At 35.2% G+C, this 144,179-nt stretch overlaps 7 protein-coding genes across 13 annotated transcripts in view; 5 read left to right on the forward strand and 2 right to left on the reverse strand.

Moving 5' to 3' along the window:
- Window positions 1–14,787: 14,787 nt before the first annotated feature.
- LOC132600513 (BTB/POZ domain-containing protein At3g44820) lies at window positions 14,788–23,175 on the forward strand. Its single transcript, XM_060313729.1, has 4 exons — window positions 14,788–15,793; window positions 16,956–17,025; window positions 19,984–21,201; window positions 22,007–23,175. Exons 1-4 carry the CDS (start codon window positions 15,744–15,746, stop codon window positions 22,568–22,570), a joined length of 1,902 nt encoding a protein of 633 aa, XP_060169712.1. The 5' UTR covers window positions 14,788–15,743; the 3' UTR covers window positions 22,571–23,175.
- Window positions 23,176–24,215: 1,040 nt separating this feature from the next.
- Window positions 24,216–30,934, forward strand: LOC132600514 (protein RETICULATA-RELATED 1, chloroplastic). Its single transcript, XM_060313731.1, has 7 exons — window positions 24,216–24,717; window positions 26,380–26,478; window positions 27,169–27,389; window positions 28,212–28,281; window positions 28,519–28,598; window positions 29,290–29,354; window positions 30,492–30,934. Exons 1-7 carry the CDS (start codon window positions 24,292–24,294, stop codon window positions 30,683–30,685), a joined length of 1,155 nt encoding a protein of 384 aa, XP_060169714.1. The 5' UTR covers window positions 24,216–24,291; the 3' UTR covers window positions 30,686–30,934.
- Window positions 30,935–33,812: 2,878 nt separating this feature from the next.
- Window positions 33,813–53,642, forward strand: LOC132600515 (AP-2 complex subunit alpha-1-like). Of its 5 annotated transcripts, none has more exons than XM_060313734.1 (28): window positions 37,192–37,594; window positions 44,071–44,202; window positions 44,917–45,042; window positions 45,143–45,205; window positions 45,307–45,404; window positions 45,486–45,693; window positions 45,959–46,030; window positions 46,163–46,255; window positions 46,769–46,870; window positions 47,083–47,180; window positions 47,550–47,631; window positions 47,743–47,831; window positions 48,282–48,387; window positions 48,476–48,541; window positions 49,470–49,576; window positions 49,660–49,764; window positions 49,880–50,000; window positions 50,196–50,375; window positions 50,467–50,563; window positions 50,633–50,712; window positions 51,157–51,237; window positions 51,322–51,486; window positions 51,588–51,674; window positions 52,021–52,146; window positions 52,328–52,408; window positions 52,506–52,577; window positions 52,899–52,978; window positions 53,069–53,642. In XM_060313734.1, exons 1-28 carry the CDS (start codon window positions 37,463–37,465, stop codon window positions 53,211–53,213), a joined length of 2,994 nt encoding a protein of 997 aa, XP_060169717.1. In that variant the 5' UTR covers window positions 37,192–37,462; the 3' UTR covers window positions 53,214–53,642. The 5 variants fall into 5 exon arrangements, with proteins under 5 accessions (XP_060169716.1, XP_060169717.1, XP_060169718.1 ...); XM_060313735.1 differs by having other exon boundaries at window positions 37,193–37,594; window positions 50,648–50,712; XM_060313733.1 differs by lacking the exon at window positions 37,192–37,594 and adding an exon at window positions 33,813–34,149 and having other exon boundaries at window positions 50,467–50,712.
- Window positions 53,643–54,974: 1,332 nt separating this feature from the next.
- Window positions 54,975–69,796, reverse strand: LOC132600516 (DDT domain-containing protein PTM-like). Of its 2 annotated transcripts, none has more exons than XM_060313737.1 (10): window positions 69,606–69,796; window positions 66,458–67,497; window positions 60,966–61,670; window positions 59,619–60,804; window positions 58,086–58,377; window positions 57,806–57,930; window positions 57,210–57,667; window positions 57,102–57,130; window positions 56,551–57,003; window positions 54,975–56,454 (listed from the first exon to the last, which is right to left on the reverse strand). In XM_060313737.1, exons 2-10 carry the CDS (start codon window positions 67,258–67,260, stop codon window positions 55,427–55,429), a joined length of 5,079 nt encoding a protein of 1,692 aa, XP_060169720.1. In that variant the 5' UTR covers window positions 67,261–67,497; window positions 69,606–69,796; the 3' UTR covers window positions 54,975–55,426. The 2 variants fall into 2 exon arrangements, with proteins under 2 accessions (XP_060169720.1, XP_060169721.1); XM_060313738.1 differs by lacking the exon at window positions 69,606–69,796 and adding an exon at window positions 69,428–69,575.
- A 6,595-nt stretch (window positions 69,797–76,391) lies between these two features.
- Window positions 76,392–87,368, forward strand: LOC132600517 (DNA repair protein RAD5A). Of its 2 annotated transcripts, XM_060313739.1 has the most exons (21): window positions 76,395–76,812; window positions 77,431–77,771; window positions 78,984–79,117; window positions 79,232–79,367; window positions 79,563–79,616; window positions 79,785–79,934; window positions 80,012–80,163; window positions 80,235–80,319; window positions 80,416–80,688; window positions 80,839–80,985; window positions 81,113–81,268; window positions 82,299–82,366; window positions 82,993–83,115; window positions 83,242–83,341; window positions 83,442–83,554; window positions 85,203–85,475; window positions 85,566–85,766; window positions 86,119–86,212; window positions 86,297–86,368; window positions 86,521–86,619; window positions 86,717–87,368. In XM_060313739.1, exons 1-21 carry the CDS (start codon window positions 76,578–76,580, stop codon window positions 86,837–86,839), a joined length of 3,129 nt encoding a protein of 1,042 aa, XP_060169722.1. In that variant the 5' UTR covers window positions 76,395–76,577; the 3' UTR covers window positions 86,840–87,368. The 2 variants fall into 2 exon arrangements, 1 of the variants encoding a protein (XP_060169722.1); XR_009567218.1 differs by lacking the exons at window positions 86,521–86,619; window positions 86,717–87,368 and having other exon boundaries at window positions 76,392–76,812; window positions 85,566–85,788; window positions 86,297–86,312.
- Window positions 87,369–93,394: 6,026 nt separating this feature from the next.
- Window positions 93,395–103,347, reverse strand: LOC132600519 (GABA transporter 1). Its single transcript, XM_060313740.1, has 7 exons — window positions 102,910–103,347; window positions 98,618–98,848; window positions 96,987–97,084; window positions 96,054–96,240; window positions 95,828–95,958; window positions 94,624–94,857; window positions 93,395–93,823 (listed from the first exon to the last, which is right to left on the reverse strand). The coding sequence occupies exons 1-7, from the start codon at window positions 103,034–103,036 to the stop codon at window positions 93,443–93,445; spliced, it is 1,389 nt and encodes a 462-aa protein (XP_060169723.1). The 5' UTR covers window positions 103,037–103,347; the 3' UTR covers window positions 93,395–93,442.
- A 38,373-nt stretch (window positions 103,348–141,720) lies between these two features.
- LOC132600520 (glucomannan 4-beta-mannosyltransferase 2-like) overlaps window positions 141,721–144,179 on the forward strand; it is a 7,100-nt gene continuing 4,641 nt past the window's right edge. Inside the window, exons 1-3 of the mRNA XM_060313741.1 lie at window positions 141,721–142,207; window positions 142,649–142,747; window positions 143,275–143,527. Of these exons, the coding sequence (XP_060169724.1) occupies window positions 141,896–142,207; window positions 142,649–142,747; window positions 143,275–143,527 (664 nt within the window). The 5' untranslated portion in view covers window positions 141,721–141,895. The remainder of the gene's footprint in view (window positions 142,208–142,648; window positions 142,748–143,274; window positions 143,528–144,179) is intronic.

The raw sequence follows: 144,179 nt of genomic DNA on the forward strand, positions 1-144,179 counted from the left end.
AAATGATTTTATATTAATATAAGTATAGATATGGTTAGCTTTGGTGGTTTAGAATGATGTTTGCTTCAGTTCAAGGTCAGTAAACTCCATATCTTTATCTTCCAGTCCTGATATGTAGTCTGTTTCTATACTTAACTTGCTGTTTAGCTCAACATGTCCCTAGGATGTGTTTAAATGTGTATAGAATGTAGTTTCACTGCCCTGCTTAGTTACTTGTTGTCGGCTTGCCTGCATTATATGTTAGTTCAGTTTAAGACATGTTTAGATGCTCTTGATTAATGTGTAGTTCACTTTATGCTTAAGCCATCCTGTTGGTTTAAATATATACGAATACATTGTGTAATTTACCCTTGTTAAGCATATATCCTGTGTTATTGAATGATCTAAAGTAGAATTCAGATATATATTTGGATCTGATTACCAGTATGTGGTGGTCTAGTTTAAGCTATTGTTTGCTTGAGTATTGGTTCTATTGGTCTATTATTATGGTAGATGTAATGCTATGATTGGTCTGATTAAGTTTAGAAATTGAATGCTTATTATGTTTTAATGTGTTTTTAACCCAAATTGTCCTTCATGTTTCGAATAAGTCTATTGTTGTCCAATATATACCTGAGTATACATCATTCCTTAAGTTTTAAAAAGCAGAACAGATCTGATCTTATCACCTTATTTCTGTTTTGATTTCGGGTTTCTATGCAGTCATGGTGGCTTTGATATGTATTCAGTTAGGTAGTTTGTTCTGTCTATGTGCTATACATTATGTGACTTTGCGTAAATCTCCGGTTAACTCCCAATAATGCGTATGTGTGCGCCACTGCTGTTTGCCTACGAATTATGCGTATGTATACTCGAAGTATACTTAAATGTATATATGCATCACTTGTGTACGACGCATAGTCTATATTATCATTTGGTGTTGTTCAAATTTTGTGCATCATTGCGAACATATTTCAGTTAGCTAGGTATATTTGCGCATTACTGATATACCTCTATTTAAACCAGCTATGAATATGTATACATGAATTATACTTAAATATACATAGTATATACATAGTATACTGATTTGTTTTTGAGTTTATATTTCATATGTTCAACATTATTCATTGATCATGTACTAATCTCTTTCTTTCATTTTCTTGCATGAACCTTGCATACGAGTCCAAGAGACTCGTCCCCCTCCGCATTCGGTGTTGGGCCAAGGCCCAACGAAATACGATTTCCCCCCTCTGCCCAGCTCTGTCCGCAGCCAAAGGAACAAAAAATGAAATTTCTGGGTCACAGCCCAATAGAAAATACAGCAGCAGGCCACAGCAAAATACAATGAAATTGGGCTGAAGCCCAGCAGCCATTTGATCATAGCAGCCTTGAAATGGGCTGAGCCCATTTACCTTATTTACTCCTCTATTTTATTTTCTATGCATTTAAATTTGTATCGCATGACTAACACTTGTTAATTTAGATGAACCATAGTGAAATTAGTGGGGTTTAGTCTTAGTAACGGGTAGTAAACCAATAATTAATTCCATAAGATTTATTCTCTTCTTTTCATGTTAAAACTATTGTCTAATATCTATTTTATTTGAAACAATTGATTTGCAAAATAACATGACTAGATATTTAAAATAAAGGGAATCACATTTTGCTATCATAGACATCTCAAAGCATCGTTAATACTCAAATATAAATTCTAGTATATTCATAAATAAATATTCAAGTTTGAATCAATCACGCCTTAAGCATAGTCAATGAAAGATAATTAAAGAGAAAGAAAACTCACTTCCTTTGCTTCTCATTTATAAAAATAGTCTAGATTTTTCTACACCGTCATATTCATATCACACTATTATTTTCTTTTAAAAACCTTAGCAATAATTTACAAATTATTTTCTTAATATTATATTTGCGTTTAGTCTATATTAATTAACTTAAGTTTGGTCGGATAACCGTAAGTTAACGGATTCTAAAGGATGCCTAACCCCTTCCCTTTAGGATAATATAGAGCCCTTACCTAGAACATACTGGTTAAGCAGACTATTAATTGAGGTTTAGTTTTAACTTTGCCTTAGTTAACCATCTAGGTGTCCTAATTCACCGTTAAATTAATTAGGTGGCGACTCCTTGAAACAAATAAACAGGAATCACCAATACGTCATACTCTTAAATCTACCCGGTTAAAATGGGGTGTGACAATTACCACATGCGTATCAACACATTAGTGGGAGCAAATGAAATTATTGTACATCAACATACTTAAAATACTTCTATATTAAAATAACATGGAATTTAGTTACTTTTTCATTTTTTCCTTACTCTAATAAATGTGAAAAGAGATTAATGTCATAAAAGAAAAAATAATATTAAATGGAGATCAAATAATTAATAAGGTAAATTAGTGAAATTATAATTCTAATTAACGTTTCCTTAAAAAACCGTGTAAAAAATAACATGACAAGTAAAATGAGTTAAACAAAAAATATTTACTAAAAATTAAAAAATAGAAGTTCTTCATTTAAATAGAAAATCAAATTTCTACTTTGTTTCATTTTAAACATGTAAAATTAATATAATAATTTGAATTAGAATTATCCAAATCAAAATTTGATAAAAAAAATTATATGTATTACTTTGCTATTACTACTATATAGAAGAGCCGGTTTATAGAGGCAAGATCGTCGTCTGTGTTCGGTCCTACATTTTTATTTAAGGGCAAAAAAATTCTTTGTGGTCCCACCCACTTTTTTATTTAAGGGTAAAAAAATGACGTTTTATATTTTATATTACCAACTCTTCTAAAAAGTAGATAGAAATACTTTATTATATTTCTATTTTTCTACTATATAGAAGCATCGGTTTACCCATGCTTCGCCGTCAGTCACTCTTAAAAAAAAAAAAAGGTGGACCCCACCCTCTCCAAAGTCATGAAAAAAAGGTGGACCCCACCCTCTCCAAACTCATGAAAAAAAAGGTGGACCCCACCCTCTCCAAACTCATGAAAAAAAAAAGTGGATCCCATATTAAAAAAATAAAAACGTGCACCCCATATATTAAAAAATCAAACAATATTCATGTGATTCCCAAAGTATCCCCATCAAGTCAATAATAGTTGATTCATTGCCACATGTATATTAACCCATTAGTGAGAGCAAATGAAATTATTGCAAGCAAAAAACATGGACCCCATATTATTACTTTTCTTCAAAATATTTAATTGTTGTATTTGCTATTCCGCCATGTCATTTATTTGTTATGTTTACTAAAATAAATATACTTAAAATTTATATATTTAAAAAATAAGATACATTTTAATTAATTTTTTATTTTTATTCTTACTCTAATAAATGTGAAAAGAGATTAATATCAAATGAAGATCAAATAATGAATAAGGTAAATTAGTCAAATTATAATTCTAATTCACGTTTCCTTAAAAAATCATGCAAAAGACAACATGACAAGTAAAATGAGCTAAACTGAGAATATTTACCAAAAATTAAAAAATAACATTTCTTCGTTTAAATAGAAAATCAATTTCTACTTTGTTTCGCTTTAAACATGTAAAATTAATTTAATAATTTGAATTATAATTATCCAAATCAAAATTTGATAAAAAATAATAAGTATTTTACACCTTTAAATTAATCGAATTAAAATTGAAAGTATCAACTGATGCTTAAATATTGCTATTATTTTATCTCAAAGAGAGAAAAATAGTTTTCTTTTAAACAAGTCTTCTCTTTTAAAAAGTATTAATAAATTTTCGTAGCAAACATGAATATAATAAAGTTTTAGATACGGAGCAGAAACTACAATGTTATATTAATCGTATTTTGAACGTAGTGTGTGTATATATATATATATATTATCACTATCTAAACACAACTACATATACATAGATACACTATAATCCGAAGTGTTGGGCCCGCGCAGCACGGGCATAGGCCATCTAGTATAATTACTATGAGCACACTTTTTATACTTATTAATTATCATGGTCATGTGATATAACATTTGTCCGTAACCTCATTTACCACACATAAAATATTATTTTCAATCATCGCCATCATACTTTTTCGTCTTAAATCATTCCGAGACTTCATCCTTTTATACACCGAGCTATTGATTTGCATGCTTGAATATGACTAAATCCTCCGGGCTCGAATAAATTTGCTCATGTTAGATGGTTCAGTTTTCTAGTCCGAAAAGACGGGGTATTATAGCTTGGACCGTATTTTATTCAAATAAATGTCGAACCTCGATGAAACTTATTTTCTTCGATTCGTTGACTTCTAATCTTTACAACATTTTTGTACTATCATTCTAACCACCTATAAGCTTAGGGATAACCTCGTTTTCCGCTGCTTATGTCGTCTAACTTATACGCTTTCTAACTCACGAAAATACAGGATGTAACACCACCCCTGCGACCCTTACCCCTCACAAATTTTCTACTTCATATATTTTATTTTACTTTTATTAAAATAAAATAAAAATTGCATGATTAAATTTGGTGCGGGCTGGGTGTTGGGGCTGGGTTGTGACTATGGGGTGGGGGTTGTAACAAAAAATTTCTCATTTTTATAATTTTTTTTATAAAAGTAAAATTTGGGAGGGGGTGGGGGTGGGGGTGGGGGGATTAGTGTTAGGGTTTTTGCCATGATTTTCTTACCAAATTTGAGTTTTACTTTTCTCTTCAAGGAAAGTCAAAGTATTACTATAATTGCTTTTACTGAAATGAAAATATAATTCTCTTCCATATTGGTTATTTTTTTGTCTTGACATTTATAAATTAAAGACCTCATTCCCACAACTAAAACACAGAAAATCATCCACAATGTATCTAAAGGAGTATTGTTAAGGGGGAGATTTTTCTCTCATAATTTTATGCTTTCTTTTATATTAGTTTTTTATGTAGGTCAATTGATCAAATAATATAAAAGTATTATGCGTCTTTAGTATACCTTTCTTTGTCATCTGATTTATCGTTGTTCAAGTTTTACAATTGATAGCTTCCGCATGACGCCCTATTATTTCGATCCCAACAATTAGGTGGAGCGGTGGGGTGGGGTTGGAGGCAGGTGAGAAGATGAAGTGCGTTCGGTGGTGGTGGTTGAGTGGGGGTGAGATTTGGTTGCGGTGGGTGGTGGGTGGTGGGTGGTGGGGATGGGGTGGGGTGTGGTATGGGATGGTGGTGCTTGGGTGATGAGTCGTGAAATTACGCGATATTCGATGCTAATTCCTTAAGTTTTTGTGACTCTTTAAGCACTTTTGTTGTTACTTTTTATGTTTTTATGTTGTTTTGTAGGAAAAGATACCCGGAGAGCATAAAAGAGCAAAATGGATCAAAATGGACCAAAATGGAACAAAATAGAGCAAAACAAGCCAAGTAGCTGAAATGAGTGATCGGAAGAAACCAAGTGAAAAGAAAGTCAAAAAAGAGGCCAAACTGGACATTTTTGCAAAACTGTCAAAACTGGACAGTTTTGCAAAAACGGGACAGATTTGCAAAACTGTCAAAAGTGGACAGTTTTGCAAAAACGGGCAGAATTGCAAAAACAGAAATATGGGGGCAGATTTTGACATTCTTTTAAACTTGGAAGAATTAGAGGAGCTACAAAAGAGAGGCTTAGGGAAAAACATAGACATCTTTTGCCATTTTGCAAGTTTTGGAGGCTAGGGTTTTCACCTACACCATTGGAAGAGAAGATTGGAGCACTTTAATGAGATAATTCTTAAACCTTTCTTCAATTCCTTGTTTTGTATTGAATTTTTTAGTGTGTAGTATTTCATTTCTAGACTTGAATCTCGTTTATGAAAGTATTCTTGATTAAAGTTTGGATTGAAACTCTTGTTTTGCTTATGTATTGAATGATTTTTATTGCTATTGAAGTGGGTCTCTGTTGATTTAATTAATCTCGTTCTTGAATGTTTCCAAAGGGATTAGCTAACCCTAGGACTCACCCATTTACTTAGATTGAGCTTGGAAGAGAAAATCTAGGTTGGGAAAGATTAATTAACAAGAATTTGGGTCATTAAACTCATCTAATAACTTGAGCTCGGAAGAGGATAGTTACTTGAGGTTAAATTGATTGTGCCTAATATCACACTCTAAGGCTTGGAAAAGCTTAGAGTGAAATTCATTGATTTGGTTGGAAGACTTTCAATGAGATTTGAGAAATCATTATCTATTGACACAAACCCGCTCTTAGTTGTAAAATCATAAAATACGTTGGATCGTTACTTGAGTGTAATTTCCTATTATCCAAACTTGTGGCCATTGATCATTTTACTTGCTTTCTAGGTTAGTTTACATTTCCGCATTAGTCATGATTTTCTCAAAAACCCAAAATATTATCTATCGTTTGGCTTTAGCTTAGTTGGTGAAAGTTCCTTACTTTCTTAATCACCTAGCATATTGTTCCCTGTGGGATCGACCCCGACTCATAGTTGGGTAAATATATTGCATACGACCGTGTACACTTTCTCTTTGAGGAGTGTATTTGGACGTTATCATTGGGAGGGTATTTTACGAAAAATACTTTCTATTAACCAACCGAACATAAGATAATGAGTAAGAAACTCCCTTGTTTTCCACTATCCAACCGAATATGAAACAATAATTAAAACTTCACTTATTTTCAAGAACACATTTCCGTGGAAAACATTTTCCTCCATACCCAACACACCCTAAGTCATGACATTTATCAAGAAAGTGATTTATCCAACCTGGAATAACAACAGCCAAAACGACTACCTTTCTTTAGAGTGATCCTCGTGTGGTCAGCTTCTGATTCCGCTTTTTAAAAAAGAAGTGACCAAGGCTACGCCCGGTAGGTCAAACATCTTGCTTTTCACCGTGAAAGATTCCTTCGAGAGGGATATGGTTTCATCTTAGATCCCGATATTGATTTAATAGGCAGACATTTCTATCTAACACTTTCCCGGTATAAATCTTATGGTAGACTCCAAATGGATATAGCACCATTCATCTTCATTATTTAGCAAGATTGAACCTCAAATTCGATAAATGAAACTCTACTGTTGTCTTCTTCTAGCGCCATACACGATATGCAAAATCCATGTGATTTCTTCTCTTCCATAAATGCAATTGGAACAAAGTGTGCTTTGAAATCCTCGGCAAGAAAACGGTTTGCCTCGGCGCCATACACAGTGTCTTGTGTCTTCATTGAATTTTGAAGCACAATGCGTTTTATTCTCTGGTTTGAAACGGATTGCCGAGGATTTCCAAGCACACTGCGTTTTGTTGACAAAGAACACAGCAAGAAACTGTACTCAGTAAAGCAAATCAAAAAATAACTAAATTAATGATTTGCATTTTAAGTCATTCTATTGCAGCACAAATTCGGTGCTATTGGACACTAATTTCTATGTTTTAAGTAGGTTTATGGGAGTAATGGAATTGAGTTAAGTTAACCCTGGTAGATTGAAACCCAAGCCTGCGATTTCAATTAAGGTTGAAGAAAGCATACCTGAGCCGATTAGTTCATCCAACAAAGCTCTCTGAGCGTCCATTGCTGGAAAAAGAACTACACAATCTCGGGCTAAATGCAATCAATTGAAGGACTTTAAATCAATTGGATGTGATTCTTTGTTATGATCCCATTATAATTCCAATTATTGTAATCACTGTATTTTACATTTGCACATTTACTTCCCTATTTTCCAGCTGGCTTAGTTTGTTAGATCAAAGTTGGTTAAGGTAGTTAGCACGTAGGAATTACTGTTAAGGATAAATTTCTCATCCCAGTTATTGAAGAATCTTGATCAGCTGCACGGTGCTAAGTTCTTTTCCAAACTGGATCTTAGGTCAGGGTACCATCAAATTAGGATGTGCGAGGATGACATTCCTAAAACTGCTTTTAGGACCCATCATGGCCAATTGGCCATTTTGAGTTCTTGGTAATGTCATTTGGCTTTACCAATGCCCCTTCCACCTTAGAGAGTTTGATGAACAAAACATTTGAACCCTATCTGTGTAGTCTGTCTCGATTTTCTGCGGTGTTAGATTATGCAGCTTTGCCATATGAAGCCCATTCTGCAGTGCCAATAGTTCTGCTTGCATGGGTGAATAACATACACGCATGCTTCGTTATTCCTATTATCCAGTCCTCACTACTGTTCCTAATAAGACTACCAGAACCCATTTGAAGAGTGTTTTTGTTGGAACTTGCATCGACATTAAGCTTGTACCCGCCCTTCACAGTTTTTTCCCAAGTCACATGAATAGTCTTCTTATGGTTCTCATGCATGGTGCTCTTTACTGGTAAGGAGTTTATATTCTAGTGCTGCACTGATAATGCTGGATTTTGGGATGGTATGACAGGTATTATTATGGTTATTGTCTATGTTGCTCGGACTCTTCAAAAATGTCGATGGTTGAGTGTCGGATACTCCAAAAGTAGTACATTTTTTGAGTATCCAACACTGGTGTGGCAACATTTTTGGAGAGTCCGAGCAACATAGATTATTGTGGTTACGGTTGAGCCGAAGATTTCATATAGCAAAAGGAGAGATGTCGCTCCACTTTAGGAGTTTGTTATGTTGAGTGCAGCAAGAAGGGTCCTTTAGAAGGAGGAGCAAATGTGTAGAAGTATTAGTGTTTAGGTTCATTATTCCTGAAGAGGACCCTGCAGTCAATGAAATATGTTGATCGCTCTCTAACTCTCCTCATCTTCTTTGCACACAGGACAATGCTGGGGCGACTTAAAAATATTGAGGGCCTAAAGCTAAATTTTAATAAAAGACCTTATTTAAAAAAAATATTATATTGAGTAACTTGATTCATGCTTTATAATTGACGTACTTGAATTTTGACAATAATAATGATAAAATAATACTACTATACTATTATGAGGTAAAATAAAAATTAAAAAATTAAATCTTAAAGAAAATGATAGTAGTAAGTTGATAATTTGATATCAAAATAAAATTCTATTTTTCCAATTTAGCTTTAGACTCTTTGTTTTATCCTTACTGATATGATTTATAGTCACACAAATATTTACAAGTTGTTTTATGTCAAATAAAAAATTTAAAAGTTCTTTCTTAAATTTCATATCAAGTTAAATTACGTCACATAAAATAAAATAAAAATGATATTCGGTAAAAGCAATGGAGCCCTAAAAAAATTGAGGGCCTCGAGCCATTACTTGACTTGCTTGGCCCTTGAGCCGGCACTGGACAGGTGTCATCAATATTTATACCAATGTAACTTAGGTAAGCTTTACTAGGCAATCTGTCATGCATGAAAACATTGTCAGAGAAAAAACTTGATTTTGTTGGTACAGTTAATTTTTCAAATCCAACTAAAGTCCTTGTCATTGTTTGAAAACATTGCAAGCTTGATCATGCTCCGGATTTTAGCCTGGGTGTTGAGAAGAGCGAGCGGACCCGAAACCCCAGCTCAACCAAGCTTTTTATAGTATTGAGCCGAGCTCGAGTCGAGTTTAACTAAGCTTTGCCAAAATAAAATTGAGCTCGAGCTTAGCCGAGCTCAAATCGGCTCTTTAATGTTTAATTTTGCATATTACGACGTCATTGGGAAAATTAAATCTATTATGAATTGGCTGATTAAAAATATAAGCATTGAAGTGTGATTGAATTATATTAGTACACTACTAGCTTAAATTAGAATTTAAATGATGTTAATTTAATATTAAACATAGAATAAAACTTTCAAGCAAAAAGTAAAAATACAAATGAAGCAACAATAAATTCAAAATTTGAACAAGCTAAATTTTTTAAATGTTAGTTACTGTACCACCATAAAGTAATCTTATGCAACAATGTGTATAAAAATAATTAATTTTAATTTCATTGGATTAACGAAAAAAGTATAGATTGAGTGGGTGGTTGTCAATTAAATTTCTGATGTAATAGGTAATACTAGTCCTTATACAACACAAATTAATGCCAGGTAAGATTCTTCATTCAACTATCTACTTTCATGTAGGCCTGTGCACGAATCGGTTCGGTTCGGTTTTGACCATCATCGAGTTGAAATTTCGAATTTCGACTTTCTAAAATTCTCAACCAAAATAGATCTATTCTAGGTTCAATTCGATTCGTTTTTTATTATTTCGGTTCGGTTAAACAAATCGGTTTGTTCGGTTTATTCGAAATTTAAACAAGTAACTATTTTCATTTCATTTTTAGAGTAAACATAACAAAAAATAATGAGATCCTAAATTTGCAGCCTTATAACCAAGACATTAACTAAGAAAAAACCATAAACTTGCAAGCATAATAGCATATAAATAACAAAACAAGAGCTTGATAACTTGTGCAAGCATACAAATCTGCCAACACCACATTACATATACCAAATTAATAGTCCGGCATCTTGCAACTTGCAAGTTGCAAGTAGACAAGCATAATAACTCCATTTGCATCCTCAAAAAAACCAAAAAAAAAAAAAAACCTCTAATTTGTACAGGCTAAGATCAAAGAACAAAAAAAGTCATGGGTGGTGGAAAATGGCCAAAAGGCAAAGATGGCTTGTGAGAAGAACGCTGAAAAGATGAAAGACCAAAAGGGAAGTCAGCTTGAGGCCATGAATATCCAGTGCAAGGTGTGCATGCAGACATTCATTTGCACCACTTCTGAAGTTAAACAAATATTACTTCACTATTAAATATTAAGCGTATATATAGTTAGACTATTAGAGTATTAGTTATATTAGTCATTATTGGCATATAAATTCGGTTTGTTCGGATCAGTTCGGTTGATAATTGAAGCCAACCGTATCCGAACCGTTAAACCGTAATATTTTACAATTGCATTTGTAAATCGAAATTGAATTGTATTATCCAAATTGAATTATCCGAATTGTTTCGAATCGGTTCGTAAATTCAGGTTGAACCGATTTGTGCACAGGCCTACTTTCATGTAAGGCGAAGTTAAACTCATTCGCTTTTTTTCTTGATTAATTTATGAGAAAAATTAGTTTAAAAACCGGGGCGAATCTAAAGCTACAGGTTCATGAAAATCTAATAATTGTTTGTCATTTAAAATTTATTAAATATTTATAAATATTTTATTGTAAACTCAGTTGGTATTATAAGTTAATTTGCGATTACCGTAGAAATTCATTATTTTCAATTGATAGTTAAATATATAGTTTATTTCAATTGATAGTTATATATATAGTTTATTACAGCCTATAGTAAATTAATTGAATTGGTGTAAATGTAGGTTTTTTATCCTATGTTCAGCGGGTCTGGCTCACCTTCAGCTCCCTAGATAACTCCCATTAATTGCATTTTTCTCTTACTCCTTTTATTGATGTGTGAAGCTAATCAATGACTTTAATTAAAGGTTTAATGCATGTGCAGCCCTCTAAACTTGTTTTTTTTTTTTTTTTTTTTTCATTTTCATTTTGACACTTTAATTAAGTGTTGTTCCCATTGAACTCCTGAACTTGGCGTCAAGTGTGTTAATCAAACATATCCAACTTACATAACATATATGGTGAGTTTCATTTTCTTTAGCGTGAATATCAATCTCATCATACGTGAAAAATTCAACCAATTAAAATCCTCCACGCATTTTAATTATACACACTGTTAAAATATGTGTATAACGACCTTTTTTCAAGAACCAAGCAATTTGGCCAACCAGGAATTATTAAAGACCAACCTTTTGAGATTGATTTTAAAGCTTTTTTGGGATTCTAGAATAACATAATAGGATCTGGTGTTGCTTAATATTTTTGGCTTCTTATTTTCCAGTTTTAGTTTCTTATTTTTCAGTTTTCAGTTTTAGTTTCCAATTTTGATTTCTTATTTTCCAGTTTTGTTATTCGATTGGTTTAAGTGGTGCTTATTCACTTGTATAATACATTAGCACACTTCTTCCTATCTGATGTGTGTAATTAAAATGAGTGTGATGTTTTAATTGGTTGAATTTTTCACGTAGAATGCGATTGACATTCACGCGTAAGGCTAAAAAAAATGAAACTCACCATATATGTTATTATGTAAGTTGGATTGTGTTTGATAGACACACTCGATGCCAAGATCAGAGGTTCAATAGGAACAACACTTATTGAGGAGTCAAAATGAAAAAAACAAAGAACAAAATTAAGGAGCATATGCATTAAGCCTTAATTGAATGTCCTATCTTGTACACCAAGCAAAGCACCAACTTTGGGACCCGTTTGACCATGAAATTTTTTTATTTTTTCCCAAAAAATTATTTCACTTTATTTGGAGATGAACGTTTGGCCATGAAAATTTTAAATACAACTTGAAGTTATATTTGGAATTTCAAAAACACCTAAAGCATTTTCTTCACTTTTTTCACCTTCAATACATTCAAACAACCAAATATTCTTTGCAAAGCCTATTACCAAACACAACTCCGTCTTTTACTCCAACTTCAAAATTTCAAATAAAATGAAAAGTATTTGATTTTCATGGCCAAACGCCTGCTAAAATAAATGCACCAAAAAACGTATTTGAAAATTAAATGATTGTAGTATTACGCCACAAAAAAAAAAAAAAAAACTCACACAGAACCCAAAGCCACATTCTTTCTTGTAGGGAATTAGTAGCTAAATTGGTTGGCTACTGAGCCTTCACCTTGTTGGTGAAGATTCGAATCCCCACATTGTAATCTCCTCCCCTATTTCCCTTTCCCATACACCCTATGTAATAAAAATAAACTTTTTTTTTTAAAAAAAACCACAATCTCATTGGATGCACGGCGTCCTCGATTTAAACCTTTCTTGCACTCCACCTGTTTGAGAAAATGAGAAAAAGGGTCCCTTATGTTTGAGGATAGGCTGAAAGTAGTCCTTTAAGTATGCACTTAACAGTTTTTATACTTGTTAAGTTTTTCAAGGTTAGCACTTTTAGTCTCTGCCAAATATTTATCGAGCTTAGATTTGACGAAAACTGTGAAAAAAGATATATTAGATTATAAACACCAAGAAAGTCAGCTTAAATACTAAAATATGCAATCAAAAAAAAAAAAAAAAACACTACACTAGACATTACAAAGATATGAAAAAATAGCATAAATCACACCTTAAAAAGTTGCATCAGACTCTCGGAATAAATTAAAAATATCAGAAACTACAAAAATTGTACCTCTAAATATGGTTTCTCTCTAAAAAAAAAAAAATCCATAATTTCTGTCATATTTAACAAACAATTTTCAACAGTAATAGTACTCAGTTACGCATAGTCACTTGTTCTTCAATATGTATTGATATTTGTTGCTACATTAGCTTTGTATCATACTATTTTGTTGTCTATTTTCTAACAATCTCGTGCCAGATACATTTCTTTTAAGCCGAGGGTCTATCGGAAATAACCTCTCTACCTTACAAAGATAGGGTAAGGTCTGTGTACATCATACACTCCCTAGACCCCACTTGTGGCATTACATTAGATATGCTATTGTTGTTGTTCAATATATATTTGATGAAGATTAAAAATATTAGTAACTCTTAATAAATTTAAAGGATCAAATTGTTAAGTGTATATTTAAGGGACTATTTTGAACCTACCCTCGGACACACGGGACCATTTTTGTCATTTTCTCGCACTCCAGCTGTTTGACATAGCCTATACTAAATTAATTGAATGTGGTGTAAACATAAGTTTTTTTTTATCCTGTGTTCGGCTCACCAAATAACTCCCATTAATTGTACTTTTCTCTTTCTCTTTTTATTGATGTGTAGTTAATAAATGACTTTAATTTAATGTCCTAAATTCTCTTTCTCTATCTTGTACACAAAGCAAAGCACCAAACATTAAAAGAAAAGGCACAAAAAACGGATTTGAAAATTAAATGATTGTAGTAGTACCGCCATTTTTAGCGGACCACAAAAAAGCATTAGCCACTTACACTCTGTTTGGATGGGTGTTGTCTATTGTAGTAATGTATTGTGTTGGAGTCTAAATACAAAATACAATTTGTTTTGATTATTACTTAAATTTTATTGCATCGTATCGTTAAATTCATGTTACGTAATTACCAAAAGTTCTATTTTGTAATGATCGATTTGTTGTGATTGCATCATTGCCTTATTTTCTCCGTTCATTTTGTCTTTACCTATTATCTACTAAAACCCTACTTTTCTTTTTGTAGGTTTATTCTTCAAATTGTTGATAGTGTGATGTTATATAACGACGAAAAAGATACAATATGTCCAAACGTTGGATCCATCGCAACAATATAGTATGGTACAATAAAATATACTCCCTCTGTCTCAAATTATTTATCGTGGTTTGTAAAAATAGTTGTTGCAAATTATTGTCGTTTTAGATGTTCAAGACATGATTAATTTTTTTTCCATTTTACCCTTAGTAGAATTTTGTCACTAATAGAGATCACACATAAATAGAGCAAACATTTAATGGAGAGAGATTATAATTTAGATATAAATAAAGGTAAAGTTAGTCAGATACCTCTTTTAATCAATACTCTCTCCGTCCCATAATAAGTGTCATCTTAGCAAAAAAAAATTATTGAATTGAAAAAGCCATATATTAACTTGGTATTGTTGGATTCCCAATATCAAAAGGTGTACTACCTGTGTATGCTCTAATCAAGAGAAAAAATAGTTTATTTTTATTATATAGGGGTAATTTAATAAACTTTACATTGTATTATTGATTTCTTAATATTTATATTTTTGATTAAGATAACACTTATTATTGAACGAAGGGAGTATTTTTTAAAAGCCATGAAAAATAAAAAAAAACAACGAATAATTTGAAACGGAGAGGGAGTAGATACATATTATGCGACAATACTTACCGACTATCCAAACAAAGTGTCACGAGACCCAAAGCCACATTCTCATTGGATCCACGCTGTCCTCGATTAAAACCCAATTTCGCACTCCACCTGTTTGACAAAAAGCGTGAACTAAAATCCAGTCCATCATGTTCCCTTTCTTCCTTTTTCCTCATCATTAACTTAACCATGTCTGCTTGTCCTTCTTCACCGGCCTTTAAAACCCCTTTTGTCTCTTTTTCTACATCCATATATGTATGATAGATATATGTATATAGGTGTTTGTACATGTATATGTTAAATATGTAGCGACAGGTTATGTAAATGAAAAAAGCTATTACTAGTCAAAACCCAACTTGAATATTATAAAACTTTGAGAGGATTATGCTTTTTTAAGCCGGTTTTTTTTTTTTTTTTTGTGGGTTCACTTTATACATACGCCACAAGTATATAAACATATATACACTGTATATAAAAGCAACATACTATTGTATATTATGGACCATACTAGTTGTGTTGCTGTTGTTGACTAAAACCCAATTTTACACTCTACCTGTTCGACAAAAAGCGTGAATCAAAACTTAGTCCATTATATTGTAATGGGTATTTGATAAAAGCAAGAATCTTTATGTAGATTATGCTTTTTTAAGCTGGTTGTTTGTTGGTTCTCTTTATACATACAACACAAGTATATAAACAGTATATAAAGTGTATATAAAAGTAGTATACAATTGTTATGTATAAAGTGAAGAGAAGATGGGACCAATGATTATGATTGCTTTATGTGTGTTAATTTAATTGAGTGGATTCTTTGTGACTTTGACTCATTGGAGACTTACTCTTATGTGGCTCCCATATTTGGTGTTTTCTTGCTTTTTTCCTTTGATGGGGGGTTTTTAGAATTAATTATGAAGATCATATGGGTTCAAATGCTTTCAATTGAATTCTGTCCAAGGAAATAGAAGCTGAGTTTGTTGATGGCACCTGCTGCAAAGGTTACTGGGTTCTACCGTGAGGGAAATGACTGGTATGTATGTATGTATGTTACTGGTGCTTCAATATTTTATTTTTGTTGTAAAAAAAAAAAAACTACAAAAATGTTGTGGGTATAAAAGAAACTACTTGTGGGATTACACTGGGTTTGTTGTTGTTGTAAAAAAAAAGAAACTGATGGTATGAAAGAAAATGTTTTTTCCTAGAAAATGGTAGGTTTCTAACTTATTTCTAGTGTTTTTGGTAAGGAAGAAAAATAATATTATCCCAAGAGGATTTAGATGTAATCTACCAAAACACTATGGGGCGGGGAGTAGGGGTTCGGGGGTGGCTGAGGGTGGAATGGATGAAGGGTGGGGGTTGGGGATTGTGGGTGGGTGGAGAGGAGACATTGAACTTGAAATGTCACTTATGGAACTTGTTTTCCGTACTTCCATTAGGGAAGTCATTTTCCCACTTTAAGGAACATGTTTTCCTAGGGAAAATGTTTGTCAAAACATTGTGTTTTCCTCTAGACCAAACACACTCTCAAATACCTGCGTTTTCATTTTTAAGGGCTACAATGAAAGAGTTCTGCATCCGGCGTAGATTTTATTGAAGAGATGAACGTTATTTGGCTCTTGCTTATAGTCTTACTTGTCAGTTTGGTGATGTGCTTAAGTTTTTAGAGGCAATATTGGGTCAATTTTGATGGTAATATTGTGGGAGGGAGCTATCTATTTTCTGGCTGGGAGGATATTTATGTTTTTGATTAATACCAGTTAAAATATTACTGCATTTCAGTACCAAGAGTTTCCTTGGCTGGTTTTAAGTTCTGATTGGAGTCTCATTCACCTTCTAACAGTGAAATCTTCGAGTGCCGGTGGCACACGGTTTGAATTTGGTGGATAATGGGTCTGCCCCTCTACCCTTCTCCACGTAAATGCCAAGCTTTTGTTTGTGGCAAGGTTTCGAACCCGTGACGTGCGCTTAACCCATACATCACAAGTTGCACTCTTACCATTAGAGTCCTAGTCCAAAGCCCTGGGGGTGTTTTTTTTTTTTTGGGGGGGGGGGGGGTTGCGAGTCTCATTCACCTTTAAGTATGAAAACATGATAATGTTCGTAAAGTCCAAAAGCTTTGATTGTAGATTTGGATAAGTTAGAAATGTTAAGCTGTGTTTTTCTTTTGATCCATTGTTTGATGCATGTGACAGGTTTTGCAATGCAAGTTTGGCCAGCGATTTTACCGTGGTAGTGGACGGAGTAAACTTCCACCTTCACAAGGTACTCATTCTTCTTTTAAATCTTTAAAATTACGGACATGCAACTTAGCCAGTGACCTATTGTGCTAGGCAATTTTGATTTAAAGTATTTCCCTTCTCATTTCCTTTATCATATATTTAAAGAAACCATTGTTGTCATGGACATGTTGCATTTTTTCTTCTTAATTTTATTACCGTATGTTCTTACATTATATAGAATTCAGTTCAAGAAGCAGATTGCTAATATCGGAAAATTTTAAAGGAAAAAGACTATGAGGGTTAGTGTTAATGAGAGGTGACAATTTTCTATGTTTGGGTTATGCCCTGTTAGATTGTTACATAGCTATTATACCATTAATTTTTCTATTTATTGAAATGACAACTGATGAACATAGATTCTAGTCTTTTCTTTTCCAAAGATAGTCTTGTTTTACCTTTTGAATTGTCCCTAACAAATATACTCCCTAAATTTGAAACTTCCAAAACAATAGTAATTACATGTTGTAGATCATTCGTACTACGGAAGATATAGGAGATGCTCTTTTGTACTGTTTAAGTTATAAACTAATTTAGATGAACTCCCTCCGAAAAATACACCTACAGGAATCCACATTTGCTTTGGACCCACTTTCTGAACTATCATTTACTATGTTGGTATATTTAATACGGAAAAGGCATATCTCAAATATGCCATCGAACTATCGGAAATGGCTCATTTATGCCACTCATTAATAGTTTGACTCATTTATGCCATCGAACTATCGGAAATGGCTCATTCATGCCATCGAACTATCACAAATGGCTCATTCATGCCATCAAACTATCACAAATGGCTCATTCATGCCATCAAACTATCACAAATGGCTCATTTATGCCACTCATCAATAGTTTGACTCATTTATGCCACTCATCAATAGTTTGACTTATTTATGCCATTGCCCATTACTAAAATGACTCATCCATGCCATTTTCATTAACGCTGGTTTTATAATACCAGATATGATACGTGGCCTCTAATTAGAGGTCTACATCATTTAGTTAAACCAGCCCAATTTTAAATCCCAAATTAATAAAAAATCCGACCCATACACCCTACCCACCCACAACCATAATCTAGTTGGAGGCCACGTGTCATATCTGGTATTGGAAAACCGTCGTTAATGAAAAATGGAATGGATGAGTCATTTTAGTAACGGACGATGGAATAAATGAGCCAAACTATTGATGAGTGGCATAAATGAGCCATTTCCGATAGTTCGATGGCATCAATGGGCCAAACTATTGATGAGTGGCATAAATGAGTCATTTTCTATAGTTCGATGACATATTTGAACCTTTTCCGTATTTAATATTGATAGCTTTTATCAAATGAGTTTTGAATGTTTGCTTAAAATTATTTCTTGTTTAGTGGAGTAATAATAATCCCATGGATATGTTGGCAAGATATAATCGGGCTTCCGAGTAATTCTTGTATAAAAATGATAATCTGAAAAGTATCCATAATCTTCATAGATTATGTATTAGTATTTTATTTTGAACATGTGGGCATACAGAATGATGAGAATTATATTTAGTAAAAGTTATAGCATTTAATACTGTTTGGAAATCATCATTTCCAGCATCTGAAACTATCTAAATTTTCTGATAATTCCTCTTGATATGTGCTAATTGTGAGAAAGAAATTAATGTGTTGGCTAGTTATCTCTTTTTTTTTCCTAATAACTGAGAAATCTGTTGTTTCCATCTACGAAACTCGGTGGATAATGAGCCCTCCACTCTACCCTTCTCCGCTTAAATACTAGAATTGGTTCGCTTGTGTTGGCTAATTATCATGAACTCGTGATAGCAGCTCTTTTTTAAGCTTTATCAAGCTATCACTTATCATTCTTCAATCAGTCAACTATATCTCAATTCCAAACAAGCCGGTGTGTATGAATAACAAATCTACTCTATTTGAATCTATTTCATTCCAATGCTAGATATTTGTTTTGTCTGGTGGATGCTCTATACATATTAATCAACAATCAATTGTACCTCAATCCAAATCTATTAGGGAGTATGTTTTATAATATATAATGCAGGCAAATACATGCTTCATTTCACGTGACGTGCAAATAATGAAATGAAGAAACATACAGATTGTATATATGACATGCAATATGCAGAGCTTGATCGTGCTAATTGGAGCTTGTAGCTAAGTTCAGTCATTCAAAAAATCAAATCTATAATGATTCAATAGATAGGCTCATCTATATGAATCCTCTCTATTCATTCACACTTCAAAGGAAAAGCATTGAGGGGATGAACAGAGACGGATTCTACTCATGTCAATCATTTTCTTAGACTATTTATTCTTGAAAGGGGGACACAGTCAATTACAGCAGAGACTGATTATGCTTTTGTGGACAATATCCTGAAACAGTGTTTTACTTCAGAAATACCACTAACAAAGTAGTAATAAAATAGATAAGTTGGAACGAAGAGTAGTTTTATTTTTTAATACCTTAGTTATTCATTGTATTCTTTTTCATCATGCCCTTTTCAATTCTTGCCTTCTTTTTGATGAGTACTCAAAATTCAAAGTATGAAGTGACTCCCCGATGGCTTGCGCTGGATCCGAAATAAACTGGAATGCTAATGTTTGTGGCAACTTAGTTTCATCTAACACGAGTTTTCAGTTTTCACAAATGTTATGCAAGCCCTAGTTTAGAACTGATGTGTGTGCAATCAGTGATCTATAGAAGATGACTATGGTGTCAAGTCTTAAAAATAACTGCACTCTTCTCGAGGGTGATCTTCCATATGCTTGCTTTGATTTTTCCTCCCAATCATTACTAGTTTCTTCTCGGCGCTTCTTTTTAATGTTGATCAACTAGTGCTACATGTATATGGACTTCCCCAACTCACCTTTTTACAGCAAATTTGACTTATTTACATCAAGTCTTGTCTAACAGCCAAAAAAAAAATGCTCTGTCTCCAGTTTCCACTTATGTCAAGATGCGGAAGGATTGACAAAATACTAGATTCAGCTCAAGGTCCACATGAAGGGACTTTCCTGACAACATTAGAAGACTTCCCTGGTGGGAGTGACATATTTTTTGTCACAGTTAAATTCTGCTACGGTGTTCGAGTAGAATTTACCCCAAGGAACATAGTAATGATTTATTGTGCAGCAGACTACTTGGAGATGACGGAGGACTATGGAGAAGATAATTTACTGTTGAAGGCAGATGCTTACTTTCATAAGAATGTTCTAAGGAATTGGAAAGATTGCATATTAGCTCTCCAAAGTTGTGATTCTGTCATTCCAAGAGCAGACAAGCTAGAGATCATTAGTAAATGCTTGCATGCGCTCTCTGTGATGGTCTGCACAGATCCTAGTTTATTTGGGTGGCCTATGTTGATGTATGGCAGCTTACAGAGCCCTGGAGGTAGTATATTGTGGAATGGAATTAGCACTGGTGCTAGAATCCAAACCATTGAATCTGACTGGTGGTTCGAAGACATTTCATATCTTTCTGTGCCATTATTTCAGAGACTAATTCAAGCTATGGAGGCCAGAGGTATTAGAAATGAAAATTTAGCAGGTGCTATGATGTACTACTGCAGAAAGTACCTTCCAGGACTTGGCCGGTGGCAGAGTGGGCAGCAAGGTGGTAAAACTAGAACAGTTGCTAGTTTCAGTATGACAACACCAGCTTCTGTCGATGAAAAAGTTCTTCTAGAAAGTGTTGTGAAACAGCTTCCTGAATTGAAGGGAAAGTCTTTTTGCCGTTTCTTGTTGGGACTTCTGCGAGTTGCCTTGATACTTGGTGTGAACCACACATGCCAGGACTCATTGGAGAGGAGAACAGGGATGCAGTTGGACCTAGCATCCCTAGATGGTTTGCTGATACCTTCCTACTCAGATTCTGATACATTATATAACACTGACTGCGTTGAACGAATGATTCATCATTTTATATCTTCTGAACCGGGGATCACTGCAACACCTGATCCATCTTCATTTGAGATAGGAACATCACCATCATCCAACCCGTTAAGGAGAGTGGCGAAGTTGGTTGACAGCTATATTGCAGAAGTTGCATCTGATGTGAACCTAAAGCCGGGGAAAGTACGTTCACTTGCTGAAGCTCTTCCAGAATCTTCAAGATCTCTGCATGATGGGCTATATAGAGCTCTAGATATATACTTTAAGGTTTGATTCAGTTACTCTCTCACTGTGTGTTCAATTGTGATATAGCTGATTGTTTGGATTAATTTATGAGATAATTGCACTTTTGGTCCCTCGATTATTGATGAATTTTGATTTTGGTCCTTGTAATATTTGACTAAGCTCATTTAACCTTTAATTAACTGAATTGTGTGTTTTTGGTTCCTTTATTTAAAAAAATATGTGATTTTTGGACTATATTTTGAACTATATTACTCTCAAAATATGGAGTAAAAGTATAAACTTAATAATTCATTAAAATTGTGAAAATTCACAGTTAGAGGGATCAAAAGTACATATATCAATTAATTGAAGGTTATATGTGCTTAATTACAAATCATAAGGATCAAAATCAGAATTAGTCAATATTTGAGGGACTAAAAGTGCTAATTTCCCTTTATTATTTACCTGCTCGTTAACTGTCACGTGATGGTTAATCTGTTCATTCTATTCCATCAATGGCTACGCTAATATTTCATAGCGTGTCAATTACATATCTATGTCGAAGACACACTTTAATGTTAAAACAGTCTTTCATTTCTGAGGATGGACCTCTGGTAAAAAGGGAATTGCATCATGGAAAGCTGCTTAGTCTTTTTTATGCTAAATGATTTTCTAGCTTGTTTCTTCTGCTCTCTTTTATGTCATTTGTGTAGTCTTAACACGTATTCACCTTTTATATCATTCTACGCTAGTTATATACTTCATTTCTGACCTAGAGCTTAATTGCTTTCAACTCTGTATCTGAAACCTTGTAGACTTTTAATGGATTGAAATGAAAATTGTATAGGCGCACCCTTGGCTGTCAGATAAAGAGAAGGAGCAGCTTTGCAACATCATCGACTTTCAGAAGCTTTCTATTGATGCTTGCGCCCATGCATCCCAGAACGAGAGATTGCCTCTTCGGGTTGTTCTCCAAGTCCTATTCTTCGAGCAATTGCAGCTGAGAACAGCCCTAGCTGGTTGCCTCAACAATTTGGATACAGAAAGTGCGCCCGCAGCTCTTGTCACGGGGGCCCCCAGTGATATGGCAGGTCAAATTGTACAGAGAGATGGATGGGTGACAGTCGTGCGTGAGAACCAGGGTCTAAAAGTGGACTTGGAAAGGATGAAATCTCGGGTTGGTGAACTTGAAGAAGAATTCAGCAAAATAAAACAAGAGATGAGAAAGGTCACAAAGTCACATAGTTACCTCAGTTCTCCACGCTTTCTTGCCCGAAGGATTGGATGCAAGCTACTTCCCCAATCCTCGGATACTCAACCAGATGTTATTGAAAGCACAGGTCCATCCCCAAGATCATCAGTTGAGCAACCGAGAAATTCAAGACACCGTAAAAGTTCCTCTCTTTTTTGATTTCATGACGACAAGAGTCAGATTTGATGTTCATGCGCCTGAAGAATGGCCTTCATAAATATTTATCCACTACCCCAGAATTTCTGCGTCACATGTTTGGAAAAGATTCATCCCTTGAAAACTTGTCGGCACCTATATATTCCTCTGAGAGACCATACTGATTTTGTCGCATAACATACAACCCTCATGCTTGGCTGGAGGAGTATATTTTTGGTACAGGGGTTGGACAAGGAAAACGAAAATACTTTTTCATCTGAACGATGGAAGCCTGATGGCAGAAGGTGGTACCCTTTTGTTGAATTGGGAAGAAACCAAATTTATGGTTCAATCTCATGAATCTTACACAAACATAGATATCAGCTGATACTAGTAAATATGTGTTCCTTTCTCAGGAACAATACAAAGGGACTCTGTTGTCCACATTTTCTCCCTTATACATGTACAGCTTCATGAAGAGTTTTGTAAAGCGATGTGATGAAGGTATTCATGTTTTTTGTTTCAAAAGTATACAGGTGTATGTACTAACTGGGGCTGTAAAATCGAGGTCTGGTGAGACTAGTTATATCTTAGAAGTATATATGAAGCTCTACATTCATTATTTTCAATTTGTGTGGGCTTTTTGGAGTTTGTACCAATTGGTTACATTTCAAGTTTGTTGTATGAAGGGTATACTAGTTAAATTTGGTTGTTAATTTACTACAAACTTGGGTCTCTCCTTAAAAATGTCGATAAATAATGGAGAGAAAAAGAACGACTTATATCTTGTTTGGTCAATTTTTTTTTTAAGTGCTTATTTTTTTTAATAAATGCTTATTTTTAAAAAGTTAAGCGTTTGGTTAAAGTTTTTGGGAGAAAATAAGAACTTTTAGGAAGTAACAGAAGCAGTTCTTCAAAAGCTAAAAAAGATAGCTTTTGTTCAAAAGTAGTTTTTTGAGAAGCAATTTTGAGAAAAATATATTTAGCACTTTTTAAAAATTTGGTCAAACACTAATTGTTGTTCAAAAGTACTTTTAAATTAATTGGTCAAACAAAAATTATTTTTTGTCAAAAGTACTTTTTGAGATAAGTTAGATTTTAAAAATTTGATCAAACAGGCTAAAAATCTTATTTAGGATAGTTACACATGAAAATTGTAATTTTTTTCATATCAATTTAATAAAAAAATATATGTTAAAATATTGATTAAAGTACGTGCAATTTAAATTTTGAAAAATGAAAAATATCGCATAAGACAGAAATATTAAGTTATAATAATAAAAAAATGAGATGGGTTATGCACAATGCGCACGTCTCTACCCTGCTGCGACACATGCAGGTGTAGTTGACACAAAAATACTTTCCCCGCAGAATCTGACAACAAACGTCAACATCGAAACTTTTGGATTGCAATTTTCATTCACAAACGTTGTTGTAATTTCTCTGGTACACTGTTCCTAGAGCCCATTCGGATTTGCTTATAAGTTAATTATAAGTTATTTTCAGCTTTTTTAAGTATTTGATTGGTTAACTTAAAGTCATTTTGTGCTTAAAATAAATTTTAAAAAATAATTTATCTAAAGTAACTTATAAGCTGAAAACAGCTTATAAGCTAAAAAAATAAGTTAGAGTACGTAATTTATTTATTTTTTAGCTTATAAGCGTTTTGCTGCTTACAGGCTACGCTCCTAGTTCAACTCTGTACTATAAAACTCAATAAGTAAACTTCACTATTTCATCAAACAATGGCCTTGCTTCAATCATCATCACATTTCCTTACATCAAATCACTCCATATCACCAAACAATTCCAATTCAAACAACAACCAAATTCCCAAATTCAAAATTTCAAAGTTTGTGTCTTTACAATACTGGATTGGCAAAACTGATAGAATTTTCAGAATCAAATGTACAGGTCAAGAATCCATCATTAGAACAACTGATGGAGGAGGTGATGGGGGTAGTGGAAAAGGAGGATTTAACGGTGGAGATGACAGTGATGGTGATGGTGATGGTGATTATGATGAGAAAGAGTTTGGACCAGTTGTGAAGTTTGATGAGGTGGTTAAAGAAGCTGAAAAGAGAGGGGCCAATTTGCCTAAGGGTATGTTGGAAGCTGCTAAAACTACAGGGCTTAGGAGATTGATTCTCAGTCGTTACTTAGATATGCAGGTGAAAATATGTAGTGTTAATTTTGATTCAAAGTGTTCAAATTATTTGATACTCCATCTGTCTCATTTTAACTGTCGTTTTAGCTCAAAAATACAAACAAAAACAACAACAACATACTTAGTGTAATACTACACGTGGGGTCTGGGGAGCAGAGGCGTATCTAGCCTACAAGTTTGGGGTTCAATTGAACCCCAAACTTTTGATGCGAAGCCTAAATTTATGTTTAAAAAATTATTAAAATTGCAATAAATAGTAGATATGAACCCCTAATTTTAAAAATATAATGAGTTTAATGCTAAAAATCTTAAGATTGAACCCATAAAATTTAAATACTGAATCCGCCTCTGCTGGAGAGGGTAGTACGCAGACCTTACCTCTACCTTGGGAATGTAGAGAGACGGTTTCAGGAGACCCTAGGCTCATAGAAAGACGAAAGATAGGCATTAGCAACAAGCAAAAACAATAGCAAGATATAAGATAATCGCGGCTAAAAAACAACAGATAGTAATAGAAATTTAAAAAATAAGAAAATACAATAATAGTGCTAGAACTCCGAACTCCGGGAACAGAAATGAAAAGCGCCCAATTATGCACTACCCTTCTACCCTAATTCTTGACCTCTACACTTTCCTATCAACGGTCATGTCCTCATTGAGCTGAACTTGCACCATGTCCTGCCTAATCACCTCCTTCAATACTTCTTTGGCCTACCTCTTTCACTCAGCAAGCCCAAAACGGCCAACCTCTCACACCTCTTTTTCGGGGCACCTGCATCCCTCCTCCTCACATGCCCGAACCATCACAACTTCACTTCCCCCATCTTATCATCTACGGGAGTCACTCCTACCTTGTCCCGGATATCTATATTCCTAATCTTATCTCTTCTGGTGTGCCTTCACATCCATCTTAGCGTCCACATCTCTACTACTCTCATCTTCTGAACATGAGAGTTCTTGACTGGCTAATACTCCGCTCCATATAGCAATCAGTCTAACCACCACCCTGTAGAACCGACCTTTAAATCTTGGCGACACATTCTTATCGCAAAGAACACCGGACCCGAGCCTCCATTTCATCCACCCCACCCCACCCCAATACGATGTGTAACATCTTCGTCAATCTCCCCATTACCTTGGATAACTGACCCCAGGTACTTGAAACTTCCTTTCTTGGGATGAACTGAGCAGGCAATTGTTTCCAACAAACCCTCAACATTAAAGAAGTGGTAGTTCTTTTTAATACTCTTAATTGTCAAAAAGCATGACTCCCTCCGTCCATTTTTACTTGACCGCTATACTAAAAATAGATGTCCAGTTTAGAAAACCAAGACAGAATTTAACACCTAGTTCCTATTTTTCCCTTATTATTTACTATAATCACTTCTCAGTGCATTTCCCAAAACATTGCATTTATGATATTCAAAGGTTGATATAGTAAAATTGTCATTCTACTTTTGGCTTTATAATAGGCGTGCCAAGTCAATACATGACAAGTAAAAATGGACGAAGGGAGTAATAAATAGGGGTAACTTAGTAAAATATATCTTATATTAATTGTTTTTCTTAATAGGTGTGAAAAGAGCTAAAACGACAGTTAAATGGGATGGAGGGAGTATGTGTGTAGATGTACTGATTGCATTTTGAATTGGTATTTGCTATTCAGGCTTCAGCTTGGCCGCTGGGATTTTTGATGAGACATTGTGCAATGCTGAGAAATCGAATGCTTGCTGACCCATCGTTTTTGTTTAAAGTCGGTACAGAGGTTTGTTTGATAATCTAGGAGCTATGTTGTCTTTTACTTGTCAAAAAAAAAAAAAGGGAGGTACTATGCCTGTACTGTTACAGTTGATCACTAATGTCACGAGGAGTACAAACATGCCACAAATATTGCGAGCAAGCTTGCCCGACACCACAGTTATTAAAAAAAAAAAAAAAAAAAAAAAAAAGAACATGCCACAAATATTTCCCTCTTTAAGAGTAATGATCATGAAATTTGCTTGACTTGCATTTGTATCATATTGGGTACTAACTTACTAAGTAGCCACTGTGATGTGTGGTGTGCATGATTCAAGTACAAAGCTTGTAATAAGTGATTACGAAATAGGTTACCTTCTTTTATGAAGCTGTGGGGACAATCATTCCACCTCTCGAAGAAATTTTGTGCAACTGCTAGTCCTCTGCAGATGATAATCAGTGTGTCAAAACGAGGAAAAACAAAAAAGAATTGATAAGGAGGTACCTAAGGGCTACATATGCTTATAATTATTCAACGAAAAAAAGTCGCAGCTAAGGAAATATATTGGTTGTAACTTGCTACAGTGGGTTGTGGCAAATGGTTTAATTGATGGAACTTTGTACACCAGTTAACGAACTGGTAGCTGCCAGCCTTGATTATTGAAGTGTTTAAATGATATGTCAAGTGGCATTTTATACCTAATCTGATGTATTGCAGATTGTTATCGACTCCTGTTCTGCAACATTTGCAGAGGTTCAGAAAAGGGGAAATGATTTCTGGACGGAATTTGAGTTATATGCTGCAGATCTTCTGGTTGGACTTGTTGTGGACATCGCATTTGTTGGTTTGTTGGCTCCTTATGTCCGAATAGGCAAGCAGTCTGTTTCAAGCAGCTCTTTTGGACGCTTTCGACATGCTTGTGGCACTCTTCCCAGCAGGTGACTTTCATTTCTACAGTATTCTCTGCTTTCTCTGGCTACCAAGTCATGTAGAACTCCAACTTTTGTACTTTCTGTTCTCATGATTTTTGAGGATGTTACACAACATCTAGTACCTACACTAATTGCATAACAACTGCCACATTCTTCTGATAGATAGTTCGGTAGGCCAGAAACAGAAAGTAAATCTCTGTTATTGAAATTGTTTCAACTCCTCTAGCTGAAAAAAATCTCAACTCAAGATGCACCTTGGTCATAATACATAAAAACCTTACACATTTTTGTGCTTGCACACATAGGTTCAAATGGAAAAACAACGATTACAGACTATTGGGAAAACTTTTCAGTGAGATGAATTGGACGATCTCTATGATCATAAAAATATCTTAAATCAACCAGATAAATTTAGAATGTATACATCTGCTTTTATCTGATTGATTGCTTTCAGTTTGTTTTTCATTTCATTCCATTACTGTGGCAAGCTTCGCCATTTTAGGGTTTGAACATGTTATGAAAGTGACCAAGCTTCTTGTAGAAATGGACCTGGATATGGGTATTATGTCTTTCTTCTTAAAAGATGTTGGCCGCCTCAAGTGCATCCTATAGTTTGATTTCTGAAAGTTCCCTTGCTCACGTAGCATAAGACAAATAACTTTATGCTTCCAGAAGGGTGCGAGATTCTACGTGAAACTGGGAATAACACGATCAGCGCATCCTCTGTTTTTTTGTTGGTTAGGTTTGATGCTCTATTGTCACGATTCTATGACAGCTGATAATAGAAGCGTTTCTGGTTCTTATTTCTCAATATCCATTTTTCTGCAGCATGTTTGAAGCTGAGAGGCCAGGGTGTAAATTTACATTGCAGCAGCGTATTTCAACGTTCTTTTACAAGGTATAAATAAATTTGAACTTCTTTGCTAAACTTTTAATGATATTTGTACTTCAGTATATATGGATGACATATGTTGGATAAGAGAATTTGTTTGTATGTGAATCCTTTTCAAAGTCCTGATTCATAATCTGTTATTTTGGTTCCATTTGTTTTGTTGTTGCTCAAGTTTTGAGTTTTCTGTAGTTCTTGAAGCAGTTATTTTTTTGTCATAACCTATTTCACTTTCACGACTGCCAGGGATTTTTGTATGGCTCAGTAGGATTTGGGTGTGGCCTCATTTGCCAGGGTTTTGCAAATTTGATAATGACTGCTAAGAGGTATGTTTTTGAAAAACTCTCCACACTCCACTTCGCTTGAACTGTCAATGCACCTCCAACTCTCAGCCAGCCCCATATTCGAGCTACAGTTATTGAGGGTTTCTTTCTCTTTACAATAGACCCTTGTGGTCCGGCCCTTCCCCGGACCCCGCGCATAGCGGGAGCTTAGTGCACTGGACTGCCCTGCCCATATTTACATGTCAATTGGATCTATATATATATATATATATTGCAGGCTATTTCATAGCTCACTCTTTCCTTGTTAGTTTCCTTTTCTTCTTTTGTCTACGTTTTCTGCATTCATTTTTAGGTGGATCTCCGATATATTTAAAGTTCGATTTAATGCACTGGTATCTGCTTTTAGTTTCTTTCATTTTCTTTTAACATGGATGTTATTGGAACTTCGCGGACTCCCTGTCAAGATTTCATGCTGTTTTCCAATAAAGAACAGTATGTGGAATATCATAAACATGGAGCTCTTGTTGTGTGCACAACTTCTCAAAATGTAGCTATTGGATGTGAACATCTTTATTCACTCTGATGTACTAAATTTTATCTTCCATATTTCTTTTGTGATGCTTAATTTCCGTTTCTGATCGCCATGAAATCATTTGCCCATCTATTCAGCTAAATGGTGTGCGATTCATTCTCTTAATGGGTTGACATCTGATATCATTTATGTGTCTAACAGGAGCATCAAGAAGTCAGAAGAGGACATACCTGTCCCTCCTTTAATAAAAAGTGCTGCACTCTGGGGTATGTTGAACTGCTTTTGGATCGTACCTTTGAATATATGTAGCTAAATATTTATAACACAAAGTGCAAACTCCAGATAGAAAATGTGCTGTGTGTAACTGTATGTACTTAGAAGTTAAGTTGGAATTCCTTGTTCCTATATAGAACAGGGAATTTCTAGGACCATCATAATTTCTGTTTAGAGCTCTATCTCTTCATTATTATTGATTCTCAAAAGCTTGCTGCCTGACGGTTTTCCATTTCTTCTAGCACTTTTACGATTTTCATTTTTATACTAATTGCAGTTATTTGGGATTACTTGGCTAGTACGTAACAGGTTTAAGAAAAAGTGCCGATCTTTTTCAGTGGGGAAAATAGACGAATGCTAGGACTTTCAGATTGGATTGTGAAATTTGGTATATGCTTCAAAAGCATCTCAGTGCTCCATACAATGATTCATTTTTCCCTGAATCTCATAAAGATAGGAGCACTTGTTATGCTGAAGAGCTATTCTCTTTTCTGGTTAGAGCTAGGTTACTTGGGTACTGACAATTGGTTGGCGATTCCTTCTCTAACAATGGTGAACTATTTTAGTACTCATTTAAAGAAAATTAGCCTCTTCACATGACACAAGGTAGGGGTAAGGTCTTTATACATTCTACCCTCCTCGGACCCCACTTGTGGTATCACATTGTGAATGTTGTTGTTGAAGATTTACGTGGAACGTGATTTGAAATAACAGGTTGAAATAACAGGTGGACCACTACTCTCTATACAGAATTATACTTAAAAGAAAAATGAATTACATTCTATGTAGTGTTTCTGTGCTCATGAAGATTTGAGGCTCTAATGTCCACTATTGTTGAAGAATAAATGACAAATTAATAGATAATTTTGTGGTGGGACTTGAAAAAATTAGCTCACACATCATATAGTTTAAAGGAGCAAAAGTAAAAAGGTTTAAAGTGGACCACAGTTATGCAATTTTGATTTGTTTGACATAAATCCTCAGCTTATTAAATTCAATGCCTTGAATTTGATTGATATGATAGTATTACAATTATTCCAAGATGCTTTTTGCTGTCACATCTGCATGTGTTGCAGCCTTTCTCTACCTTTTGCTTCAATTGACTCTTTTTCTTTTCCATTTTCATTCAGGATTCTTTCTAGCTGTCTCTGCGAATACTCGATACCAAATTATAAACGGATTAGAGAGCTTAGTTGAAGCATCACCTGTGGCAAAACGCGTCCCACCTGTTGCCATGGCCTTCACCGTGGGCGTACGATCTGCTAACAATATTTATGGTTGGATGCAGTTTGTGGAATGGGCTAAGTTGAGTGGAGTTCAATAAGAGAATGTCTTGCAAAGAACAAGAATTTTCCTTTCAGTTATTCCAATGTTGTTAAATGTTATAGAAGCATTGAATTAGATAATAGGAGTAGTTCACCACACCCTCCACCTACCACCGTTATTCTTTCCACTTCCATGAAAGGAAATACAGTGTGTTATGCAAAGCTTTCCTAGCAAATACAGATGTTGCAGTTTAAAAAACCAAGTTCAATTTTTTAATAGAATCACTGAAAATCAGCCTGTTGAGATCCACTGGTGCCATGCTATAGAAGGCTGTTGAAGATATTGTATGCTACTGTAGCCATTTCTCTTGTTTGTTTGGTAAGCGTCAATTCATTAGGAGGTATCAAGGAGTGAACTTTAACATTCTGTGTTGAACTGGTAGCTGCATTTTGCTTAGATATAAGATCTCAGATTATGGTCTATTTATCTGTGAATTGAAGTTAGTAGTGCCTTTAGCTAGTTCAGCTACTATCAGGGCCAATTTGGAGCTACTTCCTCAGCTTCAAAAGTGGATTCAGGATTTGGAGGTTTCAGATGTCACATTGCTTGGAAAGTAGATGTGTTAAAATTTACACGGTGCTTGGAAAGTAGATGTGTTACAATTTACACGGTCGGAATAAACATTTGGTTGGTTTGATCAACTTTGGGCTCCGAAGAGCGACTCTGGAAAAGAAACTAAACAAGAACTGAGAGAGGATTCACATGACACAGTACTGAACACTCAAGGATGGAATCCATCCTGTAGTTTGTTGAATTAACAGATCGCTCCTCTAGTTGAAGTATCTGATTCCTTTTCCATATCTAGGTTACACCTTCGAATACCTCATAAAAAAGCTTCCTACTAATGTTTCCTACACTAATCATCGATTTATGCCATGCCTATTTATGGTTCAGAAAGTCTCATCTCTTTGGATATGGAAGTAATGCGGGCAATTTGAGACTTGGAATCATCATGGAAAAGATCTTCCATGTTAAAGAGAGTAGTCTGAGCAGGAAGTTACTAGGCTACAAATCTATTACTCATGTCGTGCAAAGTGGAGTATATCATCTGTGAAATATAGAAGAGTTTGCGATTCTGAACTGACATTTGTGGTATGGTACTTTTGAACATTCCTGGTTACCTGATACTCTCTCCGTCCCATATTACTTATCCATTTTATTTTTTTAAAAGTCAAACTATATAAACTTCGATCAATATTTTGAAATATATTTTTTTACTATATTGATATGAAAAGAATTGCTACTTGTAGTATTTTTCGTGTAATTTTTGAATATCTAAATTATAATTTTAAAATATTAAATTGATCTAAACCAATTTAATTCCGAAGATTGGTCAATTTGACGCTCGAAAGCGAAAGAAGACAACTAATATGGGACAGAGGGAGTATCTAACGAGAAAATGACAAAAATAGTCTCTCCTATGAGTTCCCTAAACCTGGCGGACAGTTAAAATATTTTAAGTAGATCAAAAGTGTTCAAATATAAAGGGGCCATTATCTTTTACAAGCATCATACTCTCTTTCTCCTACATAGTATACACCATTACCAACCGAAAACAACAAAAGGAAAAAGAATAATCCAGTTGTTAGTGCATCTTAGAAGGGTGTCTTTCAGGATAACAGAAAATTACAGCCTGTCCAAATCCAAATTATATAGTGGAGCAAATAACATGCTTCATTTTCTACTCCATACTTTTATCTCACTTTCTTTAAAGTTGACTTAACAATATTAGAATGTTTAGTGCATAAATTCAAAAGGTAATTAAAAACACCAAGGATCCACTGCTACAAAAAAGTGTAGTAAGTAATAAACTACTAATCAATGAATTCTCATTTCCCACAAAAATAAAAACAACAAAACAACAACATACACAGTGTAATTTCACAAGTGAACTCTGGTATAGGAGCGGAGCCATGTCGAGGCGAGGAGTTCAGCAGAAAATTATACAATAAATATAAGGTTAAAATTGTTTTTTATATAATATATATTGAATCTCCTTGACTTCTTCATGTGTTAACTTTTTATATTTTAAATCCTCTTAGTGAAAATCTCACTGATCTGGAAAGGGCAGAATGTACGTAGATCTTTACCCAGCTTAACAACACATTACCAGAACAGGTTAAAAGGAAAATATAATGACAGCAAATAAAGCAATAAGTAACAAATAAAATAGACAAAGTGAAGGGGAAAAAATAAAAAAGAAGAAAAATTAGAAACTCCAAAGAAATGATGCTTTTCTATGACTGTGTTAAGTCAATAAAATTACATTAAAATAAAATTTTAGACTCGTCTTGTCATAGTAACCTTCGGCTTTTCCAAATTTCCTCTAAGCTCAACTCTCATTTCTCTCTCTACCTATACATACACATTCATATATCTCTATACATTTTGACAATTCCCAATTTATGTTCTTCACAAATTGGATCATTAAATCGGAAAATCGAAGTTGCTGCTGAGGATAACAAAGCAGACACGGCACTCGTGTATTAAATTTTGCATAATTAATATCATGTTTGGTATTATTCTTTTGCTAGGTGTAAAATTCAACATACATAATACGGCATTTGATTCGCAATTAAAAACCAGCATAACTAATCTATGTATTATTTTATCTAAAATAGAAGATGAATAATTAATATACATGAATAAGTTAGTCATGCATAACTAATAATACGTGCATAAAATATTACGTAAATTCCTCATAACTAACTAATCTATGTGTTATTTTATTCAAAATACAAGATGAATAATTAATATACATGAATTAGTTAGTCATGCATAACTAATTCGTACATAAAATATTACATAAATTCCTCATAACTAACTTCTTATATTACTAATACCTTAGTCATGCATGACTAATACGTCCATAAAATATTACATAAATTCCTCATAACTAACTTTTTATATTACTAATACCTGTATAACTCTAACCAACTATCAAATATAAACTACATCATCAATTAATTCTCCTTTCCCACACAAAAAATAAATAAATAGAAATTCCAAAGAAATGATTGTGTTATTTGAAAATAACAGAAGAAAAATTAGAAACTCAATTAATGCTTATCAATGACTGTGTTAATTAAGTCAACAAAATTACATTATGATAAAATTGAAGATTCTTCTTCTTACCAGTAACCGACGGCTTTTCCAAATTTCCTCTCAGCTCAACTCCCATTTTTCTCTGTCTACCTATACATACACATTCATATATCTCTATACATTTCTTCAATTCCTAATTATGTATAGAGATATATATATGTATATATAAATCATTAAATTGGAAATCCAAGTTGCTGCTGAGGATCGATCCATTGATCAGCAGATATGGCCTTATCAGGCATGAGAGGTTTATCGGTGTTCATCAGCAATATTCGTAATTGCCAGAATAAAGAACAAGAACGCCTTTGTGTTGATAAAGAGCTTGGAAATCTTCGTACTCGCTTTAAAAATGAAAAGGTACAACTTCCTCTTACTCTCGACGCGAAACATAAATTTATTTATAAAAATTGTAACAAATACTAGCATATATAAACTCATTCTAAGAACCTTAAAGACTGAACCTATAAAAATTAAATCCCGAATTCGATGTTAGGATGTGTAATCAGGGGCGGATGTACCAAGAGCCAGGGTGTTCGAACACCTGGATAAAAAATTATAGTGTATATTTAGGGTAAATTTTATATGTTTATGTACGTTTATTAACTTTTGAACACCCTGAACATATATTATAATGTATATTTAGGTTCAATTATTTTTCCGAACACCCTGAGTAAAATCCTGAATCCGCCACTGTGTGTAATGTTTATGACGGTTTTGTTGCTAAAGTCAAACTGAACTTTTGCATTTCGTTCTAGTTGAATAATTGGACTTGCGCTAGGTTAGCAGTGTTGAAGATCTAGCATAATCAATCATATATGAGACTGTTTTGGGGATAAGTGATACAGGGGAATTCATGATTTGAAATTTATAAGTTTTTATAACAATATCAAATTAATAATTAGATTCAGTTAAATATTTATAGATATTTAGTAAATTTCTTAACGTATATTTTCTCTGTTTCAATTTATGTGAATTTATTTTCTTTTTAGATTGTGTCAAAATGAATGATCTCTTTCCTAATTTAGAAATAAATTCACTTTATGAAATGATTTACAGTCACACAAAGATTCAAGACTTATTTTGAACCATAAATTTTAAAAGTCTTTACTCTTTTTTAAATATCGTACTCAGTTAAATGAATTCACATAAATTGAAACGGAGGAAGTATTGTATATGGTGCAAGTGGAACTCAAAGAAAACTCTCTGACGGTGTCCTGTGATTTGAGAAGTAGACAGTTCAACCCTCATAGATTTGAAGTTCTAAATTTCATCATTTCGTGCCAAAGTTCTTTCGTATTGTAAATAGGATTATTAAAAAACTACTATATGTTACGATCAAGAGTGTGATTCAGTGATTAATGAAGTGGGTCGAAATATTGTTTGTCCATATCTTCCTTTATTCACTTTTAGGAGTCATTTGGTTAAAAAATGGGATTATAGCCAGAATAGATAATCACACAATTCATATGAGATAGATAATTTCATGTTATCTCATCTCTTGAGCCGAGACTCTTTCCGAAATAGTCTCCCTACCTTACAAGGTGAGGTAAGATCTGTGTACACTTTACCCTCTTCAGACCCCACATCGTGAGATTCCACTGATAATGTGTGTTGTTGTTGTAACTTCATGTTATCTCAAATTTTATACTGGGATGATCTCTAATCGCCGTAAGCAAACGGCCCCTTGGGGCTTTTTAGCAGCCAAAGACATAGAAAAAAGGCTTGGAATTGCAACACTTCTGATTCATTTTTGGGTATGGTGGTTAGGATAATCCTTCTGGGAAAAAAAGAAGACCAAACGTAGACATACGTAAATACAACCTGTCAATTATCATCTGTATCATTTTTATTTTCGAAAAATGAAAAACCATAAATTTTATTCCTTAATAAGTGAATAAACTTTGTAATTTTACCCCCCAAAAGAGAAGTTCACACTTCACATGGAGGGATGAATTGATTAAAAGCATATAATGATGGAAGTCTTTTAACTTTACTCATGATCCCTACCTAATGACTCGTGAAAAATTAATTATGAAATCCCTTTAGCATTTTCAGTCCCTCAAATATCAATAAATTTTGATTATCTCTTATATTTTTTTGTTTATGAAATATTTAACTTTTAGTTAATTAATACGTGCATTTGAATCTCTCTTTTTGTGAACCGCAAATTTAATGAATTAGTGTTCAATTACTTTAATGTCAATGTGTTACGTTAAATATATGTTATTGTCCTTATTTGAGTGGAATATAGTTTTGAAACTAGTACAAATAGTTTGTAACTTACTATATAGAGAAATCAATAACCGTATTTTAATTAATTTAAGGTTAAATGTGCGTAATCAACTATTATAAGAATTAAAGTCAAAATTTATTAAACGACATTAGGGGATTTTCCTTCTGGGTCAGACTCGTCGCACGGAGCTTGCCTAGTGCAGGTTATCTCTCATGCGTGGTTTGTGGGCTATTGGACAGGAGCGGGGAATGCTAATTTTTAACTCCCTAAAACATTTTGTCAATTACTACACCTTTCCTCTTTTTTTGAGTGCCTAGATATCCACCCCAAGCCTTTCCTCCCGTGAATATGGTACAAATGGTAAGTTTTTACCAACAAAACCAAAATTCTAGAACTACGAATATTTTTATGAGTAAGCCACAAAATTCAAAAAACTAATTAAATTGACGTTTGGACATGGATTAGGTTGAAATTTTCGTTTGGTCATGGGAATTTTTCACCTTTTTCGAAAAAACATTAGCTTTATTTGAAAATAGCGTTTGACCATGAAAATTTCAAATACAACTCTCACAAAAAATATTGTTTTCACTCTTTTCACTTTTCATTACGTTCAAACAATCAAATTTTTTTTGCGAAAACTATAATCAAACGCAACTCCATCTTCAACTCCAACTTCAAAATTTCAAATAAAGTGAAAAATATTTAGGCCCCGTTTGTCAATAGATACCAAAAAAAAAAAATTCACTTTCTTTTGGAATTTTGGAGCTGAAGTTGTGTTTGGCCATAGTTTTTGAAATTGTAATTTTTGGTGAAATGTAGTTATAAAAAGTGATTTAAAAAAAATAAGTTTTTGGTGTTCCGGAATACAACTTCGAGTTGTATTCGGAATTCTCATGATCAAACGCTAATTTAAAAAAAAAGTAAAAAAAAATTGCGGAATAAAGTGAATAATTCTTATGGCCAAACGGGGCTTAGTTTTCATGGTCAAACGCCTTCAAAGTTTTGTTATCACAAAAAAAAAAAAATTACTACTTGAATTTTAAATTTAATTTTTTTTCAAAATATAACCAAATTATACTTTTTGAATTTTTTTATAAGGAAGAAAATAGAAACTCAAAGCAATGGTGTTTCTCAGTGAAACACAAGAGTGTTCAATTCAATTAAAATTCATAAAAAAAAAAAAAAAGGCGTCTTCGTCCCACTGTCGACTCCAAATTTTCTCAGTCCATTTTCTCTCTCTAGATCAGACCACCTCTTTCTCTCTCTACCTATACATACACACATTCCATATATATCTATCTATCTATACATTTCATCTATATATTCAAAAAAAATATAACCAAATTATACATAACACGTATAAAACCGCCATAATTTGAACATCGATCTTCGATTCTCGACCGTCAGATCAAATTAAACCGTTGGATCTAAGCGGCCATGGCTTTATCTGGCATGAGAGGATTGTCTGTGTTTATTAGTGACGTTCGTAATTGCCAGAATAAAGAACAGGAACGACTTCGTGTTGATAAAGAGCTTGGCAATATTCGTACTCGCTTTAAAAACGAAAAGGTCAAACTTTTTTACTATTTTAACTGTATACTATTACGTTTCAATTTATTTGTCTTACTTTTCTTTTTAGTCTGTTTAGAAAAGAATGTTCTTTCCTTTTATTTGGCAACTCTTTACAAAATTAAAGTGTATTTTGATACATTCTAAGTAATTTTAGTTTAAGATTTTCGTTATTTTCTTAAACTTCGTGTCAAGTCAAAACCAACTAAACAAATAAATTATATATTACAAGACAAACAAACGAAGTACTCCCTCTGTTCCATAAAGATTGTCCTACTTTTTTTATTAGTTTGTCCCAAAAAGATTTTTAGTTTTTTATATTTAAAAGTAATTTATTTTATGAGATGATTTATAGTCACACAAATATTTAAGGTTTATTTTGGATCACATATTTCAAAAGTCTTCCTTTATTTCTTAAACTCTGTGTCAAGTCAAACTAGAACATTCTTTTTGGGACGGAGGGAGTATATATTACAAGCAGTGGCAAATCTAGGAATTTTATTCAGGAAGTTTGAAAAAAAAGAAAAAGCTAAACATAAAAAAAAAATTTAGTCCCTGGGTATCAAACCTTGGACAATAAAGAGAATTTTGAACACTCTGAATCGCTTGAGCTAACCTTTTGGATTTATTTAGGGTGTTTAAAACTTATGTATGTACACAAACACAGAAAATTTACCTGATTTTTTGCCGAGAGTGTTTGGGTGAACACCCTGGTCACCCTCTAAATCCGCCCCTGATTACAAGATGTTTAATGTGTGATGGTTTATTAGGAAATGAAAACTTTCAACTTTTGAATTTGACATCAATGAAGCGTATTAGTCCTTCCGTTTCAATTTGTTTGTCTAGTTTTGACTTGGCACGGAGTTTAAAAAAGTAATTAAGACTTTTGAATTTTGTGGGTGTTAACTAAAGAGATGTAGAATGTACCAAAATGTCATTTAATCTTGTGGTCTTAAACATATCATGTGAAAAGTTGAAATTAAAGAGTTGTTAAAAAAGGAAAGAGGCATTCTTTTTTAAAAACAGACTAAAAAGGAAAAATAAGACAAACAAATTAAAACAGAGGGAATACAAGATGTTTAATGTGTATGATGGTTTATTAGGAAATGAAACTTTCAACTTTTGAATTTTACACCAGCGAAGCGTATTACATTTTTTTTTTTTTTTTTTTAATGACATGGGAACCCGCAGCTGCTACCCTTCGGGTGCGCACAGGGTAAACCTAGCTCCTGTGCAATAGCTCGCAAACCACACAGGAGAGGTAACCCTCACTAGGCAAGCCCGATGCGACGAGCTCGACCCAGAAGGCAAATCCCTTGCTGTCGTAGGCAGGGGGTTTCGAACCTGAGACCTCCATTATGAAAGCCCCATGCTCAACCAACTGAGCCGCCCTTGCGGGTTAGAATTTTTTGCATTTGGTTATGCTAGAGTTGTGTTGAACGTCCATTAGTGATGGCTTTAGCAGCTAGTTAAGTGAACGCTAACCTGCTGTAATTAAAACTTATTCTCTGATCTTGTCTTTGACATACTAAGTACTTGCTTTAAGAACGAAAAGGGTTCAGACTTTTTTTTAACTGAATATTACAAGATGTTTAACGTGTGATAGTTTATTAGGAAATGAAACTTTCAACTTTTGAATTTGATGTCAGTGAAGCGTATTAGAATTTTTTGCTATTTTCTGCATTTGATTATGCTTAGGGTTGTGTTGGACGCCCAAAAGTGAGGGTTTTAGCAGATAGTTAAGTAAAGACTGACCGGCAGTAATTAAACTTATTTGTACTTGCTTTAAGAACGAAAAGGTTTCGACTTTTTTTTATTTTTTTATTTTTTTTATAATTGCAACTCTGTTAGCAGTATATTACAAGATATTTAATGTGTGTGGTGGATTATTAGGAAATGAAAATTTCCACTTTCATTTGGAGGTCGAGGATTAGGGTAAGTAGAAGTGTAGTGGGTAGCCGTGTGTTGGAGTACTTTTAGTGGTCTTCTCCTTATTGAGTAGTCTTACCTCGTATTCACATAGTATCCTATCCTTCAGTTTTACTATCACCTGTTACTTCGTTTACTTTGTTTATTTTGCTATTCTGCTGTCGCTGTTTTCCTTTTCTATTCTGCTTTGATTACACTTCTTTTGAACCGAGGGTCTATTGGAAACAATCTCTGTACCCCACAAAGATAGGGGTAATGTCTGTGTACATCCTACCCTCCCTATACCCCACTTGTGGATTACACTGGGTATGTTATTGTGTTTAATTTGTGTGGTGGTTTATTAGGAAATGAAAATTTGAACCTTTGAAATTGACGTCAGTGAAGGGTAATGAGTGTCTGCTATTTTTTGTATTTGGTTCTGGCTGAATTTTGGACTTGTGCTTAGCAGGCTTCTTCTTCTTTTCCTCTTTTCGGGTGGGAGAAGGTATGTGTTAGGGCTGTGTTAGACGTCCAATAGTGATATCTTTAACAGATAGTTAAAATCAAACTTATTCTTGTGATATTGTCTTTGACATACTAGTAAGTAGTTACTGCTGAGTTGAATACATTGTGAGAAACTGGTTTGGTAACTCAGTTATGAGACCAATTGCATTTGCACAAAACAAGTAAAAAGAGAAACCTATTAGTAAATGCGTATGTTACACTCTTAGTTCATTTTTATGTGATGTGTTTAACTGAGTACAGAGTTTAAGATATTAATTTGACTTATACATACTTATTAGTGATTGTATAATGGAATATTAAAGTAGTGGTTGAAAAGTTAATTAGATAGAGAAGACGTCATCAAAGTTTACCATTTGAATAGTTCAATGTATTTGGATTCTTAGCAATGAAATTTGCACAGAAATGGCTGTCAAATTAACAATTAAAATATTACAATGTCAAACAATTTGGACGTCCCAAAAAGGAAAGAATGTCATATAAATTGGGACAGAAGGAATACTTTTTAGGCAAACAATGTGAAGTTCTGGTTGCTAAGGAAAGATAGCAGTTCCAAAGTGGCACATATTTCAAGGTCTGTTAGATACTGTTAGGGGACCTCTTAAATAAGGGGTTTTCCTTTGATCAATAATTTGATGCAGTCAATGACAATGACCCCAGCAGAGAAAGAAAAATACTAGTTGATTTTTTCCCATATGTCCTAGCCTTGGTGGGGGACAGAGTTACCTGGAACCTGTTGTTGGTGGGAGGTGGCAGGTATCTATCTAGTGGAATTAGTAAATCACCATAATTAGGCTTGTAAAAAAAAAAATGACACTCACTTATTGATAGTGTATACCATAATTAGGCTTGTGAAAAAGCACTTAGCGGCAGTTGTACAAGTGCAACTCATGCCTAGAGTGTTGAAGGGAGGACCTTTTGGGTATGCCAATCTAATTGATATCTGTTTTATGTACATGATGTTACATTTGAAATGGCTGTCACAAGTTTGTGTCAGCTCTCCCAAGGAATTTTAGCTGGCCTATTACATTGAACAAGGCTGGAAAGACAGATATACTCTCTTATATAAGATATTGTGAAATCTGTTTTTTTATGTTCTTTTATCAGGTAATACCTAGAATTTTGGAGTGAGCGCTAGGTAAATAAGCTATAGAACTTAAAGTTGCAAGAGCGGGAGAAGGAGGAGAAGACGATGGGCTTGGAACGTGGCTCTGCTTGCTTTGATGTGGTTAGTTTGGAGAGAGAAATAGGAGAGCGGGAGAAGGAGTAGAGTCGAGTTTCTCTCAGTTGAGGAATAGTCTCCGAACTTCATTTTCTTTTGGTGTAATCAGAAAGTTCCCAGTTGTACAGATGATTGGGTGGAGTTTGTAGAGAATCATATGTTGTAGATTCTTTACTTTATGTATACCTCTTGTATATGGCCAATTTGGCCATGTTTATGAATGAAAATACATTTACTTGATCAAAAAAAAAAAAAAAAGCTATAGAATTTCAAATATAGTTGGCAAAGATGTTATTCCAGAGAGGTGCTCAATAGTTGATGACTTTGAAGTATGATCGATAATGATTAGTGGTTATTGATGATCTGACTGGTTTAATAGTATTAGGGTTTTTATTAGGATATTCTGAAAAGTAATACGAAGCATATACCAGGATGGTATTAACTTGTTTTCTACAATCCCATTGATGCAAGGTGATGTTATTGATAGGCGTAATTAGTTTGTTACGATGTAGGTCCTTTCCCTTTTTTTTTTTTTTGCATTTAGTAAGGTTTGGAACCTAGATCACAAACTCTTAAAACCGGACATCAGATCAAAAATCCAAAGAAATATGTAAAATGGTCAGAATTTGGTTGTTTTGTGAAGCTTTATCCATGCCATTTTCGTTACTTCTCTATTAATTGGGACGAGGCAAAAGGGGGGAATGAGTCACTTGAATGGAGTTGTAGACATTGGATTATCCTTTAATGGCAGCCGGTGATAAAGTGATAATACATCTCAATTGTCTCTTGTTCAATGAAAAGGAAATTTGGTGGGAGTGGGGAATGTCTTTCTGCTCAGACTATTAAAAGTTACATGACATTTATTATTTGAAACCGGTAACATTGTATTCCTCAGCATTAAGGATATGCCTGAGACCCAAAAGAATGGTAAAGAACATAAAGATACTTACAGTGATCCTAAGAGGTCTACTATCTGTTCTGCTTCCTCTACACATTGTTCTTTACACCAAACATAAAAAGATACACGCAATTACATTGAACTTTCTGAATAAAATTGAATCTATCTTCAAAACACTTCCCATTTCTCTTCCTCCACAAAGTCCACCAAATATAGGCAGGAATTATTTTCCACCATTTCTTCTGGCTCTTACTTCCGCCCTACTGATCCAGCAGCTCATCATGTCTGTTGTATGCTCTGGCATGGTTCATTTTACCTCTATAAGGCTAAGGAATAGTGCCCAAATCTGTGTGGTTACTTTGCAATGGAGGAACAGACGGCTGTTTGTCTACTCTGCGTCCTTCCGAAGTAGGCATCTGGATGCTATTTGTAGTCTTCTTTTTGTAAAACTTCATGTCTCTTCTCAATTTATCCAATTTCTTAACCACCTTAGTCAGTATAGGAAATAGAGGCATAACTTAAGTTGGGAGGGACTCTAAGACAAAATTATTCTAAATGCGTCTACTCTATCCACCGAGACAAGTATTGTGACTTCCATTTTGCTAATTTTTTCTCAGTTTTCTCTACAATGTCATCCCATATTTCCAATGCCTTGTGTTTAGAGCCCAAAGGCATGCTAGGATAAACTTTTGGCAATTTTTCCGGCGCACCCCAAAATGTTAGCCAGAGCTTGAACCTGTATCAATTCTTTTATTGGAAATAGACTGCTCTTCCTCCAGTTCCCACTCCAACCAGATGTTGCTTCAAATACTAGTAGGATCATCCTAGTATATTGGATCTGGTTGTCTTAGCTTCACAGAGTATCTGCATAAAGTAGGTGACAGATTTCCAATTCCTCTCCTACCCTGTTGCCAATCTTGAAGTCTTTCAACAACCTGTTCTGAATTGCAATCCTCATCGTGCTGTTAAAATCTTCCACGGCTATAATGAAGAGGAAGGGTGATAGAGGATCACCCTGCCCTTTCTGATGAAAAAACCAACAGCTTTTCATTCACTAGGATTGAGAACCTAACAGTTTTAATACAGAATCCAATCCATTTCAACCACCTATCACCAAACCCTGTCTAAGTATGGTAAGTAGGAAGTCCTAGTTAAATGGTCATATGCTTTGTCTGTGTCTATCTTGCACATAACTCCTGGAACATCCCCTCTCAACCTGGAATCTACATACTTACTGGCTATCAGTGCTGAATCTATGATGTATCTTCCCTTTATAGATGCCATATGATGTTTGTTCACTGGCTTGCTCACTATCCTTTTCAACTTTTATAGTGATCAACTATAAAAGAAAGGAGCAGAAATTAGATTTTTAGTAGTTTAGATGCAGTATGAGTTACAGTTACTTGGTGCTCTTCCATGAGCTGCTCAATATAAGCAAGGCTAAAGCATTTACAGATTTATGATGATTAACTCAATCAATTGTATCTAGCATAACATTCAACGTTCTCAGGGTTAAATGTCAAAATGGATGCCTGCTTGAGATGGAAGTATGGCAGAAATAGTTGTGCTATTAACTTGGGCATAAAATATTTTTTCTGTACTAGGGGCTATTTTTATTCCATTATTCGCATTATCATTTCATCTGCATAGAATTTGAATTGGTTGCACTTTAATGCTACACCTTAAAGAATTTTGTAATATAGCCAACTCCTCCCTCCCCCCCGGTCTTTTCTTTTTGCTGACTTCTATTCAGTTAAACCATAAGTCTTGCAAACTATGTTTTGTCATCCGAGACCAGGCCCTACCCTATTTGTTCGATGCTCTCCCATCTTTGCTTTGTATAAATTCTGTTTTCCATCTTCTTTTTTCCAAAAACGTCAAACATAGACCTCCCTCATCGTGTTGAAACTGTATTGTGTTATACAGGGTTTGACACCATATGAAAAGAAGAAATATGTCTGGAAAATGCTGTATATCCATATGCTTGGTTATGATGTGGACTTTGGTCACATGGAAGCTGTATCTCTGATTTCTGCTCCAAAGTATCCTGAGAAGCAGGTACCTCATTTCTCTTCTTTTCTTTACTAGACATGGATAACTCATCAAAATTGGTTTATGTGAGGTAAAGTCTTTCATCTTTTTTGATTGAATTGATAAACATTACTCCCTCCGTCCCAATTTGTTTGACACTTTTCGCTTTTCGAGAGTCAAACGAGTTGTTCTTTGACCGTAATTTTTTCATGTCTTTTAAATATTTTAAATTATTGATTATAGCGACTTATAGTACTTTTTAAAGTAGTTTCCAAATACGTAAATTTTATTTCAAAAAATTTAAAGATTCTATATTCAAACACACGGTCAAAATTAAGAGTTTGACTCTCGAAAAGCGAAAAGTGTCAAATAAATTGGGACAGAAGGAGTACTAGTATATTGAAAATATATGAAAACACAAGTTGTGTCACATCTTGCTTTCTATGCTAGCATTTTGGTGACCTTATCCGTGCTGAATGAAACACTCTCTGTTTGGTCTATTCATAATGACTCTTATCCTTCCAGAGGTCAATATTTTCTCATAAAACCATTGATGTCATGGCCTTAAATTGATTTAATTGGAGAGGGTTGTGGTTTTGAATGTCTTATTTTTACTTGGTAATTTCCATGCATATATTGATAGGTGAGAGAGCATATGTTACTCTTCCTTGTGCTGCACCTACTGTTTTTTATGTAATTTAAAGGCATAAAGGTTTGACTGATTGTTTTGGTATTTTGCAGGTTGGATATATAGTGACATCATGTTTGCTCAATGAGAATCATGATTTTTTGAGATTAGCAATTAATACAGTACGCAATGACATAGTCGGACGCAATGAGACTTTCCAATGTCTAGCGTTGACATTGGTATGAATTTCAGATCTTTTCTTCTTTCTCTGCCTAGAAGCAGACCTGTTGTTCTTTGTTAGTTCGTTACAAGTTTCAATTGCTTGATATATCCGTGCAGGTTGGAAATATCGGGGGAAGGGAATTTGCAGAATCTCTAGCTCCTGATGTTCAAAAGTTACTTGTAAGTCATTATTTGCAGTAGTCATCCAGTATCCCAAGTCTATGACTGACGTTGGTTTTTTTTTTTCTTTTCTTCTCGTTTTTTCCTTTTTGTTGAGTCAGATATCAAGCAGTTGCAGGCCACTGGTGAGGAAGAAGGCTGCACTCTGTCTCCTACGTCTCTTTAGGAAAAATCCTGATGTCATGAATGTAGATAGCTGGTGAGTGTGGTTACTTAGGTGGATGGTTTAATAATTAATTTCATTTGTATCTCAACAAATAGAGTTTTCCTCATAATCCAGGTCAGATCGGATGGCACAACTGCTAGATGAACGGGATTTAGGTGTCGTGACATCTTCCATGAGCCTTTTAGTTGCATTAGTGTCAAACAACCATGAAGAATATTGGAATTGTCTTCCCAAATGTGTTAAAGTATTGGAAAGGCTTGCAAGGAACCAAGATGTACCACAAGAATATACCTATTATGGGATCCCATCTCCCTGGCTTCAGGTTTATTTACTTTTCCTGTGCAATCTGCAGTAGCCATTATTTGTTGCAGAAAAGAAATTGAATATGTTGTCTTTGGACCTTTAAACAAAGATATGCTTTGCAATCGCATTAATGATCAATCTATGCACATTAAATGCATGATTTATAATTTGGTGCATGGATAGGATCTCAAATTTGATGCATCAATGTGAAAGCTACTAAGCTAGTGTGTGGGAATTTGACATCATTGCTTAAGCATGGTCTCATTTTTGATAATTGATTTCAGGTAAAGACTATGAGGGCTCTTCAGTATTTTCCTACTATTGAGGATCCAGATACTAGAAGATCATTGTTTGAGGTATGCTCACCTGCTAAATAGAAATATTCTTCTTTAACTGAGAGCATATCCCCTTTTTCTATCCGACTTCTCTTGTCCAAAAGAATCAGTAGTAAGTTTCAAAGATGTTCTGGATTTCATATGATCAATCAGGTTTTGCAACGGATATTGATGGGAACCGATGTGGTGAAAAATGTGAACAAGAACAATGCGTCACATGCTGTCCTCTTCGAAGCGCTTGCTCTTGTAAGTTTCTAAATGTATAAACCATTATCCCTCCCTTCAAATCTGTGCACTGTATGAATTGCTGATAGCAATGGCATCTTACATTTGAGTAAGTTAGTTCTTTATAAAATAATGATATTCCTGAAGTGGAAGCATGGTGATTTGTTAATCAAAACCTATATGGTTCTTCTCGTAGCCATTACTTGGACATTTGTGATGACGTCGAGTTCAACTTATACATCTTGTTTTCCTTCCAGTTTCCTGACAAATTCCGGAGTTATTGCTACCTGATAAAATTTTTGTTTATTTCTGCACATTCTTTCTAATCTTCTTACTTCTTTCATAAAAATTCCTTCCATCACATAATCACTGCGTATTCTTCCAGGAAATAGAGAACAGTTCACCTTTGTACTCTCCATATGCTAAGATGGACTTGTTGTATTATCTAAAATTTCAAAGCCTGGCTGCTGTTTTAAGTTATCCCTTGCTTTCTTGGATATTTATTAAGTTTGACTTCTCATTGACTTGCTGCAGGTCATGCATCTTGATGCCGAAAAGGAGATGATGTCTCAGTGTGTTGCATTGCTTGGGAAATTCATTGCTGTACGGGAGCCAAATATTCGCTATCTTGGTTTGGTAAGTTGTAGCAGCATACAAACTACTATTCTACGGTATATCTTCTTCTGTGCATCTAAGAGGTCTTTTATACAGCAGTCGCACTTTCACACTTGTAGGTCCTGCATATGCTAATATTCTTGCATACTGTTGGAACTTGCAAAACAGATCCAGTTTCCCAGTATGTACCAGTTTACTACTGTCTGATTTCCTCATCTCTGTTTTGCATGCAGGAGAATATGACTCGTATGTTGATGGTTACAGATGTGCAGGACATCATTAAAAGACATCAAGCACAGATTATTACCTCACTAAAGGATCCTGATATCAGGTTGATTTGGAGCCTTTACATTTTCCTCATAATCTATTCCCTGCTTTTATTTTTCAGCAGAGGTACAATAAGTAAAATGTGCTGCTGTAAGTTAGAAAAGCTCGAAGTTTTCTGCCCAAACACTTTCTGATTGTGACATGTGCATGGTTACTCCTTAAAGAGAGCTCTGCCTATCAATTTACTGACATTAGAGCTGTACACTCAATATCTCTGCTATTTTATTTAGTTATCCTTCTCTTTTCTGGTGAAATGATGTATAAATGTCAATAGTAGTTGCTTGTGTGTCTGTCTATTTTTAAGTTTAGCCTATACCAGTTCAACTTTTAAATTCAAATTGCTTTCATAACTGACGTTAAGCACCTCAAACAGTATAAGGAGACGTGCCCTTGATTTACTATATGGAATGTGTGATGTTTCAAATGCAAAAGACATAGTGGAAGAACTGTTACAGGTATCAGGATATTTTTTTTCATGGTTATTTAATTTATGCACTATATAGAACAATTTTTTTTATTATTATTGGGTTAAAAAAAGTATGACACTGAACTTCTGTTTTTGTCAGTATCTTAGTACAGCAGAGTTTGTGATGCGTGAAGAACTGTCTCTGAAAATTGCAATTCTTGCAGAGAAATTTGCTCCTGATTTGTCGTGGTATGAAATAGATGTGGACATAATGAAACTTCACTTTTCTTGAACCGTTTAGCAATATATGGTTGTCTTTTGAAGTTTAAAATCTTTGGATATATATTCCTTCTCAAAAAAAAAAACACTTTGCACATATATGCTGACTATGCTGAATCAAAGATGTTTCCGTATTTAGCGAAGTTTCATCTCCTGCTTTTGAAGTTGTGGAAGTTCAAAATCTTGTCTTCTCGAAGTTTTATCCGGTTTGATCTTTCTTGCTACCTTTTGAGGCGTTTAGATATCTAACATACATAGAAGAAGTTCTCTCTTTGTACATATTTCTAACTCCAAATCTAGTGTGTTTAGTCGCTATCAAGCACTCAGAATTAGATGAATCTGCTGGAACTGTCTAAATCTTGCTTTACAGATCTACAATGTGATAACAGCTAAGAGTGTGTCTCGTGGTCTGGCATGCAGGTATGTAGATGTCGTCCTTCAATTAATTGACAAGGCTGGTGATTTTGTCAGTGATGACATCTGGTTCCGTGTTGTACAATTTGTTACAAACAACGAAGATCTACAGGTAACTGTAGCTTCTCTCTGTATATGCTAGCTTGATTTTAGTTTCTTTTTTAATGGAGCTCACTTAATACATTCAACCCCTTCCTTAGCCTTATGCAGCTTTGAAAGCCAGAGAATATCTTGATAAACCTGCCATACATGAAACAATGGTCAAGGTGCGTATGTTCTCCTAAAATACTAATAATCTCTCTCTCTCTCTCTCTCTCTCTCTGTGTATGGAAATGCTATGAACCCTTATGGATTATGTCTGCATACTTATCATGCTAGATTCGTTGCTGACTGACAATTGGAATGGGTAGTCCAACCTAAGTCACTTTGACATGCAATAGTTACATGAACATTGAGGTCTTAATCTCTCTGCAGCATTCGTTATTTGTTATTGGCATATAAACTAAATTAGAGGATCTTTCTTGGAGGTTGATAATTCAATTAAAGACGTGTGCGTGAGAAGGGAAAACCAAGCTGTGGATTTCTGACTGGCAACTGCCAAGTGGAAGAATGAGTAGTTACCTTCTGACACAACTTTGGAAGATATGTTGGCTTGAGCTGTTCGTGAGATAGAAATAGCTTGGATCTTGACTTAATCATGCCCTTATACCAAGAACGGGCTTGAGTCTCAAGGATCACAATTTAAGACATGTCGTCAACACTTTGAGACTTGGCTTGACACCTTCATTTTACAGGAAGGCCTACTGTTAATCCAAGTCATTTGAAACTCAATTTAGTTCAATTTAAAAGGCTTCCATTCCCCACTCAGTGGGATTATACTGGGCTTGTTGTTGTTGTTGTTGTTGTTAAAAGGCTTCCATTGCCTCGACCTTACCTGGGTGTCCTAACTTTATCTTCAAGCTAGATTTGCATCATCCTATCATAAGAAATTTAATGCTATTCATTTGCTCTTCCAGTTCTAATGTTTAGTTGCCTCACAGCCAGAGATAAGCACCCAAGAACTAAATAATCTTTGTCATGATTTTTGTTTTGAATTTTGATGCATCTGCTGTCCTTTTATCGTCAGTTTGAAAAAAAAAAAAAAAAAAAAGGGAAAGCTAATTGAGGATTTAAATTTGCTATCTGATGGAGTAGGTCAGTGCATATGTCCTTGGAGAATACAGCCATCTTCTGGCTAGAAGGCCTGGATGTAGTCCAAAGGAAATCTTTAGCATCATTCATGAGAAGCTCCCTACTGTTACGTAAGGACATTCAATTGTTTGATCTCATTTTCTCATTGTTCTTATTCTCCTATATGCTATTTTACACAAACTATGCTATTCAGGACTTCAACAATTCCTATTCTTCTGTCAACATACGCCAAGATCTTGATGCACACACAGCCACCAGACCTGGAGCTACAGAATCAGATTTGGGCAATATTCAGGAAGTAAGATAGTAATACTTTATGGTGTTGTAATTTCTGTTCATCCTGTACGGCGTTTTTCTTCTGTGGATATATCCGAAGACATTGCAATAATTGCTAGTGCTGCATAATATCCCAGATATGAAGGCTGCATCGATGTAGAGATACAGCAACGGGCTGTGGAATACCTGGAGTTGAGTAAGAAAGGTGCAGCTTTAATGGACATCTTAGCTGAAATGCCAAAGTTCCCTGAGCGACAGGTAGCATGCAGGACTCCTCGACTTTGATTAATTTTATCTGCAGTATTCTTCATAATTGACGTATTGCTTTGATGGTAGTCCTCCTTTTGCATCATATAATGTAATCTTCCAACTGTGCAGTATGCTATTGTCCTATTATTTTATTATCATTTTTAATCATTGGTATTAAGCCACAATATTCTCTTTACAATGTAGTCGTCACTGATAAAAAAAGCTGAGGAGACTGAGGCTGATACTGCTGATCAAAGTGCAATCAAGTGGCGTGCACAACAGCAAAATTCTAATGCTTTAATAGTGACAGACCAACACCCTGCTAATGGAACTCCACCAATCAGCCAGCTAGGTCCAGTAAAAGTTCCAAGCAGGAGCAATGTGGTAATTTGTCTCTGACCATTTAGGAAAAAATTGAGGATTTAATGTGTATGTTTCAGTATTAGATGGTAATCAACAATTTATTTTTGGACAGGATTGTGATTCAGCTGATCAGAGGGAGGCTCAGTCAAATGGAACTTTGACCGTTGTGGATCCTCAACCTCCTTCAACCTCTTCGCCTGATCTCCTAGGTGATCTTTTAAGTCCTCTGGCTATTGAGGGCCCTCAGCCTGCTGAGAACCAATCTGACCATAATTTAGGTGCTGGTGTTAAAGGTGATACAATTGGGGAGGATGCACTAGCACTTGCACCTATTGAAGAACAGATGAACACCGTCCAGGTACTGCTTTCTTTAATGATTGTTAATATGCTTTACCACTTCCCTGATGTTATGACTCCTAATTTAATGATAGGAAGATGCAGTCAATTTATCAGTTTCTGGTTCCTTTGATTTTTTTTACCAAATTCAGGTCTCTCAATTCATCATTTTCCTATTTTTTGAAGGTTGTAACAGATTTATGTAGTTAATTTTGCTGAAAGCTGCTGGGATAAGCTTTAAAAAGTGTTTGTCTAGTATCACTGGCATTTTCTCGCATGAGCCTAAATACGTTTTCGTTGCCATTTGCCAGTAGAAGCACTTTCATTTCATGCTCTCCAAAATCAACTAATATTGTCGCCTTTTGCAAACTAAGGGAGATTTTTGCTGCACTTGAGATGTTTGTTATGGTGCATTCACCTCTTCAGAAGTAAAATTATTTTGACCGTCTTACCTTTCCTGGTTTAGCCAATAGGAAGCATTGCAGAAAGGTTTCATGCCTTGTGCCTTAAAGATAGTGGTGTACTATATGAGGATCCAAATATTCAGGTAAATGAGCAATCCAGAGTTATTGTTTCAACTGTCGTGTATAGACTTCTATGAACTTGGTTCTTTTTATTGGCACAATTCCAGATTGGCACAAAAGCAGAGTGGCGGGCACATCATGGACGTCTTATCCTGTTCTTGGGGAATAAGAATACGTCTCCACTTGCTTCAGTGCAGGCTATAATATTGTCTCCATCTCATTTGAGGACGGAACTATCATTAGTACCAGAGACTATTCCACCACGTGCGCAGGTCAGATAGTTAACTTTACTTATTACATGAGTTGAGTTTTTGTTTTATCTTATCTGATTGTCATATCATCTTCTGATCTCCAACTAAATGAATTTCTGCAGGTTCAGTGTCCGCTTGAAGTTGTTAATCTACGTCCAAGTAGGGATGTCGCTGTTCTTGACTTCTCATATAAGTTTGGAACTCATTTGGTACTGATTCTTAATGAATTTTGTTTTTCGTATTGTTTGAGATAGAGGAGTGATAGCCAAAGGGTAATGGTCCGCCACCTTCAATCATGAGGTTGGGGGTTCAAGCCATCTAGGAACAAAGTGAAAAATTCCTCTCTCCTAGGGGTGTGTGTGTGTGTGTTTTTTTTTTTTTTTTGGTGTGTTTGGGGGGGGGGGGGGGGGTGATGTTTGGGGGGGGGGGGGTGATGTTTGGGGGGGGGGGGGGGTGAGGTTGGAGTTTAATGGTCTGTCATTGTTAAGTCAGTTGTTGTATTTCTTATTTTATTTTATTTTTTAATTTTTTTTTACTTTGTTGTGCATTTTACAGGTTAATGTTAAACTTCGCCTCCCTGCTGTCTTGAATAAGTTCTTTCAGCCTATCACAGTATCTGCAGAAGAATTTTTCCCGCAATGGAGATCACTATCTGGGCCACCATTGAAGCTCCAAGAAGTGGTCTGTCCATTTTCTTTGTTAAACTATAGCAATATACTTGGATATGGAAATGTGCTCTTAAGTGTGTATAATTAAGTACTTCATAAATCACGAACGTATACCTAGATTGCCATCTCAACTTTACATGCACATATTGATATCTGAAACACAGCCTCAAAACTTATTTATCTAATTTGACCAGGTTAGAGGTGTAAGACCAATGCCACTTCTTGAAATGGCAAACTTGTTCAACAGTTTCCAGTTGATTGTGTGTCCAGGACTTGTGAGTTTCTGATCTTACGTCTATTTTGGCTTGTTACCTTCTGGATTTTGACCTTCATATTTCCTCATTATATTTCACTTCTTGATTTCTTATTCAGGATCCAAATACAAATAATTTGGTTGCTAGCACAACTTTTTATTCAGAGAGTACACGAGCCATGTTATGTTTGGTAAGTTAGTGATCTTGTATTTCCTGCTGCCTTTAATGCTCTAAAATACCATCATACTTTGTTGCGGGAATTTGCCTTCTACCTGGATTAAGTAGAGCCGTTTGTCCAAAAAGAACTTACATTACAGTCGTATGAGGAGATGGAAATTGTGGTTTCTTGGAACATTATTTTCACCAGAAAATAAGTGAGAAAACCACTTATTTTCCAAGAGAACATTATCCCTCGTGCCAAACATACCAGTCATCTCTATGATTCATCATTTAGTTTAAAATAGATAAGTTCTCTAGAAAGTTATCTAACATCTTTAATTGTGATATTCAGGTAAGAATAGAAACAGATCCAGCTGATAGAACTCAACTGCGTATGACAGTTGCTTCCGGAGATCCTACACTGACATTCGAGTATGAGCTAAATGTGCTTTCTAATGTTATCTTCTTAGTGTTCATTACCAACTGTAAATCACCTTTGCATTCTCTTCTAACTATATGTAGGCTGAAGGAGTTCATTAAGGAACAATTGGTTAGTATCCCTACAGCTCCTCAGGCGGCTGCACCACCCGTACCTCCACAACCTCAGCCAACAAGTCCACCACCACCATCATCAGATCCTGGAGCATTGCTTGCTGGTTTGCTATAAGTAGCTTTAAATATATTGAGAATTATGTCCACAGTCAAACGGTTATAAAATTTGTTCATACTGCAAGCCAAAACGTCCCCAAAAAGGTAAGATTGGCACCTAACAACACAATGCAAGGGCTGGCGGAAGCAAGGGTGAGTCTTCTGATTGACATAGCACGTGGTTGGAATTCATGGGAAGGGTGCAGTTGAAATTTTGAGATTCTTTTGCACAAATGTGTTGTGCTTTGTTGAGGTTTATAGGTTTAGATGATAGGGCCTATTTATTATTTTTGGTTCCTTTCGAATTTTCATCTTCATTTGATCAGGCTTTTACACCATTGGTTTCTGTAGTGTCAATAGCTCAAGTCATTGTAAGTGCTGCTTTGGTTTGTTCCTTCCCGTGTATTCTACAAGAATTATAATGAGAAAAAAGAAGTATTTGGGTTGATTTATCTTCTCTAAATTGTTCTACTGAGGTAGTGAAAATGTACTGTTAATTTAAAATTTTGTTTAAGCGACGGCAGCACAGATTTGCAGGATTGCCCTTCACTGGGGGTGGTCTTTAATTTTTACCCCTCAAAATGGTGGTCTTTAAATTTTGCCAAGGCAGAATTTGGCCTGCACAGGCAGAATTTTGCCCATGCAAATTCTGCCTTAAGACAGAAATTCTACCTTAAGGCAGAAATTTTGCTGGGCAGATTTGCAAGGCAGAATTTAATTCTGCATAAATTCTGCTAAAGTCTGCCTTGCGAATTTTATTTTATTTTTAACTGAGCTAAGGTTCGAACTCACAACTTTGAGGTGTTAGGCAAGGGGTAAAATTTAAAGACCACAATTTGAAGGGCAAAAATTAAAGACCACCCCAAATAAAGGGCAATCCGTGCAAAAAAAAAGTAATTTATTTCATCTATGTGTAGGTAATAGTTTCTCAATCTATAGGTAGCCTTATTATATCTTTTAACATATAGCCTCTTGCTAATTCATTCAACCAAGGGATTAGTTCAGTTGGCTCCTTCTTTCCAAGCTAAATGGAAGTGGTTATGCAAAAAAGTGAGCTTTCCCTTGTCATCAAAAGCGACTAACTACAACAACATGCCCAGTATAATCCCACCAGGTGAGTTCTGGGGAGGGTAGAGTGTATGCAGATCTTACCTCAACCTTTTGACGGGTAGAGAGGCTGTTTCCGATAGACCCCGACTCAAAGACATCAAAGCGACTAACTAACATGAAAAATAAAAAAAGATTTGTATAGTTCTTTAAACTTATTATCTTTTTTGTAACTGGCTGTTGAAGTGAAATCCGATCGCTACTTGAAAGCTTACTCCGACATTTGATTACGCAGGTGAAATAAAAAAAGTGCAAGTGAATTGATTCAACCTATCATCATTTAACTTTGGAGGCAAATATATTTTCATTTTTACAATAACAATTACTGTGACATTCCTTTTGATATATCCATATTCATTTTGAAGCATTTAATGGACTAAATTAAACTCCAAAGTAAACCAATAGGCGAGAAATTTCAGTAACATAACTTCCAATGCTTGTCGCAAAGACATGGTTTCTTGGCAATGAGGTAATCTTGAAGAGTCCTGGTCAAGATCATCGAGTGCATTCTAAACTGCGAATAGTAACTTAAAACTATTACCAGTTTTACTAAAATGTTGCAGCAACATATTGGTTAGTGTTACTTGTCCAATTATGACCCCATTGCAATGTTCTATTTTCCTTTTTAAAAAGTCAATAAGTGGTTTAAAAACGCGGATAATGGAAAAAAAAATTCTAAATAATGGCCTCTTTATACAAATCAAAAATATCAGATAAGCGCCAACAAAAAAGAGTTGCTTATCTGCCAAGGTTGGAGCAAATACCACAACCTCCCTACTAAATCATTTTTCTACATGTATATTGCACTTGACTGTTTTCTTATCATCCAGCTAATAATCATTCGAAAGAAAAACGAGACTAGCAGATGACGAAAGCTCACAGATTGCACGAGAGAAATCTGCCAGGTCGCGAAATTGCAGCAGCCCTTCGGTGCTCACAGCAGTTTAGCATAAAAAGTACATGCTGGCAGTTTCAATTTCCTTCTCTATTTGCAACAAAAGCAGCAATAGTAGCAAATAATCTGCACAGGAAACTGCATCAGTAAGGTCAAAATCCTCCAATTCCCTCAGGCTGATGCACCTCTGGCTTCAATCAGTTAAGATCACAAAATAGTATTAGCATCAACTATCTCCATTCCCTACAGCTGCCACACCACCAACCGGCTTCCCCAAACGACTCTTCAACCCAAGGTGAACAATGACTGTGGATCCATATGCCACACATTTGACAACAAAGATCAGGGCATGGTTCAGAATGGGAACACATTTTACAAGGGACAGTGACAGCAGCAGAATCTATGCTAAGTGCATGCTCGTGCTGAAAGTAAGACATATCCGAAAGTCCATCAGATGGAAACCCCAATGATGAGTCAACGTTTTCCGTTAAATTAGCAGATCCATCAATAGGAGGACCACAATCATCAGATGCAAGCAATTCGTTGAAAGAGAAATAGGTCTGAGGTTCAAACTCCATATCATCAAATTCAAACATCATGCCTTCCTCAAAACCATTTCTTGAAGTATCCCATTCAACCTCAAGAGGTGTGGATAATTCAACATTTGTAGGGTTGTTGGCAAAAGGAGTATCTGCATCCTTCTCTATTCCTCCATTTCTTCTTACTGGCAGTTTACCACCCCGTTCAGCATTAGCTGGTATATCTTCTGCGGAAATCATTATGTTTCCTCCAAAAAAATCAGCATGGGAAGGATTGCTTGCAAAAGAAGAATCCATATCATTCTCATTCTTTACATGCCTTCTTACAGGCAATTTTTTAGGGCCCAGCACAGACATGGTTGCGGAATTCCATTCACAATCAGCATCTGGAAATTGCTCACTGAATTCTTCTGAAGTAGAAAAAGGAAGAGAATTATCATCTTCTAGATATATGTTGTCCTCGTTTGAAGGCACCACTTGAGTAGACATCTCGTCATCCATATGCAGCTCAGAAATCATCCCAGAACCAAACTCCATTCCTGGATTATCTATCTTTGAAGCCCTTGAGCGCGTTCTCTTTTCTTCTAACTGCTTTTTGCTTTCTGGATCCAAATAAGGACAGATAGGTATTCTAGTTCTACGGCATCTAGAACATTTGAACCCCATCACTTCAAAAACTTTTGACTCTTCAAGTCCAACAGCATCAGCATGAAACCAATCTGCAAACTCACATTGCATTAATTATTGCACTAAACCTAGTAATGAAACATAAATACAAGATTAACAGGTAAAAAGAATTCCTCTCAGGGACATACTTGAACAGGTTTCACAACGGATGTACATCAAATCAGGATCGTATGGCTTGCGACAAAGGTGGCAAGTAGTTATGAAAGAATACCCGTCTGGATTGCCCTTCAGTAGTATGTTTCTTAATCTAAAATCAGCACTAGTCTCCTCATTCTTCTTTCTCCAAATGACACCTAAGTTGCGCTTTGTTTTTGCTGTGGAGTTTGAAGAATTATCATGCTTCTTCACAGAAGAATGCTTCAAAGTGGCAATGGACGCTGGTGGACGACTAAAATTACCAACATTTACTCCTTTGTTGGCTGATATTGGCTTTGGAAAGTATTGTCCTTGCAGGAGTAAAGGACTTGTTGGAGATTCATCACTGCATTTAGCTTGAGAAAGGGCTCTATTTTGGTTACACTGTTTGCAAGTGTTAGTAGTATCAACTGTTGAACTAACAGTACAGTGCTCGTGACAGAACCCTGCAAAATAGATAATATGGATAAACTCCCAGACAACTAGCTAGACTGCTTAACAACATGATAGTAACTGATACAAGAAATATATGATATTATAGTACCTTGGCATGTATTGCACTTGACCGCATACCTGAGAAAATGAGATCGCATAAATAAATGAACATAAGAAAAAGCAGAAAGAATTTTTGATAAATGCATTAAATGGATACCTGAATGGCACATCCGCTTGACATGAAGCACAACAATACTTATCATTGCCATCTCTCTTCTGTACTAGATAAGAGAAGATATCTATACAAGGAGCCCTCAAGGGTTTATTCTGTGTAAATGCCCTTGTGGGTTTGTTTGCTGAAGGCAGATCTTTACCCATTTTTTCTTCATACTCTTTGATAAGATACAAAGGAATCCGCAACTCAGAAAACCAATATTTTTCCTTTCCATCCTGTGTTTTCTCTACGTCTACTACACTCTTCATCACACGAGATGGGAGATGCTTCTGAATCCCAAAAACAACACCATACCTAATCTCATCTTCAACAACTCTTTTGTCGCATATGTTAGCATTTCTGAAAGATGAAGCTTCTGTTTCTGGACCTTTTCCGTCTTGGACACTCTGTTCGGGACGAACAAGGTCAGTCCATCTCAGATGCATGTCTAGGTACCTCACCTTTAGGAAGAAAAAAAAAAAAAAAAAAACCTTTATTCACTAAGATTGAACATCACAAGAAACACTTGAGCCAGACTTGCAGCAAAAGCTTGTCACAAAAAGCAGAGCTTAAATCTTTATCAAACATATCTCAATCACCTGAAGCGCAAGCTGTGATGTTGTCCTACACATATCAACTGCAGCCCGCCAAACAAGCTGCCTATTTCTTTTGGCAGTCTCAGTCCCTTCAGCATAATAAATACTGGGTATCTTTCTTACACCACCTGTAAGTGTATAAGCTGTTAATGAACTCTCATGGCATTTATATTTGTATTCCACTGAATCTATGGCAAGACGACATGGAATTTCTTTCTTTTCAACAAGTGAAAAAATGAAGATTTGCAGTACAAAAAAGGTAATGGGATTATCTCAAAGACACCTTGACGTGCAGCTTTCTTCACCATCCTTCGGGGTAGAGTCCCTTTCTGGAATATAAACTTAGAAATCAAGCCACCTCTCCACCAAGTGAAGTCAGTCAGTATATCCTGGGACTCATCAGCAGTGGCTTCAACAATAGCCATTGGTTTCCTACCACGTCTCCCTGGTTTACGCTTCTGAGTTGATCCAGCAGCACCAGCAGCTGGAGGAGTGATGGAAGACTCAGATGACCCACCGTCAACAAGCTTCGTCCAATCCACAGAAAATGCAACTAGACGGATATTCTCCTCAAGCTACAAACATAAAGCCATACACTACATTCATCACATGGAGAACATGATAATCTATAGATAAAATCATATGTACGAAGTTGTAATAGATGTCAAATGTTGGGGCATATAATAAACTATCTACCCTTCGAATTATTCTAATAGCACAAACAAAGCCAGATTGCCTAATCCTTCTAAATTCTATAGCAGCCATCAAATTGCAAAATTCTGTTGGAATTCAAATAATGTGCAACTAAGAATCAAAGGCTGAGACTTAAGCAAAGTGGAATTTGCCCTTGGTTGCTGGATTTCATACTTCAGGTGAAAGATTGATGAACCACAAACAACACTCTCTTTTCCACATAACACGTTTCTTTGGAAATCTATTTGAAAGAACCAGGTCAAATGTTTCACTTGGCTTGTAGCAGAGGGTAAGTTACTAAAAGTCTTAATCGGAACAATCTCCAGAAAAGAGGCATCTCATTAAACACTAAATGCTCCATTTCTGAAGTGCATGCAGAGGATATCAACCATCTTTTTCTTCAATGTAATACTACAAGTCAAATTTGGCATTTTTTTCTTTAATACCCTGGGCATCAAATGAGCTTTACCAGGAGCTCCCTGGACTTTCTCCTCACTTGGACCCCAAACATGACAAAATCTTCCCACAAAATCCGGAACACTATCCCTGCTGTTATATGGTGGGTCGTTTTGAAGGAAAGAAATTCTAGAGTCTTTGAAGAACAGTCAATATTGTGAGCCTTAAACGTGAACATATATTTCTTATGATGAAGAACATGGATGTATATTTTTGCTCAACTTTTGGTGTAACATGGCCGCTACCGATGTTATAAAGTGGGTTGTCAAGATATACTTAGCACTTTATATTCTCTAAACAAAATATTCAAATTAACTACCAAAAAAAATCCATACAATCGAAAAACAAATGATGGACACAAGTTATAAAATGTATTGGCTTTCCAACATGAGTCATCACTTATGTGATACATAGTTATGTTACATCAATGGTCAGCCATTTTCAGATTCTATTATAAGTGCATCAGTTAAATGAATTACGCTACCGAGTAGCCCCTAATACTACTAGCATAAAGTACTATCAATGCTCCAAAACAATAACCAAAATACAGTCTTTATCAGTTAATAATAAAGTAAATCTAGAAGTGGTAACAAACATTAAGAGAACTATGGAAAAGAAAGTGAACATTATTAACAATAACATAAAAAAAAATCTGCAAAAAGCTTACTTCGAGCAAAAGAGACTTTATCGCACTGCAACTAGTAGCTTGTTCAGCCTGTTTACGCCATTGCTTTCTAAAAGCTTCACTCTGAAAAGGGCCACCTATCAGACCAGTTAAGCTCTCCTCCATCAACATAATATATGTGGCAATACCGGGAAGACTCCCCTCACCACCTTTTGCAGGACGTAGGCCACTAAGTATCTTCACAGCCCCCTTAATGGCATTTGATGCTGCAGCATTCAACAAGCATCCTCTCTTACTAGTCACAGGAGCTTTACAACTAAGACACCAACTACATCTTTCCCTTGGTACCTCCACGAGTTTCTTTTCCGTATTCGGCCAGAAAAAACGCATAGCTACTGACGAGAAAGCTTTAGCTTGAAGTAAAAAACTTGCAGACATATGTTTACGCTTAGTGTCTGAAACACGAGTCTCAGAACCATGGTTTTCTTCAGAAGAAAGGACAGCTAGACTAGCAGCAGCAGATGCAGCAAAATCTCCATGCAGATAACTATTTATATATCCTTGAGGTTTGAAAGATGAACCCATGTATAAGCAACCTCTTCCATAAGACACCGTGACACCAGCATAATTACCATTAGTTTGTTCCAAGTAGTTAATGTGGCTTGAGGTATGTATAGCAGTCTTTACAAAATGTGGACCATTTTGTTCAGTCCACTCAGAAGGAATAAGTTGCTGGTCAACTGATCCAGTACATACAAGGGGTTTCACTTGAATTTGTTCAGGTGGCAACGAGTCTATGGGTGCAGTACTCTGTCTTGCTATAGAATTAATATTTGCCAGACAAAGACCATCAGGTCGGGAAACTACACCTAATTTCTCATTCTGCATAGGTTCCATTGATAAGTTGCCTAGAAGAGCATTTCCTTGACCAATTTCAGTGACACAACTTGCAGTATTCTCTTCTCCAAGACTTTCCGTAACCGATGAATTAAGGGATGGCATAAGGGAACCACCTGTTGTGCCTTCTCCTTGCCTCCTAATTTCAGAAAGTTCACCATTAGGGAATATGAAATTGACTGGAAGTTCCCAGTACTGAATAATTCCTTTACATATTTCCAAATATAAGGCATAATGCTGCACATTGGCACTGAGTGCTTGCAGGACCTTGGTTATGTCTTTGTCATAGTAGTATCTGACATTACAGTCTGAGCCAGCCAAAGCCTTCAACCTATAATAGACGATTAAAAATACATTAAAAAAGATAACAAGAGGAAGATTTCAGCATGAACTACTTAAGATTAAGGGCATTGTATATCTCCACATAGAATATCCCGTAATCAAATACTGCAACTTAACAGAGTCAATAACTATAAAAGTTAAGAGACATACACAAGCAGATGATTGCAAGTACCCATAAAGACTTGTCCGTAGGGATCAACACCAAACACCTCTGATCCTTTCAGAGATGTTCCCCTTGTAATTTTGGGCTCAAGCTCATTGATTGTGCACTCAGGGCAATACCATGCTCCTTCTGGTATATACATCTTGCAAACACCAATGCACCTACCATGATAAGATGATGGACAGCCATCACAGCAAAGTAAAGTTCCATCCATACCGCAGAGACGGCACTCATCACCATTATCATCTTGATCAACACCACGAATAGAATCTTGTCCACTGTCTTTGGAACCCAAAGAATTAGTATTCAAAGAGAAAGTTGTTTCACTGTTTTCTTTACTAAGCTTGATGGCTTCTTGGTCCTTGCAGGCAGAAGTTTTAGAGTACCGTGGATGCACTCTGCGTGGTCCAATTACAGGGGAAAAAACTGTACACCCATCTGAATCAATTCCTACCTCTGATTCTTTGCGCATGTCAATTTCTGCTATTAGCTCTTCAGAATCTAGGACACTGTCGCACAAGATCTGCAGAACTACGAGTTTCCTGCCGGCAGATAATGAGTAGTATTCCTTCTCCAAAGTATGGGGATAAAAATCTTTCCAATCATGTTCATCTGTGTATCCCATTCCCGTTAAATAATGAACTAGATAAGCAGGCCAAGTCATTGTATCAAGCAAGCTCCAATCAACGTTCCTACGAGCAAGCAGCACTAGTTAAGTTTCCAAAATGTACCTTACTAAATTGTATAATATATATATATATATATAGCTAGGAATAGAAAAAGTGATGCCACACCTCTCTTTGGCCAAGAAACACAATTATCTTTTTTTGGTGAAGAAGAAACACAATTATCTTTTTACATGGCTCAATTAACAACAACATACCCAGTTGAATCCCACAGTGTGGGGTCTGGGGAGGGTTAAATGTACGCAGACCTTACCCCCACCTTGGTAGGGAGGCTGTTTCTGAAAGACCCTCGGCTCAAAAGAAAACAAGGGGGAAAAAGTCAGATACCGACAGCAAATCAAAGCAATGCGAAAATGAGAAAAAAACAAGGGCAAAGAAGTCATGATAAAACAGCATGGAGAGACAAGACCCAACACATAAAAACAAGAAACATAGGGCAATAAAAAGTAGAGCAAAGCTACGCCTACTAGGGCGACAGAAAAGCGAGACTACCTACTAGCCTTCTACCCTAATCTGAGCCCTACTAGCCTTCTACCCTAATCTGAGCCCTCCACAACCTCCTATCTAAGGTCATGTCCTCGGTAATCTGAAACAACGCCAAATCCTGCCTAATCACCTCTCCCCAATATTTCTTTGGCCTTCCTCTACCTCTCCTAAAACCGTCCAAAGCCAACCTCTCACACCTCCGCACTGGGGCATCTATGCCTCTCCTCTTCACATGCCCAAACCATCTCAACCTCGCTTCCCGCATCTTGTCCTCCACTGATGTCACTCCCACCTTGTCCCTGATGTCCTCATTCCTGATCCTATCTCTCCTAGTGTGCCCACACATCCACCGCACATTCTCATTTCCGCGACTTTTATCTTCTGCACGTGAGAGTTCTTGACTGGCCAACACTCTGCCCCGTGCAACAGAGTCGGTCTAACCACCACTTTGTAGAACTTGCCCTTAAGTTTTGGTGGCACTTTCTTGTCACGCTCAATTAAATGAGGAAAACATTTAAGAAAATTAAGTTACCAAGACCTGTTCTTTTCCTATAACTTCTGACTTTTCATTTTCTCGTATACTAAATAATGAAGGAAAGGACGTGATGTTGCAAACCAAAAACAGCCAACATATCCTTTAAATGAAGAAAAGACGTGATTTTGCAAACTGAAAGAACTAGCATTTCCTCTAAAATTGATTTCATTAATTCTTCTCATTAGTTCTTTAACAAAAAGACTAAACGTATAGGTGGGTTGTGTATAATGCCAATTTGAAGTGTTGACCTCAAATTTCAGATCTTCTCTTTGGTCGGTAAATGGGTGTTGTCAATGCTCCTTTTTGTTGACAGGTTGTGTTTTTATGGAATGCAACGAGCCAGACAACAGATTCGAAATCCAGAATGAAGGTGTAGTATACTGTGTAAACATGAATGGTATGTGGGGTTATTTTTTTAATCATTTATATTCGAATATTCACACCTTTATATTACAGTATAATTCTGTAATAGGGCTATAATACTTATTTAGTTTTTTAATCATTCGTGAGCTTATTTTCATATTGATGCTACATATGTTAGATAGAATTTTTCTTTTTTTTTTCCTTATTTCACAAAGTAAATGGAGTGCAGGTCCAGTGATGTGACACATGAGGCTGGCGTGGAAGTGAGGCTTGGTACCCAGGCCATCAAAAAAAGGAAGTTTCAAGTATCTTGGGTTTATTATACAAGGATATGGGGATTTTGACGATGATGTCATGCATCGTATTGGTATAGGGCGGATGAAATGGAGGCTCGCTTCAGGAGTGTTGTGTGATAAGAAGGCGCCACCAAAGCTTAAAGGCAAGTTCTACAAAGTGGTAGTGAGACCGACTCTGTTGCACGGGGCGGAGTGTTGGGCAGTCAAGAACTCGCACGTCCAAAAGATAAAAGTTGCGGAAATGAGAATGATGCGATGGATGTGTGGGCACACCAAGAGAGATAGGATTAGGAATGAAGATATTCCGGATAAGGTTGGAGTGGCATCGGTGGAGGACAAGTTGCGGGAAGCGCGGTTGAGATGGTTTGGGCATGTGAAGAGGAGAGACACAGATGTCCCAGTGCGGAGGTGTGAGAGGCTGGCTATGAATGGTTTCAGAAGAGGTAAAGGTAGGCAGAAGAAGTATTGGGGAGAGATGCTTAGGCAGGACATGGCACATTTCCTGCTAACCGAGCACATGACCTTAGATAGGAGGCTATGGAGGACTCAAATTAGGCTAGAAGGCTAGTAGGTTGTCCCGCGTATCCCTTGGTACTAATGGTCGCAGTTTTGATCTACAGTTTGTTGTCCTTTTAATCTTGCTACTATATGTTGTTTTTTGTACCTTGAATATATTATTTATCTGTGGTAGCTACTGCTTCTTTTTTCTCAGACTGCTTTACCAGGGTTTTTTTTCCGCTTTCGTTAGTTGCATTTTCATATTGCTTTGAACTATTTGTGCCTATCTAACCTTGTCTCGTCATGTTTTTTCTTGAGCCGAGGGTCTTTCGGAAATAGTCCCCCTATCTTTCGAGATAGGGGTAAGGTCTACGTAAACTTTACCCTCCCTAGACCCCACATTGTGGAATTTTACTCAGTATGTTGTTGTTCTGTTTTTCGTTCCCCAGTACTTTACCAAGAAAAGGGAAAAATAGTACTTTACCAAGAAAAGGGAAAAAGAGGCGACCTCTAACTTTCATTTCCCCTCAACCCCGAACCGAGTCTTCCTTTTTACCACCTCTTCCTATTTTTGTATTTATGTTATTGTAAGAATATTTATTTTAATCATTACTACTTCAACTCTCATGTCATTTATTAATATTTTGATATTTTCTACTATTCATTATCAAAACAAGAAATCTCAAATCTCGGTTATTACTGCTCCAATTTCTCCTACTCTAAAATATCTTTACTTTGTGCTTATAGGTTTTAAAATTTGCTTAATTTTAAATTCTTATGTTTTTTCTGTTTTAGGTCAATGCTCTCAATGAGAGGTCCGAGGCTACAAGTACGTGATTTAATTTATTTTTTATTTTCCTCTATTTCCTTTACGTACTTCTTAATTTCTTCTTTAATCCTATATATTCATGGCTTGCACTTATCAACAATAGAAATTATCATGTTATCCTATTTAATGTTTACATATGGTAAAAAAAATCATTTTCTTTTTTTAAAAACAAATACCTTAAGCAATGTATGTACTAACTTGATTACCTAATTGCTAATATTTTTTGCGCGGGTTGCCCTTCAAAGGCACTGGTCTTTAATTTTTGCCCCTCAAATTGTTGGTCTTCAATTTTTTCCCTTCACCTTAAAACCCATGGGTTCCGGGTTCGAACCCTCACTGAGTCAAAAAATTAAAAAAAAAAAAAAAAAAAAAAAACACACATGGCAGAGTTTGCTACCTTAAGGTAAACTCTGTGTTATACAGTAGCAAACTCTGGCTTACAAAATCCAAACTATGCCTTGCGATTTTTTTTTAAAATTTTTGACTGAGAGGCGAAGAACAAAAATTAAAGACCAGCAATTTGAGGGGCAAAACTTAAAGAGCACCCCCGAATAAGGGCAATCGTGCAAATTGCTCCCTACCTAATGACCTTAAATAGGAGAAGAGGCTTGAGATAAATTAATGGATAAATAGATAATTTATTGAAGTTAAATCTCGAAGATAGATGTTTAAATAGCATTCCTAAAAATATAAAAATATACTACTGATATAAAAATACATTACTGCTTTAACATAAAACTAACTAATATGTAAGCTGCAAACAAATGTTCATAAACTTATCTATTGATATAAAATATTATTACTATGGGAAATGAAGCAATAAAAGAACAAAATAAAAAAAATAGGTCATACTAGATGGTGCTAATTTTAAGAATTCTTTTTGATTGAAATGATTATCTAGGAACTAAGTGTTGGGTGATGAAGGGTTAATGAAGATAAGGTTGTGTTAATAATAAAATGTACAAAACTAGGAAAGAAAGGTCTCAAAAAGTTTGTTAAAAATATTTGTATACTTTAGAATTACATAATTGTGAAGAGAATTTGAATGTGCGGTTGTCAAAATTTTAGGTTTACTTTTTAATCGAATTTCGATTTGAATTTAGATATTTAAAGAAAGATCATCATTACATGAATTTTATAAGGTTTTAATAACCGCGCGAAGCACGGACCAGTTTACTAGTTATATAGAAGCCTACATATGCCATCCTGTAAGCACAACTTCACTGGCTAACTAAATACATTAATTGTCCATTTCAAGATCTCCTCCATGAAAGTAGGGTAAAAGGGAATAGTCAAAAAATCCGGTCATTCAACAAAAGTGGACAACTCCTACTGCTTGCAAAAAGGATATATATATATATATATATATATATATATATATATATATATATTCATCACGATAATTATTCAAGCACATCCCAAACATACAAACAATGTAATGCCCTGATTAATTAAGGAAAGACAACTAAACTATCAGGAAAGTATGACATTCAATGCCTTCATACAGGCAAAAATCAAACTGCATGAAGACACACTGTAATGGAACTTCATGTCATAAAATATCATCTGTATTCTTCTTCTGACAAGTTATCTAGCTTTTAGTTTATTTTACCACGCCATAATCAAGGCAATCTTCAAGTTCAGTGGTGTATTTTTCGGAATGACAGCATAGCAGGGAATACCTCCCAGATAATTCAGACCAAAACAACATAAAAGTAAAACAGATTAAAACTTAGTCTAACAGTTTTTCAAAAAAATAGCATCCATGAAATAGGCAAGTACTCACCTTAGGCATTTTGATGCGATCTCGGAACCATCAGATGACAGGTTATCGAGGTGACGCCTCAAAACGCGCATAAGAGCAACATGAACAGAGTCTAACAACGTGTTTGGAACGGAACAGTTGAGTGCACCCACAAAGTCATCAAGTCCAAAGGGACTCAAAAACAATGTTGTACTGAACGTCCGTAGAAAGCTATAAATGGACAAAAGGTACGATACATACTCCTCCGGAATTCCAATGTTGCCCGAAGATGGAGGCAGTTCAGGCGCAGGAACAAGCGGCGGCTTTTCCACCTCTAAACATAAATCCTGGTCCTCATCATCTTCAGACAAATCACTCAGTGAATTAGCATCAATATCTGCTTCCGTTTTCTCAAGTTTAACAGTACAATCATTCCCCAAATCACACGAAACTGGCACTTCTTCAATCTTATCAGCTACAGAACTTATCGGCTCATCTTTTACCTCGCTACTTGCTACCATTTCATTTAACTTTTTCTTCCTGTCCAACCATTCACCAACCAACTCATCATCTTCAACCAAAACCTCCTTCAATTCGCCGATATCCAAATCTTCGCAATCTCCATCGTCATAATCAACCCTATATAACCCCGAATCGTAATACATAACCTTTCCCAAAAATAACCCATTTCCTTCAAATTCCTTCCTTACATACCTACCCACCAATGCTTTAGGTTTCAATCCAACAGCCCTTTTCTTCCCATCCTGATCAACCTCCACATTTTGTACATCCTTTCTTCGCCTTTTCCTCCCTCGTCTTTCTGATCTGCCCACACCACCCTCCATTCCAAAAAACCCTAACTCAATTTCCGATCCAAAAAAATAAGTGTTCAATAATGTACTTATTTTAAACCGTCAATTTAAGTCATTCACGGCTTAATTACTATAATTAATCTGCTTTTGCAAACGCAACTCTGTTTACGATCCAAAATTTTCCAGCCGTATCAAAATCTGTGCTTCCTTCGCCACACTTTCAACAAATCGAATCAAACTTTAGGGATTTTCCCTTCAGATCTCAAAAACCTAACAATGAAAACAAAACAAAAAAATCAGCAAAATCTTAAGTATCTTCGATAAATATACAAAATCCAACAAAAAAACAAAAAATAGCAAAATCTTAAGTATCTTCGAGAAATATACAAAATCCAACAAAAAAAACAAAGAAATCAGCAAAATCTTAAGTATCTTCGAGAAATATACAAAATCCAACAAAAAACAAAGAAAATCAACAAAATCATAAGTAACTTCGATAAATATACAAAATCCAACAAAAAATCAGCAAAATCTTAAGTTGCTTTGCATTCTGTCAACAAATCGAATCAAATTCTAGGGTTTCTTCCTTCAGATCGCAAAAACCAAACAAAAAAATCAGCGAAACGTTGAAGTATAATCGAAAAATATACAAATCTATTGACTACTCTTGGACAGAAAAAGATGAGTTCAAGGAATAAACAATATATATGAACCAAAATTTCGCTTCCATATCAAAATCTGTGGTTCTTTTTTTTTTTTGATTAAGCACCGGGTGTCCGGGTCTCTTAGAGCCCCGACTAATCCCGGGGGTGCACAGGCCCTCGGCAAGGAGTTTCCCGCAAGTGCACCACGGTTAATTCAGGTTTTACCCAGTCCGATGGCCCTCAGAAATTGTTTGCACCCAGTGGGTTTCGAACTTGAGACCTTGAAAGGGAGCACCCCAAGGCTCAAGTCAATTGCCACCAAGCCAACCCCTGTGGTTCTTTCGCCACACTTTCAACAAATCTAATCAAATTGTAGGGTTTTTTCCTTCAGATCGCAAAAATTCAACAAAATAACAAACAAAATCGGCAAAATGTTAAGTATCTTCGAGAAATATACAAATCTATGACTATCCATATAGGAAGATTTGGAGATCGAAGATTAGGATAGAAGGTTAGTAGGTAGTTGAGTTTGTCGCGCTGTGTGTGCCAGAGGTGGGGGGCAAGCATTTCCATATCCTTTTCCCCTTTCTTAGTAGTAGTATCTAGGTATCGCGTAGAGTATTATCCTTATGTGTGTATTATTATATGTTGCTCCATTTATTTTCTATCTTGATATTTTGCTGGCCTATTTTTCTTGCAATCCTGCATTGACTATGTTTCTTTTTTAGCTGAAGGTCTATCGGAAACAGCCTCTCTACCCCAAAAAGGTTGAGGTAAGGTCTGCGTACATCCTACCCTCCCCAAACCCCACTTTGTGGGATTACACTAGGTTGTTGTTGTTTGTTGTATCTATATACAGAAAACGACGAGTTCAAGGAATATACAATATATAAAGGAATTGGCAATTAAATCAAGTTTAAGTAACATGTGAAACAACTAAATCAAGTTTAATTTAAATTTTTAACTTCAATGAAACGCAAATTGGCAAAATTTCCTTCCGCATAAAAAAATCCGTGCCTCCTTCGCCACACTTTCAACAAATCTAATCGAATTTTACGGTTTCTTCCTTCAGGTCGCAAAAACTCAACAAAATCTTAAGAACCTCTAGAAATATAAAAAATCCAACCAAAAAAAAAAATCAGCAAAATCTTATGTATCTTCGAGAAATATACAAATCTACAACTACTGTTATACACGAAAACACACACTCTTTCAACAAATCCAATCAAATTCTAGGGTTTCTTCCTTCAGATATCAAAAATGCAACAAAAAAATCAGCAAAATATTAAGTTTCTTCGCACATTTTCAACAAATCCAATCAAATTCTAGGGTTTCTTCCTTCAGATATCAAAAATGCAACAAAACAAACAGCAAAATATTAATTTTCTTCGCATACTTTCAACAAATCCAATCAAATTCTAGGGTTTCTTCCTTCAGATCGCAAAAAATCAAACACACAAAAAAAAAAAAGCAAAATCGTAAGAATATACAAATCTATATCTAACTTTTGATAGAAAAAAACGAGTTCAACGAATATATAATATATAAAAACTTACCTTCTTAAAAAATACAAGATATGCGAAACAATTAAATCAAGTTTAATTTAAATTTTGAACAAATCTAATCAAATTCTCGGGTTTCTTCGTTCAGATCGCAAAAAATCGAACAAAAAAAAATATCAGCAAAATCTTAAGAACCTTCTAGAAATATACAATAGATATACAAAAAACTGACCTTGTTAAGGAAAAAGCACAAGCACCGCCATTGATTGAAAAGATAGCCCTAAAATGGATAAGAGAAAGGGAAACAAAAAAAAGGGTTATAACCCTAAAAATGAAAAGGGAAAAATCTAGAGATAGATTAGATTCTTCAGTAACCAAAGTTTAATGGTGTGGGCTTGGCTTTCTTTTCTGGATATTATTTTCTTTACTATGGTATAACTCAGTGATGACTCGGATGAGTTTTTGAATTTTGAATTTTGTTTGGGGAGGTATAATATTATCTAAAAAAAAATTAAAATAACTTAATATTAAGAAAAAATATGTGAAACAATTAAATTAAGGTTAATTTTAGTTTTAAATTTGGGGATTTTTCTGCAACTTTTGACGGTAATTTTATATTTGATTGTTTTTGTTAAGAAAATATTTTCCATCAAGGGGTGAATTGACTCTCGTTTACTTTCTGGGTGAAACTTATTTTCCTTTACAATTATCTCAACTCTTAACTTTGTATCATGGCTCCGACAAACACTTGAAAATTATAATCAATTTTTAATAATTAAAAAATTTATCGAGCGGATTTACTAACATTATTATTGATCATTAATAAATATTTTTTTACGAAAAATAATTTTAACACAAATCAAATTTTTCTATATACATTTATTCTAACAAAATTTTAAAACTTGAAGGAAATTTTTACAAATTAATGTATGTACGTTCTTCCTCCAAAATATAAAAGAATAATCACTTATTAATATCTGATAAAACTTTGTGATATTTTCTAATGAGCTGTCATCCTTAAGCTCTTGAGGAATGTAAAAGTTATAATTGTATTGCTTTTTAAAATATTCGAACACAATTGAAAAATCTTAATACATAACCTCAAAAGATCGTAATGTATCAGAATGATTCTCAATTTGTATGCGAGACATTCGAATAAATTGTGTTACATCGTGATATTAGCAATAACATGTATTTGACCATAAAAAATTTACTAAATATATGTTAATTCTCTTTTATTTCTGAATAATGTACGACATATGTTAATGAGTTAATCCTTGGGAAAAAAAAATAACAATTATCAACCAATATAAATAAATTCTTGATATACGTGCCAACAAAATTGTTGGCAAGTGCCTATAAAAAAATACTAAAGCAATAATAAATAAAGGGAGAATGAACAAAAAGGAAGCAAAGCTAATAACCGTATAGTGACAGGAACCTTATTGGCGGGAAGAAAAGGTTTAATGATTTTGTGTTACCCGCCAAACATCTTTGTAACTTTAAAACATACTCTAAAATATTATGCAACAATTTTTTTAGCGTATAACGGTCTAATGTTTTCAAAAGTCACTTGGATTTACATTGATTGTCATAGTTTACTAAATATTATCGTATGTTATGTAGCAACTAGTCAATTAAAATATCAACATTTAATATCATCTTAGCTTGTTTGGATTTTTGCTACGGATTGTATTGTATCGTGTTGTATTGTTACTTTAAATACATGATTTTTTTTTTTTACTGTTACGTAAATCTTATTCCATATCGTACTGTCAAATTGGTTGTTATGTAACTATAAAAATTGCCGTTTTATGTAACGATCAATTTGATGTGTCGTGTTGTTACCTGTTTTTCCCACATTTTGTCGTTACTTATTAATTAATAATTATATTTTACCCTTTACCCTACATTTTTTCATGTAATCTTATCTTGTGCCCTATTTTTTCTTGTTAACATTAATTTTTAAGTTTATTCTTCATATCATTGGGTGTATTATAAAACTACAGAAAATGATACAATCTATCAAAACATTACATTCATCAAAATAATATAATACATTACAAAACGATATGTAGCAACCATCCAAGCTAGTTGTGAATAACCATAGTAGAACAACCTTATAGAATTGTGCCATCTATGCTAGTGTCGTTGACAATCTTATTTCATTATAGTGTTAGGATTTGCCATGAATTTCCTACCTTATTATACTTTTACCATAATTCTATTTTACTTCAAAAAGGTTTCTTGATGGAAAATGTTTTCTTTGTGGAAAGGGATTTTACCATGTTTATCCTTTTCTTGGAGGAGGAGTTTTGGAATTCTATAAATAGGAAATATTCACTTTTCATAAACAACACAATAACATCCACAATGTAGTCGTTTAAAAAATTTTGTTTAGGGGGAGATTATTCTCCCAGTATTTTCTATGCTTTCTTATTAGTCCTCTCATACGTAGGTCAATTGACCAAACCATATTAGAATATTAAGCTTATTTTAGTATAGTTCTTTTTGTTGTCTAATTTATCGTTATTCAAGATTTGCAATTATAAGCTTCCGCATGACTCCGTGTTATTTCGATCACAACATATAGTGCCAGCGAGGATCAATCTCGCGATGTTCGATTTTTTTCCTTCTAATAATATGGGTCTTATTTAATATTTTTCGCAACAACCAAAACATTTATTTTGAGTTTTAGCGCACCATTTTATGTTTTGAGATATTGTATAAGTTAACAATACTATTCGGACCTTGTTGTTATAATTTGGGATGAAAACGAGAGACTAAAGATGTTTCAGACCTGTTTTTTTTTTCCATTTATGCAGTTGCAGTTTTTTTTGTGTAAGCAGTGTTGCCCAATCGCACAGGGGAACTGCGATTTTGATGGGTTATGTGGAGTTCTCAATGCCATCGCGCAGAGTAGGCGTCATTGTGCTAAGTAAACGGGTCAAGGTCCATCGACCTTCATGGTCGCGTTGTTAGGGATTGTCATCAAGTTTCAGACGTGTCAGCTGGACCGCGATCGTGTGGGTAAGACCATGATTGCGTTGAAGGTTTGTTTCAGGCGTAAAAGTTGAGATTTTGGGATTTCATTTGTTGTTTCACTATTTTTTAGGGTTTTGGAGCTCGGTCTATGATGATTTTGAGCAACGATTTCGATATCTAATTGTAAGTATTTCATGTTCTGCACCAGACCCATATCAGGAGCCCACTCATGAGCCTACTCAAGCACCAGTCGATAATATGTTTGATTATTTAACAAGTGTTAATGTATTCAATATACATAAGAATTGATACTAATTTTTATATATTTTTCAGGTTCATCCTTCAGCGCCTGCAGTGACATCTCCCGACGATGATGAGGTCTCATTTCTAGACCCATATCAGTCTGAGATTCCGAGGGTACCGGCGAGACTAGATCCCAAGAAGAAGCATGTTATGCAGAAAGGCGCAACAGCGAGGGATGATCATGGCTTAGGCTTAGAGTGCCCTCTTATTAAGAGGAAAAAAAGGGGACGGAGATGATAGTGAGGGCGGTGGAGATAGTATGAGCCTTAGGCTTAACGATAGTCTCAGGCATACCACACGTGGGACCCATCCACGATAGTGTAGATACAAATAGTGTTGTACAATTTAAGTAAATATTATATATTTTTTGCATATCTATTTATATTTATAAATATTATCTTAGTCTTTATTATCGTTTATAATGTCACATCCTAAATTGGTAATTAAAAAAAATCGTGACATATTGGAAATAAAGTTATGCATTAATTTAAAAATAGCACGAAACCCTAAAACATAAATAACTTAAAGGTAATGACAACAAGTCTTCAAACAAAAATGGACTTCGAGAACTTTTCAACCACTAAAACAACAATCCGAAGTTTTACGTATCCTTGATGTATTGAGCCTATCTTATTAATCGCACAAAAATAAGTAGGGTTCTATATAAAATATTAAAGTTCCGAAGTCTCGAAGCATGATTAATATATGGCTAAAGTACCTAAAAAAGTTTGAAAATGTAAAAGAAAGATAGTTTAACCAAAATAAATAGGTCCTATAGCGCAGTATTTTACTGTGCTAAAGGAGAGAGGTAATATATTTTAGCACAGTAAAATACTGCGTTAAAGGACTTAACCAAGTCGTTACAGTTAAATCCTTTAACGCAGTATTTTACTGCGTTAAAGGTACTTTTGTGCCATTTTTTTCTATTGTATTTTGGTTCAAGTCTTTTTTTATTGAGTTATTTTGATTCAGGACTCTGATTTTGGTGCTGGTTCTGGACTTCTAGTTTGATTGAGATTGGTGTTGTACTTTTGGGAAGCTGGTGGAGTGTTGTGGTTGATCAAGTTTGAATCTTTATTGCATTTCATGACTTTTAAGTTGCTTTTCTGATGTGTGTTTTAAGTTGTCTATGCATATCTTTGCTTTTCTGATGTGTGTTTTAAGTTGTCTATGCATATCTTTTACGCTTTACATGTGCAGAGTAATTATTGATTTGTGGCTGAAGTACAATAATTTTTGCTTGACTTCAATTATTTATGTGTGAACTTTATTATATATGATTGGAGTTCAATAAAAAATGACTGAGCTTCAGCCATATGAAGCTTCATAATTTTCTTTGTTAAGACTAATTTCACACATTGTATATCTAAAGTTGTTAGAATCGCGTACACTTGCAAAAAATTTAAAAGTGGATAAAAATTAAATGGCGCTGTCAAAATCGAATATCCATGCACTTTTCCCCTTTTAACATTTCTACTTCTACACAATCCATCACTCACTAGCCCACTTGATTCATTGTGCGTTTCAACCCATTTACCCAATAGTAATAAAAATGGTTTGACCAATTCATCAAATCATTACAAGTATATTATTTGCTAATCATAAAAAATCAGCAATTAATATAGTAATAATCAAATATATATGTAAATATAATTAAACATTTTGAAATACAATTAAAGCAGGAAGCTTGATCATAAATCGCAAATTTTTGTAAGCTTGATAAACATGTATGTATGTATTACTATAAGACGAAGGGAAAAGGGCCAAAAATATCTAAAGATAGATCAATTCGTTATGTTTTTAGCTTGAAAATGTCATTGCCATTACATTTTTGGCTCAAAACTGTCCTCCAGCTAGGCAAATAGCTCAAAAAATACTTTTCCTACTAAGGTGTCGTTTGGTGCTGGTATAAGCTGGGATATCTCGACACTAATTTTTTATACCATGCTTGGTAGAAGGTATAAACTTATTAAAGTTATACCTTGTACCAAACAAGGTATAAAATGCATCCCATCCCAAGAGATGGGATATCCCCTCTTATCCCACTTATACTGGAATTATTTTATACCATCTTTTAGACGGTATAAAATAATTCCAATAGATGGGATAAATTAGTCCCGGGATTATAATCCCGAGATAATTTTGACTACCTACCAAACGACCCCTAAGGGTTCCTCCAAAACTAAAGTGAATATAAGCCCTCGTTTGGCCATAAGAATTATTCACTCCATTCCGGAATTTTCTTCACTTATTTCCGGAATCAGCGTTTGGCTATGAGAATTCCGAATACAACTTGAAGTTGTATTCCGAAATACCAAAAACTCAAAAAATTTACTTTTCAAATTTATTTCACTTTTTTACAACTACATTTCACCAAAAACTATGGCCAAACACAACTCTAACTTCAACTCTAAAATTCCAAAAAAAAGTGTTTTTTTTTTTTTTTTTTGTATATATGGACAAACGGGGCCTAAGTCAATTTGGCCCTTGAACCCTTTGGAAAAAAGAAAAAAAATAAAACTACTTGCGTCCTAAGAAATTGAGGGACCCTTTTTAGGCGGGAACTTTACTGTACGCATGCATTTTCCCGTAAACAAATAAAAAAGCCAACCCGCCATTTCTAAACTATACACTTTTTTCCTAAACCCATCTAGGGTTTTCAAATTTTGTCTATTTTCCCTTACCAAATTCAAAATTCAATTTTCACAAACAAACCAACAACAATTGAGGATAATTAATTAATTATCCCACTTATTTGGATTCACTGTAATGGGCAACAAAATCACAGATGAGCTCGTTTCAATGGTACGTTCCATTGTTGGCGATGAATATATAGCTATGGACATAATTAGATCACTTCACATGTCAAAAAACAACCCAGAAGCTGCAATAAATATCATTTTTGATACCGCAAGTTTCAAGAAAGTAGAAATTCGCAACAATAATTCCAATTCCGAAGTTGGAAATAATGTAATTTCAAATGCAAGTATTAATACTGATAAGATCCAAAAATCTCATCATGGATGATGGATTTTTCTTAAAGATATGTGTAATATATCAAAATATTGTTGTTGAGTCTTGTCTTAAATATGTCATGTGGGATATTGAAATTAGAGAATTGCCAAATATAAAAAAGAGTTTTTTTTTTTTGTTGAGATAGACTAAAAGAGAAAGTAAAACACGTAGTATAGGTTGTTGTACATAAAAAAAAAAGTGGCATTTGAAAAAATTAATAGTGTTTGAAGAAAAATTGAAAAAAGATATCTAAGAGTCTGAAGTTGTGTTTGAACTCGCGGTTAATTGAAAAAATTACAAATGTTGCGAGTGAAAGATCTCAATTGAAAATGTGAAACCCAACTTGGGAGAATAGTCCCACATACGCAAAACCCAGCAAGGATGACTCAGTTGGTTTCACATTTTGACTATTGCACATGAACAAAGTTTACCCTGTGCTCACCCGAAGAGTAGCAGCTGCAGGTTTCCTTATCATACAAAAAAGAAGAGTCCCACATTGACAAAACATGAGAGAGATCGTGAGTATTTAAGGAAGCACGTCTTAACGCGTTTCAACGCTGTGCGGGCTTAGGCCCAGAGCCAACAATATCACTAGCGGATCGGCTCTTACAGAAAAACCAGTCAAAATATTTTTTTAAAACTTTATTCCAAAAGGGCCCTTCAATTGAAATGAAAGTACTACTTTATGAAATTGAGGGACTCTTTCTAGGCGGGAACTTGTAATATACCCGCATGCATTCAACCAACCCGCCATTTATAAACTATACTCTTTTTTTTCTCACTAAACCCATCTAGGGTTTTCGAATTTTCACTATTTCCCTTTACCAAATTCAAAATTCAATACTCACCAACAACAATTGTCAATTGGGCATAATTAGCCCATTTATTTGGATTCACTGTAATGGGCAACAAAATCACAGATGAACTTGTTTCAATGATACGTTCAATTGTTGGCGATGAATATACAGAGATGGACATAATTAGATCACTTCACATGGCAAAAAACAACCCTGAAGCTGCAATAAATATCATTTTTGATACCCCAAGTTTCAAGAAAGTCGAAATTCGCAACAATAATTCCAATTCCGAAGCTGGAAGTAATGTAAATTCAAACAGAGGCGTATGCAAAGCTTCAGGTACGGGTGAAACCAGTAATTTTTTGCTCATATCCTGTATATGTATTAAAAATTTGGAAAATAACACTCTATGTCTATTTGGAGAAAATATTTACCCGAAATGACCCATATTTCTAATATTAACCGAAATGGCCCTTTTATACATTATGATACACTTTTATAGCAGGTTTATACATTGTCTACATTAAGTGTTTAGTGTTGTATATCGTGTGTGTAAACACTGTTGCAAAAAAAGTTGGCTATGCGGATGTAAATTTGAAAATATGGCTACGTGGATGTAATATTTTATGCTGGATTGTATATTATTGATATTATCCCATAAAAAATTCATTAAAAATTACTCCCTCCGTTTCAATTTATGTGAACATATTTGACTGAGCACTGAGTTTAAGAAAGAAGGGAATACTTTTGAAACTTGTGGTTTAAAATAAGTCATAGATATTTGTGTGGCTATAAATCATTTCAAAAAGTGAATTTGTTTCCGAATTTAGAAAGGGGTCATTCTTTTTAACACTGACTAAAAAGGAAATAGGTTCAAGTAACTTGAAATGGAGGGAGTATTAAATATTTGATTTGTGAACCCAATTATCACTGTAAATTAATTTGAGATTAATGTAGGAACCCATAAACTTCAAAGCTTGGATCCGCCTCTGAGTTCAAATGTAAGTAATAATACTGGTGAGATCCAAGAATCTGAGATTACTACAGTTTCTTCAAATGAGGGATTGGATACTAAGAGTAAAATTCAGAGTGAATGGTGGTATGTGGGGTGTGGTGAGGTTGCTGGTATGTCGACGTGTAAAGGGAGAATTTTGAATCCTGGTGATGAAGTTGATTTTACGTTCCCCGTGGAGAAGAAATTGAGTTCACCTTCACCTGGGAAGTTTGGAGGTGGACGAGGGCGTCAAGCTGCTGCGTGTTCTGAAATTGTAAGGTTTTCTACTAAGGCTTGTGGAGAGGTACTGTTTTTCTTCTTTATGTTCTTTTTTGCATTTTATAAAATTCCCCTAGCCAAAAAAAAAATATAATAAATAAATGAAAGAACGAAGTTGCCAAGGTTTTATGCCAGTCAGGTTGCATTTAAACCAATGTGGATCTAGGATAGTGGTTGTGTCCTGAAGAGGATGGTCTAGTGGTTGAGATGTAGAAGGTTTTTGTAGCTAGGCAAAACCCACTAACTTAGGCTCAAAACTGTTATATATGTATGGAAAGAAATATAGATAGAGTTAAATATATACTTCAGAACCACCAAGGAATGTGGTTGGATGGACGGGATCCCTCTACTCTTAACTAGAGTTCTCGGGTTTGAGCACTAGGAATGGAGAATTTGACTTAGTCAGGCTAGTAGGTAGCATGAATGAATTAGTCAGGCTAGTAGGTAGCATGAATGGATAATTCGAATTAGTCAGGCCAGTCGGTAACGGATACCAGATGGTTATACCAAAAAAAGATACTCCCTCTATCCCAATTTATGTGAAGGCGTTTGACTAGGCACGGAGTTTAAGAATGAAAGGAAGACTTTTGAACTTGTGGTCCAAAATAAGCTAGAGATATTTGTGTGGCTAGAAATCATCTCATTAAGGGTAAAATGGGAAGTTTAAAGTTAAATTTGTTACTAAATATAGAAAGGTGTCATCTCTTTTGGACTGACTAAAAAGGAAAAAAAGTGTCAGATAGATTGGGACAGAGGGAGTATATACGTCAGAACCCGGTCTTCCAAATCCTGGATCCACCACTCATTGGGGCATGTGAATGTCAAGTTAGAGATCCATGTTCAAATTCAAGCTACAGCACTTGTTGTGAAAACATCTATTCCAGCCTTAGTGGGCAGGATTACCTTGGCAACTTGTGCTCTTGGGCTGGATAAGTTGCCTGGTGGATTAGTTATCCAAGCAAGTGGGCCTGGAGAACACCCATATCTTAAAAAAAAAAAAAAAAGGTTAAATGCAATGAATGCACCTTTTTAACATAAATATTGTTTGAGCTCGTGGCAGTGAGTACACCTAGTTCTGCTTTAGAGAGTGTGTCTGAATATGGAGTGAATTGATTGGAAGAAAGAATTTATTGACAATTAGTTTTTTCTGAGTGTTATAGTGGGGAATACTAGAACTTTCTTGATGGAATTCTGTTTGATAAGCCTGGTTTTTGTGGTTGTTGTTGTGGAGTGACAGATTGGGCGTATTCCAAATGAATGGGCTCGATGTATTCTGCCTCTGGTGAGGGATAAGAAGATTAGAATTGAAGGGTGTTGCAAATCGGCCCCTAATATATTGGGGATTATGGACTCTGTTCTTTTGTCAGTCAGGTACTCTGGTAGTAGTTTTAATTATGTTGTAGTTTAACATTTTAGGTGAAGAATCCAGTTTCATGAGAACAATACAGATGATGGTGATTTTGATCAACTTTACCTTATATGCAGAGTGTATATTAACAGTTCCATGTTTCGTAAAAGCCATCAGACATCACTAAAGGCTAGAAGCAATCTCGCAGATGATACAGTTCTTCACCCCCTTCCAACTTTGTTCCATTTGCTCGGACTTTCTCCTTTTAAGAAGGTGATAATTTTTTCCTTTGGTTCTGTATGCTTTAGGAAATAGTTGATGCTTTCTGATCATAGCTATTATGGATTATAACGCTCTTATGACAACTTGTTTATCAGTTGGAATCTGCATTTCCTGCCTAATTACAAGAACCATCTTGTCGATGCTTGAGTTAGATTAATTCATAATTTCTTTCTTGATCATTATTAGGCGGAATTTACTCCAGCTGATTTATACACGAGGAAGCGACCTTTGAACGAAAAGGTAAGACAAGAAGAGAGTCCCCGCTCATTTTTCCCTGTCTCTCACTCCTGCTTTACCCTATAAAAGCAGAGTAGCAAGATATTATTCAAGGGCTGCATTTCTCTTAGATCAGCTGCGACCTACAACTGATTAACCTGTTGAGTTTTAATGCTTTATTTATCTCCACAGGACAGCTCTGGTGGTCCTGCCGCATTATTGCGTGCAAACCTATCCAAAAGCTCCTCATCTGCAGATGGAGATAAAGTTGAGAATGATGAGTCAATTTCTGATACAGATCTTGACTATATTGTTGGTTTAGCTGATAGCTCGGAGCTAGAGGTATTGCTAACTCAATACCGTTCTTTTGCCTATGGAGTTCTCTGTGCTTATTAAATACTTTTACGATCATATTTTAGGAAATGGAACCGCCAAGTTTGCTCCAGTGCGAACTTCGACCCTATCAGAAGCAGGCGCTTCATTGGATGACACAACTGGAGAGGGGAAGAAACACGGATGAAGCAGCAACAACTCTGCATCCTTGTTGGAATGCTTACCGCCTGAAAGACGAGTATGTGAATGTCGGTTTACATGTTTTTTACCATTTACTGTCACATTCTGTACACTAAATATTGATTTCAGGAGGGAGCTTGTTGTTTACTTGAATGCATTTTCGGGTGATGCGACCACTGAATTTCCTAGTACCCTTGAAATGGCTAGAGGAGGAGTATGTTGCTGCTATGCTTCTTTTACTTTTGGTGATATTTTGTTTGTTTGTTGTATATTTGCACTTTCCACCTTATGACTTGAGAATATCTTGAAGATTTTGGCAGATTCCATGGGGCTAGGGAAGACTATAATGACTATAGCTCTACTCCTCAGTCATTCTGAAAGAGGTAGATCATCAGGAAGCCAATCTACAAGTCAGCTGTCTGGTGAAAATGGTGAAGCTAGTAATATCTTAGGTCAATCTCCAACTTTTGCGAAGAAAACAGCAAAATTCTCTAGTCTTGATAAGCTTCTGAAACATAAGCCCACACTTATTCCTGGTGGCAATCTGATTATATGTCCAATGACACTACTAGGTCAATGGAAGGTACTTAAAATCTGCTTCAGTTGACAACATTAGTATTACTTTGTTTTGGTACATTTGGCATATTCAGCTCTACAGATAAACAATTGTCAAAAAAAAGCAAATAAAATTGATTCACATATAGATATCTGAAGACAACTTCTTCATTTGTAGGCAGAGATTGAAGCACATTCACAACCTGGGGCTCTATCTGTTTATGTTTACTATGGGCAGACAAGATCAAAGGATGCAAAAGTGCTTGCTCGAAGTGATGTCGTGCTAACAACATATGGAGTGTTGGCCTCCGAATTTTCTACGGAGGTATCTTTTTGATTCTTCAAACTATTGTTTTAGTTTCTGCGTCTACCTTGTTTGCCTATTGTTATTACTCTGCGCTAATTTGGTCTAGGTCCTCTTATATTCATTTTTACTTTCTGTACTCACGTAGAATGCTGAGGAAAGTGGGGGCCTTCTCTCTATTAGATGGTTTAGAGTAGTGCTTGATGAGGCACATACTATCAAATCCTCTAAAAGCCAAATCTCAAATGCTGCCGCTGCTCTTAGTGCTGACCGTCGGTGGTGTCTTACTGGTACTCCTATCCAGGTATCAAGTGTTACAGCTGGAAAATTTGTTAATAATAGATTATTTTCATTATTTGGAGATTAAAGTCTTTTTTTCCTACAAAGTAAAACATACTGTTTTGCTATTTTCATAGTTCTTCTCAGAGAGGTAGAAGCTGTTGGATTAGATTATTGTTTCAAATTCATGCAAATGCTACATTATTAAGGCTTCGGTCCATCTCTTTTATTGCTAGACTGGTCATGTGTTGTATTCTAATGACTTTGTAAGTTACAAGCATGCCTTGAACCTTGAGTATTTATCTTCTATGTTTCAAAGCTGAATCAGTTGTTCAAACTTAATTGTCCGAACTGATTGTAAATTCTATTTTTTCTCTGTGGAAGTTGACATACAAGTTCATGCCGCTCTTCTTTCCCTACTTTTCAAAAGAGAAAAAGATATAAATCTTTGGAAAAACTGATGTTTTCTTTATCAGCTGATTTGGATATTCACCTCTTTTACCCAATATGCAGTCATATTCTTTCAGATAGATCCTTCTTGGCTGGATGTGAGCCTGTTGTTGAATCTCTATGCTACTTACTAATGCTGCAGTTTTGGAATAGTATCATAGCTTAAAAGAATTATCTATCAAGGACTCCACAAAGCTAGACACCTAGTCAAGTACTTCTAAGCAGTTTCGTTAGAAAGCTCCTCCAAATCCAAGGACGAGATCGTAAGAGCTAAATTAGGTAATCAGACCCTCCAGCACGCTTTACCATACGTGAGACTGAGATACCTTTTGCTCGGTTAGGTGTCCATCAGCTGATTATTACTAGTACACTTGAGGATACTACTAATCTGATTAGGTAATCTTAGCTAGATAATAGTTCCTCTTAATTTTTTTTTCCTATCGTTCCCCTTAATTTAATTCAGTCATTTTCTTGACATTTCTTCTTTAAATCTAGCATTTGTAGCCATCTTATAGTGGTTTACCATTGCTCCTATGCTTTTTCAAGAGAAGGTATATTGATATTCACCTCATTTTGTTATGTGACTTACAATTTTCCTCTGACAGAACAATTTGGAGGATATTTACAGTCTACTCAGATTTTTGAGAGTCGAACCATGGGGAAGCTGGGCATGGTAAGATGTAGATCCCTTGACTTTCAAACTTGTTTGTCGTCACAAAGCTTATCAGAAAATGTGGTGGGGTTCTCTTACTCTTTGAATGAATATATAATGATGTTTTTAATGTAATAGATGTCTGTTGATGACTGGATGCTATTTGTAAGATTCTCTATCTTTCTGTACACCTTGGTTGCAGGGTTTTTCCATCAGTCACTGGAATTTTAACTTATAAAAAAAATGTTATAGATGGGAGACTGTAGAAAGTGTAGCATATACCCTTTATTGGGACTTTGCAGTTTGCCCCCATCTGTCAAATGATCTACAGCAGTGTGATTTATTCATTCATATGGTCTTGTTATCAGATTGAGATTTGAAAATGACTATTAAATGACCCCATTTTGAAGTAGCTATCCATTGATGTGATCTTCAACTAAAACCTCACTAATGTTGCTGGCATCAGTCTTGATCCTTGCCATTTTGGCAGGAGGAGATTGGTTATGTTGCTGCTACAAGTGCTGTTCCTTTTTGTATTTGGTGAAGTATGAAGCTAAGCTGTGTCAGAAAGTTAACTTCATACTTGATTGAATTTTCTCATGTTATTATGATGTCATTCAACCTGTTGTCTGCCTGATCATATTTAGGTGGAACAAGCTTATTCAGAAACCTTTTGAGGAGGGAGATGAGAGGGGGCTAAAGTTGGTTCAATCAATTTTAAGTCTGATCATGTTGAGAAGAACGAAGTCTAGTACAGATAGAGAAGGCAGGTTGGAATTACCCCTGGGATTCATGAACCTCATTTATTTGTCGTTTCTTTTGTTTGGCTTCGTTTGTTATGGTTACTTCTAGGTTAATTGAAATGTTATATTGCTTCTGGTATTATTGTGTTGCAGACCAATTTTAGTTCTACCACCAGCGGATATTCAAGTGATATATTGTGAACTTACAGAAGCAGAGCGCGACTTCTATGATGCATTGTATAAAAGATCCAAGGTTTTACCATCATTGATCAATCTGTTCATGAAATATTTTATCCCTAGATACCCGTTGCACCTTTATTTCCTTTACAATAGTCCTATATCTCCAATATCAGGTGAAGTTTGATCAGTTTGTTGAGCAAGGACGGGTTCTCCACAACTATGCTTCTATATTGGAGTTGCTTTTGCGACTTCGTCAATGTTGTGACCATCCTTTTCTTGTAATGAGGTTTGGACTTCTATCTGTGTGCCTATCTATCTTTTGAGTTTGTTGTTGTGTGGTTTCTTCTTGTCTAAATGAACTTATACTCCAGAAAAATTGTTCTGTAACTTTCCAACAGGCATTTTGTTTATTCTGTGTTGAGTTGGAGAGACTTTGATTTGGTATTTAATTTTTTTTTTTTAATAATTTACGTGATTCTCATTACTCTGTCTATCCCTAATAGATATACCTATTTCTCATATTGTCAACTTGACCAATTTTTGTAATTCAGTTAGACCGATTATTTCACATTATAAACTTGGATTCAAATAGTCTTTCTTGCTATCGAACCTAAAAAAATTGAAAATTATCTTTTTGTTTGATAATGAATAGAGCTTAGAATCATTTTCTTTTTTGTTGTGAATATTACATGTAGATAAGACTATTGAGGGCGATATAGGACATGACCCTATATAGGAAAGAGTGGAGGTCGAGGATTAGGATATGAGGCTAGTACGTAGCCGAGCATTCTCCTTATTAGTAGTATTAGTTAGGAATCGCGTAGATTCTTTTTTTTGAGGTGTACTACTATCTGTTTCTTCTTTTGCTTTTTATCTTGCTACTTTGTTGGCATATTTTTCTTGATAGCATGCTTCAAATCCTTTTTTCTCTCGAGCCGAGGGTCTAAACCTCCTACCCTCCCCAGACCCCACTTGTGGGAATACACTGGGTATGTTGTTGTTGTATAGGACATAGAAAAAAGGGAGTGTTTGATTTATATGATTTCTTCTTAACTTCAATCTCTGCGCTAGCTCTTGGATTAGCACATGCTCCATCTGTTCCGTGTGGAAACTAAGAGAAGAATGTTGCATTCCTCGTTCTTTGCTTTAAGAGCATTTTTTGGGTTTGGAGAGAGGAAGTTATGAACATATTAATGTTGTGATGCTCTGGAGGGAGGCTCTTCCAGACGTCTATCTGTTTCTTCTTTTGTTGCTTTCTCTGTTTGTTCTAGTTTTGTGGGTCATATTTCAAGTATAACTTCTGGTTAGAGTGAAAATGGAAGCACTTCTTTTTGCCTCTTTGTTGAAAGAAAAACAAGGTGAATCTTTCAAAAGCTTCACAAATATGGACCCAAGATACTTCTACGAAGTAAATAGTGTGTCCAGAAAGCTTATTGACTCCAGTTTTTTCTAGAAAGTGATCATTGTTGTCTTACAAGTGCTATTTCAGATTGTTTATTTTTTCTTTCAAGTAGTCTATTATCATCTTTATTTGTCTACTAGGCATCATGCCTGACTTGCAGTACAAATCATAAGTGTTTATTGTTTTTTGCAATTGACCTTTTGGACTGTTTAAGCAGCTTGCTTCTCTGTCTCTAGACTCCGGAGTATCTGATAGGTATACTAAATATTACTCCCTCCATCCCAAAAAGATTGTCTTAGTTTGACTTGGCACGAAATTTTAAAAAAATAAAGGAAGACTTTGAAATGTGTGGTCCAAAACAAGCCTTAGATATTTGTGTGGCTGTAAATCATCTCATAAAGTTAAATTGTTTCTAAATTTAGAAATGTGGCAATCTTTTTGGGACAAACTAATAAGGAAAGTAAGACAATCTTTTTGGGACGGAGGGAGTATCTTTTATGTAATATGTGCTGATGGGGTTTCTTTTGGCCAGTCGAGGTGATACCCAAGAATTCTCTGATCTAAATAAGCTTGCTAATCGGTTCCTTAAGGGTGGTAAGGAGACTGGAGAAGGCAAGGACGTCCCTTCACGTGCTTATATTCAGGAGGTTGTGGAAGAATTGCGGAAGGGAGAACAGGGAGAATGCCCTATTTGTCTTGAAGCTTTTGAAGATGCGGTCTTGACTCCATGTGCTCATAGGTTATGTCGAGAGTGTCTCTTGGCAAGCTGGCGAAGTTCTACTTCAGGCCTTTGTCCTGTTTGCAGGTATTTTCGTGCAGGTGTTTATTGGAGAACGTGATTCTATACTATCAGATCAGCTGCATATTTAACATCATATAAATTCCACTTCTGCAGAAACACTGTCAGTAAGCAAGAGCTTATAACAGCCCCGTCAGACAACCGCTTTCAGGTTGATGTTGAAAAGAATTGGATGGAGTCATCAAAAGTATCAGCCTTGTTGTGTGAATTAAAACGTCTTCGTTCTGTTGGCTCCAAAAGCATTGTTTTTAGTCAGTGGACTGCCTTCTTAGATCTACTGCAGATTCCTCTTTCTCGGTACCACCACATTTCTGCTCATGTTAGAATCTGAAGAACTTATAAGTTCTTTTTAAGCACATTCTGCAACTTATTTGTCTTTTAGGGTAACCGTACAATAAGAAACTCCATGGACATCGTGGTATTGTCTATTTATGGCAAACTTATTGTAGTCTCGGTATGCAGGCTTATAAGGATACAGAAACTGAGAAAGAGAGATTTCCAGTTTTGCAAGTGACTAGACATTAATTGAAACTCCTTTTAAAATTAGAAGTTCAATTGATTTGTCAATTGCCCTTTGTAACATTCTTTTCCATATTTTGCTACTTTATTTTTGAGTTAATATCTTTTGTTGACATCCATACTTATGCAGTAGTAATATTCCATTTGTTCGCCTTGATGGGACGTTAAACCAGCAACAACGTGAGAAAGTAATAAAGAAGTTCTCAGAAGAGGATGACATTTCGGTTTGTCATCGTTGCTGCCTATCTGGTTATAATATTTATATTTAAGTTAGTTTTGTTGTGTGAATCAATTTGAATATTATACAGGTGTTGCTAATGTCATTGAAGGCTGGTGGTGTTGGGATAAACCTGACGGCTGCATCTAATGCTTTTGTCATGGTACTTGTCTGCCTTCGGCATTTTTTTAGATATACCTATCACAGACTTTTTTTTTGGTTTCCCATCCGTTGTCCTGTATTTTTGTATTAAGTTTTCTGTGATTCTATTGTCGTCAAATATATGCGGTTTTCATCTTCGACTATTATCTCTAGGATCCTTGGTGGAATCCAGCTGTTGAGGAACAAGCGGTCATGCGTGTTCATCGTATTGGACAAACTAAGCAAGTAATGATCAAACGATTCATTGTGAAGGTATGCTAAACACTTTTCTCCTTAACTAGGACTTCTTAATCAGATTTCATGTTGAAAAAGTCACTGGGCCCTTGCATGCATATTTTTCTGATGACAGGGTTCGGTTGAGGAAAGAATGGAGGCAGTACAAGCTAGGAAGCAACGTATGATTTCTGGTGCTTTGACCGACCAAGAAGTTCGGACTGCAAGAATTGAGGAACTTAAGATGTTTTTTGCATAGAGAATAACTAACAACTAAATTATGTCAATGAGTTGGGGCCTCTGGCTCCTCAGATTCTAGATTCACGAACAACATATCAGATCATATAGGTCTCTGGAGTTAAAGAGCTGAAAGCTTCATGTCTCGTGCTGCTGCCACATCGGCTTATTCTGGAGGCCTCAATAATCTTAAGTGTGGAAAAGCGATCATTCCATCGGTTGCAGCTGACTTAATATTTGGAGGAAGCTTCATATTTATTGGTATTCGGAGTTTCTGATGAAGCAGTTTCCAGAACTGTGGATGTAACTAGCATCCGGAGATGTGTATTTCTACTTCACTGTTGTAAAAATAAATCCTGGCTTCACTGAGTATTATCATGATTTGGGACTTCTAAAACAGTTTTGGTAGCGTAGAGAAATTTGTAAGTAATGAATGTCAATGTAGATTGCAAGCTGCAGAGAGTCATATGTAACTTTATAACCTTTTTCCAATTAACAAACCTTGTATGTAAATTGTGACCATATTGAAGTTTTCCTTTCAAGTTAACAAAGCTCGTAAGTTATGAGGAGTAAAGTTCAACAATCCAGGGATAATTTGCAAAAGGACTTTTATTGCTCATCCGGCATAAGTTGTGCGCATAATTGTTTTTTGCCTACGACACTATTTTACCGTCAAATGACTCCATTTTTTGCCTCATCAGCAAAACTAATTTATGCACACGCTACAATTGGAGCTTACATCATATGGGCAACACAGGGCATCTTTTAAATATTTTGTTAAACGTAGTCAAAAGTTCAAGACTAACTCTTAGGCTCAGTTTATGCAAATTTGGGCTGTCGCAAAGTTATGGTTTCTAGTAATCTAAACAAATTAGTTTGATGAAACTTGCGAATTGCCCTTTTTTTATGGGTGGTATTTAAATTTTGCCCCTCATATTTGTGGTCTTTAAATTTTGCCCTTCGGCTAAAACTCATAGGTTTCGGGTTCGAACCCCCGCTCAGTCAAAAATTTAAAATTTTTTTGCAAAGCAGAGTTTAAATTTTGCTAGGCCCCCTCCGGCAGATTTTTAGTCATGTTTAACTAAAAGTCTGCCGGAGGGGGCAGACTTTGCCTTGAAGCATATATAGGTATTTTTTTTTTAACTTTTCAAGGTAAACTTTTAGTAATGCCTTAACTAAAAGTGTGCCCCATAAAACATAACTAAAAGTATGCCCCATAAAGCGTAAGTTTTCCTTAAGGCATAACTAAAAGTTTGCCTTATAAGGCAAAGTTTAAATTTTGCTATGCCCCCTCCGACAGACTTTTAGTTGTGTTTAACTAGAAGTCTGCCGGAGGGGGCAGACTTTTAGTTGTGTTTAACTAAAAGTCTGCCTCCTCCGGCAGACTTTGCCTTGAAGCATGCATATATATATATATTTTACTTTTCGAGGTAAACTTTTAGTTATGCCTTAACTAAAAAGTGTGTCCCAAAGACATAACTAAAAGTATGCTCATAAGGCAGAACTTTTCCTTAAGGGATAACTTAAACTTTGCCTTATAAGGCTAAGTCTATGCCTAAAGAAAAGTTCTTGCCTTATGGGGCATAATTTTGTTATGGCTTAACTAAAATTCTGCCACATAAGGCATAACTAAACTATGTCTTAGGAAAAATTCTGCCTTATGGGGCAGACTTTTAGTTATGCCGGATCCGGCATAACTTTAACTTTTCCTTAAAGATTGTATGCTGGATCCGGCATACACTCCCCCAGTCCTGCTTGGCGAAATTATTTTTTTATTTTATGCCTGAGCGGGGGTTCGAACCCAGAACTTCATGTATTCGCCCACCTTTCCAAGCAAAGGGCAAAACTTAAAGACCACAAATATGAGGGGCAAAACTTAAAGACCACAAATTTGAAGGGCAAAATTTAAAGACCACCCCAAAAGAAGGGCAATCCGCGCAAAAAAATGAAACTTTATGGGTTTGTACATGATGGAGTAAATATCAAAGTACGGGTTAAAGTGCGAGGGTTATTTCCACAAATGACCCTATTTCGGGGTGGTCTTTAATTTTGTCCCTCAAATTTGTGGTCTTTAATTTTTGCTCTTCAACACTTTTGGCACGACATAAATTAAATTTCAGCCGCCATAGTTAAAGTTTACCTTCGGCATATATATCATAACATCCCACAGGTTATGCCGGACAGGACAAAACTTTCAACATTCAACATAATCTAAAAAAAGGCATAAGTTTAGGTTTCGCGCGACATAGTTAGCGTTTAGCTTTAGCATATGTATCATCCATTTCACACAAGTTATGCTGGAAAAGGCAAAACTTTCAACACTTAACATCATCTGAAAAATACTACAATACTCATGCCGCATAGCTTAATTCCTACAGAGCTTGTGCTGAACGGACAAAATATTAGTTTTCGAAGATAAAAATGTTACATAACTTATGTCGAGCGAAACATATTTGGATATTTTCATTAAATAAGCAGTAGAGACAAAAATTAAAGACCACAAATATGAAGGACAAAGATTAAAAACCAGTCCGTATGAAGGGGAATCCATGTAAACTGTTGAAAGTACGACCCTCAAAGTGCGGTGCACTCTTGAAAAAAAAAATGCACAAATTTGAAAAAGATCACTTATTAAATGTATTTTGCATTTCAAGTTTAGGATATCACACGCCAATTATATTGTATTGTACATTCATTTGCTACATATATATATATATATATATATATATATATATATATATATATACATACATACTAGTTCCTCTGCACGTGTAGTTTCATATCTCTCTCGTTTTTTTTTTACAAAATATATATACTAAAAGTATTTAATGCAGACATACTTAAAAAATATTTAATTTAGTTATAAATAATATGAAAAATCTCTCTCTCTAGCTATATATATTTCTCAAAGGGACCACATTTATTGAGTAATATATAATCAAATTTTATTTGGGAAGGTTGTTAAAACTTAAAAGCGAAGATTTCATTTTAATTTTATATAGGACATGACACAAATGTGTCGAGAATCACTTTTTCTAGAAAATACGAGACATCTAAGTCATACAAGTAAAGAAATCTATTCACTTTAAAAAAAAAAAAAATGGAGATTGGATTGATGATAAAATAGAATCCTAGGTTGGTAAATTCGTTCTCAAATGATTCATCGATGAATTTAGGCCTAGGTTTTTTGAAAGTTTCATGTGATTCCCCTTCCTTCTTCGGCGAATGCAACTTACCATAGGCTTCTTTCATTTCCTAAGTAGATTACGATAAGTCCTAGCATTAGTATGAGTTCGTTCACCGCGTAAAGGTGATCCATCTTGATGACGAATTTCAGTGTTTTAAAAGGTAATTTTGGGACTCGCCTCAGGACTCGCCCTGGGGTGAGGCACTGGCAAAACATCTAGAGGCTTACGTGTGGGGCTTAGTTCTGTGAGGCTTATGCCCTTAGCGCCCGACTGTACGCCTTAAACACACTCAACGCCCTTAGCTCGGGGCTCGCCTTACAGTTCTTACACAAATTATGAGTCAAATTCTTTAGTTAACACCGTTGGCGCTAATAATTCTTTAATTAATGAATGGTGCTTAGTAGTTTTTCATCTATAGAAATAAGAAGATCAAAACTGACTTAATAAAAATCCCTAGTATTGCATATTTGCAATATGAGAACACAATGAGGCTGAACTTAATGTTTGTTTTAAAATACATAGCCAAATTTTACATCTTCAGTATTGGTCTTCATGTTTTTGTGCTATGTCTCACAGTTATCATTTTTTATTATTTCGATATTTGAAAGGTAATTTTGTTTTTGTTCATCAAGGAAATTGCATAGTTTGATAGTAATATATTTTTAAGAATGTGATTCTTTTTTCTTTTAAAGTTACATGTTAGAGTTGATTTGCATCTCATAAGAACTTTTATATCATTGCATTATTTCTACTTGTAAAATTATGTTAGAAGTTTTGTTTTCTATGAATTTCTTTAATCATGTTTTTAATTTTTAAAAATTATTAATGTATTTTTGTATAATTTTTTTTGTTATTACACTATTTTACTACATTATAAATTAAATTTTTAAAGATCAATGGGGCTTATGACAGCTGCCTTGGGGCTTACGCCTCGTCCCGTGCTAAGTAAAACGTCTCGCCTCATCCCCCGCCTTTTAAAACACTGACGAATTCCACGATAACAAGAAATAAAAATTAATCGTTCGATGTCTGCTATTATCTGCATTTCAATTAATGATACCAATTGTATTTTCTACTCCTAAAAATTATTTGTAACTTAAATTTAAAGTGTAATCGGAAAACAATAATTATAAATCATATTTAAAATTGTGCTCAAAAGAAAGCATTTCATCCTCTTCACCACCTTCATAAAAGCAATTAAGTTTGTCTTTTCTTCTCTTTTCAGAGTTAAATTAAATTCTTCATTCCTCATTTCAGTAAGTGTTGGTGTTGGTGTGTTTTATATTTTGTGTGCCATTACTTTTTGTATAACCATCATGGTACCTGACACTCACTAGCCCTATTAACTTTTGATATTGTGAATTACAACTAAATCAAATATTTTTCTAAGTATGTATGCATTAAATACTTTTGGCATATAAATTCTGAAAAAAAAAAGGAGATGCACCTACACGCGTGCAACACATTGCATATATATATATATATATATATATATATATAGATAGATAGATATACTAGTCCCTCTGCACGTACATTGCACGTGTAGTTCTACCTCATTTTTCTTACAGAATAAATATATTAAAAGTATTTAATGCATACATACTTAAAGAAAAATTGAATTAGTTATAATTCACAATACCTAAACTAGTATGCTCGCGTAACTCTACCTATTATATATATATGAGTAGTTTTTTACTTCTCAAAATGATCACATTTATTAAGTAACATAATCAGATTTTATTCGGGGAGATTGTTAAAAGCGAAGATTCATTTTAATTTTATATGTTCATTATAGTACATGACACAAATTTGTCGATATCTGCATTTCATAATTTATGATACCAATTGTATTTTCTACTCCTAATAATTATTTGTAACATAAATTCAAAGTATAATCTCAAAACCAATTTTTATAAACCCTATATAAATTTGTGCTCAAAAGAAAGCATTTCATCCTCTTTACCACCTTCATAAAAAAACAATCAAGTTTGCTTTTTCTTCTCTTTTCACAGTCAAATTAAAATTTTCACTCCTCTTTCCGTAAGTGTGGGTGTTGGTGTTATTATATTTTGTGTGCCACTACATTTTTTTTTATAACCGTCATGGTATCCGATACTCACTAGCCCGATTAATCCAAATTCGTGATGCGTATGGTCCATTTTCTAACTATTAAGTGTTTTTTATTCTAAGACTTAAATTCAAAACTTTTGATTAGAAAATGAAATGGAACTACAGGTACAACGCACATGTAGACATATAGATATACTAGTCCCTGTGCACGTGCATTGCACATGTAGTTCTATCTCATTTTTTTTAGTAGGTCTTTACTTCTCAAAATGACCACATTTATTACACCAATTTTCTATAAATAAATATAGGGCCATAAATAGACCAAATCTTTTTTTTTTCTCTAGGTAATTGCTGCTACATTCGGAGGAAAAAGTACAAAAAGGAATATCAAGCAGCTGGACAATCATCTGAATCTCAAGGGCTGATGGGTTTGAAGCATTCTGAAGTACCAACGCCTCCTTTAAAATTGGGGGAGACAAATGATCATGTGGTTGTTACAAGTTCTCAAGATGGCAACAACAACAACAATGACGTTGGTCAGTCCCAAACAAGTTGAAGTCGGTTATAGAAGTGACACTAATTATTCAACGACAAGAAGTCATATATATGATATGCTTGATGTAAATTTTCCGAATGATGTTTGAGGATATGTGTTCTTTACTCTTGCAATGGTCTCTTTCTGAAAAAATATTTATTTTCTTTATAGGCGGATTCAAGTTTTGAAGTTCTCGAATGCCGTACTTGTTTGTGCTTCAGTTTAATCTATTTTGGGTTTTGATTCGGATTATTCGTCTTTTGCTTTATATAGACAAATAGCTCAAATGAAAAATATACTATGGTTATGACAACTTTGAATTTCATATTCTAGAGCTATATATTATCTGATTCAAGAATTGACAACTAGAATTAGAACTTGGTTGTGCAAACAAGCTCACCAAATTTATATGTGAATGAATCTGGCATTCAACCCAAAAGCTTAAAGTAACGATTGGATTAGCTAGTGAGATCTATTTAAACCCCTAGAGACCGGTAAACACCCTATGAGAGACAAATACAACATTCTCCAATGACACATATCCACAAGTTAAAAAATAGAAGGAATTTTGAAGCTGACTTGTCCAAGAGCTTACATTGGTGCACAGACAATTTGTGGCTTTGGAGCTTTTTAAGCTTATAAGTACTTGACTTAAAAGCTCTTTTAATAGCATTTACCTAGCATTAAAACAAGCCAAAAATTGCTTAGACATTTGCGACTAGCAACTACGACGACAAATGCACCACCATAATATGGGGTCTGATGGCGCTCATCAGATGACCAATTACCATAAGTTGAGTGATCATTCAGGCAATCAACTCTGTTGGTTAGCTTATACATTTGCGAATAATCGAAATGTTTTGGCATCAAGACTAATTTGTCTAACAGCAGCAACAGCTGCTATAACTCCTAACACTGAAAAAACCACTGCTATTGCCATGTTAATCCAGAAAACTGGCCTCCTCTTTGATGGTTTGAATGTCAAGTTGAAGAAAATAACAGGCAATACAAAGTCAAGTGGCAAGAAACCAAATGCCCCAATCACTGCATTTATGTCTCCGAAAAATGGAAGCATTGCTGCGATTGTAGTCGATATTATCACTGAAATTGATCGAGAAATAAGGCGTGGGATTACGTTTCGAGTGGAGAATTCACTGTTTTTTGGATCTGCAAATGTCCTCTCTAGTACTTCATTTGTTGGCTGCAAATACACCTGCACAAGCGAAATTTACAACGTTGGTGTAAAATTGTTATGCACCGTCCCAACGTCCTTATAATTTAACCTGTTGTAGTAAGTTATTTTCCCTTTTTCCTGGAAAAGCTAACTTTTTTTGTTAAGAAGATGAAGTTCGTGCGTAATACAATTTCAGAGCTAGTCCACAAGGTTAGGATTAGACTATATAAAGAGACAATAACTTATCACCTCAAAAAATGTGGGACATTGTAAAATCCTGCATGTTTAGGACAATGAAATTGCGCCCACTTACTTTTCGTATGTCTTTGAAAAATAGTCACTATTATAGAGTTCCAAATTTCACGCATGAAACCTTAGAAACTTTCAAATATTACAGGTGAAAATCCACGACAGCATATTGGAAGTTTCACCTGTGAAACTTGAAAATCCATCACAACAGTTTTTTTCAATTACAAAGACTGAAAAGTGGTTATTTGTGAGTTTTACCCCGTTCAGAACTGGAATCTAGTGTATGAATAATAAAACATGGAGCGCAACACGGGTAAACTAAGAATCTGGATGAAACTAGCTTAGATATCATATTAATTAAAAAATGGAATTTGAACCTAATTCGATCTAAAAAATTAGCTCATGAGATGAGAATTATCCAAGATTATATAAAGAGACAAAGTTCCAATCAGTCAACCAACATTGTGACTTGTGAGACATCCTAACACTTTTGTTATAGACAATTATCAATATGTAGCAATCTTTTAAATAACTTGATAGTGTAAAAATTATTTTCCCCTGCCAATTAATTGGGCAAGGTATATACATACCACAGCAACAGCCGACAATTGGAGAATGGTGAAGATGTTGGTGATGAAGATAAATGACTTTGGGACTAGATTGTGGCCATTTTGTGTAAAGTTGCTGAGAATGAGGCCCTCAGCTTGGTTTCCAAAGGCCCAATATCCAGAAATAGCCACACTGAAGAATGTTGTTGAAAGCATTGCGTAACAAATGCAAAGCCCTTTGAACATCTGACCTTTCACCGGCGGTGCTATTGTTGCCTGTAATCACATCACAATTATGATGGTTGGCTCGAGAACATATTTCAGCTAACATTTCAATTTTAAACCTAATATTATTAACAAAGTAATCTATGTTATCATTAAACAGAATATATATATATATATATATTAGCACGTACAGGACATACTTAAGCAACCAAGTTTTTTATCGGTTTACTGTAACGGTTCAGGTCCAACTGTTAAGGTATTGTACGCCTTGGACATTTCAATTTTAAACCTAATATCATTAACAAAGAAATCTATGTCATCATTAAACAATATATATATTAGCACGTAGAGGACATACTTAAGCAACCAAAGTTTTTTATCGGTTTACTGTAACGGTTCATGTCCAACTGATAAGGTATTGTACGCCTTGGTCCGATCCTCTTTTGGACCATCTCAAGGTTTATGGACCTAATGGATTTGTTCCTTGGGCTTTAACTTGAGAAGCGCATCAACAATTGAATTCTTAACTCGTCATATATGATTACTAACTTTTTCATTCCATTTTGATTTGGGATTTGTCTAAGACAACTGTTACAGTGAACTTTCTTGCAAGTTCAGTTGTCAGGACACCTTAAGTTATGCCATCTACAGCTATGTTCCAAAATTCTTACAAATCATTTTTCACTAGTCAACTTTCAAAGTAAGTGGACTACAAAAGCTGTCCTCTCCATTTAATGAGGTAGTGCTGCTACAAGAGAATGCTCTTTCTTGCTGCTTGCTAGGCTTTCTTGCTGCTTGCTAGGCGTTCGGAGCTAGTTAATTAAACATTTGAAATGTGTCATTTTGTTATTTTAATATGAGAAATATTACCATGTATAGTATTTTCCCTTTGCTTCCTAACTATCTGAATTTTGAGCTATTTGAAATGAACCAATCTAGTTTGATTTAGCTCAAAATTGGTAAAATGATCGTCGATAAGCAAAAGAGCCAAATAATAATATTTATTCTTGTATGAACTAACCTGAATTTCAGGAATTATGCCATTTCCAAATGTGGTGGCAATTATAGCTATTGCATTAAAAATTCCAAAAATGCGAGTCTCTTTATCATTACTGATCGAATAGTCTTTCTCAGGTCCCTTTGATGATCTTCCTGGCAAATATATTACATTTTGTCAACAAACAAAAAATACTTGATAAGTGTTGGTAAAAAAATAATTTTATTCTTTTGCAATAGAAATTAAGTACCTATGTAAATGGAACCAACAGTGGCACAAGCACTATAAGCAAGGCAAAGAAGTAGAGAAATCAAGTTGATGTGCCTAAGTGAGTGAAAAGATGGCATTTGAGCTAACATCAGCATTAGCCCTCCAAATATGATTACAAATTCATAGAGCTTCATAGCTCCACTTGGGTTTAACAGCAAGTAGATTGCCTGCACAAAAATAAAAAAAAGATAAAAGAGATACTACAAGAAAATTATTTTCTATTCTTTCTGGGGTTTAAGCCTTTAAGGTATACTGATAGTCCAAAGAGTTTAATATTACCAATGTAATTTAACTTGTTATAGCAAGTTACTTTTCGTTCATTATAGGTTGCTAGTGAATAGTTATTAGCTTTACTTACATTTTAAAGGACTTGATCAATGAAATACCTTTTATAGTAGAAACCGCGTTCACTACCCAATTTTGCCTTTTGAAATATAGTCACGGATGGAGTTCTAAATTTACAGGTGAAACTCCATGAAAGTAGTTGAGAAGAAGAAATAGTATCCACTGGCCACTTTTCAGCCTTATTTTTGAAAATTAGCCAATCTCCTGGAGTTTCATTAGTGAAATTTAAAACTCCATGACTGTGACTGAAAAATGACTATTTAGGAAATTTAACCATTTTCTATATCGATATTTCATTGAGCTTAAGCCGTTTGGAAACAGATTTTTTCCTTCTGTTTTTTTTTTTTTTTTGGTGAGTTTCTAATATGGTTTTTCAAGTTTGAAAATCTTTTTTCACTCACAAAATTTCAATATCTTTTTTTCAAATAAAATACATATCCAAACACAAGTTCAACTTTCAAATACTATTTTTTAACTTCAACTTATTCAAAAACTCTGTGAGAAGTTTCTAATTAAATTCATATCCAAATGCAAACTCCTTGGGCTTAGTTTTATTTCAAAAACTCACCTTCATACATTGTCCTCCCAGAAGAGTGGACCCTATTACTGCACCATAGCATACCATGAATTGGATGGGTCCAACATAATATCTCCCCCACCTTGGTCCTGTTAAAATTCATGATCAGATTTGACTATTGAGGAAATCCAAATAATGCCAGAGAAATAAATATGTAAGGGCCTTCAAGAAAATGTACAAATTTCATTGGGTCATTCTTGCAAATGTCGGTGGTCTTTAATTTTTATCCCTCAAATTATTGGTCTTTAATTTTTATCCTTCGGCATTTTAAACGGTCGAAAATACGGCTGGGATTCTGGGTTTGAACTCTAGCAGAGTATAAAAAAATCGTAAGTCAGAATTTCATAACAAATTAGGCCTATTTGGGCAACTTTTGTAGAATTCGAGCAGAGTTAAAAAAAAAAAAATCTGCCTTGCGAAATTTCGTAATGCAAATGCCTTAAGGCAAATTCTTCCTTATAAGTTCTGCCTTACAAGATAGAATTTGTCTTAAGGCATCACGAAGCCTTGCTTTGCAAAATTGTATGTTTTATTGAGCGGACGTTCGAATTCAGATTATCAAGATATTTTTTACTACCTTTTTAAGCGAAGGAAAAAGTTAAAAACAACAATTTGAGGGACAAAAATTAAAGACCAGCGCCTTTGAAGGACAATCCGCTTGAGAAAATGAAATTCATTACAATTAAGTGGCAATTATGGGCCCAAAAAAAAAGATAAGACATGAAAGGAAAAAAAAAAGATAGTTTGGACTTTGGCCAACGGAGAAAATATTGTGCTAAATGCAGAGGGGCCAAAATCATAGCTTGACTTTAGGTTATTCTTGTGAACAATTGGTCTAATTCAAAGGATGAAATTTATGCACATTAAAAATGTAATTTTTTTTATACTATTATATAATGTATTTTAACCTTTTATAACAAGTTGTTTCTCTTATTTTTCAAGTTACTAATTTCATTTGTTATGAAGGGGTGATTTAAGTGTAACAATTTTTTCCAATGTTAATATGTAGAATATGTTCCAATCCAAAGATTATTTGCTTAAAACTAATGAAGATGAATTAATTGTTCAGTACGAATTTCAAATTTGGTGGCTGCATGCTCAAAAGAAAAAATCTCGTCCTCACCTAATTAAAATGGAAAGAAAACTCAACAGAGAAACACAAAGCAAAGAAGAAAGATGCACGCAACCCAAAACGTTACAATATTGGATATGACTTTGGATACCCTATCTAATTAGCGTGAAAATACAAATAGCCAAAGTTTGACAACAACTTTTTTCATATAGACCTATTTGCGTATCTAAAATGCGGTTGACCATGTCGCTGAAACAGAGACGGCCAATGACATTTTTACATGATTGTTACAACCTTGTTTTTTTTTTTGGTTATTATATATTCCGCGTGTACTATATTCAATATTTTGTAGTTGACTTACAAAATATCTTATCATAAACTTTGTTATGTACATACCTAAAATGTCGTTGCCGCGAAAGCGAAGATGGCCAACTATATATTATCTTGATTGTTATTACCTTGTTTTTGGGTTGTCATATTTATCACAAATAATATTTTGTAGTTGACTCTCAAATGATTGATCTGATTATAAACCACGTTATGTACGTACCTAAAATATCATTGGCCATGTCGCGGAAGCGAAGATGGCGGCGACCTAGCTGAGCATGGTGTTCGAGAACCATGGACAAGAGGTTATATGAATAGAATGTAACGATAGCTCCGATCACCAAACATAGAATTCCACCCCACCATCCAAGTGAAGCAAAGGCAAATGGAAGACTTAACAATGGAGGAGCTACTATTGAAGTTGTCAAGTGGTAACCACAATGCACCCATGATCCTGCAACCAATCAATAGTTTGTATGGTCACAAAATGATAATGTATACATAATCTTTAAACGATGGGAGCAGTAGCCAACATTTTTACTAAGCGGAATCACAATATAAAGAAGTAAACATATGAAAAAGTCGTGCGCGCACACATTGCTATATTTCAATGAGGGTGTCAATACCCCTTAGACAAAGATAGTTTCGCCACTGTATGAAAGGATAATTAGTACACTCTTTGTTCCGCTACTAGGCATGATAATTAAGAAATAAAGTAAGACGTCTAAAAATTGTAATCTTGAACATGCTGTGAAATTTGTATGGGCTATAAAACTTTTGAAGTTGAAAAGGTCATTAAGGGGTCCTTTGATTCACACCGATGATATTATGGGATTATAATCTCACGTCTTATATGGGATAAGTAATACTAAGATTTTGGTATAAAGTTTATACCAATCTTAGTTAATACCGATAAATAAACATGGAATTAATGTAATCCCAAATTTGCAATAGAATTAGTATCCTGATCCCGAGAAGCAACAACCCTAAGATTAGCATGAAAATTTTAAGCTTAATTTTTTTTTTTCAATTAATCTAGAAAGAGGGTCTTCTTCTTCTTTTTTTTTTTTTTGGGAAACATACTAAAAAAAAAATTAGTGCCATGTAAAATCGAATAGATGAAAAGTTGTTTAAATTAAAATAAAATAGTGTGGAAGTCTAACTAGTGGACTTCTACTTGCTACCAGAATTCAAACTAATTATTGCAGTCTGACCTAATAAATCTTGAAATAAAGTTGCTTTGATTTTTAAGGTGTACTTCTATTTTTAAATTTCTAGTGGAGGGGAAGTCCTTTCTCCTACCTTTGTTTATTTGTTTTTTTCCTAATAATTTAATAAATTTGTTAGGCAGTCAACATTTTTGTAAGCTTAGCTAAACATGACGATCGAAAATTAGAAAAAGAAAAAAAAAAAGACACACACAAAAAAAAAAAAAAAAAAAAAAAAGAAGGAGACTGAAAACTTGACAATTCAACTGACAGATAGTATTAATTTCACTGTTGTAGGAGGTGACGTTTATTAGAGATGTCCCAATTTAATGTACTATTTGAATTTCTTTTGCAAATAATTTAAAGCTTAAAGAATTAAAAGAGAGAAAAATCTATAGAGCACTAGTTGTGGGCTTGTGGCATGAATCCAGCTAGTCAAATGCAAGCTGCTAAGAATAAAAATAAAGATAAAGGTAAAAAACACACCTTAATTTTTATTTTATTTTTAATTTCATACTTAAACTATCATAAGATTGAGAAAATTATTTAAACTATCACTATTTAGTTTGTAAAACATACTGAACTAAATGTGTGAACTCACTCTTCAAAAGACAAGTGTAGCTGAAATTTTTTCAAAAAAATTATCTACATGGCATAAGTAATGCTATCTTGGCACCTACATGGAAATTAAAAAATAATATTTTTTTATTAAAAAAAACTGTATATTTTCTTTTTAGAAAAATCAGAATTTAAATAAAAAATCTGGATTTAAAAAAAATTGTAAAAAAATATCAAAAAACTTAGAAAATCAGAAAAAAAAAATGATTTAAAAATGGAAAAGTTGATTTTTTTTAAAATGTGAAATTTTTTCTTTTAAAAAAAAATCCATTTTTTAAACTATTTTTTTTATTTTCTATAGTTTTTTTTTAACAAAAATTATTATTTTTCAGTTTGTTTTTTTAAAACAAATAGTTTTTTTTTTTAAATTTCCATGTAGGTGCCATTGTGACATTATTTATCCACGTGGACAACACTTGGCAACATTGTTATATAAAATGGAGAGTGTATATCACATGCCATTCAAGAATAATTTAAAGTGTGTTTTGCAAACTAGATAGTGATAGTTTAGGTAGTTTTCTCAACCTTCTAATAGTTTAGGTATGAAACTCAAAAAAAAGTTATAGTTGAGGTGTGTTTTTGACCCTTATCTCAATAAAAATACCATTCCCTTCTTCAGATAAATACATACTTGTGTGAAATATTTATTTCTAATCAATCAATTTAGTCTTAGTTAACTAAAACATAAAGTAACAGTATATGTCACGCAATCATGGTTAAGTACTAATAAACTTGTGTATAAAAGACACATGTCTTATTGATTGGATGCAAACACGCGATGCAGATAAATTTTTACTTTTCACTCTAATTCATGTGATGTTATTTGATTGATGCAAGTATTTAAAAGAAATAAAGATTTTTGAAATGTCTAATCTAAAATTGTTGAAGACAAATTTAAAGCTGGAGTCACAAACCGAAATTGTTTAGAATTTGATATTTATTAGTTTCCTTAATTTATTTCCGAATAGGATATGTAGTCAAAATCAAAATAATATTGGAATAGGTTCTACAATTTTTAGTGAAAGTAAGTTTTGCACGGTATAAATAGAGGTGGTATTTTGTTAGGAGAATTGTTGACATCAATGCGGAGATATTCGTGTTGCTATAAATTATCTCATTAAAAGTAAAATGTGAAATTTAAAGTTAAATAATTTTTAAATATAGAAAGGTATTTTCTTTTAAAAAAAATACTAAAAGGAAAATATATTATTCAAGGGATTAATAAATTAAGGTCTATTAAGAAACTCAGGTACCTATATTAACATCGCATAGAATTCAACTTTTCTTTTGTTAATCACAACGACGAGCGTGCGCGTGTTCGCGCATCCACCTTGATTGAACACCTAGAGTCAACAATACGGAGGCAGGCATTCCTCCTAAGAAGAAATGTTGGAGGAAAAAAAGGGGGGATGCAGTTGATCAAAGAAATAAAGATCGTACGTTCCCTCTCGAAACCCGCCACGAGAAAGACGCACGGAAGAGGTATTCCCAGCGCGCGGAGGATCCGTTGAGAGTTTGTCTCGGTACGACGACTCGGTGACCTTTGACACGTTACACCTGGTTGCACGTAATCTTGACTTTCGCCTTTCACTCGTGCAGTTAGACTGACTAATGACTTTCAATTCAACCTTGAGACCGAGCCCTGCCTCTCACCTTTCGGTTTCGCAAGAGATAGTTTGTAGGAGTTTTATAGGAGAAATAATTGACTATATAATATTATACGGTTGCAACACTAAGTGCTTGCCCCAACAAGATATATCGTTTCGTTAAATAAACCATGGGTCGATCTCATTAAAGAAAATCATTATTTATATCTCTTTCATTGACTATCAAAATTTAAAGCTTCAGCACATTAATTAGTGATAAATCAAAATAAGGGACCAAAAAAAAAAGCCCCCATTGCAAGAAAGTTCCAAATTATTGTTTAAACTCCGTGTATCTATCTTGTTTTCATTATTATTAAGTATGAAAGTCCTCATAATAGTGTTAAGGAATCTTTTTAGTTGTGTGCTATTTTTCTATTAATTGAAAAATAATAATGTTCACTCTGTATGGAAGGGATTGGTTGGAAATAGTATCTTATTGTGATGAATGGACATCGAACTACACAAAATGAACCTTAAATAATTTGAGTCGAAGTGACAAAAGTGCAAAAAAATAATATATAATAATAATAATAATTCATAAACAATCACTTTTCAACCTAAAAATAATAGTCATTTTCACCGAATTTTAAATTTTACAAATGAAACAATACTAGATATACAATTTGAAACTTCATGACGAAATGATTATTTTTCAAAAGCAGAGTCGAAAAATAGCCGATGGATGCAATTATTACTTTTCTTTTTGGGTTTCCGACCTAATGTGTGCTGCTCACTTTGGAACCCCCATTAATATGAATTCACATAGTAAGACCCGTTAAAAGAAGAAGAACTCCTTAATTGTCAAGATTTTTTCTATTTTCATAGCTCAAACTAAAATTTTTAATTAAAAATGAAGGATTTTTATTCATCCCATCACAACCTCTCATGCTGAAATGAATAAACCAAAGAAAGAGAAGGAAGAAAACAAACGAGAGAAAGAAAATCAAAAGGAAACAAGAAATGTTTAAAAATGAGAGAAAGGGAAGAGAAAACAAGAAAAGTCCTATAAATATGAAATATTGAATAGAGAATAAAGATAATACCTTTGGATTTAAGAACAAAGAGGGCACCAGCATCAAGCTCTTTTTCATGATCATATTCATGGGAAGAAGAAATAGTAGCACTGCCAATATTCTTAGCATCATTTTCCCCATCAAACGCTCTTCCCATCTTTCTCTCTTGTATAATTTGTCTTATTGTCTATAACTATGTTTAAATATATATAGTACTATGTATTTGTTATGCATATATATGTTCTCCAAATCACCACCCCTCCTTTAGATCTCTTATTATTTTGTCCTGCTTTGATGGAGTGGAAGACGATATGGAGGAGATGATGATCAAGCAAATTATGACAGTATGGAAGTTTATGTATATAGAGATCATGTCTTTGACCAAATAAAAAGAGATCATGTCTACTATCTGCCCACTTGTTTCTTAGCAGCCTAGCTGGATTTCTTCCCTCTTTTTTTTTTTTTTGGGTTGTTATCTATGTGTTCTTATTTTTGTAGTTATGTGTCTTTAAAGTAATGATGTCTATATCAACTTGTGTACAACTTCATCGGGTTGATCAATAATATGTTAAAGTGTGTGACCATTTGAGCAAACGTTTAAGTTGTTAAATAAATCACATCTTTATTTACTTAAATTAAATTATATTCTTAATAACAACCCCCCTCCCCCCCCCCCCCCAACCACCCCCAAAAGCGCGAGCATGATTCTTTTTTATTGACCAAGCACAAAACCTTTTTTTTCTACTAATGGGTCTGAGACTCGTTTTCTTCTTATTTATGTTTTCAATATTTTTCTTATTTCCACCACCAGCTTTATCAATAATAACCAGTAGTGAAGTTATCACACATACTAAATTTCCTCTGTCGAAATGTTACACTGCATAAAGAGGATAAATTTTTCGATTTACATATAAATTTGTAAATCCCTTTAACATAAGATAAATATAAGTTCAATTCTCACATGTGATACTTTTGGATTTTTTTTTAACTCCTCTTATCGGAATCTCTGCCTCTACCACCAATCATAACTAGATCAGAAACATCTTTCACATTTGCTAGAAGTATTTTTTTTGTAAGTAGTATGGTTTGTTTTGTTGCAAAAAGTGTAACTTGAAGGAGGGGAGTGGGGGGAAGATATATTTTTTCTAGGTCTACCAAGGTACAAGCATTGAAAAAAAGATCAGGATCTTACTGAAAAGTCATTGTATGAATGCTGAGATGTAATCGTCATCAAGTAGCATTTTTTATTTTGTGGAATCATATATATAAATTATAATGTATTTGAAGGTTAGTATTATACTCTACCTGATTTCCTTTTAATAATCTTTTTATAGAAAATCGAAAATGTTGTTTTATGAGTTTATCGGCACATGTTTTTCAGATTAGCTTATAGTTAAGTCTCTACATACTGCTCATATATGGTTTAATTTCTGGCAAAAGTAACTGGAGTCCAAACATCTTTGTCTGAACTTCAGATAAAAATGCATAAACCTCACCATATGTATTACTCCCTCCGTCTTAATTTAACTGGGCACGAAATTTAAGAAATAAATGAAGATTTTTAAATCTTATTGTCTAAAATAAGCCAAAAATATTTGTAATATAAATCATCTCACTAAGTGTAAAAAGTAAAGTTTAAATTAAATTCTTACCAAATAAAAAAAATATGTCATCTTTTTTTTTACAAATTAAAAAAAAAATGTATCATATAATTTTGGGAGAACAAAGGTAGATGTAACTTCATACATTTCAAAAAGGGAAAACTACGTATATATACATGTTAAGGAGAAATATTTACGAAACGTGACAATAGTTTTCTTTATTTACAAAACATAACGATATATTACGAAACATGACGGATTTTCATATATTTTTCGTTTTTTTATTTTTTTCCAGAAAATATATATTTAAAAAAAAATATATATTTAACCTTTTAGCAAAAATAATAATTTTAATTTTTTTAAAAAAAAATTATATATATATTATTTGCTAAAAGGCTTAAAAAATTACCTCAAATTTGTATGTATGAAAGCTGTATGAAATGTGTATGTCTGAGCGAAATTTTTAATATAATTTTCATACACAAAATTGTGAGCTAAAACTTTAAACCTTGAATATTGTATGAAATTTGTTACAATGTTGTTGTAGTTGTATTAATTTTTCAGAAACCTAATATGAACTTTATATACGAAAAATGTGATTGAAATTCTAAGTCTTGAGCGAGATATACACATTTCATACCATTCTCATGCATAAATTTTTTAGCGTAATGTTTAAGCCTTGATCGAGATATACACACTTCATATGTTCTTCATACATAAAATTTGAGCGAACTTTTTAAGCCTTGAGCAAGATATACACATTTCATACACAAAATATTGAGCGAAATTTTTATCAATGAAACTCAAAAAGCTGAAACCATAAGCCCCAAAATTGGCCGTTTTCAGCCATACTCTTCTGTTTTATTTTATTGCTCCTAATTTGATCTATTACACAATATTGTAGAAAGTTGTATTCAATGTTGTTGTAGTTGAATTAAATTCCCAAAAACCTATCATACATTTATATACATATTTCATACCATTTTTATACAGTTTTCATACAAGAAAAATGTGAGAATTCTAAGCCTTGAGTGAGATATACATATTTCATACAGTTTTCATACACAAAATATTGAGCGGAATTTTTAAGCCTTGAGCAAGATATACATATTTCATACACAAAATATTGAACGAAATATTTAAACCTTGAGCGAAAATTTTCGTATATGTAAGAACTCTATTGTTATGTTTTGTAAACTGAAAAATATCGTCATATTTTGTAAATATACTTTATTCTTATGTATATATACGTCATTCTTCCCTTTTTTTTTTTTTGGCAGAGATTGTCCTTCAAAGGCATTGGCTTAATTTTGGTCCCTCAAATTGTTAATCTTTAATTTTTATCCTTCGCTTAAGAAAATGACCGAAAATACTCGGAGGTTCTGGATCGGAACCCTCGCTCAATCAAAAATTAAAAAAAAAAAATCATAAAGCAATGCTTCGCGAAAAGTATGTCTTATAAGGCAGGATTTGCCTTAAAATTCAACCTTAAGGCTATTTATTTATTTTTCGCCTTAAGGCAATTTTTTTTTTAACTCTGCTGGAATTCTACAAAAGTTAGGCCCTTAGCCCGAATAAGCCTAATTTTGCAACGAAACTTTGACTTGTGATTTTTTTTCCCGTTTTGACTGAGCCGGAGTTCGAACCCAGAACCTCGAGGTATTTTAGGCGATGGCTAAAAATTAAAGACCATCGATTTGAGGGACAAAAATTAAAGACCACCCCCAAATAAGGGTAGTCGTGCAAATTCCCCCACAAATGGTCATCCGGGTGAAACTATTGACTCCCGGTGGCCCAAGAATCTTAAAGGTCATTTTTTAGTCTTTTCAAAATAATTTCATTTTCTAGCCATTTTTCAACTAATTCCAGCATATGTATATAAATTGTATCATTCTTGTATAGAATATGTATCACTAATATATATGTATAGAAAATGTATTATACGTATAGAAACTGTATTATTGTTGTATAGAACATTTATCACTACTGTATATGTATAGAAAAAATGTATCACACTATAGAAACTGTATCATTATCGTATAGAATATATATCCCTAAAGTATATGGATAGAAAATATATCATTGTTGTATAATTTGTGTATAATAAATGTATAAACAACGTTTAATTTCTGTTTAATAAATATATAATTAATCTATACTTACTAAATATACACATACATACTTTTTTTTTCTATACATATATAGTAGTGATACATATTCATTACAACAATGATACGGTTTTTGAAGGCTCAATATGAATTTTTTTCGTTGATCTTTAGACAAATAGTCCTTTTTTTTTTTCTTTTTTTGTAACGAATGGGCTGAGCGGCTAGCGCCTGGGGTTAGTTCATTTATTTACGCGGATTGTCGTTCTTTTGGGGTGGTCTTTAATTTTTTTCCCTTCGCCTAATATCCTAAGGTTCTGGGTTCGAACCCAGCTAAGTAAAAAAAAGAATCAATTTCGCAAGGCAGAGGTTTGGATTCGCAAGGAAATTTTTTAAGGCAGAACCAAAACTCAAGTTTGTGAAGCAGGCAAAATTCTTTTTTTTGCGCAGATTGCCCTTCATTTGGGGTGGTTTTTAATTTTTATCCTTCAAATTGGTGGTCTTTAAGTTTTACCCCTCAAAGTGGAAGGCAGAATTTGCATGGGCAGAGAGCAAAAGTTAAAGACCACCAATGTGATGGGCAAAACTTAAAGACCACCCCAGCGAAGGGCAATCCTGCAAATTGCCCGGCTTCTGCCTGCAGGCCTAACTTTATTACAAAACTCTGTCTTGCGATTTTTTTTTTTACTGAGCCGGGGTTCGAACCCCAAACCTCATGGTATTAGGCGAAGGCCAAAAATTAAAGACCACCCCAAAATAAGGGTATTCCTGTGAATGACCCGGATTAGTTTGGGCCGAAGGGCCACCTCGCGGTATTAAGCCCAAATTAGACCTTTTTTTTTCTTTCTTTTCTGGTGGCCTCTCAATTCTTTTCCCAAGATATCTCGGTTACAACTTTTTTTCTTTAACACATTATTATAGTTTTTACTCTTTGATATGACTTGGATCCCTTAACTTATTGTGGGCGGAAGTTATTTTCGTTATAGTAATCTTAGTTTTTAATTATATATTATTTGTGTGAACTGAAGCTTATATATTATTTTTCATTATTAAGCGCTCAAAAAATTCATCAAAACACTTTCGGGTTTGTTGATATTATTATGTATTAACCTTTAATATATTTTTTTGAAAAAAAAAATCTACTTACCAACCAAACACCAAACAATATTTTCAAAAGAAAATAGTTTCCTTAAGAATCAATTTTCCAGGAAATTATTTTTAAAAAATATCATGAAAATTGAATTCGTCATACCAAACACACTCTCATCAATTCTCTCTTCTTCAGTTTTGTTTTCTTTCCAAGATGACTTAATTCTATTATCTTATGCCGGAATCAAACATACACAATATGGACATACAATTTGCAATCTTTCTTCTATTTTTTTCCCAATTTGTTATTTCGTGGTTATTTCTTTCACAAAGTAATAGAAAACAAATTAAGTCAAATAGATAATAGAAATAACGCTGACTGGTCACTTTTCAATTTTACAACAACAACATACCCAGTATAATCTCACATGCGGGATCTGGGGAGGATAGGATGTACGTAGATTTTACCTTACCTTTGTAGGGGAGGGTATAGAGAGGCTGTTTCCGGAAGACCCTCGTCTCAAAAGAAACTTTTGGATTTTATTTTTCAAAATATAGCTACTTTCATAAGCATTTTAAAGTTTCACTTATGAATTTTAACATTGTATTATAATGACTATTTTTTAATTACATAGAGGGGGGTTCATGGAACGATTTTTGGTCAAAATCAAAACCAAACCAAATTAGTCGGTTTTATAATTATTAAAGCCAAACCAAATCAAATATAAATATAACCATCGGTTTGATTCGTTTTTTCGGTTTTTTTAAGAAATCTAATGGCATTTCTCATCATTTTTCAACTTATAATTCATTATTATCCTTTTATTGTGGGAGCTATAATTTTCTTTGATTATGGAGAAAATGTCTTAAGATCTACAAGCTTTAGTCAAGTGAACAAAGTTTATAAGAAATACAACTTTTTTAGGTAAATGTCATACTTTTTTCTTTGAATAAATTAGTTGAATTCATGAATTATTCTTTTAAGAAATGAGCTTAAGGTGTAAAGTTCATTAGTCTAATAGAGATAAAGAAAATTTTGATGAAAAAGTAAATAAAGTATTTTAAATTAATATATATATATATATATATATAATTGTGTATATTATTTTGTCAGTTCGGTTCGATTTTTTTTTCGGTTTGTTTTTAACCAAACCTAAACAACTATCGATTTACTTAATTGGTTTGGTTCGGTTTACAGTTCAAATTGATTTTCGGTTTACAGTTCGGATCAATTTTTAACCAAATCGTGAACGCTCCTAATTCCATAGATGAAAAAGTAGCTTAATTTACACCCAATAAATGTGCGACGATAAGTTGCTCGTCTGCAAAATAGAAAAAGGGCCGAAACCACCTTAGAGGCCTTATTTCAAAGCATGTTTTCTTGTTATTGGGCCACATTTCTAAAAGGAATGAAAGGTGAAAGAATACGCCAACCACATTTTGGATAGGCCCGTCTAGAAATGCTGGAAGTAATGAGAAGATGGCTAAGCAAAAGAATTCAATATAGGGGAAGTTACATAAATACAACATATATAAAAGTTAATTATATAAATTACAACTAATTTAGATAATATAGGAGGGAAATTCGCAGGAATGCTCATATTTTGGGGTGGTCTTTAATTTTTGCCCAATAAATTGGTGGTCTTTAATTTTTGCCCTTCGCCTAATACCATGAGGTTTGGGGTACGAACCCCGGCTTAGTTAAAAAAATAAAATCACAAGGCAGAGTTTTGTAGCAAAGTTAGGCTTATTCGAGCAAAACTCTACCTGCAGGCAGAGTTTGGCAAGCCATCAGGCATAGTTAGCCTTCAAAATTCTGCCTTAAGGCAGATTTTTGAGGCAAAACTCTGCTTTGCGAATCCAAACATCTGCCTTACAAAAATTCATTCTTTTTTTTTTTACTGAGCTGGGGTTCGAATTCAGAACCTAGGGGTATTAGGTGAAGGGCAAAAATTAAAGACCACCAATTTGAATGGCTAAAATTAAAGACCACCCAAATGAAGGGCAACCCGCGCAAAAAAAAGAATATAGGGTAAATTACAATTTAACATTAATCATATTTGTAATATGACTTAACTAAAAATACTTTCATTGTATTATAAAATCAAGTACTTATATAGCTCTAAACTATGAAAATCCTACACAATTTTAGCTTGGACAATACCTTAATTTACTAGGGTATTAACCATTTATTTTTGAAAAATACCTGAGGCATAAAGATTTATATTGAAAATTATCCATGCATTTAATTAAGAAGAGAATAAATATTGTCTCAAATATGTATCTTTTTAAATAGGAAATGACCACATATTACCTAATAAAATATAGCAACTATATAGTAACTTTCTTGCACTTGAATATATAAGTATTTATATATTTTTAAATTATATGTTTTTGTTATATTTATCATTTTTATTCTAGTATGTTTGTTGATTTTTCACCTTCAAGTTATCTTAAGTTTATTTAGTTAAATGAACGTTTGTTTGTGTAGAATTTTCATATAAAGGGTTCAAATGCTTTAAAAGAATTAGTGGATAACATCATTATATTTGTGTAGGATTTTTATGTTTTTATTTCACAATATATGAGGTGTAGATGGAATTAAGTCATATTAATGATATATATTCTCATTTTATTTGACCTTAATAACTATATCGGATACAAATAAATATTTTCGTACAAGAATTGTACAATTTTTTAATACTAGATGATGGAATTTAAAGATAGTTGTCTTTTTCTATAGTTAAATTTACTTGTTATAACTACTTTTAGTACCTATTTAATGGTAATAACTATCCCTTAATTTAATTAATAATAGTAGTTATATACTTTTCTAATTTACCTATTATAGCTACCCAAGTAACTTGCAGTTATTGGTGCACAAATACACCGTAAAACACGCCCCCCCCCCCCCCCCCCACATCCCAAATCCCCCTTTTAAGTAACAATCGAACTCACGTAATATACATTACGATTCTTTCTCCTTTTTCATAAACTTTTGCCCTTTTTTTCTCATCAAAATCTCTCCATTACTTTCAACCACGAATTATTGTGCTGAGATTTGTGGGTGGTGGTGTATTTGTGTAAGTTTTTTTATATTTGCGTATTTTGTTCACAGTAATTCCATATTTTCAACTATTTTCAAGCTTTTCAACTTTCAATTCTCAGGTTTTCCAATTTTAATCTCAAAAACATCAATTAATGGCAGATGAAAGCATATCTAGTAGGGTTACTAGAGGTATACCCCCTACTGTTCAAAAGTTAGATTGTCCTTCTTTGGATTTGGGTATTTCTCAGCAACAGAATGATGTTGATGCAGCTTCTGCTGAGAAATTGGCTGCTGAAAGGAGATCCAAGAAAATTCATGATCCTAACAGACTTAGAAATCCTTCAATTGTAATTTTGGAGAACAAAATTGATTCTGATACTACCACAAAGAGGAGAAAAACCTATGATGTGTCTTCTGTAGCAAGGGAATTTAGAGACAGATGCGGGAGAACAACAATTAACAGTGAAGAAGCAGGTATCTTTTAATTTTTTGTATATATGTATTTTTGAATAAAATTGTATTTTAGATGTTGCTCAAATTCTATTAATTATATGATTTATGTATTTGACCTCATCTATAAGTATATGTGAATGTATTTATTGATTTGAACAGTTCATTAACAGATAGGTAGCCATTCACATGTATTTGTTGTTCATGTTCAAATTTAAAATTTGAATGAGTTATGTATTTGACAAACATTTAACAACCGTATTTGTCATCAAATTATGAACTTAGTATCATGTATCTGTAATTTCACAGATTTGTGTATTTTTTGAATTATTTATAGATTTATGTATTTTTTCAAAGTCGGTATGTGTATGTGTATGTGTCAACTAAAAGTGTATTTGAACAAATTAGAAAGTTAGATTCACATGTGTTGTACATCTGAGTTGATGTTTTTTTTTGCTGCATTTAGTACACATATATTGAAAAACACATATGTATTTGATTCTCATGTGTTGCCATCATATTCAAATTTCCAGGCCTCCAAATTTCTGGTTAATCGTCCCCCCCCCCACTTAACTGATACGTTATGCTTCATCTATGAACCTTACCATTAAAGATGAGTTAAAGGAAAAACTTACTGATAGACAATTCCGGCTTTTTTCCAAAACTATTTTTGGGAAATATCTGCAGATGCAAGTTGACACTGAGGTTCAGGGTCAGTTGTTTAGGTGTTTTATGGTTAGGGAGTTGAAGCGTAGTAATAGCGATGCGTTTGTTATTGATATTAATGGGACGGTGACATTCAATCTTTTTTATTTTGCGTTAATTACTGGTTTGAAGTGTTATGGTGAAGAAATTGTTTTTGATGAGGGTGACAACAGACTTTTGGAAGAATATTTTGGTGGTTCTGTTAACAGTGTTTTAAAGATGACTTTAAATAAGTGTTTTGACTTTAAATAAAGAATACATTAGTGTAAAATACATCAGTACACATAAATACGTCAATGTATTTATTGCTAACGACAGATGAATATGTAAACAAGTTACTCAATTACAAACTGTGCCAAATACATTATTTTGAGTTATAAATACATAAAAATCAGTTTTGTTTTTACATCATACTAAACATACACATGCTGAGAAATACTTCAACATGTACAAATTCAAAAACATATACTGCCGCAGTTTCAATACATAAACAGACACAGTTACAAATACATACACACAAGCATATTCCAATACCTTATTGCATTACACCTTTCTGTATGGTAATTGAACCTGTTTGTAATTGCATAATTCGCAATCACAGCTTTTAATGTATCTTTGTCCTTGTATACTTGATCGACAACAACTACTTTTTGGTTCTTGTCATCAATAACTATACCTTTGTTGTTTTCGAATAACACATCAGCCTTTCCACAACTTGATGAGGCCAAATCACGAGAACCAACTTTTTCCATTACATTCATTTGATTCGTGTATCCGATTTGCAAATAATCACCTTTAACACAACTCTCACCCGATATACATATCTCCATGGTTCTATCAGTTGTAGTGATACATAATGGGTACAGTGATAATGCTTTGTTCTCTTTCTTCAATTCCACATACACCCTAACACCCATATCATTATGAATTTCCATTGGAATATCATCACCTTCAACCATGCATTTTATGTATATGTTTTTCTTTTGCTTGTCCATATTCAACTGGGTTGCAATTGTTTGTAACAATTCCTCATACGTCGAATACTCCTTGAAAGTCACAGCTTCGATTTTGTAATTGACGTATTTATTCTCATCGTTCCAAATACCGTAGTGTCTAATCAACGATGAAATATTGGCCATTTAAAAAAAAAAAAAACTTGAATCAATGTCTCTACATAAAACTTGTAATATATATGCCTCAATAATTAAGAAAAATCAGTTCGAACAAACATTCATGTTCAAATTTGAACAATTTATACAAATTAGATTTACAGTTTACTAATCATTCGAATACAACATACACTTGTTGAATTAAACTTCAGAAATACATAATTTAGTTGATCATTCATTAAATTATACCATTTAGTTTTGGAAAATCAAAAATATGAACTGGATTTTTTTTTTATTTCTACGCATTAATGTACATTAAAATACTTTCAACCGTAATTTTCAAAAGCATAATTCATTCATAAATACACTTACAGTGATATTACATCATTATTTTCAAATATCAGTTACAAAGATACAAATTCAAAAAAATTGCAGAAGAATAAAACAACTTCGACATTATGATCCAACAAAAATTTGAAATCACATAAATACAACTCGATCAGACGTGTTATATGAAATCAAAACCGTGTATTTGTACGAATTACCTGAAGATTGATCGTGTTGCTTTGTTTATGTTTCTTCAGAGCTGTTGAAGCTTTAATTTGAATTTTTATGTTTGAATGTTGAAGAATGGATGAAAGAAGAGAAACGTGTAAGGAAAAGGAAAATTACAGTTGGTTTTGTGGAACAGAAGGTAAAAAATATATTAATATCTAATTTAATAGCTCCACCGTTAAAGGCTAAAATCAAGGATCCTGTCTTTTTTTTTTACTGTGTTCTCATGTATTTGTTGGCAATAAATACATGCGAAAACATACACTATTTTGCCAAAATGTAGCTACAAATGGTAATATTTAAAAGGGTAGCTACAAATGGTAGGAAGCTACAATAAGGTAGTCATTTGCGTAATTTTACCTTATTTAAGTGCTCTAGTCAAAAAAGTATTAGTTCACTAAAGAATATTTGGCCCAAGTAGAAAGGCCTTCTTTGTATCGAGTATTTATATCTAATCAACTAATTTAATCTTAATTAACTAAAAATATAAAGTAAGAATATACATTTGTGTGTAAAAAATACATGTCTCATTAGTACGGTGTATACATTCGGTGTCGATAAATTTTACTCTTTGTTCCATTTCATGTGATGTTATTTGATTGACGCAAGTGTTTAAAAGAAATAAAGTTCTTAAAATATTTAATCTAAAATTGTTGAAGAACTATTACAAAGTTGGAGTCATAAATCAAAATTGTTTAGAATTTAGTATTTGTTAGTTTCTTTAATTTATTTCTAAATAGGACAAATAGTCAAAATTATGCACCTCATATTATGCACAAATGAATGGATAATTTATTCCTAAATAGGATAATCTATTGGCCAAACACCTCACTTTTCCTCATATTATGCACAAATGAATGGATAATTTATTCCTAAATAGGATAATCTATTGGCCAAACACCTCACTTTTGACCTCCCAAAAGCTTGGCCAAACAGGCTATTATGCACCTCATAAAAAAATCGCATGAAATATGTTTATATTATGGTATCATAATATCCACAAGTTATGCTCTAGCATGACTTTAGTTTCTAAAAAACTTATATCCTGTAGGCATAAGTTCGATTTTGAACGACAAAAATTAAAGGCCAGACCATTTTAAGGGCAAACGTGCAATTTTATGGAAGTTGCTCGTATGCAAAGTAGAAAAAGGGCCCAAACCAGCTTAAAGGCCTTATTTCAAGGGAAAGTCACACAAATACAACTTTTTCAAATGGTAATTAAAAAGATTACAACTACTTTAAAAAAATTACATAAATACAACTTATTTAAAATTTTAACTTCTTAATTACAAAAAATACAACTTTTTACATTCCCGAAATATCAATAATACTTAATTTTAGGAGTTACTACCATCAATGCATATCCACTTTTTACTTGCTCTTTCTCTCAAATCATTAGAATGTAATTTTCCAAATAAACATAACAAAATCAACTTCAAATACCATATTCCATCTACCATTTTAAAAAGACTTTTTTTTTTTCTTTCGTTTCCTCCTTTTTATTCTTCTTTTTTTCAAACTGCATGAACAAAAGAAGCTTGGTTAATCACAAGGTTGAAGTTGATTGAATTCATGTAAACGAGACTTATCAGTCTTAAGGTGTCGGAGGCAATGTTAATCTCTCGCACCCTAAGCCGATTGTTTGTGAATGTATTGTTAAAAGGAGCGCAAATTATCAGTTTGAAAGTGTCGGAGGTAATATTATTCTCTCGCACTCTAAGCTAATTGTTTCTTGGATACGTCATCAAAAGGGTCTTTACTCGCAAGTCTCAAAGTGTCGGAGGTAATATTAATCTCTTGCACTCTAAGCTGATTGCTTCTTGCATACGTCATCAAAAGGGTCTTTACTTGTCAGTCTCAAAGTGTCGGAGGTAATATTAATCTCTCACACTCTATGTTGATTGCTTCTTGCATAAGTTGTCAAAAGGATCTTTATTTGTCAGTCTCAAGATGTCGGAGGTAATATTATTCTCTAGCACCCTAAGCCGATGGCTTTATGAATATATTAATAAAAGGATGCCGCGTGTCAGTCTTAAGATGTCGGAGGTAATATTATTCTCTCGCAAATTAAGCTGATCTCTCATGAACTTTTTGTGTTTGACCTACAAGAAAAGAAAAAAAAAAGACAACACAGGAAAAAGAGAGGAGAAATTACACTCACCGTGACTTGAGAAGCTGCGACTAATGAAAAAATATTGGAGAGCATATCCCTATTTATAGATGGGTAATGACGGTTATCCACTCCTAATCCAATAATGATTCAATAAGGAGTTGGTTTGAAAGACTATATCTCAATTCAATTGAGAAAGGAAACGAAAAGGGCTACGGTCGGTGCAGCATCAAGCACGTCAAAGTCAAAATATCCTTAAATGTTGGATACTTCTTTAATTAAAGGAAATTGGGACCTTTGATAATATGAGGTCCATATGCTAAGAATTTCATATGTACGTGGTTTATAAATATTACCACATGTACAAACATGAATGGGCGTTAAAATCTCAAGTTTTTCTTGACCTGAAGTTCGAAGTCAATCGTTCAATAATACTTCAAGACTAATCTTTTTATGTTCGACAAGTACCTCGATAAGTCTTGAAGTAGGGGGCATTTGTGGATAGTGAAATTGTATTAAATTTAAATCCGCAAGAAATTCAGATTATGTTAAATTCAAGATATATTAGTCCAAACAAATATTATGGATTAATATAATTGGATTACTTATTTAAGTCCAATAAATATGGATTTGATTAATGATCCAATATTTATGGGCTAGTCCATTAATTTGGGCTATAAATAATGAGCTTACTTTGTCAAGCCCAAGATGTTATATACTACTGTTTATATGATATATATTATACAATTCTTTGAACAAGTATATATATTCCTGTACTTATATATTACGTATATTTCACTATTATATACTATATATAATATTATTTTTTATGTATATTAACTAGTATATACTATATATAAAATAATTTCTTATGTATATTAAATAAAAAGTATTATATATATCTTTGACCACATACATTATTGTATATATTAGGCATATATTGTTTATTAGATTAAATATATACAAATATAAATTTAATTGAGTTAATTTTCCTATTTCATGGAAGAGAGAAAAAGAACTGAATAGTAAGTATGTGATGGCAGGAAGGAAGCCAAGTTTAATGGAATGGGGTGTCAATTATTAATTAAGATCCTATTTAGTAGTAATCCATAAGTAATTATATTAGTCTATCTATATGTTGTATATTGTATACTTTATATGTTATTGTAGAGTACAATTGGTTGGCACATAGAGTAATATATTTTTCATATATTAGGTATATCTCAATATTATATGATATATACACAAATAATATTATTATATTATGTACTATATATAATATACTAATTTCTACGATTATATTCACAAACATTTTGTTATCATCTTTTCAGTTATAAATATACCAATTTGAATATACTATATACTTTTTAAGGTATACTTTCATGTACATTTCTTATACCATATTTCCATATACCATATCTTTTCTTGAACTTTTCTTAATATTAATATATTCAAATAATTTCTTTTAGTCACAAAAAAATAAATGAATCATCATCAAGTGAAATATATTGTAGATTATGTAATTTAGTTAATAGTTATAGATTATAAAATATTTTACTTATTTACTTATATTTATGTAACTTCCCCTTATTTCAAAGCATGTTTTCTTGTTATTGGACCACATTTCTCCAAAAAGAAATGAAAGAATACGTCAACCAGATTTTAGATAGGCCCGTCTAGAAATGCTGAAAGTAATGAGAAGATGGCTAAACAAAAGAATTAAATATAGTGTAAATTACAATTTAACATTAAACATATTTGTAATATAACTTAACTAAAAATACATTCATTGTATTTTAAAATCAAGTACTTATACCTCTAAACCACGAAAATCCTACACAATTTTTAGCTTGAACAATACTTTCATTTACTAGGGTATTAGGCATTAGCTGTTTAATTTTGAAAACAACACGAGGTATAAACATTTTTATTGAAAATTATCCACGCATTTAATTAAAAAAGAAAATACATATTTTCTGAAGTGTATCTTTCAAAAAAATTAAATAGGAAATGACCACCTATTACTTAATAAAATATACCAATAATATAGTAACTTTCTTGCACTTAAGCATTTATATATTTGTAAATCATATGTTTTGTTATATTTATCATTTTTATTCTATTGATCGTTCACCTTCAAATTATCTAAGCTTATTTAGTTAAATGAATGTTTGTTTGCGTAAAATTTTCATTATATAAAGGGCTCAAATGCTTCAAAATTAGCGGATAACATTATTATACTTGTGTCGGATTTTTATGTTTTTATTTCAGAATATACGAGGTTTAGATGAAATTTATTCATATTACATGATCGTTTAGTGTAATTTTCCCTTAAATGTATAAGAATTTAAAAAATTACACGCACCTAATATTTACACCAAACAAATAAATGCAATACATGTACCTTGCGCACCATAATTAAGTGATATATATTCTCATTTTATTTGACCTTAGTAATTATATCGGATGCAAATAAATATTTTTGTAAAAGAATTGTACAATTTGTGATAACTAGATAATGGAATTTAAAGATAGTTGTCTTTTTCTTTAAGTGCTCTAGTCAAAAGTATTACTAGTTCATTAAAAAATGGCTGGTCCAAATCAAAGGCCCTTTCTTTCTCCTTTTTTTTTTTTTTTAATCTCCCCTGGTTGAATTCCTCAGTCAAAAGTTTCACCCACTCAAATAAAAAAGCATTTGTAAAGAAACACTAATGCACCTCAATGTGAAACTATTGTAACCAAAAAAAAAGAAAAAAAAAAAAAAAAAAAAACTATTGTAACCAAATTGGAGACACATTATTGTATACTTGTATGATTAGAATTGGGCTATAAATAGTTTGGTAAGATGAACTCTATAATATAATCAAAGTTTTAGTTGGCAAAATTCTCTCTAAAACTCGTCAACAAAATCTAAGAAATAATATATCAAAACAGAAATGAGTTTTACTCGTAGATTCACTTATAAAGGCATCCTCCATATTATAATGAGAAAAAGAAGGAAACCACAAAAAGAATTAAGCAAGTGCTATAGAAGAATGGCAAGCAACACTGGCATAGACATGAATAGTACGGTTTGATCTATCTGTTTAAGTCTTGGTCCACCAACGGGTATTCGAAGCTCTTTTTCTCCGTGTAACTTTTGATTCTGGTAGATCCAACCACTATATATGAAGCCACAAAAGAAATTGGGCAAGAGCTATAAAGGAACTGCAAGCAATACTTGCATCAATAAGAGTCGCATGATTCTTGCGGGTCTCCAAACACTACAAAAATTTGTGGAGGTTGAAAGTTGCAATTCGCAGAGGTTTTAGTCTCTTTTAGCAACTAGCGGAGGCTAAAACCTCCACGAATTGCAACTTTCAACCTTCGCAAATTACCCATTTTTTGTAGTGAAAGTTTCTCTTCCTTTTTGTTTTCTCCCTAAAACTTGTGATCCTGATAAATCCAACAACTACATATAAGACACGCTAAACAATATACCCCAAGGAATTGATAGCAAGGGTATCAAATTGTACTATAGTAGGGAAAAAACATGAGGTTATGAATCAAATAGGTCCATTCACTACATATGAAACATGTTAGTGAACTCCAAATAGTTGATAAATGAGTCCATCCAAAATGGATCATGTGACCTATGTTTACTATTGACACAACAAGGGTATAACAAAAGTACCCTATTATCATAAGAAAAATTAAAATTCTTAAAAGATGAAATCAATTCAAAAGCATTTATTTATTAGTTTTAAATATAGCAGACAAAATTCAATTGGTCTAATTTGGGACCTTAGGATAGATTTTGATTCTATTTGACAAACATATAAAGATAAAGAATAGGAAAGGGCCCTTAGATTTATTTGTGACCTCTGAGGAGCCGTATGAGGTGAAAATCTCACGTACGGTTCTGTAATAGTGATGGGCACAGTGATGTTATCATCGACTATGATTATCTAACAGTTCAAGTACAGTTGATATAGTAGAAGCGCAGTCAAAATATGGTTTTTGGGGGTGGAATATCATATGGTTATATACCATAAAGATAGGAAAAGAAAATGGCGTGTCGTACACTAAAAGTCAAAATTCAATCTGTAAATTTTTTCCTATTTTCTTTAATTCAATTTTCCAAAAAAAATCATGTGTCAGCATATGCAATTCCACTAGAATAACATGCTCATCACGTGACTAGACCCTTATTGCCATCATGCATATTAAGAATTTTTTTTCTATTTTTTCTTACTTGATCAAAGAAAAATAATATAATTGATAAAGATGACCCAATCAAAATGTGTTAGGTTTGTCTGTCCACATTTGCTTTGTTTCTAACAGCATATATAGTACTTAACACGATAATTAAACTGTGGACATTTTAATACGTGTTGTTCAATCAAGAACAGTCTACTATTTTTAGATTTTTCACTTAAGAGGGAGTAGTTTAATTATTAATTTATTAAACCAACTACTTAATTTTCTTGAGATTGAATTAATCTCTCCCGCATTTTTCGCTTACACACAAAAGTCCACAACAACAAAAAAAAGGTTCTAAGATATATAACCGACAATTATCACAAATTTCCATGCATTTCCAACATGTCTTTGACATCCAATTGGCCTACCAATTGATATCTACAGTGTCTTTTTTTTTTTCGCCTCTTTTAGATTCTTGACAAACACAATGAAATGTTGCTTTCTAAGAAGAAACTCTTCCGATAATTTTATGTGTTTTAATAGAAAAGACTTTTAAATTTTGTACTATTAAATTAAACATATGTATAGTAGCGTAGCCATATATGGTAAAAGGTTATTACTTTGAGCATCTTTAACGAAATTTTTGCCTTCGTTACTGAGTGGTTGGCATATCAAAAATATTATTTGAATTTTATGATGTTATATACATCTTTGTAAGTGAATGTCACTAACAGAAAAATGAAGATATATATTGGAATTAAAACAAAACCTGGAAAAAAACTTATAAATAAAAATGTGATTTTTTTAATTAAAGAAAAAAAAGTATAAGACGCCTAGATCAAAAGGGAGGAATATGTATAATGAAAACAACATTACACTTAACAGAGATTGGATTCGATTATTTAACCCTCAAATTACTGATAGGTAACGTGGACAACTGGACACATAAGATAAATTTCTGTATTGATTTCGGTACACGCAATATTGCTCCAGATGGAATTAATTTTATCAAATTATACTATAAACACAACTTGTTTCTGAATTCTGACCTCTTAATTACACCCTCCGTACCTCCAAAATATGTTTCAGAATTTAGAATATTTAAGAGGAATATCCTATCACTCTCACCCACAGAAAAAAAAAATTATATATGTGCTGTTCAGTACTCTTTCAAGAAACATATAAATATTTTCTCTTTTGTTAATGTTAATGTTTTACTCAAATCGTACTTTATTTTATTAAATGGTGAGACTGAAGGAATTGAACTATAATCAAACTGTCGGCAGAGTACACAATTGACACCCCAACCCCCAAATTAAAGAAAAAAATTTAAAAGAGCAAACAAAGAAAGAGAAAATAAAAAAAGGCTGCAAAAGCAACAATAAGATTGAGAAAATAAGAAAAGGCTGCAAAAGCAACAATAAGATTTGGGAACTTCACAAATTTTATATTTTATATTTTTAATAAATTTACTAAATAAGTATTTTTGGTTTGTTAGGTAGCAGGCCCATAACTTCTAGAATTTCAGAAGAGTCAAAGACAATTTAAATAAGATAAAACGTTTTACTTGCACACAATGGTCGAAGCAAAATTTTCACTTTCATACATCTTAATTTGCAGTTAATTTTTTCTCAAAATTGGTTAATGCTGTTATAAACTTATTTAAAAAATTAATTGAATTGGTTTGAAGATAGTGACCTTTTTACCTGAAGGAACGGCATTTAACAATTTTAAAGTGCAATATTTGGCATATAACTAACAAAGGTTCAATTCTCTAGTTATTTCAGTCTGGGACTTCATCCAATATAGAAACTTTTTTCAAAGGGTCTTGGTCATAAATAAACAACATTGAAAAGTTCCTCATTATACACTTCCTGGTTGTTGTTTTTTTAAAATTAGAGTCTATTTATGCAAGTATTATATTCTTGTTTGGTGTGATCAAAATCAAAACTTTTTATGTGTAAAGATCCTAGAATGAAATATTTTCCCTGCTTTACATGCTGTCCCAGATTATACTAGCAAGGGTGTATTATTTTTTAATTATACAATTACAAGGCCGTCCCAGATTGCATTTTCTTCAATTCAATTCTCTCTAGTAAAAAAACTTGATATCCGATAAAATAAGTGATCAGTGGAATTTTTTGTAAAATTAATTAAGTACTAATTGGTAAAAGAGAAAAATGGAGCTCGAGTCTGTTAGTTACTCCATCTGTTTTAAAATAAGTGTCACCTTAGCGAAAATCACGTCCATTAATTTTAAATTTTATATTAAGATAACATTCTAATCCCTTAACCATTGGGCCTCTAAAAGAAGCATCAAAACAAAAAAGAGGGAAAGGAGAATTTAAAGATGGAAGAAAAGAATCCAATAATCCACGAATAAGTACAAACGTTTGACAGATTAGAGTTTTGTGTCTTTAACTAATTAGTGGTATTAGTTAAGAATAAAAACAAAATGTTGAGCAGTAAGTCTGTTTTTTCCCTTGGATATACAGAAGCTTCTCGAATAGGCGACTTTTGTTTTTTTTAATAAGTTATATACTTATTTTGTTCACTGTTTATCTAGGATCTTGTGCCACTTCATACACTTATTGTTTGTTAATGAATTCTTCTTCTTTTTCTTTTTCTTTTTCTTTCTATTTGAATTTGTTTGTAGCTATATTTATTAGAGGCAAGAAAAGCATCTTAATTAAACTTGAAGGACGGGGGGTTGAAAGACATTCGTGGGGTCATCTTGATTCGTTTTAGACTACACTTTTTTCAACTGGTGAAAATGATATGAACCTATGATTAAACTTTGCTAAAAGTCGTAGGTTAATTAGCATATGATATCCTTGTACAACTTTACCTCAGGGGTCCAACATATATTTACATACATCGAACATTTACCTCAAATTAATTTAATACAAAAATATACTCGTATTAAGTGTTTATAGTAACCAATGAGGGTAAGATATATGTTTTGTATATATAATTTTTAACACTTAAACAATATTAAGTAATATGCATTTTCACTTTCACTATCTAGTAAAGAGTGGCAATTCTCGAAGATAACATGCTAAATTTAATTATGTTACTATCTCTGTTTTATTTTATGTTTTATTAGTCTGACTAAACATGCAGTTTAAGAAAATAAAAAAATTCTTTGAATTTTATGAGATCTCAAATTTAAGATGTGTATAATATATCAAAATGCTCCTTGAGTTTTGTAGTCTTAAACATATCATAAGAAATATTAAAATTAGAATTACAAACTGTAAAAAGTTAAAGAAATTTTTTAAATGGACAGAAGAAGAAAATAAAATACATAAATTGGTATTGCGCTTAATTTGAAAGTTTGCAAGTGAACAAAAGTTGGTACTTATGACTTATGAGCAAGCCTATCGAGTTTTTGGCCAAATTAAAAGAACATCATTTCCTTTCTTAACTTTTTGCAGAAAGTTCGGTTTTGATAGTTCCATGGAGCTTTGTGTCCACCAAAAAGAAGTACAAATGGATCATGAGACATTGCTTAATTATTACAAACCTAGCTACTTCACCTGCAAAATGTCAAGCAAATAGGGGAGGAACTAATCAAATTCTTCCATATTAAATGGCTCAAGTGCAATATATTATTTATATATTTAACCTCAAGGATATACACCTTAGTTGATAAGTTTGACTTGCCACCAAAATTGCAGTGGGTTGATAAGCAAAGGTGAATTGAAGATTTAAACTCCATGAGATTCAATATTTAAGGTTTTTAGTATTGAATTTATTATATCTTTAAATGTTGTGTTCGGATCTATTATTCGTTACAATTTTTGTGACTTTTTAATATGAATTTATAATCCGCATAAAAAGTAATGAGTTCAAATTAACCTGGTACTATAAGGCTGTATAGTGAGTATCCTTCTGTTCTTAATCAGATGTCTCAATTTCGAGCACTGAGAATAACATCGTTTTTAGTAAAGAGCGTTTTATCCATAAAGTGAAACTTTCCGATGCAAATCTGAATTAATCTACCTAAAAACATATATCAAAAACCGCCGCCTAATAACGATTGTCTATTATGGGTTTTAGGATCCCTTAAGGTTCAAGGATCGCCAACTTATGTTACATTTTAGGAAATATACAATTTCTTCTATCTCTTTTTTGTCTGGCACTTTATTGTTTATTGAGGATCAATTTCAACAATTGGCAAAACTAAATTTGAAATGTTTATTTTTAGATATTATATTTCGAGAAGTTAGAAACGATAACACAAGTGTTTATAGCTTGTAATGGTTATACTAACAAAAAATACAATATGCATATCCAATGACCATATCAAGGATCTTTGTTCTTCAAGTTAGCAACCAAAATTCCATAAATTCAGGGTTGGTAACGGATTATTATTTGCTTATATAAGTTAACACGTAATACTGAAAAGCAGCTTAAATTTATACCTGACGTTACAAAATCTTCAATTATGGCAGTGATTAAAGGCAATAAAGACAGAGTAAAATAGCACTTTCAAATAATCTTAGGCAGGCTAATAGCCTAATTTGGTGTGCAATTAATAACTACCAACTGAAAACGACTCTCGTTAAATTTTTCCAAAAAGCTTTATACAGCAAATTACGCCAATTTTTCCGCTACCCCTAATGCTATTTCCACATTTGTCCTTTTGCTTCTTCTTTTGACTAAAATAAGTTGGAAAAAAGAAAAAAATAACTCTTATCAGTATAATAGCTCACACAACATAGATAGGTTAAACTCGAAAGGAGGTTCGTTATAAAATATGCCTGAATCAAATTTTACGTCGAGATGAGAGGGAAAGTGATTGGTGGTATAAGGGCAAGTTCAGGACTGAAATGTCCTCACCTTTTGATTAAATACAAAGGGATCTTAAAGCCTAAAAAGAAAATTCACTCTCCCAGCAGTAATAGTTTGTGTCGTCACTGAAATATAATAAGAGTATAATCTCTATACAATCAATGTAATTATACATTGCGTACTTGCTAATTTTTGTAAAAGCTAACGATTAGGATTATTTTTTATCGTAGTATTTTGTGACCAAGGCTCGTGACAAATTGAGGCTTCATAGAGAAACACGTCAATTTTTTTTTTGTATGGCATGCCGATTGGAATAATAAGTGCGTGGGAATGAAGAAATGATTTTTGGAGAAGAATCCACCTTTTATGTTAGGTTTGTCTACTACTTTGGTAACCAGTCAAAAATAAAGTGGGTCAAGCTTATTCTCCTTTGTTGGTATTCTATTTTAATATACATCTATACTAAAAAGGGAAGATGATGAATTAATAGATTTTGATTTGGAAAAAATAAATAGTATTAATAGACTTGGCCCCTTTTTCATTAAAAGTTCTTTTGATCGTAAATTTTGATTTTCATCCATATAATATTATATTATGAATTTCGTCGTTAAGTTGAGAACATCAGAGCCGTCCGTCGTTAATCAGACAGTTCTTCGTTAACGGCGTCATTTCTGATACCGACGCTTTGTTAGATCCGGAAGGCGAGTGGTGAGAGATGGAGTCAATACTATGGCAGTGCTAGAGTTGAGGGGAAAAAGAGAGAGAGTTGAGGGAGAAGAGAGAGAGGATTGAGGAAAAAGAATGATACAGTGGGAAGGAATGTATATTAAGAGGTATTAGTTACCTCGTGTAATTGAAATACACCATATAGCTACCAAATGTAATTAAAGCAAAGTGTAGTTACTAAATGTAAATAACTCCTTATATTCTCTTCATCACGTAGAATTCCAATTATATTAAGCATTACATCATCAATTAATTAAATTATGCACTTTTGATCCCTTTGCTCATGTATATGCACAAATTTATCATAATTACCAACCGTTTCAACACTTAATTACTCATGTTATGCTGAATTTATGATGTTAGTCCATATTTGATGGTAATATAGTTCTATACACAATCAACTATACCATATTTTCTACATGAAGGGATCAAAAACACACATTTTAATTAATTGAAAGTTAAATATATTAAGTTTTATGTCACGAAATCAGAAGTATTAATTTAACAATAACTCAGGGATCAAATTGTACTGTTATCCCCTTTCTTTGTTTTCCATTATTAAATGCATAAAGTAACCGTTAATGTCTATGAATGGATTATGTCATAACAATTCATATATGCTAGTACTACTTATTACTAGAAAAAGTATGACTATTCAAGCACATAACTAGCTATTAATGCAAAATTACACTGTTGAGTCAAGCTCGTATTGTTACTTGTTAGAATTAAGCACAAATCTCCACGCTCAAACAAAATAAAGCAATTGTTTCCATTAAACTAATAAAAAGGGAAAGAATTACTCTATGCAGTAAATTCACTATTATTGGAATTTAGTACTCATTGTAATAAATTCACCTCAAACGATGTTCTTGAAATATATTTTCCTTGTTTTTCCTAAAAAAAAAAAAAAAAAAAAAAAAAAAATTGGCAGCTAGTAATTTCATCCTACTATTTGATTTATTGTATTGCATCAATTAGTTCCGATCATAAAAAAATCAATATTTGAACTGCAAAATTAATCCTTTTTTGTGGGGGGTTGTTTTCCCCGGTATCCGGTGAGAGGAAAAACTACAGAGCGATCAAGGTTTGGAACCCTACTGCGAGAGAGACCCTTGCGAGTCGGACTTCTGGAGATGCGGTCTTTAGCTAAGCAAGTCAATTTCGTACTTACCAAACTCTCCGACCGATGAAAAAGGCCTATGAAGTAAATGGCAGCGCATTGTCACACTATCTGCCTTCCAAAGGAATTTAGAGGAAGGTTAGATGCAGCAAACCGATGACCAAGGAACACGTCTCATGCCTGATTAATTCAAATTTGCACCGTGTAAGATCCGTTAAAGAAGAAACGCTTCCTATCAGAATTTTTTAAGACCTTCCTTCATCTTTACACATTTGTGTTCTGTTGGGGCAAAAGTGTACACATTTCTATTAGGTTTCTTTTCATTTTTTGTTCTTTGACTTTTTTCAAGTGGCATGGCCACGAGGCGAAACACAAGCACCAAAGCTCCTTCCTTAAAATAAGCCAAAACTTATGCAACCTCCCTTGTGATCGCTTTTCCCGCAAAACCAAGCAATTATTTTTTTCTACAATTTACAAAAGTTTAATTGAACTTTGTTAATATAATATAGTAGCAAAATATGCACTGGACTTTTATATGTTGATGATGTATACTTTTTTCATATTATTAAATTATTTTTCTCACTAACTAGTCTCATACATGGAGTGCAATCTAGTATTTTCTGTATCTTTATATCTCACTCACTAGAAATTTTGTCAATTTCAAAATTTGATTGGTTGATATTGGATTTAAAGAATTGATTTTGTAAATATTTATGAAATTAGGATAAGCACATGGATGTAACTTGTAAGAGTGCTAAAGCAAAATATTTGATTGTTTAGCCCTTTTAATAATAGTATGTGTGATGTTTTGGTGTGATAATATTAAAGAGTTATTCGAATTTCAATACACACCAACCTCGTCAAATTGTATAGAATTTTCACTAATGGTAGTTCAAATCTAGAAACTTACGTTATGTTATGCATGCTATTACGAATAACATAGCGAATTTGTGAGGCATTTTTGGGATTGTTTGTACTTGTATACGGTAAAAACCGGGTGTGGGCTAAGCCGGTGGAACGAGAACCGGAGGAAGGGACGATAATGCGCCCGAGGCTACTCGCCCTTGACCGAAACGGTGCCAGGGCCGAAGCTGAGCAAGGGCATCGACCGATCTGCCCTCTGCATCGTTGAAATGGCCGAGCCCGAGGACTCGGGCTTTCATGGCCGTTGGTCCGCAGGGCCGATAGCCCGAATGATCGTTTGTCCGTGTGGCCGTTGCAGACGGGTCACGCGCCAGTAACGTCCAGTCATGGTCAACTACCTACCATGCGTGTGTCAGACGGCGCCGGCAGTCTAATCCCACCAAACCCGTGCAGAGCGGTCCTTTTTATTATTATTTTATTGGCTCATATTGTATGAGAACCAGGGGAATACCACTATAAATAGGGCGTGTCCCCTACCTTTAGGGGGTTGGCTCTTTTTACTTTCTAAGAACACTTGTAATAGAAGAATTCATACATACAATCTCTCTCATTATTTGATTCGGCCAAGGCCACTCGTTATTGTTGTTATTGCATTCAATCCATCATGTATCATACATTATACACGGACATTTGTGTTACTAGCCAACTATCATCTTTAGCCGTTTTATTAAGGTGCTCTCAAATATTTACTTTCTTTACCCAACACACATCAAGAACGAAGGACATATCCTATACCCATTTACAAATTTAATTGATTATCCGAATCCGGGGTAAACAGTTTGGCGCCCACCGTGGGGATAGGATAATAGTGGTCTTTGGCCTTGATTCCTACCATATTCATCGAAACCAAAAGCGTCCCTACCCATCTCTGTGAAAACGGTCCGAATGGCTGACGTCGAACAATCTGGTCATGTCAATAATACCGAGATCGTGGCGGAAAACGAAGGGAGCGGACTGCGGGCATTGTCGAACCCCGCTGATCCGAACCCCGTTGATTCAAGGGAAGGGCTCAACCGGCAAAATATCGTAGATCAAGAGAACGCCGCCCTACCAGCTACCGATACTCTCAACACTCACCATTCCGTTACGATATCCCGGGATAGGGGCCGGAGAGAACCGGACGCGCCAAACGACGACATTAACTTACGTTTAATTTTTGAAATGCTGCGGGAGCAGAGGGCGGCAATCGCCGAGCAAGGGTTAGCAATTGCCCAACTGCAGAGCGGAAAGGGTGAAGCAGGGCCGGTAAAGGCAAAGGGTACAGTCGGAACCGGAAGAAACGGAGTACGAATGGTCGAGAGCGACGGCTCCGGAGCCGACTCCTCGACAGAGGTCCTAAAGATGCTCGAGACTTTGGCGAAACAGGTGGATTCAACCGAAAAGAGAGTCGAGACATACAATTCTCGGGTGGACCAGATATCGTGGGCTCCACCTTTACTGAAGGGGCCGAATTCAAAAAGGTACATCCAAAGTCCTTTTCCACTGAGTGCGGCCCCGAAATTGATCCCGAAGAGGTTCAAAATGCCCGACATACAGAAGTATGACGGCACCACGGACCCGCACGAGCACGTGACGTCATATATTTGTGCCATAAAAGGCAATGATATGGAAGAAGATGAGATCGAGTCGGTATTGCTGAAAAAATTTGGGGAAACTCTATCGAAGGGAGCGTTGACGTGGTATGACCATCTACCCGAGCACTCGATCACTTCTTTCGAAATGCTCGTCGATGCCTTCGTAAAGGCACATGCCGGTGCCATAAAGGTGCAGGCCCGCAAGGCCGATATATTCTGGATAACTCAAAGGGACGATGAGCTACTACGGGAGTTCGTCACCCGGTTCCAGAGGGAACAGATGGAACTACCCCCGGTGCCAGAAGAATGGGCCCGCACAAGCCTTCACAAAAGGGCTCAACATGCTAAGTTCAGTTGCCTCGGCCAAGTTGAAGGAAAATTTGTTGGAATACGAGGCCGTGACATGGGTCGATGTCCATAATCGGTATGAATCGAAGATTCGGGTAGAGGATGATCAGTTCGAGCTCTCCCCGGTAAAGTTAAAAGTGGATAGAGGTTTCGAGAAGTCGAGGAAGGGTTATGAGATGAAGTCTTAATCATCAAAAGAAAGGTTTCGGCCGTACTCCCACCCGGAGAGACGGACGGGTCAAAGGAGAGCCCAAACCACCTCTCCGGTCGAGGTAGCAAGCGGGTCGAGCGCCCGTCGAACAGCCGGGGATTCTCGTTCAGGAGCGACGCCGTAAGTTCTGTCAACCATAGGGGTCCGCCGAAGATTTCGGAGTACAACTTCAACGTCAATACCTCGGGCCTTGTATCGGCTATCGACCGAGTACCGGATGTGCGATGGCCGAAACCACTGAGGTCAGACCCGGGACAGCGGGATCTTAGCGTGGTGTGTGAGTATCACGGAACCCATGGTCACAAAACTGAGGATTGCTGCCAGTTGAGAGAAGAGGTAGCCCGGTTATTAAAAAACGGCCACCTTCGAGATCTGTTGAGCGAGCGAGCCAAAAGTCACTACAAAGAGCGGGAAGCTCATCGAAGGGTCGAACCGGTCGAACACCAACATACGATCAACATGATAGTTGGGGGTATTGACGTCCCTCGGGAACCGGTAATGAAACGGACCAAGGTCTCAATTGTTCACGAAAAACGCATCCGAGACCATTCGACCAGGGGCTCTATTTTCTTCGATGACGAAGACGCGGAAGGCATCGTTCAGCCGCACAACGATGCACTGGTAATTTCTGTACTTGTCTTTAAAACTAAAGTTAAACGAATTTTGGTTGACCTAGGTAGCTCGGCCAACATCATCCGATGGGGAGTGGTCGAACAGCTAGGGTTGCTCGATAGGATTGTGCCGGTAGTTCGGGTACTCAGCGGGTTCAATATGGCTAGCGAAACCACGAAGGGAGAGATCTCATTTCCCGTAAATGTGGATGGCACCATTCAGCAAACAATGTTCTATGTGATCGAAGGAGACATGAAATATAATGCGTTATTGGGCAGACCTTGGATACATAACATGAAGGCAGTTCCCTCAACACTGCATGAGTTGCTGAAATTCCCCACTCCGGGGGGAGGGGGGGTGAAAACCGTCCGGGGCGAGCAGCCCGCAGCAAAGGAAATGTTCGCAGTAGACAAGAAGCCGACTCAGGAAGAGAAGGGTACAACCGGAGGGCAGGTCCCCCAATAGCAATCAAAGTGCACTGGACCGGATCCAGTGCATGAAGAGGATGACTTCGGGACGCCCAGATCCTTCGTCATGCCGGATGACTCGGACGCGACCAAGTCAACCGTGGAGGAGCTGGAGCAGATCATTTTGTTCGAGTTCTTGCCGGACAGGAAGGTATACCTGGGCACGGGGCTTACCCCGGAGCTCAGGCGTAAATTAATTGAATTTCTTCGAGCTAACGCCGATTGCTTTGCATGGTCGCATATAGACATGACAGGTATATCACCGGAAATAGCGTCCCACAAACTCAGCTTGGACGGAAAATTTCAGCCGGTGAAGCAAAAAAGAAGGCCCATGTCAGAGCAAAAGCACACCTTCGTGAAAGACGAGGTAACAAAACTTTTGAATATAGGCTCCATCCGGGAGGTGAAATACCCGGACTGGCTTGCTAACGTGGTGGTGGTGCCCAAAAAAGGTAATAAACTTCGAATATGTGTCGATTATAAGGATTTAAACAAGACATGCCCGAAGGATTCATTTCCATTACCTCACATCGACAGAATGATCGATGCGACGGCCGGGCATGAAATGTTAAGTTTTCTCGATGGTTACTCCGGGTACAACGAAATCTGGATGCACCCGGAGGATCAAGAGAAAACATCCTTCATCACCCGTTATGGGACTTACTGTTATAACGTCATGCCTTTCAGATTAAAAAATGCCGGTGCAACTTACCAACGCCTAGTTAATGGGATGTTCGAAGAACAAATAGGGAAAACAATGGAGGTTTATGTTGACGATATGGTTGTTAAGTCCCTAGAAACAGAGGACCATTTAAAGCATTTGCAGGAAACCTTCGATGTACTCCGCAGATACAACATGCAACTATACCCGGAGAAGTGTGCCTTCGGCGTAAGGTCCGGTAAAATTCTGGGGTTCATGGTGTCAAACCGGGGAATTGAAATCAACCCGGACAAGATCAAGGCCATCGAAGACATCGAGGTCGTGAACAACATAAAGGGGGTATAGAAGCTCACTAGGCGGATAGCGGCGTTGAGTCGCTTCATTTCGAGGTCCTCAGATAAGAGTCACCGTTTCTTCTCTTTGCTCAGAAAGAAGAACGACTTCGATTGGACACCGGAGTGCCAAGAAGCCCTAAGGGAGTTGAAGAAGTATCTGTCCAGCCCCCCGTTACTGCACACACCTAAGGCTGATGAGCCGCTTTTTCTCTACCTAGCAGTCTCCGAAATGGCGGTAAGCGGCGTTTTGGTTCGAGAAGAATCAGGTACGCAATTCCCTATCTATTATGTAAGTAGAACTTTGGGGGATGCAGAGACCCGTTATCCCCATTTGGAAAAGCTAGCATTAGCATTGGTAAGCGCTTCCAGAAAGCTCAAACCTTATTTTCAATGCCACCCAATATATGTAATAACCACTTACCCTTTAAAAAACATCATGCATAAACCCGAGTTATCGGGTAGATTGACAAAATGGGCTGTAGAAATTAGCGGTTACGATATCGTGTACAAACCTCGAACAGACATCAAATCCCAAATCTTGGCCGATTTTGTGGCAGACTTTACCCCGGCCATGGTCCCCGAGGTCGAGAAGGAACTTTTGCTGACCTCGGGAAAGATCACAGGCGTTTGGTCTCTACATACAGACGGGGCCTCGAATCTTAGAGGTTCCAGACTCGGGATTGTTCTTAGGACCCCGGCCGGGGAGGTCATCCGACAGTCCGTTAGAACTGCTAGATTGACTAACAATGAAGCCGAGTATGAGGCTATGATTGCAGGTTTGGAATTATCTCGGAGCTTGGGAGCCGAAACAATCGAAGCAAAGTGCGACTCGCTTTTGGTCGTGAACCAGGTGAACAGAGTATTCGAGGTAAAGGACGAACGGATGCAGCGATACCTCGAAAAAACCCAAGCGGTACTTCATCAATTCAAGGAATGGATCATGCAGCATGTACCAAGGGAGCAGAACAGCGAAGCCGCTGCATTAGCAAACTTGGGATCCTCGATCGAGGGGGAGGAAATCGACCTCGGGGCAACGGTGCACTTATCGAACACGACCATAGAAACCGGGCACGCTGAAATATACACAATGGGCTTGACCTGGGATTGGCGCAACAAGTACATCGACTACTTGCGTGATGGTAAGCTCCCAAATGACCCGAAGGAGTCACGATCGCTACGGACCAAGGCTGCCCGCTTTTGCTTGGTGGACGGTCAACTGTATCGACGCTCTTTCCTCGGTCCTCTGGCTAAGTGTTTGGGTCCCGGTGAAACGGAATACGTGATAAGAGAGGTACACGAGGGAACCTGCGGCAACCACTCCGGTGCGGAAGCTCTGGTTTGAAAAATCATCAGGGCCGGTTATTACTGGAAGCGGATGGACGAAGACGCTAAAATCTTTGTCCGAAAATGCGACGCATGCCAGAAGCACGCTCCGATGATCCACCAGCCCGGGGAGTTACTGCATTCGGTGATCTCACCCTGGCCTTTCATGAAGTGGGGAATAGACATTGTGTTTCCGTTACCTCAGGGACCAGGTAAGGCCCGTTTCATTATGTTTATGACTGACTATTTTTCTAAATGGGTTGAAGCACAGGCCTTCGAGAAGATAAGAGAGAAGGAAGTCATCGACTTCATATGGGATCACATCATCTGCCGCTTCGGCGTCCCCTCCGAGATTTCTTGTGACAACGGTCCTCAGTTCGTGGGTGGCAAGGTCAACAATTTCGTCGAGGGGTTGAAGATCAAGAAAATCGTGTCAACCCCGTATCACCCGTGTGCAAACGGACAGGCAGAATCCACGAACAAAATGATAATCCAAAATCTGAGGAAAAGACTTGAAGCATCGAAGCATCGCTGGAGGGAGATATTGCCGGAGGTGCTGTGGGCCTACAGAACCACATCCAAATCGAGCACGGGAGAAACCCCATTCTCATTGGTTTACGGAGCCGAAGCCCTTGTCCCCGTGGAAGTCGGCGAACCGACCCTCCGTTTCAGGTATACCACCGAGGGGTCAAACAGGGAGGCCATGGCCGTGAGGCTCGACCTCGCAGATGAACTACGCGAAAGCGCGTCGGTCCGCATGGCGGCCCAAAAGCAGAGGATGGAAAGATACTACAACCGAAGAGCCAACTTTCGGTATTTCCAAGTTGGGGATTTAGTGCTTCGAAAAGTTACCTTGCACACCAAGAACCCCAACGAGGGAAAGCTGGGGACGAACTGGGAAGGCCCATACAAGATAACCGGTATAACAGGCAAATGATCGTACCAATTGGAGTCCATGGACGGGCAGCGTCTGCGTAATAACTGGAACGTGGCCCATCTGAAGAGATACTACTGCTGAGGTATGGTCTCCCCACATTCTCTTATTAACTTTTCTATCTTGCAGGAAGTCAAGAGCGGGATAAAAGTTAGAGTCTTAGGCCTGAAAACACGTGTTGCACTCTTTTCCTTAGTCCGGTTTTATCCCAAAATGGGTTTTCCAACAAGGTTTTTAATGAGGCAACGAGTACAACGTGTTACTTAACGGATATGAAGGGCAAGTACCCGGATACCCGGTGTCACATCCTCCGATTGGGGACATAATAGCACTCACCCGACCTCAGACATCGGATAAGTGCTAGGGGAGTACTATGCCACACCGAAGATGACCCCGATTAAAGTAGACGGAGAAGCTCAACATTTGCTACGGCAAAGTTAAGGCCCGGCCACCGGCCATAGCCTCCAATGTAAGGACCAAACGATCATAATGAATCGTGTCCCATTTAGCATTTTGCTACGGCAACGTTAAGGCCCGGCCACCGGCCATAGCCTCCAATGTAAGGACCAAACGATCATAATGAATCGTGTCCCATTTAGCATTTTGCTACGACAAAGTTAAGGCCCGGCCACCGGCCATAGCCTCCAATGTAAGGACCAAACGATCATAACGAATCGTGTCCCATTTTACATTTGCTACGGCTAAGGAAGAAAGAGTTAAAATTCTCATATGTACAAACATTTTGCAAGCATAAAGTTATCAAAGTACAAACATTTTGCAAGCACAAAGTTATCAAAGTACAAACATTTTGCAAGCACAAAGTTATCAAAAGTTGGGATAACAGCTTCCTGTCAAATATACTTTGCCGAGTTGATAAAAACCGTATTTCGGTACTGCCTCGTTCGCATACCCTACGCCGGGTACCATGGTCGAAATTCGACAAAGGCAACGAGATCACAATGATCCAAGCCATAATTTGATAAGCCACCGGCCCCAAAATATCGGATAAGACCTACGGGCACGATGAATTAACGACAACAAGTTGACTTGTCCTAGAACGGATCAACAACTATAGCAAAAGCAGCGAGTAAACATTCAAACGAAGAAGCAAGAAAGATGCATTTTTCATTTATACAACGGATGCCTCTTACATCAAAAGAAAAACAAAGTCCTACAAAGGCAAAAAAACAAAAACAAAAAGCAAGGCATAAGCCCCATACTATCCGGCATGACTGGAGGAGGATGAGTGCTCGGACACAGTTCGTTCGGAGTCGTCTGACTCGGACCCGAGGGCACGATTGGCTTCTTCCTCCATCCTCTTGGCCTCGAGTATCAGGGCCGGAAGATCCGAGAAACCGTGCTCAGCTTGCTCGAGGGTGATCCGCCGAGACCTCCACTTCTCATACTCGGCAACAATAGCAGTATGAGCCTCGGCCGCCTCAACACTTCTCCAGGTCTCTTCCAAGTCGGCCTCATCCTTGGCCAATTTCGCTTCCACATCAGCCCGGTCTTCCTCAAGGACACTTATCCTACCAGTGGCTGCCTCCAGCTCGGCCTTAAGGCCGTTGTTGGCGATAACCGCCTCTTCGAGCTCGGCCCTTAGGCCTTCGCATATCCGAGACCGCTCCTCGACTTTTTCCTCGAACACCTTCCTACGCTCGTTGGACAATGCGGCCTCGGACTCTAGCTGCCGATTCCTCTCGGCCAATCCCGTTGCATCAGCCTTCACCAAGTCCAGCTCTCCCCGGTGTCGGGAAACCGTGGTCTCGAGCTCATCTAGCCTCGAGGAAAACTGGGCTTTATCCCGGTTAAGGCCGATTTTTTCAGACTTAAGGCTCCGGTTATAGTCGGCCATAGCGACCGGTTCAATCTTCAAACGACGGTTCTCGTCCTTAGCCGCATCAAGCTCGGGACGGAGGTTGGCCAGCATGGTCGCCCGATTCAACTCTTCATCCTTCTCCTGAAGAAGATGCTGGTACTTCTCCGTTTCTCGGCCCTGGGCATCCAGTTGGCCTCGAAGATCGTCTATCTCATGTTGGGCACGGATGAAAGCTTCATTAACCAGCACCACACTCTGCAGGTAGAACAAGTTAGAAGACTTAGGCGAAGTAAGGGTAAAATCCCCAGATAAATTATACAAAGATGGCTAAGAACCTTACCCGGTTGCCCGCGTGCATACCCTCGTTAATGAGGCACTGCCAGGTGACCCCGGTCATTTTGCGCCTGTCCGAATCAGAGACGAGGGGTCGCAAATAGCTCGCTACACCCACCGGACGCGACAAGAAGCTACAGTCCTCAGGGACGGTGATTACTGCCGATCGGGTTCTCCTTGGTTCCACGCTTGGGGCCGGGAAAATATTCACCAAGTTATCCCTGGCACCAGAGTCGTTGGTCCGGTTGGCCGACCTCGTGGCCCGAGGAATAAGGAGATGACCAAAGCCCGCAGTTTCACCGGTGGCGGGGGGAGTTCTGGAGAACATATCATCGAAATCATCCACCCGCAGAGCCGGGGAAGATGAACTTGGAGCAGCCTCAATATTTTCGGAAAAGGCCGGGGGCTTCGCAATTTTAGCAGGCTCATGCTCGGGAGACGCGCGAGCACCTATGGGGGCCTCGCTCTCCAGTACTGGGGCGGGCCTTTTGTCGGCTTCAGCAGCAGTCGCTTCCCTGGACCTTTTCCTTTGTAGGGGAGCGTCTTCCGAAGAAGTTTCACCTGAAATGTTGACAAAGTCAATCGACCGAAGAGGAGCCGGTGAAAGTATTTCTTCCGCACCTGAATGTGGAGCAGGAACCAGCAGACCTTCGCCGATAGAAGGAAGGGGTGGAACGGAGACCGCCTCCTCCGGTATTGGAGCCACGGAGGGAACAGAGCCGACACTCCGGATAATGATGTCGGGCTCCGTCTCTTCCCTTGAGGACCGAGCGACGCTTCTTGCTTTCTTCCTTTTCGGCGTCTGCCCCTTCTCGGAGGGCCGTTTTCTTTTTGCAGCATCGGCAAGAACACGGGAAGAACCCGCTGTGTCAAACTCGGATGCCGGTACTGAGGGAACGGTCCCCGACTCCGGTCTGGGGGCTACCGAGCCCTTGGGCAAACCTGAAAAAATAAGATGTTAGAGAAGGTCGAAGGACGAAACGAATAAAGGAAGATGCAGCTGAATGGAGGTAGAGGGCTACCGTGGTTCTGGGTGACCCATCGGCCACGCGACAGGTGGGCCCATGTCCGGTCGTCATAAGCATGCTGGTCGAGGAGAACAGTGACCCAGTCACTCAGATTCCGAATGACCGGAGGAACGTACCCGTTGGCTGACGGAAGTAGAGAAAAAACAGTGAGAAGACGGAATAAAAATTTAACAAGGCAACGCTAAGGCAATTGTTCGAGACTTATGACATACGCTTGTTGTTCCATTTCTCCGGGAAGGGCATGTAATCGGCCGGGATGATGTCCTCGGTCTTTACCCGGACATATCGCTCTAACCACCCCCGGTCCCTGTCCTCGTCCATTTTCGAGAAGAAGGGATTCCGGCTGCGTTTGGCCAGTTTCATTACGCCACCCTGGAATAGCCTCGAGGAGTATAGACGTATCAGGTGGGCTAAGGTGAGCTCCTTATTAGCGTTGTTGGCCAACAACCGGAGGCACGCTACGACCCTCCAAACATTTGGGCCGATCTGGGCCAACGTAACGCTGTAGGTCCGGCACATGTCGAGGATGACCGGATCCACCGGGGGATCGAGTTTGAGAGTGAAGGGGTATGTATAAACATATAAAAACCCTTCACGATGGTCGGTAACGGATTCATCTGGCCCGAGGGCGAAAACCCGAACCGGACGGGTGTCCCACCCGCAATCGGCCCGGACTATGTCGAGCCTCTCCTCGGTGATAGATGAGGGATACCGCCTCACGTCAAAACCCCTGTCTGAAACGGAGGAAGGCTTCTCGACCTCAAGGTCCTTGTTAAAGTTGAATTTGGCTGGTATGATATCCGAGGCCGTGAGCTCAAATTTAACCGGGGTCGCAGGCTCGGCCCCTGGGGACGATGCCGGTGGAGCATCATGAGAAGTGGATTCAGACATCGAGATGACGAGAAAGAAGGAAGGCCCGAGAGAGGGATTTAATAAAGATGAAGAGACTAGTGATAACTAAAAGCAAGGGGAGCAGAATTGGTTCTTTTTTGCACGCTGTGCGAATCGATGAAACAGCAGCAGATCTAATGGGAAGTTAATTGTGTGTGGCGAAAATGAGAAGGTGCAGAAAATGGAGTGGAGTCAAAGAAGAGCAAATGCGTGAAAATGGAAAAGTGAGGAGGTGAAGGGCCTTATATAGGCAAAGAAGAGGAACGGTTACCGAGGATGGCCAATCAAGGGGCGCCTCGTGTCTCGCCATTAATTCAAAGTGACTTGAAACGATGCGAAAAAGGCGGTTGGCAGAAACGAGCCATCCGGAGCGGGACACGTGGCCAATAAAAGGGGACGCATTACACAACCATTCCCGCCAAAATAAGAAGGCAATGACGAGCTGCCAGAACCACCGGTTTTTTGGGAATTATCCACTTCCCGTTACTCCGATAGATCGCAGATCCGGGAAGCGTGGGGCTATCTGTATATGGTAAAAACCTGGTGTGGGCCAAGCCGGTGGAACGAGAACCGGAGGAAGGGACGATAATGCGCCCGAGGCTACTCGCCCTTGACCGAAACGGTGCCAGGGCCGAAGCTGAGCAAGGGCACCGACCGATCTGCCCTCTGCATCGTTGAAACGGCCGAGCCCGAGGACTCGGGCTTTCATGGCCGTTGGTCCGCAGGGCCGATAGCCCGAATGACCGTTTGTCCGTGTGGCCGTTGCAGACGGGTCACGCGCCAGTAACGTCCAGTTATGGTCAACTACCTACCATGCGTGTGTCAGACGGCGCCGACAGTCTAATCACACCAAACCCGTGCAGAGCAGTCCTTTTTATTATTATTTTATTGGCTCATATTGTATGAGAACCAGGGGAGTACCACTATAAATAGAGCGTGTCCCCTACCTTTAGGGGGTTGGCTCTTTTTACTTTCTAAGAACACTTGTAATAGAAGAATTCATACATACAATCTCTCTCATTATTTGATTCGGCCAAGGCCACTCGTTATTGTTGTTATTGCATTCAATCCATCAAGTATCATACATTATACACGGACATTTGTGTTACTAGCCAACTATCATCTTTAGCCGTTTTATTAAGGTGCTCTCAAATATTTACTTTCTTTACCCAACACACATCAAGAACGAAGGACATATCCTATACCCATTTACAAATTTAATTGATTATCCGAATCCGGGGTAAACAGTACTGCCTCGATTTATTTTCCGTTGTAGTATTTGATATTTCGTTATGCTTGTCTCTTGAAGTTTAATAAAGAAATAAAAACTTACTGATTTTTGTAAATGTGTTTTTGGCCTTAATTAGTTGAAATTTCAATTCTAATTAGAAGTTTTAAATTTTAACTGAAATACATGTTCATGAAATAAAGTGCCTTTTTTTTTTTTTTTTAAATAAATCCTTCTTCGATGCCTATAAATTTGTCTAACCAATTGCAGCACAAAAATTAATTATATTTTATTATGTATCCGGACAATATTTTTCTAAGAAGTTATTTTCATGCCTCAAAAGCCTTTTCAATTATGTCAATATCCTACTTTCTGTAATAAGGAGTAGTTTGCACCAAATAAAAGCATGAACCATAAGAGTTTAAAATTAAAGTGAGAATATCTATTATTTACCTGTTTAAATTGTAAATTTATACATAAAAGACATGTGTCTGCATTATTGGCTTGGTAGAGAGAGAATTCCTTTTCTTAGTCTTGTCAAGAATGATTAATACATAGAGGTAAAAAGGAATTGGAAAAATTCTCAAATCTACTATACATAAAAATAGACAATATAGTTTCTTATCTTGTTTTTAGAACATGATCTTTCCTATAAATAGAGAGTTGAATAGATCAAACCCATGGTAATTTTAGTAACATCATTTTTTCCCATGTGCTTTCATCCCAAAATGAGCTACTTTATAAGTTTATATACAAAAAAATTTGAAGAAAAATACCAACAACCTAATCAACGTCAACCGACAAAAAGATCCCTTACCCCAAAGAAATATACTCACAGACCATAATCAAAGGAGAAATGTGATGGCCTAACCCTAAAATTACAACTATTGTTTTCTTTTTCCAAACGGTGCTAGTCATCTGATCTGAAGTCTCAATTAATTTGAATTTGTGAAACACTTTCTAACGAATTTTTTTTCATTGCCGTGACTCCAACCTTAGACATATAATTAAGAGGTGGGGAATTAAAAAAAAAAAAATAAGAAAAAAAAAGAGGTGGAGAATTCTATTCATCGAAACCACAAAAATCTTCTATGGTTAAAAAGTACAACTAAGATTGGAGCAAAATAACATCATATTCCTTTGTCTTCGTGTCAATTTATGAGTCAGTCATTTGTTCTCTTCCAGTTTGTTTCTCACATGAAGCTTGCTCTATCAAATAACTCAACTTCTTATTACAACTTTTAAGGTGACTAAAATAAGTGTTCCTTTTTTTTTTTTTTTTTGCTTTTTAATTTTCTTTTTAACGGAGGGACCTTGAAGAAATGTTAAAATTGTCTTTATATGACTTATAGGTCATGAGTTCGAGCCGTAAAACCGGTCACCATGCTTGCTTTAGGATAAATTATCTAAATTACACTTTTGTGGTGGTTCTTGCTTGGAGCCTACATGAACACGAGATGCTTTGTACACAATGGTTTTACAAATATTTAATTTATTTTCTTTGAGGACACACACTAGAAGTAGTATACTTGATAGGTCCAAGAATCAAGATCTGCCCATCTGTGGGGCATATGCAATAATTGACCAACCACTATACAATGTTATAGTAACTCCACATCTTCGTTGCCTTAGATCTCTGTTATGGATCTTCCAGATTTGGTTATTGGGCATTGGGTTATTTTCTTCACCTTAGAATATTCTCTTCAAAGTGTATCATGAAGATTTGTGACAAGGATGAGTTTTGATTTATTGGCATTGACATATATGCCAGAATGAAAGGGGAAAAATGAACACGAGCTATATTTCTAGGAGTATAATTTACTTAGAGCGAGAAGGATTCTGAATTTGATCTTTATGGGTTATGAATTTTAGGATGACGATCTCAAGTATTATTAGTAATTGAATTATGAATTTAATTTTTGGACGTATTTAATGAATTTCTTAAATATAATGTTCGCGCCAAAACTATCGAGTCTTGCAGAACACATACTTAATAGCCTATATCCGCCCCGATTTAGAGCAAAGATGGAATCAAGTGCTTGGAAGTTTTGATCTTAATATCTCATGGTCAAAATTTCATTCTTCGATTCATCATAGAGAATCTAGTGACAAATTATGTAAAACAACTATCTCAACGGATATATTTAACTCTTTTAAATGCATTTTACGACAATTCAAAAATACACTTAACGGTAAAAAATTGTTCAAAATAGACCAATTTATTATACCTAATCTTAATTACGATAAATTGCTTCTTATAGAAAGTAAAATTGCACCCTAGTTAGAAGTTAGAACAAGTTAAAAGAGTTCCCTTTTATTCTCCTTTACTTTCTAAATTTGGATTTTTTTCCCACTCATTTAGATCTTGAATTATTCAATCCAATTGGGGCCTCTAAATTAATTATTTTAAAAACAAAATTTCTCATTTCTCAAATCCAGTTGTAAAACAAATATCAAAAAAAGAAAGTAGAGGGGTCATTATTGGAATTAAAGAAAAAGTCCAAATTAAGTCCAAAAATTGACTATAAAACTCCCCATTACTCTCTCTCACTCAATTACTCACTACACACTCATACTTTCCTCACTAAACACACGTCCCTTATTTGTTCACTTTCTTTACAATGTCATAATACTGCTCTGCCTGACCGAATAGATCGAACAGAGCAGTATTATTACACTATTAGTATAGTTTAACCTGTTATATTTTTTTTCGTTACGTTAACGAAAAAAATGGGGGATGTGTCAACTTTTCAAGCAACTGCCTCCGATATAGCGGGGCAAGTAGGGATGATGTGGGAAGTATTGAAAGCACCATTGTTAGTACCATTGTTAAGGGCAGCAGTGTACATTTGCTTAGTAATGGAGTTGATGTTATTTGTTGAGAGGCTATATATGGGAGTAGTCATTGTTCTTGTTAAGATTTTCATGAAAAAACCAGATAAAAGATATAAATGGGAACCAATGGCTGATGATGATTTGGAGATTGGGAGTGCAGGTTTTCCTAAAGTTCTTGTTCAAATCCCCATGTTCAATGAAAAAGAGGTAAATTTTTGCATTCAGCATTGTGTGTGTGTTTTTAGTTTCTTGATTGGTGAAAAAAAAGGTAGAAGTTTGTTTAATTAGTTGAAGTTGTTTGTTGTTTTCACACCGGATGAGTGGTGGAATGAGTAGGATCCCTTTAACCATAATTAATAATCTCGGGTTTTAGGTTTGAGCCTAGGAAATGATATGTTTTTGTTAGGAAGCTTTTTTCCCTATTTAATGGGCCTTACAAGGTGCGAATACCGATTAGTATCGGACACCGGGTGGGTTCGAGCCTGAAAATGGATTTTTTTTTTTAGTAAGGAGCTTTTTTTTTTCCTTCTTTTAATGTGTTTACCAATGTGAATTCAGAATAGTCGGATCCTAAAGCGGGTATCCAGCATTAGGTGGGAAGAAAATAAAAGTTTTGTTGTTGAAATCCTTATGGCTTGTTTGGTGTAGGTGTATAAGATCTCCATTGGAGCTGCGTGTAACCTTTCGTGGCCGTCGGATCGTCTAGTGATTCAAGTTCTTGATGACTCTACTGATCCTATGGTTAAGGTAAGCCAAACAGTACTTTAAATACCTTTTTGAGTTCTTGAATTTTTTAACAATTTTTTGCATCATAATCATTACGAGGTACAATTAACAACGCACCTGGTACTACACCTAAAAGCGTACACATCAATAAAAAAAAATTCCCTAAATCACAGCCTTTTTTAAAAGAGAATTTTTTTTGCTACCTTGATGCTTGTGATTCAATCTTTATATAAGATCTGAAATTTTGACCTTTACTTAACGTTTACACTTCTTCCTATATATTCTTCTTATTCTTCACAATTATGGCCCCTTCTTTTTTAATTTTAAGTAATTATTTAGCTTTAATTGAGAATGTCGAGCTTTAAATACACACATTATTCACCTACCATAACCGACATTATTTCCCTTCAATTTTCTCCTTGCAGTAGATATGTAAATTAATAGTAACAATTATTGGTTCCTATTTTGTAATTAATGAAACATTTATTTTGTTATTATTATTATTATTATTATTATTATTATTATTATTATTATTATTATTATTATAGGATATGGTTGAGACAGAATGCTTAAGGTGGGCAAGCAAAGGACTTAACATAACGTACCAAATTAGAGAAACCAGAGGTGGATACAAAGCTGGTGCACTTAAAGAAGGATTAAAGCATAATTATGTCAAAGATTGTGAATATGTCGTCATTTTCGACGCCGATTTTCGACCCGAAACAGATTTTCTCCGTCGATCCATCCCGTTCCTCATTCACAACCCGGAAATCGCCCTTGTTCAGGGTCGATGGCGATTTGGTAAGACTATTTTTCAATTACCGTTACATTATATTTTAACTAATTACTGGCCGGACACCACGATTATAAAAAAAATCTATTTTTTTTTGGTTAATAAATCTATGACGTTGATTGCGACTAAGTCGATTGATCATTTAGTTTGCATTTATTTATATGTTGCTATAGGGAAAGTGTCGGTGGTCCTATTATTAGTCCACAGTGTCACTAAATTAAGTGTCGCACGTTTAAGCATATGCAATTTAAGACGCATTAATCGAAGAAAGGACAAATTATTGAGTTTTTATTTTATATTTTTGTGTGTGGAAAGATCTGCTGCATTATTTTTTGTGGGTCCAAGAAGAGTCCATCAGTCACGGGAGTTAGGATTATTTATTTATGTGTAAATACCGTACATGACGGACTTAGATCATAATAACAAATCCACGTATGCAACTTCAACTATTTCATCTTTTTGATAATTATTAGAGCAAACTATTGATTGTCTTATGAGTTTAAGTTATGTATGCTAATAATATAAAATATTACTTATATAATTAATTTGCCTTAAGGTAACTACAGGTAATTGTTCAAGTTAAAGTATTTATCTAGGTTATTTCGTCGCCGAAGTAGACAAGCATACCAATCTCAAAATGTTTATTTATTGTTAGTTCTG

The sequence above is a fragment of the Lycium barbarum genome, chromosome 6 (assembly GCF_019175385.1).
Source record: "Lycium barbarum isolate Lr01 chromosome 6, ASM1917538v2, whole genome shotgun sequence".
NCBI lineage: Eukaryota > Viridiplantae > Streptophyta > Magnoliopsida > Solanales > Solanaceae > Lycium > Lycium barbarum.

What these genes read in the sequence shown, in the direction of transcription:
- LOC132600515 (XM_060313733.1), top strand. Translation starts at nt 34,018, where the DNA reads ATGGCCTTATCAGGCATGAGAGGTTTATCGGTGTTCATCAGCAATATT. An exon ending in GTCATGAATGTAGATAGCTG is followed by an intron (nt 45,405 to 45,485) that starts GTGAGTGTGGTT and finishes CTCATAATCCAG; the next exon opens with GTCAGATCGGATGGCACAAC. An exon ending in CTAGAAGATCATTGTTTGAG is followed by an intron (nt 46,031 to 46,162) that starts GTATGCTCACCT and finishes ATGATCAATCAG; the next exon opens with GTTTTGCAACGGATATTGAT.
- LOC132600517 (XM_060313739.1), top strand. Translation starts at nt 76,578, where the DNA reads ATGGGCAACAAAATCACAGATGAACTTGTTTCAATGATACGTTCAATT. An exon ending in CCATGGGGAAGCTGGGCATG is followed by an intron (nt 82,367 to 82,992) that starts GTAAGATGTAGA and finishes GATCATATTTAG; the next exon opens with GTGGAACAAGCTTATTCAGA. An exon ending in GGCCTTTGTCCTGTTTGCAG is followed by an intron (nt 85,476 to 85,565) that starts GTATTTTCGTGC and finishes CCACTTCTGCAG; the next exon opens with AAACACTGTCAGTAAGCAAG.
- LOC132600516 (XM_060313737.1), bottom strand. Translation starts at nt 67,260, where the DNA reads ATGGAGGGTGGTGTGGGCAGATCAGAAAGACGAGGGAGGAAAAGGCGA. An exon ending in TAAAGTCTCTTTTGCTCGAA is followed by an intron (nt 58,378 to 59,618) that starts GTAAGCTTTTTG and finishes TTATGTTTGTAG; the next exon opens with CTTGAGGAGAATATCCGTCT. An exon ending in CAAGCGGATGTGCCATTCAG is followed by an intron (nt 57,131 to 57,209) that starts GTATCCATTTAA and finishes TCATTTTCTCAG; the next exon opens with GTATGCGGTCAAGTGCAATA.
- LOC132600514 (XM_060313731.1), top strand. Translation starts at nt 24,292, where the DNA reads ATGGCCTTGCTTCAATCATCATCACATTTCCTTACATCAAATCACTCC. An exon ending in GTCGTTACTTAGATATGCAG is followed by an intron (nt 24,718 to 26,379) that starts GTGAAAATATGT and finishes TTTGCTATTCAG; the next exon opens with GCTTCAGCTTGGCCGCTGGG. An exon ending in TGTGGCACTCTTCCCAGCAG is followed by an intron (nt 27,390 to 28,211) that starts GTGACTTTCATT and finishes ATTTTTCTGCAG; the next exon opens with CATGTTTGAAGCTGAGAGGC.
- LOC132600519 (XM_060313740.1), bottom strand. Translation starts at nt 103,036, where the DNA reads ATGGGAAGAGCGTTTGATGGGGAAAATGATGCTAAGAATATTGGCAGT. An exon ending in GCATAATTCCTGAAATTCAG is followed by an intron (nt 94,858 to 95,827) that starts GTTAGTTCATAC and finishes ATGTGATTACAG; the next exon opens with GCAACAATAGCACCGCCGGT. An exon ending in AATTGTCGGCTGTTGCTGTG is followed by an intron (nt 93,824 to 94,623) that starts GTATGTATATAC and finishes TCGCTTGTGCAG; the next exon opens with GTGTATTTGCAGCCAACAAA.
- LOC132600513 (XM_060313729.1), top strand. Translation starts at nt 15,744, where the DNA reads ATGGCACCTGCTGCAAAGGTTACTGGGTTCTACCGTGAGGGAAATGAC. An exon ending in TACCGTGAGGGAAATGACTG is followed by an intron (nt 15,794 to 16,955) that starts GTATGTATGTAT and finishes TGCATGTGACAG; the next exon opens with GTTTTGCAATGCAAGTTTGG. An exon ending in TAAACTTCCACCTTCACAAG is followed by an intron (nt 17,026 to 19,983) that starts GTACTCATTCTT and finishes CTCTGTCTCCAG; the next exon opens with TTTCCACTTATGTCAAGATG.